Below are 144,169 nucleotides of genomic sequence, written 5' to 3' on the forward strand. Positions count from 1 at the left end.
CGCAGAGAGACACACGGATAAACACCAACACACACGTACTCACAACCAAACACATTTGCCCATCCAAATAACCTAGTCAGCCTCGTCTTTAGACAGAGCTTCTGGATTTGTTTCGGAGGACTCAGATGCCCATCCACTACCAGCCTGAAAGGAGCTTAATCAGCCCTACAGAAAACAACCAGCAAGATTCCCTATTGTTCCAAACTGTTAGAGATCTCTCGCTTGCCTCTGTCGCTCTAAGACACTGTAAGCTTTTTATTTTTGGCGGGGGGTTAAGATACTCTTTATTAATGTACAGTTTGTGTACTGCTGGTGGGTTCAGATTTATTTAAGCATTTACATTTGTTTTTCTTTTAAACGTGATCACAATTTGAAAATCTGCATGTCATTGGCTGATTACATTCCGCCATCATGCGGCCTGTAGTTTTCCCCAGCTGTCTAGTTAAAGCCTGCATGTCGTACATTTTGTTTTTTTCTAATAAGTTTATGCAGTTTTCAAGGAGTGAACATACATCAAGGACACGATCTTCTTTTAGGAAAAAAATGGATGAATACGCTCAGTTCACCTTGGCTTTTGCCTTTTGTGTTGGTGGCTCTTCTGTACAACAGCCCTGTCATAGTGTCAGCTGGCCAGCATGCCAACTGCAGTGTAGCCTTGCTGTATAGCCTTGCCTATCCAACACACACACACACACACACACACACACACACACACACACACACACACACACACACACACACACTAAAGACTTTGATCTGGTGGCTGTTGTACTACATCCTGCAGATGAAAGCATACCTTTAAGTCAAGGGTATAACCAGGGACCGGTAGCAAGAGAATGGTGAATCCATACCTGAATAGAAGGTTGAAAAGAAGGGTTGTGTGGAAGATGAAAATATTAGTTACCTCCACTTCCACCACAGTGTGCTGACTGTCCACGCCTGGCCCACAGATGCCAAATGTCTGTTTGGTGAGGCAAGCAGAGTCATGCTTCCTATCTTATCTTCCCATAAGTCTTTTCAAGTCTTAACATATCTCTACGCGAGTGGTCATGAAATTACAAATGAACAAAGCTAATCACGTTTTTTTATAGTTTGAACTGATATGGATTAGATCCACACTAACTGTAGTGATTTCATTAAATGGTCCCATTCAAAAGTGCATCTAGACGCACAACGTTCGTCTAGAGTCTATAAGGCAGGCAAATTTGTTCGGAGCCTTTTCATTCAGGGGCCATTCTCTTGACGCCCCGCCTACTCTGACATCTGGCCCTCTGATAGGCCCTCGTGCCCTGACTGTCAGCCAGCACAAGACGCAAATACAAACAAATACAAGCGAGTTCATTGATGGAGACATAATGTAGGCCTCTTTGCAGAAACATTATGATTAGGCTGGCATTCAACAACAATATAAGAGTCAAGAGAATCCTTTCATCAGAAGTAAAATCAGAACTATCAAATCTTGCATTGTTTTGAACAATGGCATTGGAAAACAGCATCAAACAGCATCTGAAACCATTTTTCGCTCGGCTCTGCCTTTTAACAGTTCTTAGAGAGAACCCCCTAAAAGTCTCATCAAACAAAATAGTAATTCAATCATTAATTGAAAGTTGAATGAAAGTGGACACAAACCTTTTAGTAAACAGTGTATTGTAGGGCACTTAGATTTTTAATTTTTTTTAATGAAAGTATTGGCCAGTCCAAACTGGACTGACTGATGCTAACTCAAGTTGACAGCCCAACTCAGCCCACATACATAGATGTCCTTTTAGTGTCACAGTGATTTTAAGGCAATTTGGTAATATGATCTTCTCCTGCCAGTGGATTTTTAGCCTAAAGTTGCATCACTAATTTAATGAAAGCGAGTGAATTTACCTGATCATCGATCAAAATGTGTAAATATTCCCGATCATTCATCAGAATGTTTAAATATAGTTGAAGGTTGTTCAGCATTAAGCATTCTCTCATTTATCATCTCTCTGCAACTGATCATCTCTTCTGCCTCACACACAGGGTCTAGAAGAGGAAAATGATTACCCTGGCTCAGGTCGGGGGGCGTGGGGAGTGGGGGGTGGGAACGTGGCACTGAAACTGTCCGGCTCATTTACTCTTCTTCGCAAAAAGTGGCTTCATTGCAAATGATTGATCCAAGAGTGAAAACCCGGGAGACCCCCACCCCCGGTCCCCCGGTGAGGATTTTAGCACATTATGCAGCACTGCCAAGCATTACAGTTCATGCCAAGATGGAACGCCTCACATTCTTTTCTGCAGTTTGTTTGGTTTTTTCTCACGACTTGACCGTCTTTGGTCTTTTTGTACCGACTCTCTAATGAATCTCCTTAACAGAGGAATCTACTATTGCAAATTGCACTGCTAAACATTTAGAGCTCAGTAAGAATGTAGTGGTACACCAATATCTGCGAAGGGCGTTTAGTTAGGAATGACAGTTAATGAAATCTTAAGTCAGCTTGACCCCCTGCCAAGGTTCCAAACCGCTGTAATATGACACAAACTAGCAGTCATATCTGACGATGACTGAGATTCTGAATTTGAGAAACACCAGGGGAGTTTTTCTTCCACACTTGATAACGTTTCTTCCGTCTTTCTGCAGTTTCAAAAACAGAATGAAAAATGAAACCAGATAAAGGCAGACAATTGATTTGCCATGACATAGATATGCTTGTGTAGTAAGAATCATCCGACGAATAGACTGCCCAGAAATCATTAACTGCAAAACCAATAACTGAGTCATTCGATGCCATTACCAAGCCATTTAATACAATTTCATAATAGTACACTGTCAACAGCTTGCTGAAAATGAGGCAGGCAAGATTAGCTTTCTATTTATGGATACTTTGTTCTAGTACAAAAACCTTTCTGAAATAAAGACTTTCTACAGATTCTTAAAACAAGCCGTTATCCATTACGGCCCTTGAGTAATTTGACAAGATTTGGTCTAGCAATTACAGTGAAGCTTTTTCGGTGTGTACTCCACCCAGACTCAATCAGAGCACCGCTAATTCATCTTGCACATGGACAGGCAGGTGTGAAGGCGGCACAGTCGAAAACCATTCTGTCTGGACTGATGTCACTGTCCGTATCCTGTGCTGTCATATATTGCGGCGATTCCCCCCAAAAGCCCACCGGGATGCACTATGACAACAAATGCCCTTCGTCCATGAAATCATCTCTGCGGTAAACAGAGGGGATCAGCAAGGAGCAGTTGCTGATATTCGTGGTGGAAAAATAACACCGCGGCCATTAACCTGGTTGGAAACACCGCAATCCATCTCAAGTAATGGAGCTTTAATAGAAGACGTCGGCACACAGCTGCCCCCTCACGTTCGAGGGTCTAGACTCAGGTCTTGCTTTAATTGCTGTGGCTGGCAGCACAGCTGAATGAGTGACACATGGCACGATAAGCCCACAGATTCCACTCTCATACATCATACATGCTCTGTAGGTTTGCACAGAAACAGCCAGCAGCTCAGAATGAAGGTCTATAAATCCCATATCTGGAGGATTGCTTACCCATGGCTGCTGCATCACTGGAGGGAAAAAGGGAAGAAATTCCCCACATAGCCTGTTCCTTTTTTTGGCCCGCTGACCAATTTGGTGGTGCAGGTTGAGCCGCTGAGAGCTCTAGTGCAGCAAATACAAATGACATTTCACACATGAATTGTCACTTCTGCTTGGTGACAAAAACTGGTGCCACACAGGATTTCCAAATCCACTGAGTCATTTTTCTAATTCCCTGTACAACACTTGCATTTCTAATCACATAAAGCGTTCCTGCAGTACAACGTGCTGAATGCAACGCAGATTCAGATTTGCACTGGGAGTGCATGTCCGCACATTACAATGGCAAAATGTGACCCCACAAAGTTTTCACGGCTCTACATGGTAAACAGGTGAGATTGCAGGAGGACAGAGGGCTTCACGACACAAAGCAGCAGTCTCTAATGGACGCAAAGGCGTCGTCGTGGTCCGGGGCTCAGGTCACACGGTCGACACTGGGGCTTATCTGTTTAGATGTTTTCAGACCTCTGCCAAGTAGGCTACTGTGTCCTGTAAGAGCTTTCCTGTCCATGAAACTCAAGCTGCTCACTAACATGAAGTTTCAAAGAACAACAACATCAAAAAAAAAAAAATAATCACCTGACAGGCCAGCAGTGTGCATCTACTTGAAGACGTATGCGATAGGTTGGCACAGAGGGCTGGAATTATATGGACTTGCACCGATCAAACTGATTAAAGGTCAAAGGTTTATATTACATAGTCCAAGCTTCCTGTAGCAGTGAAGGCAGAGAAACTGTGGCGCAACTCTGAAATGCAAGTGCAAATGCCCTTTTGTGGTAGTAGTAACAAAATAGTTAGAGTATGCTGGTGCCAGAACAGTCCCAGAACAGTTAACAGGCAAACACCCAGCATCAATAGCATTATGGGAATAGGGTGCCAGGCGGTGGGCCTGACCTAGGCCTGACCTCTTCCACTAACAACAAAGCGCTTCATCGTGGACTGCATGTGACCGGTATGGTAACGGTAAATCCTTTTGAGCCGCTACACTTTGGCCAAAATAAAAAAAGCGTGTTTCCTTAATTTGAGTCATTTGTCAAAGCACACCTGTAATTCACCTGGTAGGGCAAGTAGAGCAAGGTGCTAACAGCAACCAAGTCATGGGGTCGAGTCCCAAGTAGTAGCTATGCTGTTTACCGCCAAACACATGTAAGCAGTTTAGGACGACAGCATTTGCCAAAAGAGCCAAGGATTCAGCCCTTTCTCTCACAGGAAGCTACCCATGTGCTTGTGCGGTCTCTTGTCATCTCAAAGCAAGACCTCAGTAACTCGCAACTTGCTGGTCTTCCTCTAAGAGCCATGAGACCTCTACAACGTGTCCAGAATGCAGCAGCACGACTGGTCTTCAATCTTCCAAAGTTCACACATGTCACTCCACTGCTGCGCACCTTTCATTGGCTTCCGGTAGCTGCCAGCATCAGCCCCTCCAAACACGATGTCAATGGTCAAAGCCCGATCCGTATCTCGAGTATTTCGACATTCAAGTATGGCTCGGCTTGAAACACCATGCTTCAAGTCTCATGGAAGACAAGCATCGAGTCCTTTGCAGTCTTCAAATTCAGACTGAAGACCCATCTATTTGTGGAGTATTTAAATGACCACTGATCCCGCACCTAAGTCGAATAACTGCTTGTTATTGTACTTATCGTTGTCTGAGCTTATACGTGTTTTGCACTTCTAGGCATCAGCATTGAGCCCTGTATTTTAACAGCATTCTAGTTTAATGGTATCTTGGACTCTAACCTGCCGTGCTGGCTAGGATGCATTCTATCAGTAAATGACAAAGCACTTTTGTAAGTGGCTCTGAATAAGCGCGTCTGCCAAATGCCGTAAATATAAATGTAAATGTAAATGCTGAAATGTAATTGTATTATTAGTAGCGTCTTTCCAGGATCCTACTGGATGTTTCACAACCAAGAATTCATTGCTTACCGTATTTGTATGTGATGCTTGTTCTGTATTAATGGCAGTGTGGACAAATACAGAAACCAGATTAATCGAGAGATTTATGCTGGCTTCAGTTCTCTAAATTGAGAACTATACGAGAGCCTAATATAAGCGGCATTTTGCAAGCAGGTGTAGTAAGATATATGCAGGTGGCAATAACCTGAGGAATGTTCCATTCTCCAGGTACCAGGGCTCTAGTGCTCTGCTTTCTGAGCGATCAGCAGTCTGAGAGCGTATTCGCTCCACTATCGTCCAGCCCAAACAAGTGCGTTCTGCGGGCACACAGCGCCATCTACTGGTCACATCGAGGCATTATTTTTCTTGGCTCATGCATCATTTATTCATTTTTATTCAAAGGACAGCGTAGCCTTGTAAACTATTTCTCTCTCTGTCATCGCCGAAGTGACACAGAGAGCAGGTGCGTTACAGTAATTTCTTCAACTGAATCCATTATTCCCATATGAGAATATGGTGAAGTGTAAATCTCCAAAGCAATTTCTCTTTCATCTGGAGGTCTCTCATGCAGACCTTTCATCTTCGGAGTGCTGGCAATTACAACGCAGATTGATAGCGTGAAAGAGCTTTCATTTTCCTGGCGAGCACAGACGTAAGATGGAGGTGTAATTAAGATACGGCTGGGTTCCATTGTGTTTAACCAGAGAAAGAAGGGAGGAGGTTCTTTTCGGATGGCTCTGTCACAGTGTCTCTTAGGTGAGCAACGCCATCGGAGTCTGGCTTCTACCCTAATGCAGTTCTAAAAGTCAGAATAAGCCTGGACGGAGCACTGTCCAGGAGCCAGCTGTTTATTCCTTACCTTCACTCACACATGTATGTGTGTTAGACTTTATTATATATTTTTATTCTTTTATGTAAGCTCATACGAGTATGGAAAATTTTAATGTATTTTTAATAGTTGATTAATTTATTCAGTTATTCAAATGAGAGTGAAAGCGAATAGAATGGGAAATGTGAAATTGATTTTTCAACAAAGAAAGCCTGTTTCCAGATAAGCTGCACACATTCATCACAAACATTGTAATGGTATATCCCGGCACGGTTCTTCTCCTCTCCGCTGCCTCCGCAGTTCCACATATGGAATTCTTTTCCAGATTAATAGGCTTACACTGTCTTAATGTGTGAAATTGTCAGCCCCAACTGCAGACTTCACTGAACAAACAAGTGACATTTCCATATTTCATCAGACCGAGGTGTACCTGCTACAGCGTCAGGCATTATTAGGTTTTATGCTCAGCTTTTTTTGAAAAGATGAATGTGATGTGGCGTTTCACTGCCGCTCTCATTTCGAGTTGAATGCTAATGTCCTGGCAAATCTGCAAAGCTTCCCAGGCAGTACTAGCTAGAAACGTTGCAAGGGGCACTTTCATTAGTCCAGTACTGTCTTATTCATACACAAAAGGACTTATGAATTATGGATTTTTGTCTTTATCTCATTACAGACCATAAAAATAAACAACACCACATACAAAATGTGTCTCTCTCGTGGATGTATGTATGTATGTATGTATGTATGTATGTATGTATGTATATATATATATATATATATATATATATATATATATATATATATATATATATATATATATAGTGTGTGTGTGTGTCATTCTTAAAGATGCAATAGCATTTATAGCATTAAGCCAGTAAGTCTTATAAACAGTAAAATATTTCAACGCATTGTGGGACACTTCATTTGTATCTGTATTTGTAAATTGTTAATATCATTTTAAAAGCCAAATGCCATTTACCCCACTGAATATACTCTGTTGAGCTGCCTGTGGTTGATATTACAGAGGCAAATAACCTTTGTAGGCTAAATAAGTTTGCAAATCAGGAACTGTAACTGCTCAGTATATGTCTTGATGTCTAGTTCAGACACAAGAACAATTACTGCTAGATTTTCTGTCAGTTGCATGGAGTGCGGGTGTTCTGTTGAAAGTACTACATTGTTTAAATTGCATCCATCATTTTTAATACCATACGGGCCACAAATGCCCTGTGCACGGTGCAAAACTACACGCCAGCAGTTGGCTCTTTTTTCTAGTTTATTGGTATTGTGACCTCTGACCTACTGCCCTGGCTAGGATACAGTCTATGAGTAAATGACAAAGCACTTTTGTATGTTGTCCTGGATAAGAGCATCTGCCAAATGCCATAAATGTAAATGCAAATGTTTTTCATTTTTGTGTAGAGGGAAATTTACTTTAGAAGCAAACAGAGATTACAGTGTGAGTAGTCCATCGGTCCTGACTGCTGCCCATCTTGGAAGGACCTAGTAGTGATCTGTTGAATTTCTAGCTTTTGGTGTGTTCTTCACTAGCCCCAGTGTTGCTCCTGGCCACATGAAATGTAAAGATGACTTAGCTGTGAAAAAAGGGTTCTTTTTAGTGAGTAAAGTGTACTGATTTACATATCTTAACTCAAATGTATTGTTATTACAGGTACACACAAATATACAAAAATACAGTATATAGTATAATAGTATAATTGTGTTTTAAAGCTTGCTTGTGTGCAGTGTGAACAACTGCACACAACAGTGGTAAAACAAGATATGCATTATAATAGTCACAAAAATAAATAATGACCATAAAAAGTAAACATGAGATCAGAATCACTTTCTATTGCCAAGTATGTGTGATATCCATAAACAGACCAGAAAAGTCCAGACAAAATGTACTAACACTGAATTAAAAAATGTTAGATTAAACTAACCCGGGAGTAAAATAAAAATGAAAACAAATAAACAAATATATGTAGTAAATCTAAAAGATGTGAAAAGAGCTATAGCTGTGATATGTTAATATGTACTCATGTACAGGGTCTGAGGAAATATAAAATAATTTCCATTTATGTTCAGTTTAAGGTGCAACGTGCCACCTACTTAATTGCAGTGAATTAGCACCACAGCCCTGGGGTGGAAACCGCTGCCATGTCTAGTTGAGCTGGAATGTAGGAGCATCAGCATTAGGACTGACTGAAAGCATGGTTAAACCTGAATTAAATCAAAATTCTCTTTCTTCTCTTCACAAAAATAGGTTGTCTTGATGATGAAGTACCTTCTCACGTCAGCCTCAGGTAGAAGCACAGATGTAACGTACACCCATATGACTCATGGTTCTCATGATTCTCTGTCACCCTTATTCACTTTAACACTTGTCAAGAGTCACTCAAGAAGCAGCCGTGCAAAACACTGCCAGCGGCACAAATATCCTGCTCACACAAAGAAAGCCTTCCAGCAACCTTCTCACCCATTCTGAGTGACTGGCGTCTCAGTTACATTACTGCAGTTCCATTCATACCCAGCATTCTATTCCATTTGTATTTTTTTCGGACTGTTACGAGAGGGAGGGTAGCAAAGCGGATGATGAATACAAAGAGGATTGGGGGGAACACAAGCTTACCTCGAGCGGAACGGAGGCAGTCCCAGAGAGGACTGCAGAAGAGGCTTCGCTGACCTTGTAGGACCAGGGCACGTGCAGGGTCATAACCAAGTGGCAGCTTCACACACCTCCACTAGTGAGGCACCTTTCGGATTCGCCCAGGACATAGACGTGCTCCGGGCAGAGTGGCATGACACTCACCCCATCTGCTGTGTGGACATGTGAGCCATACAAATGACTTCCAGCACAAAGTGGGAAAGTCTGTATTTGAGAAGAGGAGCCCCTTTATCCTTCTCACTGAAACACAGGAACAGCCGGGCTGGGGATATACAAGCCAAAGACACGGTACTGACAGCATGTGCCTCAGTGGCACATGAGCAGCCAATAACACTATCTGACTGACACGCTCTATGGCTGTCAGCCTAGACCAAGCCCCTCGGATTCTTTGCTAAACCTTCTCCCAACTGAACACAGAAGCATCATTTGTGACCGACCGCCTTGAGTGAAAAGCCTCACTGGTGAGGAGGAAACACCTCTATCTACAAAGATGTGCCTTTGCTGCCCAGGGTCCAGATGTGCCAATTTCCGCAGTCCACTGTGTAGCAGTTTTGTTTTTTTTTAATTAAAAAAACCTAAAAACTAAAATGAACAGAAATGGCTAAAATTGGCAAATAAATGTCTTCATTTTAACTCTCTTTGTTAGTATGTTGTTAGCCTGGTGCCCCCCTTTCCAAGTATTGGTTCTTATTGTCTGGTTTACTGTTCAAATTCATTCACTTGTTGATCAACTTGTTGATCTTTCAATCAAACATGTCAGAATTCTTGAAGTGAAAATGTATTGTTAGTAGGATTTATTTATTTTTCAGTAAAAACAAGCAATAAGACACAAAATTTCTAAATTATTTGTATATTTGGAGGCAAACATAAATTGCCCAGTTCCCTGCTCCTGTTCTGCAGTTGCAAGACAGAAAATTAAATATATAATGCCCTCAGATTTATTGTACATCTACATTGTACATATTTACATAATATTTAACCTCTAAGGGGGTACAATGTTGTTACCATGTTAGTTTAAGGTCAGTGCAGTTCCAATGGAAGTAAGATATTTGCCAATTGCTTAATCCTGCTTGCCGCGAAGGTGACAAATCTTATAATTATAATTCATATTCATATTGTGCATGTACATTATTCATATGCATTAACAAGTATGAGCTGTTACTGATTTAATTATTATCATTGTTCACTTTTAACAATTTTTTTACGGACTTTTATTTTGAAATACGTTGCTGTTTGCGGCCGGAAGTCAGTTCTCCTGGGCTTAATGTAGCTGTTTCGTGGCTCTGTGGTGGACGCGTGGTGACCTAGAGCAGAGACGAGGATAAGATGACTTTAAACCTCATCATCAACAGTAGCAACCCGCCGTTAGGTAAGCCGCTGCACGCTTTTGAGTAACTCGTTTAGATATTTGCATCTTTGATGTCAAGTGTAAAAAATCCGACATTTGTAGTGATATGCACTTGTGATATGCCAGCTAGCTAAGGCGCAGCGTGAGGAATATTGTGTCGTCGTGGCATAGCGAGTGTGGTAGCTGGAGAGCTTCTCTTGCCAGTATAATCCCAGAACTGCAGTTATCCCATTTTTAATGGGCTTATGCAGTTTGTCTTTAACTGCACAGTTATCAATACTGAAAATGTGCTTGTCAATCCGGCTGGATTGCCCGAACACTCCAGTGCTGCCACCTGTCGGTGAGAAACGGCACTACTGGCTGATGCAAGCGAATGGAAAGGACAGTCAGGTGTAGCTGGTTAGTTTATTATTCTCATGGTTTATTGACAGGTCTCTGACAGAAAGGAAAAAGATCGCACGTTACCTATAAAAAATGGCTTAGCCAGACCGCTGGTGCTTTTGTATATGCACTTGGTCTTAGGCTCACGGGGTCAAGGTGTTGGCCGTGGAATTAAGACTTGGGTACTGTTTATTCATTCATACCCCCTCTATCGTATACTTGATTGTAAATATGAACAGTGTTCCAGCCTCGAGTGTTAGTCACCTGACGTTAGTGAGGTGCTGACTTCGAATGAGATGGCACAATCTGGCAGCAGTTGGCCGTTGCCTGGGGGTTTATTACAACTGAAAGACTAAATGTCAGACAAACCGCTTTAAAATAGCAAAAAGTGAGAATCCCAGGTCATTAGTACCTCTGAGTCTAATGCGTTGTTCAAGGAGCTCTGTGAACTGAAAGCAAATAATTTGGCCCTAAGGCTGTCTGTGCTTAATTTCCAAAACAACTGAAAATAGAGGTCTGTTCTTGTTTGCTGTTGCATGTAAATAAAGTATCTTTTAAACAACTGTACTATGAGTAATGATAAACTGGTTAATGTACTTAAGAGGAGCTCCATTTGATTTTGACAAAAAAGAGGCACTCCCAGTCTCCTCTCCGCTGCAGTGCAGTGGCAGCTGCTACTTTAATTTTCTGACAAATTTCATCTGATCTCACTCAATTGTAAGTCGCTTTGGATAAAAGCATCAGCTAAATGCCGTGAATGTGAATGATCTGCCACACCCTTCTGTTTCTCCCTCTAATGTACATACGCACCATTCTTTACATGCCTTAAGTAAGGTAAGGCATAAGAGTCAGGACTGAGAGAGTCATTAAGTACTTTTTTTATGTTTTCCATTCTGTCTGCTTGTTTGCATCAGCAGGACAAACTTGTATAACCTCTCCAGAACCTTTCACGTCTAAAATGTACCGCTGTGTTGGAAGTTGATAAAGGGTCGTTGGTTACTGACGGTTCACTCTCCGTCTGCAGGGGCACTGTTAGCAGCCGAGCACGTGAAGGGAAGTGTGAGCGTGTCTGTGGAGGAAGGCAGAACCAACAAGCTCATTGTCTCTGAGTGAGTGTTCAAGTGGCCGTGCATGCAGTGAGGTGTGACCAGTGTCCAAACCTGACATTGACCATCCTCACTGGTCCTCATACCAGTTTTAACTAGTAAGAATTCGGTATGGTTGGATGGTCTGGTCGTGCGTTGACTGGAATGCTACAATGCTGACTCACCGTTTTGCTTTTCTTAGCCAGGTACAGTTCAGTGATGTAAACTCCATTACGCGTTATCTGGCCCGCTTGGCTCCAACTCTGGTTCTGTATGGGTCCAGCGTGATGGAGCAAACCGAGGTGAGAGAATGCCGTCATCTCTCACGCGTCCTCCTACAAAAAGAGCCTAAACCGGTGTTACTGAGCCTGTCGCTGTCTCCTGTGCTCCTCTAGGTGGACCACTGGCTGGAGTTCAGCGCCCGGCGTCTCGGCGGAGAGTCTGGCCAGGTCCTCGCCCTGCAGCAGCTGGACGTGGCTCTGGGCTTGCGCACCTTCCTGGTGGGCCACAGCCTGACCCTGGCTGACCTCTGCGTGTGGGCCGCTCTCCAAGGTGAGACTCGATCAGTGCACGATCGCTGCGTTCCGTGGGGGGGGGGGCAAGTAACTCCCATATCCGTGACGTTGCGTTCTCCCGGTCATGCAGAGAGCAGTGAGTGGCAGGTGGCGCAGGCTCAGCCAGGATCCTTCCCCCACGTGCGCCGCTGGTTCTCGTTCCTGAGCTCTCAAGTGCCCTTCAAGGACGTGGGCAGCAAGTGGGCCAGCAAGCTCACTGCCTGCCAGGCGGCCGTGAGTGCCAAGCAGCGGCTCCTCCCTCATTTTATCATAACGTGGAAAGAGACAGAGTCCATCTGACGTGAGACCGCACGAGAGCGGAAGCGTTTTGAACCATCAGCTTTAACTCGTGCGGCGTTCTTGCCTGTCTTGTGTTTCAGCCTGCGGAGAAGGAGAAGAAGCGGGACGTGGGCAAGTTTGTGGAACTCCCTGGTGCGGAGATGGGCAAAGTGGTGGTGCGATTCCCCCCCGAGGCCAGCGGGTATCTGACGCCAACACCCGGCAGGGGATGCTTCAGCATTTGTCAAGATGCACTCTTCAATTTTTGTGAAATATTCCTGTCTCTCTCTGTGTGTCTGTGTGGGGGTGTGTCCTGTCTGTGTGGGGGGGGGGGTGTCCTGTCTGCGTGGGCGTGTCCTGTCTCTGCGTGTGGGCGTGTCACATTCGTGACTGCAGGTACCTGCACGTCGGCCACGCCAAAGCCGCTCTGCTCAACCAGCACTATCAGGTCACGTTTAAGGGTAAACTGATCATGCGCTTCGACGACACCAACCCCGAGAAAGAAAAGGAGGACTTTGAGAAGGTGTGGAGCCTCGCGCCTCCTTTTGGGTGGAGACGGCGGCGGCGCCGCCTTCCGCTCATGGCTTTCTGCCTCTTTTTTTAACGATAACTCGTTAGCCCTTTGAGGGCTGTCGGTAAGAGGCTGCGTGTGCCGCAGGTGATCCTGGAGGACGTGGCCATGTTGCAAATTAAGCCGGACCAGTTCACCTACACCAGCGATCACTTCCCCACCATCCAGCGCCTGGCCGAGCAGCTGCTGCAGGAGGGCAAGGCCTACGTGGACGACACGCCGCCCGACGTCATGAAGCAGGAGCGCGAGCAGAGGATGGAGTCGCGGCACCGCAACAACTGTGAGCGCAGTCTGAACCGCGAAAACGCGCCGAGCGTGGGCTTGTGCTGTACTGTGCCGATTTTGGCCTGTCTTGTTTGCCATCAAGTCTCTCTCTCTCTCTCTCTCTCTCTCTCTCCTCTCTCTCTCTCTCTCTCTCTCTCTCTCTCTCTCTCTCTCTCTCTCTCTCTCTCTCTCTCTCTCTCTCTCTCTCTCTCTCTCTCTCTAGCCGTAGAGAAGAACATGCAGATGTGGGAAGAGATGAAGGCTGGTACAGACTATGGTCTGACTTGCTGTATGAGAGCGAAGATTGACATGAACTCCAACAACGGGTGCCTGCGTGACCCTACGCTCTACCGCTGCAAGAACATGCCTCACCCTCGCACCGGAAGCACATACAAGTGAGGGAAGCCTCTGCCACACCCTTCGTTCTAAGGACCCTTCTCGTTTTCCTCTGCGAAACACGTTTCGCTGATTAAGTGACTGTTGCACACGCCGCATGCTGAGTCTGAGCGAACGTCAGAACTGGGCGTCACCCATTTCCCTCTCTTTCTCCCCCTCCAGGGTGTACCCCACGTATGATTTTGCCTGCCCCATCGTAGACAGCATAGAGGGTGTGACCCACGCCCTGCGCACCACCGAGTACCACGACCGCGACGAGCAGTTCTACTGGATGATCACCGCCCTGGGTCTGCGCAAGCCCTACATCTGGGAGTACGCCCGCCTCAACCTGAACAACACGCTGCTGTCCAAGAGGAAGCTCACCTGGTTCGTGGACCAGGGATACGTGGACGGCTGGTGAGTCCGCTGCCATACGGTGACGTCGCGGGGGGGAGGGAATAGCTGTGTGCGTGCATGCGGTGTGAACGGTGCCGTCTGTCCGTCCGTCAGGGACGACCCGCGCTTCCCCACGGTCCGGGGGGTTCTGCGGAGGGGGATGACCGTCGAGGGGCTCAAACAGTTCATCGCTGCCCAGGTGCATGAACGCTTATGCTGGACTTTACTTACGTGGCTTTGGTTTTTCTTGGGATGTTCTCACCTTTTTATTTTCTCCTCTTTCCTGTTCTCACTCAGGGTGGATCCAGATCTGTGGTCAACATGGAGTGGGATAAGATCTGGGCATTCAACAAAAAGGTAAATCCTCCCCACACCACCACTCGCCCTTTGCTTGGATAAACCGATCTAAAGTCGAATATGTTGTAAATGTGCTGGTCTGAGATCAGTTTCGCACCGCAGATGAGTACAGCTAAACCAACATTGGGGAGGGGGGAATGATCCGAGGTCAGTACTCCTACAGGGGCTCACAACCCATCAACCATAAACGTGCGTTCTTCGTGCGTTCGTTGTTTGACGTTATTCCAGAGTCTGCCGCTTGCATTAACGTGGGCGTTGGTGAGGGGGCCTGTATTCCTTCAGGCTGGCGTTTGTCCCCGATGCCCTTCATCCTGGCCTTCGGCTCGCATGGCTCCGCCTCCCGTCTGCTCCTCCTCTCATCGTTTCGTCTCATTGTCCTCATTCATTTGCTCCCCCCCCCCCCCCGGTCATTCAGGTAGCAAGGGTCTGGCGCGCTCCTCGGAGTGTGTTGCGTCATCCGCATCTCATCATGCCTAAAGCATGGCCCGGGCTCGGTCGCGCTCGCCACCAGATCGGCGCTGCCCTCTCTGCCACGTCTCCCCTCAGTTGCAGCTGGCAGGCAGTTTCCAGCTCCTTCATTATCATTAGCGCCGTGGTCTTCCTCAGTTGCCGCTCTCCTCGGTTTTAAAGGCCTTTTGTTGCTTAGCGCTTTGTATCTCCAGAGAGACCGCACGATTGTCAAGTTTGCGGGTTCTGAATGGAAGCTCTTATTTATTTATTTTTTTTGGTCCTTTTGTGGTGCCCCTAACCGGGTCCTTCGGGCATCAGTGTGACCATAGAGACCGCTGGGTTAACGCCGGGTCCCGCTGTCCGGTTGGCAGCACAGGGGGAGACTGTTCTAGAGCCCCAGGAGCTCATGAAAAACTACGCTTCAAAAACATGTCCCATTCTCTGACCTGACCTCTGACCTCTTGAGCTCTAATGTCCCGTATTCTACATTAAATTGCATCTCGCTCTTCTGTTTCCAAGCTGCCAGTTAGCTGTACAAAGGTACTTGTCTTCGTCCTCGTTTCCCTTCCCTTCCTCACTTTTCTCTTTGCTTTTCTGTCCATGTTGTGTTGTTTCTCTCATGCCATCTTTCTGGCCCCCTTCTCCATACGTGTCCGTCACAGAACGCCCAGACAATGTAGGACCAAGCCTTGTCTAAAGCCTTAACTATATTGTCTGTGTGTTTGGTTTTTTTTGTTTTTTGTTTTTTCTTTCTTTCTTTCTTTCTTCAGTGGGCGTTACGTTATCCGTCTTTCGGGCGATTACAGCGGACACCTGTAGTACCACAGCTTGGCGTTCCCCAGCACACGTGTTTGCCTCCTCGGGCACCCCCCTTTTCACATAGCTTCTGGAAGATTCCACACACCACTGCGTTCCATGATGCTTAACATTCAGAGCCGTTTAGTTATTTTGTAATTATATCCACAAATATTTTGGCCTTCTGTGGCGATTTTACAGCCCCATGTGAAAACTCGGCTGATTGTTGAGTCCCCAGGTGTGAACGCTGATGTAACCCTGTGGAACCTGGAGTGCTTGAGCCTCTGTAGCTCATTTTTAATTTCGGTAAAACACACAATAGCCCAGTTTTTCCCTGCAGTCCACCTCCTTTTCTCCATCATGTCTTCCTCTCCTCCTCTCAATTTCAGTTATTTTCCCCCCCATGTGTGTTCGAGAGCCTTAGTGGGACTTTTATTTTGGAACTTGGTTGGTTGGGAGACTTTTTTTTTTTTTTTTTCTTCCCTCCTCCCCCTTTTCTCTTGCTGTGGCGAGACTCTGAATTCACTGGGTGTCCCGTTTCCTTCCCCTGTCACCCTTTCTTTCGCTCTTTCTCTGCTGTAGGTCATTGACCCGATAGCTCCCAGATACACTGCGCTGCTGAGCTCACAGGTTGTTCCCATCTCCGTTCCCGGAGCCAAGGAGGAAATGAAGGAGGCAGCCAGACACCCCAAGGTAAGCAGCACCCACCAGCTCTGTGCAGCGCGTCACTTCCAATAAATGGTGTCCTCGTGCTGCATTTGCTGTGTGTGTTTTTGCTTCTCTGTGTAGAACACTGACGTAGGGATGAAGCAGGTGTGGTATGGACCAAAAGTGTTTGTAGAAGGAGCTGACGCGGAGACCTTCACTGAGGGAGAGGCCGTCACCTTCATCAACTGGGGCAACATCATCATCACCAAAATCCACAGGTAAAATCCTCCAGTGCATCCACTCTGCACCCGATCAAAACATGACATTTAAAGGATCTCCACACAACATCGGTTAGCAATAAATACTAAATTAGCTGGGAGAATTTGTGATCATTTGCATTACACTACATTAACTAGCGTTTGTGGTATTTCATTAATGATGACCTGCATTGGCCCTGAGGAGGGAAGGTTCCCTTTAAACTGCTGTACGTTTGGTGATTCAGCCATAATCAGAAGCATGAAAAACAGGGATAAAGTAGTTAGGTTGAGACCCGAGGCCCTGTGTTTTTGTTTTTTTCTCTTGCCCTGGGACCCTCTAGAGACAGCAGCGGAGCCGTCTCGTCTCTGGAAGGCCGTCTGAACCTGGAGAACACCGATTACAAGAAAACCACAAAGATCACCTGGCTGGCCGACACCCCACGTGCGCCCTTCACCCCCACGGTGTGCGTCACCTACCAGCACCTCATCAACAAACCTGTGCTCGGCAAGGATGACGACTTCAAGGACTACATCAACAAGAACAGCAAGGTGTGTGTTGGCCTTGACCCCGGAAGTACCGTTCCAACCGTGTCGTTACACGCACGCAATCTGGCGTCTGGCCGAATTCCCGGAGCTCATTAGATGGTGCACTGGGGGCGTGTTTGGCTCGTGCTGATGTGGGGGCTGTTCTGCTGTGTGTTCAGACGGAGGAGAAGATGCTTGGAGATCCTTGCCTGAAGGACCTGAGGAAGGGTGACATCATCCAGCTACAGAGGAGGGGCTTCTACATCTGCGACCAGCCCTATGAACCAGTCAGGTCGGTGTTTCCTCACGACTGCCGGAACAGTTTGTAGCATCAGTAAGCTTGCAGCTCACTCTACGTTTTTAAACTGTTCGTGGAAATCTAACTTGGTGGCTTTGGCCCACTCGTCTAGTCCTCACAGCTGTAAGGAGAGTCCCTGCGTCCTGCTCTACATCCCGGATGGCCACACCAAGGAGATGCCCACGGCTGGCTCCAAGGACAAGACCAGGAACCAGTCCACCCCCAAACCCGTGAGCGCTCCCTCCGTTGCCAGCTGGCTCGTGTGCTCTCCTCTCTCCCATACTGATACGACGTTAGGAAATAACGCAGGCCCTCTATGGCCCTGTGTGTCCTCAGGTAAAGACTGAGCCAACCTCCCCAGGCCAGTCCACGCCGGCTCCGGCACCCAGCCCTGTACCGGCATCCCCGGGAGATTGTTCTGCCCTGCTGTCCAGCGTCATGGCTCAGGGAGACCTGGTCCGGCAGCTGAAGACGGACAAGGCGTCCAAAGAGCAGGTGGACCAGGCCGTAAAGCATCTCCTGGCCCTGAAGGCCGAGTTCAAGCAGCTGACTGGGCAGGACTACAAGCCTGGCATGGCCCCTCCTACGTCTCCGGTGCAGACGAGCCCCGCCCCAGCAGCTGCTAGCCCAAACCCCGCCTCGTCTTGCCCCTTCACCTGCGTCGCCGAGCAAGGAGAACTCGTGCGGAAACTGAAGACCGAGAAAGCGCCCAAGGTCCGAACCTCTGTGGATGTCTGTGTAGGCTCATCCGTTAGAATGGACGTTTCTGACGTCAACACGTTTTCTTTGCTTTTCTTACAGGAGCAAATAGATGCAGCGGTCAAACAACTCTTGGCTCTAAAAGCTCAGTTTAAGCAGCTGACTGGGCAGGACTACAAACCAGACATGGCCCCTCCCTCCTCAGCGCACACACAGCCCGCCCCCTCGACACACACTCCCCCCGCTGACGTATATGGACAAGTTGCAGAACAGGGAGAGCTGGTCAGGAAGCTGAAATCGGAGAAGGCACCAAAGGTCAGTTCCAGACCTGATTTGGGAAATTGGAAATTTTGGATTGGATTTTCCACAGATTACTACCATACTAATATTTCATTTTTTTACTTTTCTATTAATCAAACAATCTGGACAATTCTTGAGCGATTATGCCCTCTCTACAGTAGTTTTAGTAGGAGTGTCGGACCTTAAGTACGCAGTGGAGAACTCGGACCGTGCGTGTGCGAGTGCGTGTGCGTGCAAGTGTGACCTTTTGAGTCTTCCCCATGCCATCCCCCACAGGAGCAGATCGATGCTGCCGTGAAGCAGCTTCTGGCTCTGAAGGTGGAGTATAAGCAGCTGACCGGCCAGGACTACAAACCAGGAGCTTCACCAGTCAGCACAGCCCCAGCAACCCCCGTGCAGGCTGCGTCCAGCCCTGCAGGGGTCAGCCCTGCCGCCAGCAGCTGCCCAGGGGACATCTACAAATGTGTGTCCCAGCAAGGAGATCTCGTGAGGAAACTGAAATCGGAGAAAGCTCCCAAGGTTCATTTTCTTAAGTCTTTTTAGCACTACCTCAGTTCTTCATGTTGCGACTGTGTATTTTGTAAACAAACACAAGTTATGTGTGTTTTTTTTCAAAAATGTAAAACCTTTTTTTAAAAAAAAAAAATTCTTACAGGATCAGGTAGACGATGCTGTTAAACAGCTATTGGCTCTAAAGGCTGAGTATAAGAAGCAGACTGGTCAGGAGTACAAGCCGGGCGTGGCTCCCAGCACTGGCCCCGCCCCTGCGCAGGCTGGGCCTATCAGCCCTGTCCCGCCCGAGTCCAGCTCCTCCCCTCAGGCGCAGGCACTGTATGCTCAGGTATCTCAGCAAGGCGAGCGAGTAAGGCTTCTTAAAGCAGAGAAGGCCCCCAAGGCAAGTCCCTTCCACCATTCACCTTGACATCTCCACTCTGAAGTGGGACAAATCTTTTATGTGAATAGTTGTATAATCTTTATATTACTTTATATTACTTCTTGGTTATGATATGATGTGATACAATCTTTATTGTCAGAATCCTTCAAAACCTAGGCATCTCACAACAGCTCCTCGCACAAATTCACACCCCACAGAACATTTTATACATAATTACAATATAACACACTTACACACTCCACAGAACACCCTAAACGTGATTGCCACCAAACACTTATACACTCCACAGAACACCTTAAACTTAATTACAACAAAGCACGCTTACACCCTCCACAGAACACAATAGCACATTTGATCTCTCTGCTACCTGCAAAAAAAAATCACAATACACTTTTCCAGAAATATTACATCTTAGAAATATTGTGTGTTTATGCTTCTAAACTAAAGTATTCATTTATTAAGCATCCGGACTGATTTAAGGTATAATGGAGTTCTTTTATCTATTTGGTCTCTTTCTTGGAGCTCTGAAGATATTTATTTAAAGGCAGAAAACTGTATTTACAATGTAGCATGTAATGAATTAGATAAAATGCTACTCATTAGTATTTCCATGGTCTTGTTTTGGAGCATGTTGGTACAAGTTAGAAAGTGTAAAACTGCAATGCAATCTGGCCATTAGCCCCTAGAGAATGAAGAAAGTGTTGTACCTGATTACAAATAAACTCAATAAGAACATCCTATGGTGTGTTTGTCTATACATACACCGAGATATTTGTAGGATATCACCTGTTTAATTTGCACATTGTAAATTGTTACAGGGGATGGATATAAATCTGGGGAGGGTCCTGAAATAACTTCTGCAGTCCTTTCTGTTTTAATAGTGAGTGCTTTTTGGCCATACCAGTCTGCTACCCTGGTACCACTCTGGTGAAATGAATCCATACCTTCCTAATCCGTTAAAAGTCCTAGTAAGAAGAGTAGTCAAATAATTTTAAAATAGGTGTTTGATTCTTGTGTTTGCAGTCATTGGTACATTGGTACAAAAAGAAAAAAGGAGAAATAACTTTCTTAAAAATTGGTGTAATAGCTTACCAATAACAGGAATTATGTGAGTATGGAAAGCTGGAAAATTATTTGCGAAACTGGAGGCAATTCAAAAGATTTGAAAACAAACGCACTAACATTATCTAATAATTTTCCTTATACTGATTCGTCAAAACGTTATCATTAGCATGCCCTGTCAAATTCTATCCATCTATTCTATCTATCCTAACCTTAACTGTTCTTCTATACAGATAGCTTGGTATTTTGCTCTTACAACTGTCCCATTACCCTTTCTCTCCTGGATTTGAGTCGGGACGGCCATGACAAAGCATCCTCCTCTGGTTGTTGGTATAGGAGCAGGTAGAAACAGCAGTGAAGACCCTGCTAGAGCTGAAGGGCCAGTACAAAGCCCTCACTGGGGAGGAGTACAAGCCGTTGAACACCCCAGGAGCCCTCAGGGACCACGGAGCAGCGGACAAGAGCCGCAAGGAGCGGGAGAACACGTCTGAGAAACAAGGAGGAGGTGGCCGCAGGCAGCAGAAGGGAGGAGAGAAGCCCCAGCAGAGTCAGGAGCGAGGAGCAGGAGGAGCAGGAGAAGGCCAGGGGCCCAAGAAACAGACACGGTATGAGGGAGAGACGGCGAGATGATCGAGGCTTGAAATTACGGTTCAATCGGCATCAGCTCTGCACACTAAATGAGAGAACTGCTATTTTCTTGCCCTTAATAAGTCACTGATGAGAAGAGGTTGAGAGTGATTACGTGGATGGAGATTTGAGAAAGTTTTGCAGTTGATTTAGTACTGCCAGAACTGGTTAGAACCTCCAAGACCAAATCTCAAGCAGTGCATTCATGTCTGACTCTTTCATTCAGATTATGCGCTGTGCTTGAGTACAGGATCATAAGTACAAGATGACTAGCAGTATAGCAATTAAAAAGAAGTCAGAGAAGTATCCAAGTCTTTAAGACTAATGCGGACATGAAAAGGAGGGAAAGCGAGAAGCCAAAAGCAGAAATGGCACTGCAGCATCGAGACCAGGTGGCTGTTAACCTTACGATGGTATGGAGATCCAGTATTTGCAGGTTAACCCATTCTCATGTCTTCTGTCTTTGCCCTGTAGGTTAGGGCTTGAGGCAAAGAAAGAGGAAAATCTGGCTGAATGGTACTCACAGGTGAGCGATGAGTGGCTGTGTGGTAGTTCGTTAGTCATTGAATGAACGTTGTACATGCTACAAGACATTCCTGTCTTCTTATGATACTTCCAGCGTTCGTGTGTCATCACCTGTACAGAAATCAATTTGTCACCCTTTCATGTGTTTGAATTCTGCCCGTCTCCAGGTGATCACCAAGGCAGAGATGATTGAGTACTATGATGTCAGTGGCTGCTATGTTCTGAGGCCCTGGGCGTATGCTATCTGGGAGAGCATCAAAGACTTCTTTGATGGGGAGATCAAGAAGCTGGGAGTAGAGAACTGCTACTTCCCCATGTTCGTCTCTCAGGCAGCGCTGGAGAAGGAAAAGACTCACATTGCCGACTTCGCTCCCGAGGTATGGAAGATGAGTTTGGAAGAAGTCTCAACTGCAAGTCTCGGAGGGAGGACTCGTATTCTGACGTTCCCCTTCTCTGCCTAGGTTGCATGGGTAACGAGGTCAGGCAAAACCGAGCTAGCAGAGCCTATCGCCGTGCGTCCTACCAGTGAGACAGGTCACGACAGTTACATGACCCGGTATACCTTTGAAATCAGAAATACCTTGGCTTTTGTTTGCTTCTCTCACAGATGATTATTTGATCTGTTGTAGTGATGTACCCAGCCTATGCCAAATGGGTCCAGTCCCACAGAGATCTGCCAATAAAGCTCAACCAGTGGTGCAACGTTGTGGTGAGTTTCAGTCTGTAGGCTGACAAATTTCTGTAAAATTAAAATTCGGTGGACCAGCCAGAGCTAATGTATCCCTTCTCTCTCACACACACTCGCTTTCTCTCAGCGGTGGGAGTTCAAACACCCCCAGCCCTTTCTAAGGACCAGGGAGTTCCTTTGGCAGGAAGGACATACAGCCTTCGCCACCCAGGAAGAGGCTGTAGAGGAGGTTGGACTTTAGCCTAACATGCTACTGCAGTTACGCATGTACACAACACTTCCTTACATTTTGCAAACGTACGTATCAACAGGTGATGCAGATCCTGGACCTGTATGCGCGGGTATATGAGGAGCTGATGGCCATCCCTGTGGTGAAAGGCAGGAAGACGGAGAAGGAGAAATTTGCAGGCGGAGACTACACCACAACAATAGAGGCCTTCATCTCGGCTAGTGGCAGAGCCATTCAGGTCTGTGCTCCCAGATCAGACTCACTGGAATCTAGCTTAAGCAGACATTCCATATTCAGGAAAGATCTGCAATGTTGATTGCTCCTTTTTTTTTTTTTTTTTTTTTTTTTTTTTTTTTTGTAATTATTTAATTTCTCCTTTTAAAAAATATTTGATTTTCAGATACTCTAAAAAGTATGTCTGCAGGCCAGTATTGTTGTTATTAAACCCAAGAGCCCAAGAGGGCTGTTAATAATAATAATAATAATAATAATAATAATAATAATGTTATTATTATTATTATTATTATTTTTGTTTTAATTTATTTATTTTTATTATTTTTTTAAATGTTTTAGGGTGCTACATCACACCACCTGGGCCAGAACTTCTCCAAGATGTTTGAGATTGTCTTTGAGGATCCCAAGAAGCCTGGCGAGAAGCAATTGGCCTATCAGAATTCCTGGGGAATCACCACCCGCACCATCGGAGTCCTGACCATGGTACACGGAGACAACATGGGCCTGGTGCTGCCACCCAGAGTGGCCTGTCTGCAGGTACAAACACAGCCTGCACTCAAAGCTGTTCATCTCAGCGTTTCTGAAATTATTGTCCCTACCGCCAGCTACGTCACCACCTCGCTGCTTCTTCTCCATTCTTGTCTCAGGTGATCATCATTCCCTGCGGCATCACGGCCTCTCTGCCCGAGGCAGAGAAGGAGCTGCTTTTGAGTCAGTGCACCAAGTACCTTTCCAGGCTGCAGAAGGCCAACATCAGGGTGAAGGGCGACCTCCGAGATAACTACTCACCCGGCTGGAAATTTAACCACTGGGAGCTGAAGGTGCGTTTTTGCCTGATGGCCTAACGTGGTGCCGAATGGGCCTTGGAGGAACCACTGCTTTGTACCTGCTCTTCCGTTTGGACCTGTACTCCTCCAAATTCTTTATTTCTTGAACCCAGGGTGTGCCAATTCGCTTGGAGGTTGGGCCTAAGGACCTGAAGCAAGGCCAGTGTGTGGCAGTGAGAAGAGACACAGGAGAGAAGGTTGTCCTACCAGATGCTGAGACAGAGAAGATGATCAAGCTCTTGCTAGAGGAAATCCAGGACAACCTCTTCAAACGGTAACACGCGTGTACATGTATGCAGAACCTCTCTGTTGATGGGTTTTAAAACTGATCCTCTTGATTGCTTCATTTCTTTTGCTTTGCCTTTTGCAGAGCCTCTGTTGATCTGAAGGAACACATGGTGGCAGCAGACACTATGGATGAGTTCCAGAAAGAACTGGATCAGGGAAAGGTGGGGGGGGGGGGCACAGTGGTTAAACTGAACTTGTTTATGGTTAAGTTGAATTTGAATCTTATTAGGGTGTGGCCAGAACTTATTGTACAAGTCACTGAGTTTTACTACTGTTTCACAGATTGTGCAGATCCCTTTCTGTGGAGGTATTGAGTGTGAGGACTGGATAAAGAAGACCACAGCGAAGTAAAAGACTACTTCATCTTCAGCTTAAACAAAGCCAACTTGCAGTCCTTAGTTACAGTCATGTGTAAACTCATGCTGTTCTGCCATGTTATAGAGGCATCTTGTGGCAGGGTTGAGACTAATACTTCATTTGGCCCACAGGGATCAGGACCTGGAGCCAGGTGCACCCTCGATGGGGGCCAAGAGCCTGTGCATCCCTTTCCGCCCCCTAAAGACCCTCCAGCCAGGCCAGATGTGTGTCAGCGGCAAAGAGCCAGCCCAGCACTACACCTTGTTTGGGCGCAGTTACTAAGAAAGCAGGGCCTTGCCATAGCTCCTCACCCACATCCACGCCGAAACAGCGCCTGACCCATCCTAGAAAGTCTGAAGCACTAACAGGAAACGCTGTAACCTACATCCTCTGCTGCCAAGTCGGAAAATCAGTCAACACCACCGTGCTGGAGACCTCTGTTGTGCTGAGGAAAGCTCTCCTCTCATCTGGCTACTCTCAGGACATACAGTTGTAATGTATAGCCACACATTTACAGTTATGAGGTATAGAGGCAGTGATAACTACCTGGTTTCTGTTACCATGATTCAGCTGTGCTAAAATATAAACCCCTGTACATCTTTGTCCCTAGCACTAAAATAATCCAATCCTTGTAATCTGTAATGTTCAGGTAGTGCTCAGTCCAACCTGAAACTTGTACTTAATAAAGGGATTGTTTATTTCTACCTTGTTCGATGGGTTTATCGTGTTTTATCTCGGAATTGTTGACTTTGATTGCTTGGACAAATACAGACAGCATACATCTGCATAGGAGGGGAAACCACGTTAGAATGGCAGATTTTCTGCTGGGTAATACTTAAACCTCCTGCATCACACGTAGCTAGCACGTGGCCGTGGCTATTTCGTTAGATTGGGGAAAATATTAAATGCAGATTATAAAATATTTTACAGGGTATCGGTTACGGAGAGGAGACCAAAGTGAGTCGCACGTCATCTAGTGTCCATACTGGGCCATGACGGCCGACGCCATATTAGCACAACAATAAAAACGTACAGCCGGCCATCCGGTTTGGTCTGTGGTTCCTCAGTACCAGGTTAGGTTAAATAAGATACTACTGCCCGCACAGGGGTAAATGATTCCGACCGATGCTTTGAACAATTTACGTATTTAACGTGCTCTAGCGACACCTTGAACCATTCATTCGTCCTTCCTGACCAAGTGCACCGTCAAAGTGACCTCTAAGCTGAGCGCCGTGGACAGCCGAAGTAAAGCACACACGGGTGATGTGGACGGAAAGAACAGAGTCGAACCCCACCACGGTTACATTCGTCATCTAGGCTGGCGTTACCTCGACCTACGCTGATAGTCCTTACAAATCTATAATAATACCAACATAGAGCGAACCGCACTGAAACGAGGGATGTGTCTCCCAAGACGGTTCTGTGTCCGTCACACCTGTGCAGGTGGGTTCGGTTCGTCGTGACCGACGCATTCACGCTTTGCTCCGCCTGTTTGGTTTTGCGTCAGAGCAGTGCGGAAGCGTTTACCTGGTTTAGTCGTTAAAATTATCCAGAAAAAAAAAACCCAATCCAAACTGCGGCTGTCTTTTCCGACGAAAAGTATATATCAATTCAGCTCTTTCCTTGTGTCTTATGGTTTCACATGAAAATTCATTTTTGATTGATTTGGGAGCGAGTGAAGTAAGTTTTCTTCACCAGCATGGAAGTCTTAATTTTCTCACGTTTAGTTGGTTAGATGTTGGTGGGTTAGTTGTGCTATTTTGACTATTTTGCTTTTTTTTTTTTTTTAATTGTGGCTGTATTTATCGTAATTTAACAGGACTAGCAGTATTCTTACATGCCGTTGTTATCTCAGCTCCGTTTCTGTTTAGTAAAGCTGTTTAGATTCTGGTTAAAAAAAAGGTTATACTATGAAGTGTAGTTCAGTGTGTCACTAAAATGTTCTCCATGATCCCCAGATTCTTCAGTCTTGTATTCCTGGAAATCTAAAAGCCATGCAGCAGCTCACGAAGCCACTGGAAGGAAGCATCTCTCATCAGGCTCACGGCTGTAACACAATAGGGACTTCCTGATGGTTTTTGTTGTTGCTACTGTTGTTTTTAATGAAAAGAGACACAGCTGCCCACAACGTCATACTCATGTTTTGCTGTTGAACGGAAAGTGTACCATTTAGGTTAAAAAAGAACTGGCTTAACTGTCTACAATGAAGAGCTCAGATTTGAAGAAGTGTTTCTGAATGTGTGATAACACCTAATGAAGTTCTGTTTTTTTGGGTGGTGGGGAGGGGTTTTGTTTGTTTTTTGACCTGGCGAAGAGAGAACTGGAATAGGAAGGCAGGCATGAGAAGACTTCAGCTAGTACTAAAGACTGAGGATAACTGTGAATCTTTTGTAATGGTCGATTGGATTCTGAGCTGAGTAGCAAAGAGCAACATATCTGTGATGAGTGAATGCCCAGCAGTGGACCGCCTCAGTGGGGAGGCTTTTCAGGGCTGTGGTGGGTTTGAGGAGTGGACCGCCTATAACTCTGGACACTGGCAAGAGGCTCAGAGACAGAGTAACTGTTTTGACGACTGGAACTGCTTCCATGGTAATGTCAGCAAAAATGAGGAACCAGCACACCTGTCATCTCACGAAACAAGAACTTCTGGCCAGGAACATAAGGTAATTATTCAGTGGGTACTTCTGTTTCTGTTCATGTTACAATACTAAAAACACATACCTGCATTTCTTTTGTGTTAAATGTTGTTATAAATGTGGGTGTTAACCTAAAGAGAGGTTATCACTTAAATATCTGGCTTATTAAAGTGCATGTATGCAGGTGGAGAACGCTCACATGATCAACACTTGGTTTGTGTTCCACGATTGCTTCAGCGATGAGGAGACGGTGAATGATGACGACACGGTGGAGATCTCGCCACTGTCCCAACTCATATATGGGTCTGCACACACACCTTCTCGGCAGGTTGCTCTGTCAAGGTACCATTACAATAACCTTGCACCGTGGCACCTAAAATACCCTCTAGACACTTCAGTTCCACCTTGCCACCAAAAAAAATCATGCTGTGGCCAGGTCTGTGCTTTCTTTAGCATTTTTTTTCCCTCCGACATTTGCCTGCCTAGTGGCTCTGTCAGCTAACAGCCCATATGTTCAAGCACGTTTTGTGGATGATTTGCAGAGGTTGTGTGTGTTTGTGTGTGTGTGTGTTCAGAGAGATATTTTGGAGAGCCTGTGCACACACTGTGTTTGGCACCATCTACCATTCTCCTCAGGCCTCTGGATTCAGTGTGCTGACTTAGGCACACCAATGAGGATATATATTCAAGAAACCTATTTTATACTTTCCTCATTATTCCTAATTATTTTGAATTCACCATATTTAATATCTAAAGTCTCTCTCTCTGTCTCTCCTTCTGCCTTTCTCTCTTTCTCGCTCTCATTCACTTATTCTCTCTCACACACACATACATACATACACACACACTCATTTCCAGGGAGGCTGTCAGCCTGTGCCATCAGATGTTGTGTGAACTAGAGGTCCCGAGTCTCAAAGGTCCCAAACCCAACTTGCATTCCCAAAAGCTGTTGATCAACACACTGCAGCGTAAACACTCAGACGTGCACAATTTACAGGTAAGTGGATACAGAGCAAGTAAATTAACAATTTGGTTCAACCTAGTTTGACTACTAACCTGTGACACATGATGACCAAAGAGGAGATGTGGCTTACTGGGGCAGATTTTGTATATTGGCAGTTTAGTCTTTGTGCAAAGGTTTGGTTAAGATAAAAACAGTTTGGACAGAAAAAGATGGACCATAAACAGGGTTAGTTTTATATGTATCCACTGGAGGCTACAAGAATACTCACACGAGTCCACAGCTCAGCCACATGGAAGTAAATAGCCTGGTGTCATTATTTTCAGACCACTGATTTCCCAGACGTGGATTTTGAGGAGCCTGAAAGATCCCCGGCAGCTCTTATCCAAACTAAGGTAAGTGTGAGGTGTGTGTTTTGACTGAGAGAAAGAGAACATAGTGACAAGAAAGCAATTGAAGGCAAATAGCGTAAACGGCCAAGTTGGGGAGTAAATTTGTAACTCCGTTAACCTCCGGCTCTGTCTGTAGCTAGTGGCGCCCACGCAGTGTCAGAACGCACCTGGATTCTTCTACCAGATCTCCCACCAGTGGCTCAGTCGACACAGTTTGAGACTACTGCCCCATCAGGAGAAGAAAGAGCAGCTTCAGTGAATTAAATACAACATGCAGGCAGCCTCTTTCACTGAGATATGGATATATGCACATCATCATTAGATCTGTACTCCCTGGGAATGCAAAAATGGGAATATCAACATGCAAATACACTAACATCTGCATGGAAATGTGGCTTGATCTCCAGGCTTATGCTATTTAAAAGCTTCTTTAAGGAACAGTCTGTTACATGGGAGTTTGGAGTTCACTGAAAGAAGATAAAATTTGCTTGTTGAGCTTGGTGCTCGGCCTAGTTTGTGTCCACAAAATTGATTACAGAACAAGTCAGGTCAGGACATAAACTCCTTACCCAAAACAGGCCGTGAGAAAGCATGACTGTACCACAGACGCATATCTATATGAAGAACAGTACTTTATTATACATTATTATTGTGGTTGTTTATTAATATTATTAACAATGTCCGGGCTCCACTTATATAAGCAGTAGCACTAATACAAGTTTCCACTCTGTGCCTTTAAATATGGTTATGCTGAACACACAATAACTGAAGAATTGTGACAGTGACTGATCATTTTTAAATTAATAATGAGTCAAAGATCAAATATACTTGAACATGCTCTACTTTGTACTTGGAAAAATATTATATAAAGCACAAGTAATGTTCAACACTGATATAAACTATGAAGCTTTTCAGCCTGTTGTGTTTATATATTTATATATATATATATTTATATATATATTTATATATATATATATATTATATATATATATATATATATATATATATATATATATATATAAAATGTGCACCTGAATATTATTTTCAATTTTGCCAGGATAAAGTTACTCATGTATGATTTCATAATACTCTGTTCTGGGTTAATATGGCTGTGTTTTACAGTATAAAAACATTCTTCAAAAAAACAAGTAGATTAAAAGGTATTTAAAAGTATCCCAAGTTTCCTCTGATTCAATCACAATGTGGGAATAAAGTTAATAACGTTTATGATTAATTCTCTATCCTAATCAAATATTTGTCTGTAAAATAAGGGGGTTCATAAAAATGTGTATTTGTTGATTTGAAGATGTAAATATGACCATTCTTCATGTCTTTTTTTAGTATGTGATTTAGTTCCATAGCTTTGACAATGTAATGTGTGACAGCACTTAATCCTACAAACAGGTCTTAAAGAGAGAGCTTACGTGCTAACATTATTAGCTCATAAATGCTAGGGTTTGTGAACCTGAGGTAACCTTGTGCCACAAAGACCAAGATGAACAGAGATTCCCATGAGTAAATTTACAACATTTAGCTGATGCTTTTATCCAAAGCAACTTACAATTATGACTGAGTACAACTTGAGCAATTGAGGGTTAAGGGTCTTGCTCAGGGGCCCAAAATTGGCTACTTGAACTGGCAACCTTCTGATTACAAGTCAAGTATCTTAACCACTGAGCTAGTGAATAATGTATATGTAAATAAATCAATACAAAGCATACACTGAGTCATACCACTTTATCAATGCCATTCAGAAACCGTCTCAGTCACGCTACAATTTATATATTCCACCAATTACGTATGATCCATGCAAGAATATGATTCACAAAGTTTTTTAAAAAATTTTTCTTCACATTCTGTATTGTATAAATTATTTGTATGATGTAAGAAATTGCTTAATTGCCCAACAGCATTAAAGCCTAGAGTAGTAAGCAAACCACTGTATGTTTCTGGACAACCTATGAATAACCTTAGAATTTGTGCACGTATATATACAATGAACAGACAGTATTGGTGTATTTGCAAATGTTTCTTACTTTATTTCAAGGAATACTGTTCATATATGACCTGCTGGAATCCATGCTGTCCAGCAACCAATCCCAGTCATTAATAATACAAAGTGGCATGGCCGTAAGAGATTCATGAGGGGCTTATGTAAATGAAACTTAATCCACATCCCAGTGCAACATCACTATAATGAGTGTTCGTTCATTCACAGACAAGCCATTTGTTATTTCGCAGCTGACTGAAGATGATGGTTTTCTGACAGAGACATGGTTAGAGACTAATGATGTTCATATTTTAACTGAAGCAGCTCCACCTTAATTATTTTTTAGTGGACGGAGAAAAGGTGTCAAAGAGAAGTTGGAAGAGGGGCATGTTTATGGGGGCTGTACACATGAGGATGGGCATAAATAGATTTACTTATTTCAAGGCTCATGGATGTAATGGTAACTTACTAGTCAGTAGATCAGTAAGTAGTCACTCCTGCTCCCCATGTATTATCTGAATGTCTCTCATTCACCAAATGTAATGAGTTTGCAGCATTGCTTAGTAATAAAATTACTGACATAAGGCGTGACACAACTAACACTCAGACATCAACTATGATACAGTTAGCTAACTACAGTAATTATAAAATGTCCTGTTTTGAATAGATTGGCTTGGAGGCCCTCTTTGATGTTCTCCTTCCTACACTCTACTACCTGTCCTCCTGATCCCATAACAACTTATTTCTTTAAAAAGAAAGAAGCGCATTATCTAAGCGCATTATCTGCTTATGTCCTGATTAATCAGTCATAACAGGGAATTTTTTATTATATATATATATATATATATATATATATATATATATATACACATATACATACATACATACATACACACATACACACACACTTCAGTAAGGCTGCGTACGTAACCAAATACAAACATACGATTGGCCAGCACACATTCTCTACTTCCTTATTTACGGCCTCCTACATCGTCAAGCAAAACTGGGTTACCGTTACTCTTTCCGTTGTTAATTTATTCCGCGTAGATGTGGGTTGATTCAAATCAACATACCTCACACCAACTTTAAACGTGTCGTTTTGCCTTGGCGGTAGCTTAGATACTCGTTTGTTCGGCTAGCTAGACATAGGGGCAGCCATGATGGCGTCTAGCTACAACGCGAAGGAAGAGGACGGCCACCATTCGGGCTCCGTGGGCCCCGGCGGGCCCGGCACTGGGAAAAGCAAGAAACCGGACAACACCGCGTTTAAACAGCAACGGCTGCCGGCGTGGCAGCCCATCCTTACAGCCGGCACCGTCCTGCCGGCTTTCTTCGCTATCGGCCTCATCTTTATCCCTATCGGCATCGGTCTCTTCGTGACCTCGAACAACATCAGAGAGTTTGAGGTGTTTGCATCCAGATGGGAAAGGTTTTTTTTTCTCTATTCCGGTCATGCACAGACAATGTTGTGGGAGTACAACCGTAACTTTACCTCTGCCTGTTTTTGTTGCAGCTCGATTACACCGGCGTTGAAATGAGCAGCCCGTGTTTTAACTGCTCGCAGACCTACAGCTGGAATAATTCGTGCAGATGCTCAGTGCCTTTCACTCTGGAGCAGCCGTTTGAGGTAAGCTGACAGTCCCAGCATGAAGTCCCTTAGCCACCCGACTGCTTATTTATCGGTCGATATATTTAGCAAATGAATTTGCTTTGATGCGATCTAAAACCCCTTAAAAGTGTACTTGCCGTGAACGTTAAACATTGCCCCTTGGCTTCCAGTCAGTATTTTGCTGTATTTTAGAGGTTATATTGTTTATCAACAATATAAATTCAATATGTATTCAATACATATTCAACTCAGTTGACAGCCTCACTCTTATGGGTCACTTTGCCAAAATCATCAAGAACAGACACTTTGAAAAAGAGGATTCTGGATTCTTCATTAAACAATTACAGAGCTGTCTCAAACTCCTTATCACTAAGTCAATTGAGAATTTGGCTGTTAACTAATTAATAGAATTTTTAATGTAAAAAGACACCTTGACAAATTCTTATCAGATTTCTGACTGCATTATAATACTGTGACTACCCCAATAAAGGAATTAAATGATATGTACCTGAATACTGAGTGGTAAAATGGAAATTCTGATAGTACTGGATTGTAATGCTGCCTTTGACACCAGATGAGACAGAATTTCCTTAAGCTAAATAAAGACAAATCAACATATCAAAATGACTGGATATCTTGATTCCAGGGATCTAGAAAGTAAAGACTGTAGTCAGAAATCAATGTTATAGACTCAGATATCACCTTTATTAGCCATTTGAAATCAATCATTGCAAGAGCCTTCTGGCATGTTAAAAATATTTCTAAAATCAAATGCTTGCTTTTATCTCCAGCAAGGTTGAGTACCGTAATGGTCTCCTAAATCGACTTCCCAAAAAAAGCATCCGGCAGGTAGCCCTTATTTAGAATGCTTCTGGGTGAGTTTTAACCAGGAAAAGAGCACGGAGCATGTTACTCCAGTTCTAAAATCCCTACATTAGCTTCCACTTATGGTACAGCATTGAACTCTTCTGCTGCACACAAGAGGAACCAACTTCAGCATAAACATATGTGTCACAAATGTCACATTTTATATGCAAATTAAAACATTTTTATTCTCGTCCTATAGTTGAGCATTTGGATTGCTTTTGCAACAATTCATTTTTTCTTCATCCTAGATCTAATTTGTATTTTAAGTTTTAAAATATACATCACGTTTTTATATTTTTAACATTTTGTAATATTGTCACTTCTTTTTTCTTTTTTTTTTAATTGCCTTTTCCCGTTTATATCAGAACGGCATTAGTCTTTGTACAGTCTTTGTACAGCTGGTTCATTGCATCATTAAATGGATTCCTTGTGAAACTGCTGAAGTAAACAGGATTTATGTGCTTCTGTCTCCTAGAGCAATGTGTTTATGTACTACGGGCTATCCAACTTCTATCAGAACCACAGACGTTACGTCAAGTCAAGGGATGACAGTCAGCTGAATGGAGACAAACGCTTCTTAACTGTAAGTTGTAGGACATTGTTTCTCAATCTTTGCTATATGGATATAGTACACTTCTTAAAATGATTTTTAAAATATTTGATTTCTTCTTTATTTTGGAAAAGAATCCCAGCAAAGAGTGTGAGCCATACCGTATGAATGACAAGATGCCCATCGCACCATGTGGTGCTATTGCCAACAGTCTTTTTAATGGTAATAAAAGTAAAACATGTTTCAGCTTGATATGTAGACATGTTAACACACCTTTTATATCTTGTATGAAAGGTGAAACCTTGACACTTAATCACGTTTCATTTTCAGACACTTTGGAGCTGTACTATGTTTACCCAAATGGTACCAAAACTGCTATTCACCTTGTGAAAACGGACATTGCTTGGTGGACTGACAAGCATGTTAAGTTCAGGAATCCTGCAGGAAACAATGATAACCTCACCATAACATTCCAAGGTATCTGTAACTTCTTGAATTGATTCAGAAAGAAGTACTTGAAGTGTTAACTGTAAGATTTTATTTTTTATACCAGGTGAGTAAGAGTAGTCTGACGTTTAACTGACTGACGATTTATGTTCCATAAAAAGTTACCTATAGTGAAAGTGTCCCCCCCCCCAAGAAAATAAGCACTATAAACGCTAACATTTTCTTTTTAGAAACTCATGAATTGACATCAGCCTCTTTGCAGTTAGTTATATTGATGTTTTTCTTATAATAAACTGTAAATTTCCTTTCTAGAAATGCTGTAATGATTGACATCACAGTCAGCCTTTTTTTTTTTTGTGCAGAAACCACAAATCCCATCAACTGGCACAAGCCTGTCTATGAGCTAGATCCCACTGAACCAGACAATAATGGCTTCATCAACGAGGACTTCATTGTGTGGATGAGAACAGCTGCACTGCCCACCTTTAGAAAGCTGCATCGCATCATCCAGAAGAAGGACAGCCTGACTCCAACTCTCCCCCCTGGGAACTACACCCTGGACATTGCTTACAGTATCCTTCCAGTTGATAATGAATTCATACTTGTTGTTTTTTCCTTAATGTGTAATGTATTTTTAATCTCTTGTTTTGGGAATGGAAGGTAAGGAAATACACACATGCTTTATGTACAATGTATATGAAGATGTGTAACGACCCATACAATCCGACCTGATGCAGGTCATTTACTATCTGAAATTTGCATTCCCGTATAGTCTTAAGCTTTATTTGCATAAGAGACAAAAAGACAGCTCAACAGAGTAGATTTAGAGTTGTAAAGCAGAAACGTTAACTGTAATATTCCTGAATTCTGTAAACCCAGACTATCCAGTCCGGAGTTTTGATGGCCGCAAGCGTATGATCCTCAGCACCATCTCCTGGATGGGTGGGAAGAACCCGTTTTTGGGCATTGCCTACATCACTGTGGGCTCAGTGTGCTTCTTCCTGGGTGTAGTTCTGTTGGTGATCCACCACAAATACGGCAACCGCAGCAGCAATGCTGAGATCCCCAACTAGAGCTTTAAGACTGATGTGGTTTATGCTTTAGACCTGCTTGCTGATGTCAGATTTCTGAGTATTTGTCACAATGTTGCACAACGCTCCTGTGTACTCTGACTTTAGCTGTTACCTCATGGCAGATTGCAATCCTGAGTGCATACATAGATCATTATATGTTCAAGCACTGGTATTTTAAGTGTCTACTGTGTGTTTAGGTAACTTATTTATATATTCTATGCTTGTATCATTCTGTCATTCTTCAAAAATCCTGCTCTCTATCTCTCTCATATAGTATTTTGTTCAAAATCTGACCAGAGCACTAGTAATATATTAAGGGCATGCAAAAGCCTTTGCATTTTTTTTAAAGAAACAGTTTATTTTCTGGTACTGTTTCTAGTTATTTCTTTGATGTGCATATTGCAAAGTCTCCTACAAAACACAATTTTGAGTGTGCATCAGAATGCAGCCAGATTGCATTTAAATCCTTGCATTTGTGCAAACAGATAATCCTTTAAAATGTTTGTGCATGCTGGAGTGCTTCTCTGTTTGAGACGCTAACTTAAAAGTGGACTGAATGAATGAAGGATGTTTGTAAAAATAGTGACCCATTTTGTTATGCATGTAAACATCCCTTACTAGAGGGGATCCTGTGCCTCCTGAGAGTCCTTGTTCAAGGCTGTGTATGTCCCTAGTTTGAGGAATGCTGTGGTATTCTTCAAATAAGGAAATAATAAAATGTTACTCTTTTAAAAGAATTAATATTAGCTGAGTGGTTAGCTTTAACCAGTTTTACCAGCTTTACCAGATTTGCGTGAATGTATAATTGCATGGATTGACTTTACGTACTTGGAAATGCATCTTGTGTGTGTGTGTGTGTGTGCTTTCATCTAATCTTCAGTGCTTTTTCCACTTCTTTGCCTCCTACAGTAACCAGGATTCACACACTTCACACAAATATAATTTTATTACCAGGCTTGGTTTAATTTCAAAGATATGTTTTCCCCTCAACTTGTCTTGATTGTATTGCTGTTCCTCATTTTCAAAAAGTGTACTCACTGGTTGGCGGGAACCAGTCCATATGGTTATTTCTTACTTATTTGGCCAAAGAAAAAGTGAGCATGATGAATCTCCTTTAATATAGTCTTATATAATTGGTGGACATTTGTTTATCAAAGTTTATTGTGCAAGGTGAAGAATTGTCATCATTTCAATCAAATGGACATACACTAATGTATTTAATAGGACCAAAATAAATTTTCTTTGTTTCCTGTATGGTGTGTCATACACTTATGATTTCTTTAATGGTAATTATCTATTGCATGCTACTGTGATCTGTAAGCTCAGAGTGCCCTTCTTATGCCACAGAAAGCCTTCTTATGCCACAGTAAGCTTTTTGATTCCTTTCAAAGTGCAATGAAATCGGAAAAACTCTTCCTGAATTTCTACCTCACCATCAACTATACACCTAATACATACTATTGGGGACACATCCCCCCGATATTGAGATATGTCCTTAACAATATAATGAGATAAAATACATTTATTCCACTCACTAGCTTCGTGCAATGTTAGGAGCTGTCAATGTTCCCATCTCCTGTTGATGGGACAGTTGTTATTGGAAAACCATACCACCGTATCAGCACTGCCAACTAGCCAACATTTCGGACCTGTAGGGAAAAAGTAACGTTAATTGCAATACTTCATTTTGCACTGACATGGTAATTGTAGAAATAAATAACATTTTACTAAAAAGGGGAAGCAAACATTTTGGTGAAAATGGGCCAGTTTGCAAATGCTAAACCTAACAACAATCAACTGACATTAGCCATCATAATTAAGTTAACTGGAAAACTAATTGGCTACATATTAATGGAGCCTTCAACAATACTCTCGGTCATATTCAATTAATGTTAATGCTTTGATATTTAATTGTATTTGTTAAAAATCCCTCATGAAGTCTCAGTAATGTGTCAGTCAACATGTAGAGAGTAACAGCTTTAATTTATTGTATATTTGTATATACCATGTAGCTGTACCTGCTTATTGATAAATTTACATTTACGGCATTTAGCAGACGCTCTTATCCAGAATGACTTATGAAAGTGCTATGTCATTTATTCGTAGACTATATCCTAGTACAGTACAGTAGGTTAGAGTCCAACATACCAATGAACTAGAACACTAGAATACAGGGATCAATGCTGATACCTAGAAGTACAAAATACATAAGGTCTATCTTAAACAATGATAAGTGCATTAAACAATAAGTGCTAGAGTTTGTTAAACAACATAAACAATACCCTATAGTAAGTACTAATTAGTCAGTCAATAGGGGAGCAGTGTCATATTCTGCAAATAGATGGGTCTTCAGTCTGCACTTGAAAACTGCAAGGGACTCTGCTGTCTGGACAGCAAGCGGGAGTTCATTCCACCATCTTGGAGCCAGGACAGAAAATAGTCTCGATGCTTGTCATCCATGAGTCCTGAAGCAATGTATTTCAAGCCGAGTTGTACTTGAGGTTCGAAGTACTCGAGGTACAGATCGAGCATTGACCTCATGTTTGAAGGGGCTGGTCCATTTTTGGCTTTGTAGGCAAGCATCGAGGTTTTAAATCTGATGCATGCAGCTACTCTGAGCCAATGAATGGAGCGCTATAAATGGCATTATTAGTGTCAGTTTGAAAAAGTGAAAGCAGATTTTTATTAGTCAGCTTTTGTCAGCTTTAAGTTACAGTAAGTCTTGAGTAAGAGGAAGGGTGGCAATGACATTCTGCAGTTTTTTGGGCAACCTTAGAAAAAAGAAAAGTAAGCTGTGAGAAAATGAGTACTAGTCAGATGATATAAGCACAGAAGAGAGTTGTACAAGAGTTCAGTCAGTCTTTCCTGACATCATAATTACCAGTCAGATAAGAAATTGTCAATAATCCATTCCTGAGCATCATGGCAAGAAATACCAGTTGTTTACTGATACTATATTTTATATTCCCTCTGGTTCATTCAAAGTAGAGAGAGGTAGAGTAGGTGACTTGCACATGAGTGGGAAAAGGAGTAAATATTGATAGAGAACATCATATGCATATTTTTCTCCAATTTTTAAAACTGTTGCAACAGCATATATTTCATTCAATCTATAATCTTTGTAGACTTCCAACACACACTGTCAGCTGTTACCGTCTCTTAAAGGATAAAACTTGATATTGACTCAGTGTGGTAGTGTGTGGAATTATGCTGAAAAGCTGTAACAATGTCAAAGTAGCAAAGCAGTCAGAGGCCATTCTTTTCCACTGATAAACTACCCCAGCACCAAATCACTTCAGTTCTTTATAGCACATAGCAGATGTTTTGGACCTGACTGAGTGTAGGATGCAGAATGTAATGTCCTTCAGATAATGAGGGCCTAAGGAGACAGGATGAGAATTCTAGTATGAAACAGCTAATGACACTTTCCAGTGCCTACCAATTATGATGTACCATGACAGCCTGTGCTCCGATGGTTACATCTATGTCCCAGTAGCGTTCCTGATGGAATGCTGGCACTGCCGCGCCAGGAATGTTTACCTTCAGTTTAAGTGGACATGGAAAGCATCTATGAGTGGATGAAGCAGACCAAGCCATGCATCTGGTGGAAAGCCATCAGCTACCACTATGGCTATACCACGCTATACCACACATGAGCGACATGCTAGGGTAATGGGTAGAGAACGCCTATCTGACTCAGCAGTCTGTAGTCTGCAACTATATGAAGTCCCAGGAAGGGATGCACCTAAAGAGTAGATGATTGCCTGAGTGGTGTCTTTTAAAGAAAAGGCTAATTCTTCACAGTCAACATGTCCTTTCACTCAGGAATTTTGAGTCCTTGACCCAATACTTGTAGCCCAACCCTGCTATGTGAAAGGTGATTCATTAAAAAAACCCCCACACGATTATATTGAAGTGAGAATACCCTCAACCCTGTATTTATTAAAACAGATGCAGTTTTTCCTCATTGACACTGACATCCCATTCACATTCATATTCACATATGCATATATTCACAAGCATATTTTGAAATATGAAATTTCAAGGGTCCTCTATATTTTAGTCAGGCACCAATAGTAAGAGCATAATAATAATAATAATAATAATAATAATAATAATAATAATAATAATAATAATAATTTCAGCTCGAGTTTGTGAATTCCCTACCCCACGGGTAGATTTGCCTCTCCCAATGTTCAGTTCATGACTACGGCCTTGATAGATAAATAGATACACCTAACAGATAAAGAAACTGAACGAAGAGTTAGTATATGTAATATGTAAATCTATACGTTCAGTAACGTTTAAAGAGATTTGGGAAGGCAAAATCATTTTCTAGGCTGGAATCTTTTTTCAAGACGTTACCTCAGTAACATTTAAGTATAAATGTTATCTAAAATAACTAAGATGCAGCCTAATTTTGTGATCATTTAGGTGGCGACACTAACACCCGTACTGGGAGCGAGGACGGACCGGAATACACGTATTGGAAGAGGGGACGGGCCGGATGTCCGCTGTGAATCTTCGGAGGATACGGGAAGCGTCTTAAAAGTGCCCTTGTGTTTGCTTGCGCTTTAATTTCCCACTATGTTTCGGTACACAATGGTGAGTAAAATATTAAGTGCTTGTTTTGTATCTCCACCGTCAGCCTGGTTTGGTCTGAAACTCCATAGCGGCTCCAAGTTTGAGATTAAATACCGACAGACCAGGAGCCTCTAGTGTGAAGCGCTAGCGTTAGCGGGTTAGCCGCTGGCTGGAGGTCACAGAGTTATGAAGGATATTAATATGAAGGATATTAACGCGTCCAGACACGCAAATTGCTGCCTTTCTAAAGCGAATTGACTGAACATGATACCTTTGTCGAGACTACCTCGTTACCATCGTTAGTTACTGTTATTCTATCACTCGCTCACGATTTGTTTGCTAATTTCAGACGTTATCTAACGCTAACTGTCTGATAAACTATCTGTATGTATCTATCTCTGTCTGTCTGTCTCTATCTGTCTGTATGTCTCTGTCTGTCTGTATGTATGTCAATCAGTACTGTGAATGTTGTCAGATTTGCTTTCTTGTAGCTATATTGTTATATTTAGGTCAGTCTTCTAAATGTTTATCGTTATGTGGAAACCGCATGTTATGAGAAGTTAGCGCAAGTATATATTTGAAGAACATACTGGATGTCTTGTCACTACCACAGTTGGACTCGGAGTAACGGCCGTTTGAGCTGGCGTTGTCGGTTGTGTGAACTGCCCAGAGCACACTAGACAGTCCACATGTGTACTCTAACTCTGCTCCCAGCACATCTGGGCCTTCGGGGTTCCTAATGGTTGGTGTAGGTGTGCTGAGTGTTGGGATCAAGGACGAAATGTCCTTGTGGTGCGTTCTGAAGACTGAGATGAGACACTGATTTGTAATATACATAACTGACTCCCTATCCGTGTTCTCGTCAGGCTCTGCGTCAGGTTTCCAGACGGACCTTCTCTAGTACTGTTTCCAGACAGATTGACAACAAAGTTCCTGCCAATCAGAAGTTGTTTCAGGTAACTGTTTGTCATGGCCGGTCACCCCCTTTCTTTTACTCAACCTTGCACTCTGTCAAAAGTACTTCTACTGATATAGTGATGCTACATGATATGTGACCATCTCTTGGATGCAAGATTTCTAATGTAAGCATAGTTGAAGCCACAATGTGTGTCATATAATATTTAACTTTATTTATACCGAAAGGCTGGCTTGTTGTTTGTTTACTATTTAAGTCCATACTAAACTTTCCTTTAGAAATGGTATTTAGTGCCCAGTGGAAATGCTGTTTCATACTGTTCACACTTATGGGTCTTACATCAGGTTACAACAAACAACCGCCTTGCGTTTTTTTCTGAGCTCTCTGTAAACCTCCTGATTGAATGAATTTCTCTTGCTATTGTAACTGCACATTTCTTAAGGAATGTGTGGCTGTGTTGTGTGTTACAGGAGAGAGTTTTTAAAAATGCTATGAAATTTATGGAGCTCTTAGGAATCCCAAAATAGAATTCATTAGCAGTGTATTTTTATAGGAAGTAAATAGGAGCACATTTCTGCCTCCTAAATCTACTGTTGTTAGTGATGAAATCTAAATATTTGTCCAAGTGTTTTAGCCATTACTACCACTGGCATTTGTCATTACATTTTGATGACTTTGACAGCAGGCTGCATATGGCACCATGTTTTCTTTTTTGATGATGTATGTTTAATGATTTCATTCAACACATGACTACAATGGTCATTTAAATGGATTTTGTAAAATCCTTTTATATATTAAAAAAATCCCATTCCTTCTATTAACTTCAGATTTCACCCTTTCAAAGTTTTGACTGAATTTAATTTTTGTTTTTTTTCTGTAGGAACTCAGATAAGTATATAGTGTTGTAATTTGCTTCTAATGAGTTCAAGGTGCTGAGTTTACTAATCATTGCATGTCATCTGATATGATACTCACAAAGAAGCAAATCAAACAGTTGAACAGTTGCAAGTTTCACTTGCTGCTCTGTGTTTTAGTAGCAGTAACAGCATTTCAGATGCGGACCCGTTTTGCTTCTTTAGGACCAGAACTAAGAGGAATGGCTTTTGTTTGTCTTTACTCCTTTTACTCCTGTTTTCTAAGTCTGCTTTTAAGATGTCTCCCTTAAAATGAATTGACGGTACTAGTAACAAGGAAGTATGATGCAGTATTTCAGGTCACTGGTATTTGAATTATGAGAGAATTATTCCATGCATACACTTCCTGTAACCTTCAGTATCCAGAACATGAAGGAGTAAATTATTGTATTTTAAGGTCACCTCTTCTTGTACTTACAGCAGTTAAGCCACTTTCTTGTTGTATGCATGTGAAGATGTGTGCACATAGAGAGAACAGTGCTCCAGAAGTCTGAACTGTGATGCTTTCCCGTTTACTGTGCGGTATAAGAGAATATGTTCCGCTTTTCCAGGAGGACAATGGCATACCTGTTTATCTGAAGGGAGGTACCAAAGATGCTCTCTTGTACAGAGCAACAATGGTTCTTACAGTTTTTGGTGAGTTCTAGAGTTGTAGTTGTGTGACTGTCATTACTATTGTGTCACAGTTACAACTGCCTGGTGTTTGATAAAGTTTAACTCTGCACTTCTTCCTAAATAAACTGTTATTTAGCACCTTTGGGGGTATTATAAGTGCTAACAGAAAATCTTAAGTTTTAAATGCACTTTTTAAAATGCACTTTTTTGTGGCATTCATTTTGCAACATTCTGTCTTTCTGCAGGTAGTGGATTGGTCTTGTATAATCTGTTTGATGCGGCACTGTCCAAGAAGTAATGAAGAATTGTTTATCCACATATCCGATTGCTCCTGTTGCAACGGAGGATTAATGACTGGACACATTGATCCTTACTTTTTATTTTTGTTTACATAGAGGGATCAATATTTATTGATTGTTCTGTGGCTCAACCATATGTAATAAACCTTACACTCTGTCGGCCAACTGTGTTTTGCTTTTCTCCATCTTTGCACCAAATATATATGCTGGTTATCATTTGGTTCTGGTCATTTGCACAACTTATCTGTTATGTTTAAAACAAATGAATGCCTGGACATTAACACATTAAGCATCTTATACATACACATGTATATGATGCTTATATCTAACTCTAGAGCATGTTCTCAGTCTATTTTTTAGCAACCGACAGCCAGTCTTTATGGATACATCTAACTCCCAGCACACCTTGGACAGGTAACCAAGAACTGCTCAGCCCCCAAGTAAGTGTATGAAGATATAAACAGACCAAAAGCTTGGTTTATTGAAGGTTCACAAGGACTGGATTGCGAATCAGAGTTCTGGTGCAGTGGTTCCCACTTTTCTACCTTATCCTTGCCCCAAACTCATCTGGATTAAGGACACTGAATACCTGGTAAAGGTGAATTGTAGTGTAGAACACAAACACATGTCTGGAAGGCTCTGAGTCCTGGGCTGTGAAACATTGCTCTGTTTGCATTCAAAGGTAATTTGGCCAGCCCTGTAAATTACACCCCGAGGACATGAATGCTGAACAGAAAATAAGAGGTCAGGATGAAAAGGTCATAGTTTAAGTAAGATGCACAAGTCTGCAGACCAGCTAAAGGCACTTCATGTAACACATTCTCTCACGTTCGTTTCAATTTTGTGGCATTTCCTAAATTTTTCACATTTTGTTTCCGCCTTCTGGTTTTTTTTTCCGTTTTTTTTTCTTTCTTTTTTTTCTTTTTCGGGACAATTAAAAGTGGGAGGTCCATTCCTGAAGACTTTCGTAAGTGTCTACGGTGGAAAAGTATTTTGGGAACAGCCCCCTATTAAGTAGCAGGTTGCGCTCAAATACCTCCCACTTCAAGTAAGACTTTCCCTTAAAGACAGCGAGAACAGGAGTGCGACTTCGCAGTGGCGAGCGGAGAAGGGTTCACTGTGAGTGCGTCTGAGTCGCTGCTACTTTTCTCTTTTAGGGCGTATCAACGGAAAGGCGTCAATTTCTCTAAATTCACAGCTACAAATCAACAGGTTTGAATGTTTTCTGTCTTTGTTTCCCATTCTTTTGTCTTCATTTTAAATATTTTAGAATTACTTACTGTCCAATGTTAAATTTTATAGTTAAAATTATGCACATGGAAGATAAATATATAAAAAGAATCACGGAAGCAGCTGGTCCGTTTATCATTTTTTTATTTTTTATTTTTTTAAATTACCGGTTTATATTATGTTCATTCGCAGTTCAGGAGCATTATATGTTTCTCATGCGCTTGTAGTTTTACCGTGCTTAGGTTGTTCTTCAGCATGAATGTCACTTCTGCAAGAATTTTCTTTGCTTATTGAGATTTTGAGGAATTTTTAAATCTATGCCTCTGTGTAGAATATGGTATTCTTGGACTTTCCCGAACCGTTTGCAATATTTATTAGTTCCACAAAGAACCACAAGGAGGCGCTCAAGAGCTACCATACAACACAGTGGCCGATTTTTGAGCGCTGTTGAGTAGGCTGTATTTCTGTCCATAATTGGAGCATGTAACGGTGTAACGTTTGGTATTCATGGTATATTTTGTCTTTGGAACATTCTTTCCTGACATTCAAAATCGCTTTCCAGTGTGTACAGTCCTGGGGCTAGCTGTCCTAAATCACACAGAAATGCTGTACAAAAGTTCTTCTATTCTCTTTTGCTTACATTTTTCATATGTGACCGCATACCTGAATGGAGATTTTTTTTCTTTCTAGATTAATTAATGTGCTGCTGACTACGTACCTAAAAATGAAGCTCAGGCTGTCTTTGGCCACTGCTGCCTTGCTTACGATATTACTGAACACAGTGGAAGCTCAAGGTATGGTTATCACATATTGTGTGTCTTTGTCTTTTTCTCTAAGCAACCCCCCCCCCCCCCCCCCCCCCGAAGTGACTGAATTATATTAATGCTGTAGTTATCTAAGGGAAACAGACTTGTGTTTATTGTTTGATTTGGATTAGATTCACGTAGCATTAACCCCATGTACATATTTTTGCAACAAGGATGCAGGTATTTAAAATGGCTTGTAAACGTTTTCTGTTCCTCTCTCTTATTCTTCTTTATTTCTTCTTTACAGTTGCATAAAATAAACTGAAAAGATGACAATGATTGTAACAAAAACTGATACAGATAATGAAAAAAGATTCAAAATTCTGAGTGTAATGGCGGTTCTGAAAAATAAAAAGTGATAGACAAAAAGGCAAGAAACAAAAAATCTAATGTTGTAAGGTAAAGAAGGCCACCAGTGAATCAAAGAAATACTTTGCACATGAGTGTAAGGGTTGGTAATTTGGGCTGGTAATTTTCTCTCCTTACATGTCAGTTCTTGTCTAATGAGTAAACGGAATGGTCGGGGTTATACACTTTTGGCAGGCCAAGAGGTGTTTCTGGAAAACAAACGAGAAAGGTCATTAAGGACAAACAAGCAAAAACAAATAAATAAATAAAATCCTTTAACATGCAAAAGCTCCAAAGTTGATTTCCAGTGCAGTTGTTGGATTAATGCTTAACAAAGGGAAAGTGGATGGCTGGAAATGACGCTACAATGATTACACTTTAAAATGAAAATGAGGACTTTTAGAAAGTAACCTCAGTAATGTACTATGTGGCCTTTTGTTACATCTAGTAAGAAGCACATGTGTTCCACGATATGATTTCAGTTGTTTTATCTGAAAATGGATGTATAATTATAAAGTTACCACTGTTTGAGGGCAAAATAACAGGGTTTGTCAAAAAAAAAAAAGCTTAATTAATTTGGAACTTAAAATGGAAACATTCCATTCAAAGCTCTTTTGGGGGGCATCCAATGTCTTCTTCCATGTATCAATGGAAATATGCAATAGGAGAGGCCAAATTAGTCCTCAGACAGCACAAAGAGGCTTTTTAGGTGCCTTGCAGCCATTTTCTAAAATGCTGAGTGGCAATCCATAATGTCAGCACATGTTGCGGAATTACTTTGGCATCTGGTCGGCTTCAACGGGAGACTCCAACCTCTTTTCCGAGCCGCCTGGCAATGGTGCAAGCCAAAAAGAATGCCTGTCTGGGTGGAGACAGAGGCTATTGGCATGGGCCAGGCTCTCCTTGGGGAATGGGAGAGCCATGCTCCTGACGGGACGTGGCTTCAGATCCAGGTTCCAAAATCTTCACATCTCTTAAACAGTGGTACCCAGCCCCTTTCTACCAGGAGATAGGTTAGTCCGGGTTTTACCCGAGCTCTAGGCAGCTTTTCCACACTGGTGTTTTGACGTTTCATGCAAGAATGGCCAGCTGGCTTTTCTGAGCATGAGGGAAGATTCTCGGTTTGGAGCTGGGGCCTGTTTGGACACGAAGGGAATTCGCTCAGGCCTCTTGGGGTTGTTGCGCCAGGTTGGTGAGCCACCTTTCAGCAGCCTCCATGATCCCCGGCTTGTTGCTCAGGTTGTTGTTTGTTTGTGTGTGTCACTTGCCTGTGCACTTGATGTTCCGTGAGCTGTGGCTTTCACCACAGTGTATTTTAGAATGATATTCTGGGATTCTCTCCTTCCAGCATCCACCTTGCATGCCCCCACCCTATCCCCCGCTATCCCACACACCACTCCCTACCACCACCGCTTTGCATGAAACCTTGGACATCATCTTATCTAATCTTAATGGACATGTACCAGCTGCACAGTAGCAGAGGCTCTTGGCACACACTAGCTAAAGTGGGCATGACCGGTAACCATTCACTCCACACTTTATATAACAGGCCAAAAACATCCTTACACTCACGGCCAAATCACCCGGGAAGGTGGATACTAATTAATGCTACTATAACCAATAATCCCATAGGCCCAGCATGTGTCAACAAACCACTTTTAACACCTACTTGCTCTTTCCTCAGTCTCACACATTTAGGGTTATCTTCTCAATTAGTTCTGTTTAATAGATCACACCACCCCCCTACCACCCCTCCCTCACACATGATGTTATACTGAGCACGAATGTTTAAGCATGTCCAAATCCCTCGCAGATGTTCTCTTGGATGTTATGCCAGGATGGACATATGGCATACATCTGTTGCCACACTTTCCATTAGAAAACAGCCAGAGTAGACTGCATGTAAAGCTCCTCTGTGGAAGAATATCATTGTGAAATATATTATGGCTTGTGTATGCGTGGTCCCTTATGTACATGGGAATCTTTGCTCAACCACAACTTTCTCATGTACATGTGCATGATGCCGTGAGACTGGTCATGGGAATTTATTGTATTTTTTCCCTCTTTTTTTATGTCAGACGTCACGTCTTGTGGCGGGTTGGTCATTTTGTTGTGATGTCCACTTTCCTCCGAACTCTCAGTGTGAGCGTTCACGCACTGTTTCGTCACCTCATGCCATCTTGCACATACTCGCACAAAGAAAAGGAAGTACACAAGAGTCTCCCGACAAATTGTGTATTCTTTTTTTTGAGGTTTGCAATGGATGATATACTGGATTGATATACTGTATGCAAAAGTTTGAAATACCTTTTGGAATATGTGTAAATATGCATGCAAAATAAATAAATATATATATATATATATATATATATATATATATATATATATATATATATATATATATATATATATATATATATATAAACATGTGGATCTGATATCCAGTAGGTCCACCTTAACATTGGGTAAATTGGATTCCATTGTATAATCCAAGTCCTGTGAATGAAAGTTACATTGCCATGAGTTTGTGAATAATCTTGACTGGAATTTACTGTTGGCTGAATGGGCATGCATTGATTGCATACAGCATGTATTGGATGGTCCACTCAGTGTCTGCAGTGGAGTTTGGCAGATGGTCTGTTCAACGTGGGTCTGAATGAAGTCTGTTTAGCCTGTCTGCTTGAGCTGCTCACTACAGGTCTCTGGGTCAGCCAATTCAAGCAAAGGCCATTTTTCTCTAAAAAATGGCCTTCCTCTCTGTCTTTCATAATCATGCTGTCGTCCGGCCACCCATACGGCTGTCGGTCTGTTTGTCCTGCCCAACAGCCAAACGAGCCGACTTCAATCTTGAAGTGTTTGTTGTTGGGACTCCCTCGATCGCCCTTTTGGAATTTTTACTCTTACATTTTACTTTTTGTTGGTTGACATCTGTGCTAAAGTAGGACTGCTCTGTTTGCAGTGGAGCCTCCTTCAGACTTGCAATTTAAAATCCTAAATGAAAACACAGTCCAAATGTCATGGAGGAGGCCATCATCTCACATCCAAGGCTACAGAATACAAGTAGTATCAGAGATCGGTAAGTGACCACCCATGCCCCCATGTGCCAATCAGTCAGATTGCTCTGAAATTTTTTTGTGTGTGTTTTGTGACACAATATCTGATTTTCTCTCTTTTCAGATGATTCAAAAGATTTTGTTCTGTCTGCCTCGGCCACAAACACAGACATTACAGATCTCACTCCAGAAATAGATTACTCTGTGTCCATCAGCTCCTATGTTGGGGCTGACGAAAGCATACCTATATTTGGCCAGATAACCAGTAAGTGTCCACCCTGCATGAAGGATTTTGCAAACCATAAGTCCACTACTAGACAAAGATCATGTTCCAAACATTAAATCAGCAACAATTTATAATCAATCAAAATACATTTTGTGCTACTTTTTATACTTGCTTCCAAAATGGAATGTTTTCCAGAGAATTGTGAACAATGTTTTCTCCGTAATGTAATGTAATATTAGTTTATACATTACATCAGAAACACTGTGTTATTACACCACAAAAATCTCCTTTCTGTTTGTATATCAGTTCAATCCAGTAATACAAGTGGAACACAAAGAAAACCTACAGAAGTCATCAGTAAGTGTAACCCTGTTCTAAATTATTAACAAAAACGTTCCTGGAGTCTGCTTTTCCACTGAGTGGATCTCTCTACAGGCCCAATTTTCAACCCTGAAAAACAGTACTATGTTACATTTTCCCTTTGGATTATTTTTCACTTTTTCCAACTGTCTTAGGTGTTATGAGCAGTATGTAGGTGTTACTGTTTGAAAAGGAATTCAGACTGAAGCAGAGATTCCTTTAGCACATATTCATTTGAAATGACCCCCAATGTCATCTCATCTGGGCCATTGACACCACTGTGGCATAATCTGTGGAAGCGTGGGGTCATTAAAAATGAACATCTAATGTGTGGTTAGATAAAGATTTTCAAGTAGATTTGTTCTTTAATAATTCCTTAATAATTAAGAAGGGAAATGTTGAATGGTGGTTCTCACTGCCATCTGCAGCTGTGGGGTGCGGGTCAGGAGGGCCCCCAGAAGACTGACCTCAACATACTTGCTAATGAATCATGCCAATTACATCAATAGAGCCATTCATAAAATTCTGCAGAGTAAGAGGTGCTTGCATGCATATTCCAGTCAGTCCAGTCTGTTGTTATTGCTGAGAGAAGATTCATCACTCCTAAAGGAGATGCATTAAGCAGCCTTATGATAAACCCAAATTCTAGGATTTATGGCTGCATTTCAGGGAACAATAAAATTATTGCATATATGTATGTATGTATGTATGTGTATATATATATATATATATATATTTTTTTTTTTAAATGATTGCCTGACTGATGCCCAATTCCACAGGAAACAAATAATATTTACAGTTTTACCACATTCATCCGTTTTGGATTCAATTCCTCGTTGGCCATAGTTCTAGGTGAGGCAAGACCGAGCAATCCATTTTTGTTATTCTTAAGCATTCTTCTTCTGTTTTTCTCTTCTGTCTCCCCCTTCCTGTGAGCAGGGTGCTCAGTGAGCGCTGTGGTGGATCTGGTCTTCCTGGTGGATGGCTCCTGGAGTGTGGGAAGGGAGAACTTCAAACTGATTCGCAGCTTCATTGGAGCTATGGCAGGAGCTTTTGATATCGGCGAGGACAAGACCAGGGTGGCTGTGGTGCAGTACAGCACAGACACCAGGACGGAGTTCAACCTGAACCAGTACTTTAGAAGGGCTGATCTCCTCCGAGCCATCAAACATCTGCCCTACAAAGGAGGCAACACCATGACAGGTGTGTGTGTGTGTGTGTGTGTGTGTGTGTGTGTGTGTGTGTGCGTGCGTGCGTTTTTCTGACCCCAACCTCCAGCATATCATATAATATGGCATGAAACTTCTCTAAATATTATTTTCTGCTGAGCCCATTCCAGTTCTTGTTATCATAAGAAGGCCTAGTTTGAACTTGACTCAGCATCTTAAGAAATTCCTTAATGCTTTTTAAAAATGATTTTAATCTGAATTCTGCTACCAGGTGAAGCCATAGACTATATAGTGAAAAACATCTTCACTGAGGCTGCTGGTGGCAGGAAAAGTTTCCCCAAAGTTGCCATGATCATCACAGACGGGAAATCTCAGGACCCCGTGCACGAGCATGCCAGAAGACTGAGGAACATGGGCGCTGAGATTTTTGTCTTGGGTATTTCTCCATATTTACTGAGAAGTATCATTAGCATATGTTTTTGCCTTGACCAGGAATTTTATTCAAGAGCTCATAAATGTCCTCTCCATCCGCTCATTCAGGTATCAAAGGTGCCGATGAGGACGAGTTAAAGGAAATGGCCTCCACTCCTCACAGCAAGCATATATACAATGTGCTGGATTTTGACCTAATAAAGGAAGTGCAGCAACAACTGATTACAGAGGTGTGCACTGGTGTGGAGGACCAGCTCAACTCCCTCGCCAGTGGAGAGGAAGGTACAACTCCACAAAGAGGCATATCAGCCACAGTCGCCTGTATCACACCACCATTCCACTGATCAGTGAAGATGTTTGCCTGTTTTATTTCTTTGTGTTGTTTTGGCAGTGGTTGAACCGGCCTCAAACCTCCAAGTAACAGAGATCTCCTCCAAGTCCATGAGGGTGATGTGGGACGCGTCTCCGGACGACGTCACAGGTTACAAGTTGCAGTTAATGCCCATGCTGGCTGGTAGCAAGAGACAGGAGCTATACACGGGACCCACCCAGACCTCAGTGAATGTCCGGGACCTGTCACCTGAGACGGAATACGAGATCAGCTTGTTTGCGCTTAAAGGTCTTACGCCCAGTGAGCCAGTACTGGCCATGGAAAAGACACAGCCTGTCAAAGTGTCATTAGGTAATGTCAATCTATATTAATAATTAACTCTTCTCTAACATAGTAGAATGATTGTTTCTCATCATGAAAATTCCTCTGAAGACTGTAAAAGGTACATTTCCTTCCACAGAGTGTTCCTTGGGGGTAGACGTTCAAGCCGATGTTGTCCTGCTGGTTGACGGCTCGTACAGCATAGGACTGGCCAATTTTGCCAAAGTGAGAGCCTTCCTCGAAGTGCTGGTCAACTCCTTCGACATTGGCCCCAGCAAGGTGCAGATCAGCTTGGTGCAGTACAGTCGGGACCCTCACACCGAGTTCGCCCTCAACAAGCACCACGACAGCAGCGCAGTGGTCAAGGCCGTGCGCACGTTCCCCTACCGTGGTGGCTCCACCAACACTGGGAAAGCCATGACCTACGTACGGGATAAGATCTTCGTGACGAGCCGTGGCGCTCGCAACAACGTGCCACGCGTCATGGTGCTCATCACTGACGGCAAGTCCTCCGACTCCTTCAAAGTGCCTGCCGAGAACCTGAGGAGATCAGACGTGGAGATCTTTGCCGTGGGTGTCAAGGATGCTGTGCGGTCAGAGCTGGAGGCCATCGCCAACCATCCTGCTGACAACCATGTGTTCGAGGTGGAGGACTTCGATGCCTTCGAGAGGATCTCCAAGGAACTGACGCAGTCCATCTGCCTCAGGATTGAGCAGGAACTGCTAAACATCAAGAAAAGAAGTAGGAAATCCTTAGTGTCACCCTAGCCTATGTTTTCTTCATTTAAAATATAAAATATTGATGTTGTTCATAGTCTAAGGACAGTATGAAAAGAGTATGGCAGTGTGTTTACCAAAATGTAAATAGCCAAATCTGAGAATTCAAGGTACGGTTTTAATCATGATGTTGAAAATCCAATAAACCAACACAAAAAAGAATAATCCAAGGAACTTGTATGATAAAAGTTGGATGATGGAGCAGTTCTCATTGTAGGCCTTACCACAGTTTGGAATTTCTTCACTTTATCCAGCTGGTCTTTTGTTCATTCCACATTAGAAAGGATTCCTACCAGCGCGCGTTTCTGAATGTAGGAAAACAGCTTGGTGCCTGGACCTCAGATGACCTTGTCACTGCATGTGCGGTCCAGCACTGTGGGAGCTGCAGGGTCTTGTTGTAGAACCAGTTTTTTCCAAATGGAAGCCCACATAATTCCTAGCTCACTGGCTCAAGCCACCAACGTCACATGTTACAGTTGAGATGTTACAATTTCTAACAAGCTCTGATTTATAGGATATGATGAGAATTGATTCGTTAGTGACATATTTACTTGTATTCTTTCCTCATGTAAAAAAATTGTCAGGTACATTTTGGCATTTCTTTTCACCAATGATTCCAGATGTCAGCCATTTCATGGTTTCATGGCTGAAGGAAGATCCTCTGCCTGATGACACTGTAACTTCGATTTCAGGTTTGCTCCCACCGAAGTCCTTAACATTCTCTGAGGTAACGTCCACGAGCTTCAGGGCCACTTGGGTGTCTGAGGACACAGATGTCTTGTCTTACCTGGTGCGTTTCCGGCCAGCTGCTGATATAACTGGGGACTACACTACTCTGGCTGTTCCTGCTGACACTACTACTGCCATCTTGCCTCATCTCAGCCCACTCACTACCTATGAGGTCAATGTCTTTGCCCAGTATGATAAAGGAGATAGCTTTCCATTAACTGGGGAAGAGACCACTTTAGAAGGTATGGGTAAATTCATGACAAAGTTTTATGTCTAAGCCTTTGTGATTACAGTCGATCATATTAGTGTATAATCTCTGAAAACCTTGTAGGTACGTGCCAGATTCACACATATTTCATATGCACTTTTGCTAACACAGAACAGGGATTGGTCCGTAACCTCAGAGTGACAGAGGAGACGACTGACAGTTTCAGAGTGTCATGGCAGGCAGCACCAGGGTCTGTTCTGCGCTACAGGATCTTCTATGAGCCTGTGAGTGGTGGAGACAGGCTGGAGGCACAGACCCGAGGCCCTGAAACTTCCATCGTGCTTCACGAGCTGTTTCCCATCACCACCTACCGCGTGACTGTTTCAGCAGAGTATGTGTCTGGCATAGGAGCCCCGATGGACACTCATGGCACCACCAAAGAAGGTGAAGTTTGTGACGTTATACCATAATTTCAATATATGATGTAATTGTATCTTTGGACAGTATACTTGGAATTAGCATAATGTATCCTATCTTTAAAGGGGTTTGATTTTCCTATTGTAAAATGGAATGCCATAGTCAATACCATCACATTATATAATACAAAGTTATTTTCCCCTTTAATCCCATAACAATTCTCAGTTATCAAAGTATCAACTCATGTAAAATATTCCCTTTCAGCGAAGGGTTCCCCACGCAATCTGCAAGTGTCCGATGAGACCGAGTACACCATGAGGCTGTCATGGCAGGCGGCCCCTGGGAATGTGCTTCAGTACCTCATAGCCTACAAGCCTGAGGACGGCGAGAGGAAAGAGATCACTGTTAACGGAGGCACCACAGTTGCTACACTTAAGAACCTGCTGCCAGACACGGAGTATGAGCTTTTTGTTAGCGCACACTACGCATCTGGTGTGGGAGATCCGCTCCTAGGAAAAGGCACCACATTGGAAGGTAAGAGATGTTACGGCTTCTGTATGCTTTTAAAGAGGTTTGAGATTTAGTCTTCAGCAGGTTGGGTGTTTGTTAAGGTGTCTGAGTAGCATTAGGCAGGAGATGAAGGTACAAAGGAATTTATTCCTGCTCTCTGTAGCAAAATCTTTTAGCTGGAGTGTGCAGAAAGAAAGAAAAACCTTTAGCACATTTGCCTTGAGTAGCAAACTTTGCATAATGTTCACAACAGGCAGTCCTGCCTCTCCTTACATTGGGTGGAGGCGATAATCCCATAAAGTGAGAACACTGCAAGGAGGAGGACATACTGTCATTGTCTTCGCGTTTTTATCCCTCCAAAAGACATCCATGCAAATGGAAGAAGCCTGTGTAAGACCCATTTGTAACTGTCCCTGTGAAATTCAGCCAGCTCATTTGTGTTCTGCATGTAACATGGACTGAAATAATAAACAGCCAATGTCTCGAACAACTATTTCTAATCAGTGACAGCCCTCTGGAATTAGGCTATGACCAAGGTCAAGCAGGTCATGTTCCAGGCCATCTGACAACAACAGATCCTTTGTTTGAGCCCCCACTGAAATCTTAGCCCCCTGATTTGTCATGCTTGTGGGGAGCTCTAGAGATGGATTCTAAATCACTCGGGCCTGCCACGGGCTTTCCCTGGCTACATCTGGGAGTCCTCCTGATGGGGCTTTGATCACGACTGCTTATTGTTTTGCACCATACCATGAGTGTGGTGGAAGGCCAGGAACAGAGCCAGCTTTACTACTTTCGTGTCACACACCAACGCTCGCATGGGGGGAGAGGATGCAGCCAAATGGTAATGAGAGGAAATTAATGTGCTTCCTTAGAGTATGTAGAGGATGTACTGATGCTAACATACTCTGCTTGTGATTGGTTGGTCTGCTGGCCACTGGGGTGGTCAATTATAACAAGAAGTATCGCACTGTTGAGATTTCTTGAAGGTGGTCTCAGCGAGATGATTTAAACTAGGTAATTGTTTTTAGATGTTTGAGCTTATCCTTCTTTTGCATTGTTGGTTAACCACAGAAAAGAATTATTCACTTGTTCAGCTCGGTTGCTACTCTGTCAGCAATTACCATGTTTCAAACCACCGATGTAGAGGCCTGATGTTTTTCATGGCACCGCGAGACATGGCACGGTTTGATTCAGTTTGAATGAGAACGTCAGTTTGTAGGCCCAGAAACAAATCCCTTTTCACCTTAAAGCAAAATGTATACACCATCACATGCATGTACGGCCTTCTAGCTTCTATGGAACATCTTGCCTTTCTATGTATGCTCCTCTAGAAATGAGGGCGTCTGACTGGGCGTCAGCTATTCTGCTCATTTGATGCAAGCCCCTAACCATCCAAGAATTCTGTCACAGGCCATTCTCCCACACGGGAAAATAAGAAGCACTCTCCCCATGGAGGTCGCTACGACGGCCTCCGTTCCCTCATAGTATCGATCATGGAATTTTGTTGGGATAGTCCTTCCTGTCCTCCCCCGGGTTTGAACAGATGGTTTTATTAGCAGTTAGCTGCCTGGGCTGATGTTTATGCTGACTCAGCGTCGGATGTCGCCCACGCAGGCAGGGTCAGAAGACCCAGTACTCTCCAACCGCACGCCATCTCCCGTTCCCGTGTAGCCCCGCGTCATGGTGGTGAACACAGCACTCTTTGTGCTTGACGCCGTCAGACTTTCAGGAATCCTCGGTGGGAGGGGAGGTCCAGACCATGCGGTTAGGAAGAGCCCCGCGAGAGGGCAATGAGGTCGGACCCAGCGGGGCTGAGGATGCTTGCGGAGGATCCCCTGCTACTCAGGGCTGCTGTGGAAATGGCTCATAATCAGCCTGCTTCAGAAAGGCGTTTGTGGAGTACCACTGACTGATGTTCCAAATGAATAGTTGTTACCAGTAATTCTCCACTGTTCCCATCAATTGTCAAAGCCAGACCTATGGCCATTCTCAGATGGTTAATGTATGAAAATGTGAAGGAATACCAGGGCATGTGGAAGCAGTTAGAAGGAAGCTGATTGAAGCCTGCTGTATTGTCTGAAGGGTTTTGTGCAACTCTGAGCTGGTTTGGGACGTTTGTCATCAGTATGTTTGTGGCTTATAGTTTCACTATTAACTTCTTTTCAGATTAGATCACTATTGAGATTACTATTGTATGGAGTTATTATAATGACTTGGATAGGACACCTTGAGACACTCACTTTCTCAGCATGAATGAATAGATGGCAGTGTTTGCTGTTGTTTTGGATTTGATAATATTGCATTTTGCCATTTTTCAATCGTAAGACAGTGTTGGGTGGGAAAACCACAATGCCTTCTTCTCTGGCCATAGTAACAATGTGCATACTAAAGCATATTTCGATAAGGCTCTGGTCTGGGCTGGGGAGAAAGAAAAGAGCTGAGGTGCGTGTGTGTATGTGTGTGTACGTGTGTGTGCGTGTGTGTGTGGTTGAGCAGCAGTTGCTTCTGAAAGAGGTCAGAGCCGGTTTTGTCTTCTCACACTCCTGATGTGTGGAAACTGAGCTGTGTCTGTGTGGCTAGTGTCCTTTCCAGGCTGTGTGCTCTACTGGCCAAGACTGTCTGGATGCTTCTTGCCTGTACACTGGAGAAGATGTCAGGAGGACTCCCCCCGCCGCCACGCACCCGGGCTCTCCTCAACAGCTCACAGCCAGCATTATAAGGCAACTTTTGACCTTCTTAGGGACTCGAACAGAGCTCTCCAAGAATGCGCATGTCCGATAGTATTTAGATCAAGAGTGTCTAAGGTGTTTTTCTTCAAATCTGGTAGTCATCTGGCTGACTGCTGACTTTGGTTTACTACTCAATATTTGAAACTGATTTGATGTGCCATGATATTATTGTGGAAGACTGGGCTCACTGTGAGTCTGATTGGCCTGCACCAGTGCAAGCCTTGGCAGGCTCACCCACACCGTAGTTATTTATTTGGGTTGTCTGGCCTTAATCCTCCAAGGATTATGCCATACAACCGAAGGGATTTGCTGGGTGAAATCCCGCCCAGTGCGTCATTGGCCCTCGTAAATCCAGGGGGTCTTTAATGTGTGTGATGTGGTCTGTGTTTATGGTTCTCAGGGGGCCATGTGCAGGGTGCTCTGAGCAGGAGAGGATGTAAATGTTCCGTGCCGCTCACGGAGGGTCACTGAAACGCCCAGCATAAGGAATCGCCACATTCCTCACCACATCCACCAAAATGCTTCCTCTCATTATAGCTCTCCCGATGCCCATATTTCACTTTACCATACAAAAAAAAATAGTTTTTTTGAAAGGCTGGTAGTGCTGGATTATTTTTTTCAGAATTAATATGCATCGCTTATGTCCTTAACCATGCCTACACCTACTTGTTTGATTGATCCACACAAATTTCTTAATGGATCACAGATATCAAAGTGTTTTCTACCATGTGTAACTAGAATTCATATACTACTCTATAGTTCTTTCTAAACATTAACAGTAAAAAGGGACCATTGCCTGCAGGAGTCATTAGTATGTGGTCTGGTCCCTCCAGGCATGAGCTGGAGATGTGGAAGCCTACTTTGGATCAAGTCATCTTGGCAGCTGCTGTTGCCATGGTACATTTATGTTTAAAAAAACGCTGGAAGCCTGGAATTCTCCATCAGTTACAGAACTCACTGCAGAACTCATTATTTCATACGGCTGGATTATCTCTCTCAGTAAGCCTAAGAACCTAGTGAGCAAAATAACCTCAGTCCAAACAGTGAGGTCTTTGCTCACCAATAGTTTTAGTTAACTTGCTTCACATCATGGTAGTAAAGTGGATTTCCCAAGCATGCCTTATCTTTGCTTTATATTGATACTATTGTTACCTCATGGGCATAAAAATACTAATTCAAATTAGCCGGGGTTATTGATTAACTGCCCGGAATGGTCAGCAAGTGCTGTGTGAGCCTACCAGAGCTCTGTGGGTGGTTGTGGGGGCCATGGGAGCGAAGTGTCCACCCAGTGGGTCAGCCAGTGTCACAGGTTGCTGAAACAGAGGCTACTACGGCAAGGACGATGAACTCTGCCAGACATTCCCTGGAAACCCGTCAACCAAAAGCTGCAGATTGCCGTTTCTCCTCCCCTCTTTCCCCTTCCCTGCTGGTTTCTAAACACACACTCCAGAAAGAAAGTAAGAGGGTCGGGGGTGGTGGGAGAGAGTGTGCAGGTTAGGATGGAAAGACGAAAAGAGGGCAGCATCTGTGATTTTAGCCAGCTGCGTTTTTAACAGATCGAGTTTCTTGTTGGATGGAAAATAAAAGTAATGACAGGTTTGGATCCACAGGCAGTGATTGGTTTTGCAGAGCTTTCTCTGGGGTGACATGTTATTAACCAACCATATAACTTTTATCCAAAGCACCCAAAGGGTTTGGCTGAAAGAGCCTGACGATTGGTTGAGATTTACTAATATGTTCACACATAAACTGTACTGTTTTGTCTGTAACATAACAGTTTTTTTCAGAGCAGACTCAATTTAAACACAATCCACATGGAGGACTATACAATTTGCTCGATTACAGTGGACTATGGCCTGGATTGTAATTTGGAAACTCTGTAGCCCAAATGTATGTATTTTAAATGTAAATAAGTTAGATTTTTAAAAAACATTTATTCCTGGTTCTCTGCTACAGTACTCGGCTCTCCTAAAGACCTGCGCACTAAGGACGTCACCGAGACCAGCTTCGCTGCGTCCTGGACGGCGGCACCTGGAAATGTCCACCGTTACCGTGTGGCCTGGAAATCCCTGCTCACCAGTGAGGCCGGGGAGAAGACCGTCCCAGGCGATATCACCAGCACTGTGCTGGAGGGCCTCAGCCCAGAGACGCGGTTCAAGGTCTCCGTGTACGCCGCTTACAGACGTGGGGAAGGGGAGCCACTGGAGGGGGAGGAGACCACAGATGGTAAGTCCATTCCCACCCATGTAATGCATCCACCAGAGCTGCGTGCTCGCCTACACCTTTACGCCCCCCCGCCCCAACCCCTGTCAAAGAGGCCCAATCAGGCAGTGACGATATTAAGATATACTGGGTAGGATGTGAAAAACCTTTATGACCTCACTGGGGGATATGCAAGTTTGGCCTAGAAATTGCACAGTGATGCATATGCACTCATGTGTGTGTGTGTGTGTGTGTGTGTGTGTGTGTGTGTGTGTGTGTGTGTATTTGAACCAAAAATCTGAATTACTTGCTTGTGTTCTTTTCTTTTTTTAGATTGATTAGTATCTAAATTGGGATACCTTTTTTGGACATGGAGCATATAAAGATAAATGTCATTGCATGCCACATATTAGTGTCATTTGTAGAATCTATCAGCTCTGGTCATAATACAACTACTTTAATATCACGGTATTGTTCAGTTTTGCAGCTCTTTAATCAGGTAATTCCTCCCCGTTCTAATGCACTAGGATGACATGGTGCCCTGCGGTGTACAGCCAGCAAAGGTTTCAGATACTTTAGCTTGATCCTCCCATGTGATGTGAAAAAAGTGAAAGTGCTATTTACAATGCCTTTCAAAAGAACAGAGTCCCTGCTGCTGGCCCATCTGTTGCTTCTGAACTGCCACTGACATCTCAACTCTGTTAGCCGTTCTGTGGCTGTATTGGGTTTAGGCTGTGACCTGTTGAAGTAATGTGTCACACTCACTCTGTGTTAACAGGCGGTTTTAAAGCTTAGGAACATGCCACAGACAGACAGTGTCTGACGTACCTCACTTATCAGGCCGACATGAGAAAAGCACCCGGGGTGGAATTTTAGCCCAGTTCGAGGGAATTCAACTGATGGTTGCCATAAACAAATGTCTGAATGGAAAAACTGCCCGCTGGCCCATTTGTTTATTGACTCTGGCAAACCCACCAGGTGCCATTTCGGTCAAAGCAAGCCTCAGACAGCACTTGGGGCCTGTGTTCTTTATGTCAGTGGTCACTGCATTCCCAGAGACGGCTTTCAATAACCAGAGCCTTCCCAGGAACACCGCGGGTCTGGTTGGGCCGGGGTGCATTTGTAGAAACTTGGAAGTGGTATTTTCCACCCATAAAACCCCTACTTTGAAAAATGCTTAAGCCTTCGAGAGTGTTCTGTGGATCATTTGAGGCCCCAATGGTTTGCTCAGTTCTTCACCCCGAAAGTCACAGTATGGAAAGAGAACATTACGAGCAGACTCGGAGCACCCCATGTTTGGCTAGAAGTGCAGCCCAAGGCATTTGTTCTCCCTCGGTCTGCAGAGAGTATTTTCAGCTGCATGGGAAACCTTTTGGGCGACGTGTTTTCACCAGAAAGACACTCGTTTTCCGGCGAGGATTTACCAGCGATAATGGAATCCCTGTATGCTATAGAGGCCCTTCTGGACCATACTAAATGTTTGTGGAATCATAGCTGAGGAAGTGATTTGACAAATTTCACCATAGAATTTAATCCTTCACTCCCACTGATTTCGACCCCACAGTCTCAGCTGCTGCCAGGGCCATTACTGTAACCGAAGAGACAGTGAGGAGCATGCGGGCCACATGGAAGCCAGCGCCTGGCAACGTGCTTAATTACAGGGTGGCTTACAAACATCGTGACGGAGGGCGTCCAGTAATCTCCAAGACACATGGTGGTACCACCACCATTGTTCTGCGCCGACTCCAGCCCAAGACCACCTATGACATCACAGTGACTCCGGTCTACAAACATGGAGATGGAAAAGCAAGGCAAGGAGAAGGAACCACACGTACGTTTGTCTATAAACACTAGGATAAGTGTTTGTACTACCTGCCTTTGTGGCTTGTAGACGTCTGGGAAATTCTGTGGTTAAAGAGTTGTAATTATTTTTAGAGTAACCCTTACTCAGTGTTTAAGACACAATTTTCAGAAGAGCAACACCATGTTTTGCTTTAAATTATTATTTTATTTGACTATATTTGTAGTGTTCAGCTTATCATTTACAAAAACATGGTGTCTTAAAAGCATACATAAAAAGTGATCAATCTTTGAGAGTCAGTGGAAACGTAGCGTATGTTTGATTCAGATCATGTATAGCATATTCTGGATTTGATATTCATAAATTGGCTTAAATTCTGCCTTGCTGTGATTTTTACTTCTCTCATTTGCTATTCTGTCCAGTGTCACCATACAAATCCCCAAGAAACTTGCAAACGTCTGAGCCCACGAAGACCAGCTTCAGGGTGTCATGGGATCATGCGCCAGGGGATGTAAAGGGTTATAAAGTCACCTTTCATCCTATCGGTGATGAGGTGGACTTGGGAGAGCTTATAGTCGGTCCCTATGACAACACGGTGGTTCTGGAGGAACTCAGGTAGGCCATAAAGCAAAGGCGCAGCTTCCTTTTCCCCCAGACTTTCACAGATATGCGATATGTTTTTATTCCCCTTCATTTATTGTTTGATGAAAGATTGACTGAGACATGTTAGCCCAAATGAAGGCTGTATTCCACTCACAGGTCTGGCACCAAGTACACCGTGAGTGTGTTTGGTGTGTTTGATGGCGGTGAGAGTATGCCCCTTGCTGGAGAAGAGAAGACCACTCTCTCTGATGAGCCTGCCTTTCCACCTATTGAGGCTCCAGGTAACGAAACTTCCGAGCCAGCTGGAGGAATGCTGTAGGTCAAAGAGGGTGAAGGTGAAGTTAAGTCTTAAACTCTGCAGCAGTATAATGAGGACTGCGAGTACACCATACACAAACACCACAGCAAGCAGTGGTTTGATTGCCTTATCTGTTGCCACTGGTATTTGGTAATTTAAATCCATTCAGTTTGCATTTCCGTAGATGGATTTTCCTGTCTGGCTGCACTTAGACAGTTGAGTAACCACATTTTTTCTCCCTTGGCTAAGTGCGCACAGAAAAAGCAGATCCAGTGACAGATCCACACAGCCACTTCAACTCCAGCCATTCAGGAAGCATAGTGGGTTAAAGAGGAGACATGAAACCCTTATCTGCTTACAAACATCAGGGTCTTACAGCCTGGCGTGGGGGGGTCAGGCACGTGCATGCGTGGTGGCGAGTGGCGGAGTCTGCGTGTGCGCTTGTGTGGAAGCTGGAGTGCAAGAATAACCAGGGGAAAGTTAGACGTCTGCAGTGACACACTCAGACCCTGTACTTGAATGCGGCTCGTAACTGGGAGAAAATCCAGCGACCCGCTCCACTGGTTAGATCGTGAGGAGGAGCACAAGATGAACTCGGGCACAGTCCCAAGGTCTTACACTTTGGCTGCTGTTTCTCCTAGCCTGTAGCTCATCAAGGCTTTACGGTCAGCTCATGTGTCCGTTTAGATGGCACTTATATTTAACAAGGGCTGGAGCTACAAATGGCATTCTGTACATTTGGTACATTTGTTTACTTTTTATTTAATGGTGAAAATGCATCATTCCTACTGAGAGTAGATTAAATATTCATAGTTTTTTGTAACAGCCAATAGCACATGTGAATTAATGATATCACGACTGCCAAGCTGGCCCTGCTGTGCTCAACAGGTCCTCACCTGTGCTGAACTGAACAGTCAGCCATTTTATGTGGCATTTAAATTATACGCTGTCAGAAAGAGATCAAAGCAGCCCATGTGTTTGCACTTGCTGAAATTCCCAAGTAACCAAGCACCAAGTAACACTAAAACAAGCAAGAGAATCTAATCTTTGCGCCCTATGTCAACATCTCATAATTTATCAGCTCAATTAGGGGGAGGGTCTGTCACCAATCTGAGGTAATGATATTAAAATATAGCGGTTTGTTAGCAGTTTTGTAATTACTAGCATGCAACAGTGATTAAAAAAACATGCAATTCTTTGGATAAATTAAAAGCACTGTTGATGTGTCAACACTTGGAGGTATAATTTATATATTTTGAGAGATGCGCGTGTCCTCAGAGGACAAACATCTGTTTAGCTGCTGAATCTTCTCCAGATTTTTAATAGCCTTAGATAATTGTCTTTACAACAGAAAAGCTCAAGCACATTATTATGTGCTTGTTACATGAGCACAAAATCCCAAGGCATCTTTTCACTTGATTTTTCCACAGCACTTTTAAAAGCTTGTCTCCTTATTGCACAGATGAGGTCTATAAAAGAGAGAGGCTGCAGTCTATTTTCACTGTGAGTTTGTCCTGTTGTCCTGTTTCTGAGCTGCATTCGGCTGCGTTCTTTCTGAGCAGGCCCAGACGGACACCAGCGGACCCACGTTCATGCGTTCGGTGGAAAGCGTTCGCTGGAAAGCAGGTGCAGATTGGGAAATGCACTCTGACTCACCAGGAGCACGGTCACTCTCTTCTCACAGCAAAGAGTGTGCAGTTATGTCCACAGACAGTGTTATGCTCACTCATTAGTGATAAACAGTGCTGTGTATATAATTAAAATAGATGTAACATGCCTGATGTACTTAAAATATGCAGAAATTTTTATCAATAAACTATTTATGTTTCTCTGGTGTGGTCTTTTTTTTCAGTTTGCAAAACACCTGTCCTGTGTGTGTGTGTGTGTGTGGTTCTTCTCCTTTTTCTCAAACTTTTTTCCACGACATGCATTCTTTCCTTTAAGTGTTTTCTGACCTCTGACACTTCACATCCTCGAGCTTAGACAGCAGCGGTGACCGGAGTAATGCTTACTTCCCCTCTGACTCAGCTTTTGTCTGCTTACATAGATGTAATGTGCAGAACCACTGCCCAAGCTGATATCGTCCTGCTGGTCGACGGCTCCTGGAGCATTGGCCGTCTGAACTTCAAGACCATTAGGGCGTTCATTGCTCGCATGGTGGGCGTTTTTGACATCGGCCCGAACCGCGTCCAGATTGGTATGGGCGTTTCTAGTTGGGCATGGGTTGGACCGGTGCCTGAAAATGGAGCTGGGTGATCATGCTTGTGTCTGTGGACAGGTCTGGCCCAGTATAGTGGAGACCCAAAGACCGAGTGGCATTTAAATGCTCACAGAACCAGAGAATCACTGCTGGAGGCTGTAGCTAATCTGCCATATAAAGGAGGAAACACACTGACAGGTATATTACACTTATGCAATGTCTTGATATGGTGGTGCCAAAACATGTTCTCATGAGTCATTATCTCAATGTTGGATAACCATTTAAAAAGATAATTGGTAGTACTGTACAAACTAAATGCAATCTTGACTGGTCTGACTGTGAATTCAGAAAGCTGCTGTAGTTTTGTTATGACTACCTCAATTAATTGATTTACCAGTATTGTTTTCCCTCAACAGGCCTTGCTTTGAATTACATCCTACAGAACAATTTCAAAGCTAATGTGGGAATGCGTCCAAATTCCCGTAAAATCGGCGTCCTCATCACTGATGGCAAATCACAGGATGAAATCATATCCAACTCCCAGAATCTGCGTGACCAGGGCATCGAACTCTATGCTATAGGTAAATAAACTTTCACTTATCTACCCAGAAATCTTGCTGTGGGAATAGTGGTTTTCTTGACTGTCTTTCAGTTTTCAGTTTTTCAGTTTTACGTAAACGTCAAATTTTTGTTGATGAAACTGTGCAAGCCAGGTGTGCAGTCCTCTGGGTTTCTTCCAAATGTACAACCTGCACAAAACATTGGATTTTTGTGTTATGCCCTGGTTCTGGGCGAGCCAACTGATCTCGTCGGCTCGCTACGGTCCGCAGGTGTGAAGAATGCCGATGAGAATGAACTGCGTGCCATTGCCTCTGACCCCGACGAGATCCATATGTACAACGTGGCAGACTTCTCCTTCCTGCTTGACATCGTCGACGAGCTAACAGACAACCTCTGTAAGAGCGTCAAAGGCACAGGTAGGACTAAGGGCGTGCGCTAATGACTGGTATAACGAAAGCCCCATGGGATATTAATCTTGTAAAGCGTTGTAAAGACTTGCTTGAAGATAAGGGCCCTTGTGTTGCATCAAACTAGATCTGAGCGGTTCTGAAGGACTGGTGAGGTAAACCCTGACAGCTAGGACAGACACTCACTCTGAGAGCTTCTGGAAGTGTGGGTGTGGCGTAAACGCGTCTGCCAGGCACAGGGAGGACACCTGAGAGTCTCTTCTTCAGCCAAGCTGCCACTTCACAAGGGCACCTATTTTGTCACGCTCAAATATCTTGAGACAGATGGATACTTCTCACCGCAAATGTTTTTTTCTGTCAAAGTTTCTTGCGAGACCAAAGACTTCCTAACACTGGCCTACTTTCTTTTTGCACGACCCTGAAACCGATAATGTGAAAGGTCAAGTGACCATGAATGAGCACAAAATTTTCCCCACGGGACATGCTGGATCCAAGACAGCCCAGTTCTTTGAAGGTCTGGCTGTTAAAGGGGTCAATTGTTAAACTGTCCCTATTACTCCCAACAGGAGGAGGACCAGAATCACCTACTGACCTAGTGACCTCTGAGGTGACCCACTACTCTTTCCGTGCTACCTGGACTGGCCCTGACAGCTATGTCGAGAAGTACCGTGTTGAGTACATGCCGGTTGCTGGAGGCCAACCTCAGAAGGTATCATAACCATCTCCACAGTCAAGGAAACTCAAAGTACAAAGTAATCCATCCTTTGTAAATTCAGAAATATTCTTTGCTCAAGTGTTTTTTGTGACGCGTGCAGAGATGCATCTAAATGTATTTTCAGGCATTTAGTGTTACTTTGTTCATTGCATATCAGCTTTATTGGTAGGATTCTTTGCAATAAAGCATAGTAACATAGGCCAGTAAACAGGTTTACAAGGGAGAACAGGCAATTCAGTGATTTGTTGTGTGTGTGCTATGAGAGATGCTTTTGGTTATCCTGAGGTTTCCTCCAGTGCAGATCCAGACAGCTAAGCTGTGTGAGCTTGCTCTGTTTATTGAGGTTTTTAGGCAGAGGTAATCTATAACCACTAGATTTCACTCTGCTCACTATTCCTACTGCACCTACTTCTGCATGCAGACGAAATAAGACGATATCCGAGTTTTTCTTTAATGCAGATTTATGTATGTCCCTGTAACACTGCATTTAAATGACCTCTGGTCGATGCATGATGGTGACGAGCTGGACACATTTCTGCTGAGACCACGTAATGGCCAAGGTCCAGTCTGAAATCCATATTTTTTCCTTTAGTGGATTTTATTTTGATTTCTGTCTGAATGCTTTCACATGCCTGACACATCAGAGTTACATTAGACTCTTTTTAGCTGTGATAAATGCTTCACTTGAAAACAGTGGCACATATAGCTCAAGGTTTCCTGCTTCTTCTCATTGTGGATTCAGTAAAGAATCAGTCTCCAGTCCCATACTCGTTTGCAGATTTTCCAATAAAATGATGCTTTCAGTTCACACTGCCCCTTTCTGTTTGCCCTTTTCACAGCTGTTTGTGGATGGGACAGCGACCACAGTGGTGCTGGATGGTCTGGACCCACTGACAGAGTACGGGGTAAACGTCTATTCCTTAGTCGGAGAGGACAGCAGCGAGCCCCTCAGAGGCACTGAGACAACACGTAAGGACCCATTTCACCTTTCATCTCAAGCAGTCTTTTACTAGGAGCCGAGCCAAAACCTCAACAATATAACCATTAAATATCAGCATGTTGACATTTCTTCTAAGAAGTTACAGCAAATGACAAAGTTTTTACTCATTACAAAAAAGAAATATTTAAGGATTTAGCATTCAAGTTATTGGAATTTTTCACATGCAGCTGTTTTCAGTGTTTCCGGCATTTGTGCTTATTGCCTTTGCCTTTCAGATTTGAAGGCCTCATTGAGGCTTTGACTTGGATCACTTATGACACTTAAGACCAATGTGAGCTATTGTTTACAGCTGTAGCAAATCCTTTGTTAGTCTCAGAGGTCTTCGAAGCATTGTCTTCCATGCATAACCTTGTTTTGGCTCAGTGTTTTCCTGTTGTTTTTTCCAGTGTGCAGTAGCAGCACACTTAACAAACTTAATAAGGTAATATAGAGGACTGTTTAGAAGCAGCATGTTTCTAAAGCTAAGAGCCAGTTACACCCAGTATTAAATATTCATGTCCCTAATTAGGTTCCAAGCATGACTGGAGGTCCATTGGTACATGTCTGTGCTCAAACATGTTGCTATCTAGTAATGACTGGATCTGTTGGACCAGCTCCTGAACTCCTGGCTTTGATGCAAAATAAGAATACATGGAGTCTTTAAAGAATAAAAAACACCCCCCCACCCCTCAAAAAAAAACAAAAAAACAAAAACAACAAAAAAAACTTCCACAATGTATTTGGTAAATTGGAAATCTGCTCATGTTGCAGATGGCAAGTATACACTTTGTACGCATTATGATGCATTTAACTGATTTTCTTCTCATATTGCAGCGATGCATAAATACGTTTTGGGTGAAACTTTTTCACATAATTACAAGGGTTTGCTACAGAATATTGCTTAGACTAGAAACTGTTTTGAATCGCTGTGCTGTGCAACGTGTGAATTGCTTCGGTACCGCATGTGTGCGTGTGTGTGTTTTCATGGGTTTCAGACTTTGACGTGTGATGTTACGACCATTAACCCTAACCATCATCATTTCCTTCACAGAGCCACCAGTGCTAGAAATGGCCACAGCATGAAACAGCATGGCTCTGCAGTGTCCTTCACGGTTTATTCATGCCGTCATCACCGTATCAGCACTGTGTTTTCATGCAACGCCTTCATCATTTGTATCACTGTTGCCATTCTTTTTTTTTTTTCCCGCCATGCCTTCACTTGGATCATCGCTTCGCTTTCCCAATGTATGCAGCCTGCGCAGTTGTGCTGACGTAGCTGCACGATCAGTATGTGCTGTTAGTCTGTTATCATTCGTTACTCATCGCATATGTGTAGTCATTCGCTCATCCGTCCTCTTCCATGCCTCCGTTTTGTCAGCGTGCCCGTCGTGCGTTCGTGTGCGTGCGTACACATCAAGGTGGTAGGCAGCTAGACAGGAAGTGACATATAAAGAAAGAGAGAAAAGCCTTGTTCCCCTCTATAGTGCCTCTAAATGCTGTGAGGAGAATGGCCATCTACAAAGTGAGCTCCACCACCATGAAGGTGAGATGGGAGCAAGCCGAGGGTGCCACAGGCTACCTGCTGCTTTACAATGCTATAAACGCCACAGAGCCCTCCATCAAGCAAGAGGTATGACCAGCGCCGGCTAATGACTCCACCACCACCCCCAACATTCCCCCTACAAAGCCACTGCTGTGCTCCTACTACCGTTATAGCCACACAGGCTGTAGCTATGGCGTAGCCATGGCGTCAGTTCCGCTGAATAGCACAAGGTGCCAAACTGGCAGGCAGACAGTTTGTGTATTTTGGCCGAGACCGGGCAACAATAAGATGAGGAGATAAAAACTAAGGTCTTTTCAGTTCTGAATGAAACTGTCCAAGTGAAAAGATTGATTGCCATTTACTTCAGTGAGGCTGTCGGTGCCCTCTGAGAACTGTCTTAAAAAAGCAAGCCGAACAACAACTGAGACTTCACGGAGTCCAAAACGTGGCCAGCAATGCTGACATAGTAATCAGGGAACTAGCCAGCAACGTTAACATTTTGTAGATACTGGATAGTTCTCGCAGACTGCAAATCATTTTTGCTTTCTTGTGGCAAATAACAACACTGAGTTGTAACCTTCCAAGAATCCATCTCTTGTGTGATCAAAGTAGGAAATCAGCTTTTGAAGTCGGTGCTGGACACATAATGATTCAGCTGCCCAAGTCGTAGAAGACAAATGTTTACAAACTGATCAGTCATTTTGGATTCATGAGGGTAAAATATGGTAGGGAAACGAGGACTGATCATACTCCGTCTGCTTTGTATAAGTAATTTTCAGGACTTAAGGACTCAGGAGTCCATACCCATCTTCTTCCTTTAAACAGAGACATAGAGCTTATATGTTGTCTATAGCTTTACAGTTTTTAATAAGCTGATAATTATTTGTAAGTCAAAAAGTACATGAAGTTTTATCAGTTATCATTTAGTAAGAAATCTCTTATTCCAGATATTTCCTTTTTCAAGTTTTAGTTGTTTAACACATTTAAATCAGTCCATGAGCTAATCCTTCCATGATTGTAATCAGGCGTGTCTGAGTAAACTCTGCACCAGCTCCCTGCAACAGTACAGTTCCCCGCTAATGTCCCTGTATCCTAGTATTCTCCTGGGATAGTCCCAGAACACCTTGGTGATAACCCTCAGGGCTCTGACTCTTGATGTGGTTAACATTCGCAGATGCGTGTGAAAGCCAAGGTCACGGATGTCCATCTGAAAAATCTCTTTCCCAACACCGCCTACAGCATCAGCGTCTACGCCCTGCACGGCCAATCAGCCAGCGACCCTCTGGTTGATCAGGGGGTGACCCGTAGGTGGCGCTAGAGCATGCTAGCCTGAGCAGGGATGCTTGTGCCTTTCGTGATCCTCACTGTCTGTTCGCCACTTGCCCATTTGCAGTGCCCCTGCCCCCTTCCGGTGAGCTGAGGATAAGGGACGTCACCCACAGTGCCATGCTCCTGAACTGGGACGCCGCGCCGGGTGCTGTGCGCAAGTACATCATTACTTACAAGCCCGAGGATGGAGAAGTTAGAGAGGTGAGCATGACACCGCCCTTGCTGCTGCAGACAACGCACGCAGAAGCCGACTGTTCAGAAGCTCCGGCTGAATTCAAATTTGACAAGGCCTGCTTGTGCTCAGTAGCCAAACCTCAGGATTGTCAGTGGCAGGAGTTGCTCTATGGTGTTGACGTGACACATTTTGCGGGTCACTATTGATTTCTGGCTACATTAGCAGCACTTTTGGAAGGCTCCGTGTTTGTTCAGGACACAGAAGTACAAATATAAAACTATGACGGCTGATGGATGCGAGTTGCTCAACTTGCCACTCTGGTGAACGCGTTACGCAACCCAATGGAAGCAGCAGCTGCAGGCCACGGAGCCGATCGCTGGGCTCTCTGCGGGGAGAGTCAGGCCCGTGCCACCACAGATGAAGAAAGCAGATGCCACGGCACAGGAGTGAAAGCCCACGGGTTTCTGAGTGACATGCAGCACTTGTTTTTTTTGCGTCTTGTGGTGTTTTTTTTTCTTTCACAGAGCTGCTCAGTCCTGGCCAGGGAGGCTCACTACATCCCGAGGCATAAATCAGAGCGTGGCTCTGCTTTTAACTCTTAATGCAGGGGCCAGGCAGATGAAGTAAACATCCTCGGGCCTGCTGTCTGAGGGAGCATTGTCAGCCCTGGGCATCTTCTCTTAGCCTGATTAAAATGATGGGATGCAGACCCAGCCATGCAGGAACGGGGAGTGTTTCTCCTCCCAGGAGGGTTTTCAAATGATTTTTTTTTTTTCTGATATTTTCATGGTCTGATTCAGTTCAGGTTTACAGCAGTCTGAATCGCAGCAGGCACTGATGTTATTTTGAAGATGCTCTCATCCAGAGCTTGCTCTCATCCCTTATATGTCTTCTACTGGGAAGACTTTTTATCAGAATGTATGCTCACTAAGAATCAGACCCATTATGGTGCTATTCCCCCCTTTTACGAGCTGAGACGCAGGAGCTTTCCCAAAGCTTAGCAAGCTCACAGGCATGTTTACTAGCTAAGACTTTAGTAGTTAAATTTTTCAAATGTCATTGTAAAATTCCATGTCTCCGTGAGGGAAACATTTGTAGATGATCTGCAAGTAAATGAGTACTCCCCCTGAAAAGCTTACTTTCACATACAGCTTGAAGTGGATGGAGATGAGACAACAACAGGCCTGGATAACCTCAAGTCACAAACTGAGTACGACGTAGCTATCATTCCTGTCTATGATGCTGGAACTGGCAACCCGATGCTCAACCAAGCCATCACAGGTGCCTGAAAAAGCCCTTTTACACAATGCTATATTAGGACTGAAAAATATTTCTTGCAGTAAAAGGATTAAATGTGAATTTTACAGTTTAATACTCCTTTTTAGACTTGGATGATTTATGCAATAATTCATCATATCCTTTAATAAGCAAACCCTCTCCTTGCTAAACTTATGTTCCCGACTTTATAGACGTCGTCCCAGCACCACAGAACCTGAGGTTCTCTGAAGTAGCTCAGACCAGCTTCCGGGCCCACTGGGAGCATGGAGCCCCTGACGTAGCGCTCTATCGCATTGGCTGGACGAAGTCTGGGGAGTCCAACTATGTATACGTACGACTACAAAATGAGCGAGGCTGAAGCGTGGCAGTACTGTGAGTACCGTTGCTAAACATCTGACCTCTCACTTGTCATCTCTCATAGGACATCCTGAGCAACGATGAGACCACTCATCTCTTGGAGGACCTCGAACCAGATACCCTATATGACGTGTCTGTCACTGCTATTTATCCAGATGAGTCAGAGAGCGAGGACCTCATGGGAAGCCAGCGCACATGTAAGACATGTCCAGAGTTCATTATTTTATGCACTTTACTAAAGTACTTTGATTTCAGTTACAAATTCTCAAGGAAAAATGCGGTGTTCTTGTCAAAATAAATATAGAAATAAATTTATTTTGGAGACAAAAACATTCTTATTTACTTAGAATTTTATCATCTGTTCTTTTTCTCTCTCTTCTTGACCTGTGTAGTATCCAAGATAATCATACCTCGTGAGTATTTTGATCTTGCAGGCGACACACAGTGTCAGGCTATGATAATAATGTGACATGCAGGAACAAATGGGATCCTTGTACTCCACAGCTCCCAGGGGTCCCCCTCAGAACCTGCAGGTGTATAACGCCACCACCACCTCCCTGACGGTGAAATGGGACCATGCCGCCGGCCGCGTGCAGAACTATAGGATCACATACGTGCCTGTAGCAGGTGGCAGGACTCAGTCGGTAAGTCGCCTGGTACATCACCTGACTGTTTTTGTCACAGAAACATGTAGACACATGTTCCCTTCAGTTTCTTTGTGTGTGCTGGCATGGAGATTTCCTTGAATTTACCTTAATAAGACCAGCATTGACATCCATATATAACCTCTATATGTTTTCATATATAGAGACGTATCCAAGCACAAGTGTGCACTCATTAAGGAGGAGGGCTTACTGCAAAATGGAAGGAACATGCTTATGCATTTTAAGCTTTTAAGGTACCTTTGGCACTTAGGTGAGGTCCACAGTGGCTTGTGGTAGGCTATCAACTCTTATGGTAACACATCAAAGAATGGAGAAAAAAAATATTTAATGGGTTCATTATATTGCACTTTAATGATAAATAGTTGTATTTTCATTTTCTACACTTATAAAAATATTGCTTAGGTATAGCTGAGAACAAATAATAATTTTTTTGGGGTGAATTCTGTAAAGATATTTTATTAAGATAACAATTTTATCAAGATAACAATGTCAGTTGTTATGACGTGCAGGTGCCACTATGTATTGAAATGTGGGCTAGTTGTAGCCCAGGGGTTCAGGTAGTCATCTTGTAATCAGAAGGTTGCTGGTTCAAGCCCCACTAAGTTGCTACTGTTGGCCCCCTGAGCAAGGCCCTTAACCCTCAGTTGCTCAAGTTGGGTTCAATCATAACTAAGGCGATTTGTGCATAATTGTAAATCGCTTAGTGTCAGCCAAATGTTGACAAATGGTAGGAAATCTGCAATCAAAATAACAGAGGTGAGCCAAGGTTTCATGTTCATTTTCACTTTTCTTCACTCTGCAACAACAAGGCTCTTTAGAGAACAGAACACACGCACACACACGCTACACATAATGCAGGGCTGCTGACTGGGGAGATCTTTACACCGTGTCTGTAGTCAAACCTTTGGCTTTTTTGGCCATCATTGGACACACCAACTCTGGCATAGGAATAAGAAAAGAGTTTTCAGGGCATCCAAGTAAATTACTTTTCGGATTCTCAAAATAGAGGAACCCCCCCCCCCCCCCCCCCCCCCAAATAATTTGTGATTAATAATGATGTAGATTATGAGTAGTATTTGAGCACTAAGTATTCTTTTAAAGCTTCTCTGTGGCTTTTAACTTTGCTCACACCAGGCCAGATGTCCTATCTATGTAGGCATCTGCATAATTCAATAAGACCATTGCGGAAACAAGGCCTGTTCTCAGGTCATTTTTCTTAATATTTCATCACACTTTAATAGAAAATCCAACATACTGCTTCAGTATGAATCGAAGCCACAGGGTTGACTTAGGATGGGCCTTCCTAGCCTCGACTGGAGCTGATTAGAGGACTGACAGGACTGAGGAGAGTGTGTTTTCCTGACTGTTGTGTCATCAGCTCTTTGTGGTTCGCAAGGGCCATCTTGGCCTCGTCTGTTGCTGGGCCGTCAGGAAAGAGAAGGAATAGTGGCTGGCCTTAAACCGCTGCTGGAAAAGAGAAAGCACATGATCTTCTTTCTCTCAAACATTATTTAAGTGAAGGCAGGCTCTCACAATAAATGGGCTGTCATCTGAGAGTACATTTTTCAGACTCTCCCACTTTCCCATCCAGACTCAGATTGGTGGGAAGAGGAACACAATTACCCTGCAGAAGCTGACTCCTGACACACCCTACACCATTACTGTGGCAGCCATATATGCAGATAGAGATTCCAAGGACATATCTGGGCAAGGAAAGACATGTAAGTGTCCAGTGATTTTCCTAAATGCCACTCCGTGGTTTTGATGTCAGTGACACAGTCAGTAAGTATAAAGTTATAACATGGTTCAAGAGCAGATACAGAATGGAATGTAACATTTCACAATAGGTACATTTTTGTTGACCTGAATCAGAGGTCGTCTTCTTAAACCTCTCTTCCTAGTGCCCCTTGGCGGTGTGCGAAGCCTCCAAGTGACTGACCCCACCACCAGCACTCTGAATGTACAGTGGGAGCCAGCCGAGGGCAGTGTGCGCCAGTATCGAATCTACTATCTCCCCGCACCAGGAGGGCCAGAGGACATGGTACAAACCTACAGAACCTCTCCCAGTTTATTAACTCGCCATTTCTTACATCTCTGGCTCAGTTAATGTCTACCTGCAAAATGGCCAAATACAACACCACTCTTGAATGGCTTCAGCGACTTTGAGAGATCACCAAACAGAAATGCAGAAATGACTGCACACACCTTGGTTTGTGTTGCATTCAGGTTCAGGTCTCTGGGAACACCTTCAACACCGTGTTGAAGAATCTCCAGCCGGACACCGTGTATGCTGTCTCTGTGGTGCCTGTGTATGCAGCCGGCGAAGGCAAACGCATGACTGAGAACGGAAAGACACGTGAGTCCGTAAAGCTTCCCCGCCTCCCCTCAGACTGCCGCTTGTTTCTTTATATTCTATTAACTTAGAATGACAGAATAATTTTATATGCTCATCTTACACTTTATGACAGACAAGCAGATCTGCTGAGGCAGGTTGTAAAGGCCCTTAAATTATTGTTACTGGATTAATCACTAAGACAAAACTGCTGATTTGTTGGCAACCCTTTTAATATATATCAAGATTATCTTAATGTGCCCTGTTTTATGTACACTAATGACTGGTAGTATATGTGCTGAGTTTTGGGGGAGATCCCAAAACCTTTTGCAATTTTCCTCCTTAAATGCAAAACCTGGGAGATGCGGAGACTTAAAAGACATTCTTTCACGGCCCCCAGGCTAAGTGCGACTAACAGGTTGTACTGTTGGCCACTGTTTTCTCGTTGCTCGGTTACCTTGTAGTCAGACTTACATAATGAGTGCTGCCTCATGCAAGCAGTATCAGTAACACACTTGGAGCATTGGCCCTGGTAGGATCGAATTAGTGGAATGATTTAATTTCTGTTGTTTTTAACTAAAATCTCTACAGCTATATGTAACACAAAAGAAAACCACAAATCATCAGGGATTTATTCTGAGATCCCCATGTTTTTGAAGACATGAGCATTAATCATTGCTTTGAGTACACTGTGTGACTGTGGAATGTTGGTCATTGTTCATATAGCACTTGCGCTCTGTTTCTAAACGCAGTGATGGCCGGGCTTCAACATTGTCTTCTTAATATGGTTGGCTGTTGGCTGAATTGTACAACTCTGGGCATCTGCTGCGGTTTAAAAGGGCAGAAATGTTTGTCTCCTTGCCCTGTGAAGTGCCGGGTGTCTTTGCTCTCTGTTAGGGACCCGTCCTCATAGTGCTGCCTTCTTTCCTGTACATATATCAGTCGGTTAAGCTGCGTTTAGGTCAGCAAAGCTGTTTGTAAACCTCTCTCCCAATGTCCTCTCGCAGTGGTGCGGTCCCCTGCCAGGAACGTCAGGGTGTACAACCCCACCCCAAACGCGCTGAGCGTACGCTGGGAGCCTGCGGCAGGAGACGTGCAGCAGTACAGGGTCGCCTACGTGCCATTCACCGGAACCCGCCCACCCCAGTCGGTGAGTCACGCTGTGTTGTCATGGCTACGCTGCAGGGTCAGAACAGGGCGTGTCTTTGGAGATTGCATGCTCCTGGGCGGTCTTTTTTGGACTGCTTGGGTTATGGTCTAGTTCTTATGTTCATGTCTGACCATGAGCCTTTGTTTTTACTCAATTTTGACTGGAAGGGTTTGCGTTCATGTCATGTCGTTATGTTTTCATATGACATCTATATCAGATGGGACATAGATTTTAAAAAAAGACACGTTAAAATGAATTCTTTTGCCTGGCACATGAACACAAACATCACCATGTGTGAGAAATACTGAGCACAGGTTAGTGGTGATGTTCCACTTTTGCTAACAGAAATACTGTCTTATCCAAAGCTGTGGTGATTTTTTTTTCCTCTGAATTACTTTTTCTGTCAAACCTGTTTTTTCCAGTGTTTTAGCCAGTTTTCCATAATCCCTCAATTGGACGAATGTGGTATAATTCTCAGGATCTTTCACAGGTTTTGTGCACTCTCTCTGAAATATTCTATCTGAGGTATTCTATCTGAGGTATTCTCTCTGCAGTGTTCCTTGTGCAATGACTTCACTTACCTCTTTCCATATTAACTGAAGCCTCGAGGACACCAAACCTTAAGCACTTACGGGGGATTATCTGACAAAGAATAATAAGCTTGTGCTAAAGTTAAAGAACTGAAGAGTCATTGGATTGGAGGATCAGCTTCCATTGCCGGCAGATGATATGGAGCTTTAAGGTCTTTTTGGTTTATGTATGGCATCAGTGCTTGGCAAGATGAGGGAACGAGGCAGGAGTCTGCTGCATCCCTTTTATCAGAGCAGACATCCCGTGTGCTCGAGACCCTCTGCCTTAGCCTCCGGGGCAGGGAACATTTTGACTGAGTGCAAAGATGATTGGAAACAGCAAGACTACACATTGTATTCTTGGAAATGCGAACATCAAAGGAATTTTTGTGCTACTTTTAACTTTATGATGGCTATAGAAGAGAAGCCTGTTGTAATCAGAGCTTGCAGGTACCGCCAGAGCAGGTTATCCCAGAGATGGTCTTGATTCCAGCCTGTTTTGGATAGGTAACCACCAGAATGGTGGTCTATCAGAATTTTGAATGTCCTTTCCATCCATTACAGCTTCTGAGTAGAACATTTAATAGCTAAACATTTCATTCAGCAAATAATCTTTTGGCAAAAATGAATATCAGTAAGTTAACTTAATTATTTTTAATCTGTAGTATTAGGTTTGCCCCATCTTCCAGTTCCAAAGAGAAAAAAAAATCTAGTGTCAGTTATAATGAAAGGGTGTTTTTTTTCCTGTCCAGTTTTCTGTGTGGTATTCCATTTTGGTTGCACAGAGATCTGATTGACTACACATCCATCACTTCCATTAGATTGCAAGTCCATTAGTATGTAAATTATTATTATTTTTTTTATCATCCTATAGATCCTTGTTCCAGGGAATACCCACCATGCCCTACTGGAACAGCTGAGCTCAGACACAGAGTACACAGTCGAGGTGTTCCCTATCTATGCCGATGGAGAGGGCTCTTCTGCAAGTGATAATGGCAAAACACGTACGTCCTGCACTTAAGCTCCTCCTTCAGTGACCGCAACGGTTCATAGACAGTAAAGACTGACAGTTCACTGGCTAATGGATGCATATATGGCTGTTCAATTGCAGTACCGCGCAGTGGTCCCAGGAATATGCGTGTGTATGACCCCAGCACGAGCACTCTGACTGTCAGCTGGGAGCCGGCCGCAGGGCCTGTGCTGCAGTATCGCATCGGATATGCGCCCACCACAGGGGATCCCATCGAAGAGTTCGTGAGTGGACACAGTTCTTAGCCAATGCACACTTTATTTGGTTGGCATGTTTTTCTACTTTAAAAAAAAAAAAAAATGTTTTACCTGTACAACTGTTCACAGCAACTACTCACAAAGTGGAGTACAATTTGGGTAATTTTGTTCTCTGTTTTGAATCATCAATAGACAAGTGTGCCCGGCAACAGAAACAACATCGTCTTGCAGAACCTAGAGCCAGACACGCCTTACAAGATCAACGTGGTGGCTGTTTATGTAGATGGACCCGGAGGAGAGCTTTCTGGAGATGGACACACATGTAATCACTCCTAAACACATCAGTGCACACACAGATACATTTAAACCATTTCCATTTGACACACACCCGTAATGCCCAAAGAATAAATAAATGACCTGGAAGCACCCGTGAGCATCATCAACATCAGACTGAATCCCAGAAGAAAAAAAATAGAGTTGCTTGGGAATACAACTGTTTGCCAGAAAGTCGGAAGTGGTTCGTCCTTGGAGGAATCCTTCTCTAAGAATAAATAAACACAAATGCAGTAATTGTACTCAGAAACAATCACGGATTTAAACCTTTAGGTCCAGCTGTCCCTGTCGCTGTTTTCCATTTCTCCTCAGTCTCTCTTCCCGGCCTGTTTCACATTTGATCATGTTTTCCAGTTGTACAGGGAGTCTAGAGCATTTGCCTCTTGTGTGTTACCCTTAGTGGGGCTCATGGGGCCACGCAACCTGCGCGTGTCAGACGAGTGGTACACCCGTTTTCGTGTGTCCTGGGACCCTGCACCTGCGAGGGTCAACGGCTACAAGCTAGCCTATGCGCCAGAGGGTGAGTCTCCGGATATTTCTGGACAAACGTCAAGTTCTTGGTCCGGTCCAAGGTTTTCACAGGTTCCCGATGGCATCTACCAGCTAAGGCATGTTATTGCTTGTGCAAATTACAGGTACTGATAGGTTCACCGAGATGTTTGTAGGAGATGTGACCACTTATAATCTGCACAACCTCCAGCCTGGGACCACATATGATGTGAAGGTCTTCGCCCAGTATGACGCAGGCACGAGTGGGCCTCTCGTTGACCAAGGAACTACCAGTACGTGCACATTTAAAGTGCATAAACATACCTTACATGAGAAGCAGCACCTTTCAGCCTTTTTGCTGGTGTTGGCTGAGGAATATAAACTCTTTACACTGACCCTTAAAATGTTTCCTTTCCACCCAGTGTACTTGAATGTGACAGACCTCACAACATACAATGTTGGCTATGACTCTTTCTGCCTTAAGTGGACTCCTCACCGAGCTGCTACCTCTTACAGACTTAAAGTCAACCCTTTTAACCGTGAGTTAGAAATGTTTTTATAAATCTGAATCTTTTGATACCCAAAGTCCTGTTGAGTATACTCTTTGCATTGAAATGTTATAGGCATCACCCAATGTATTGTTTCTATTTGCCCTTCTCGTTCCTTGGTAGCTTCTAACCGTGGCACACAGGAGGTCACAATCACTGCTGCAGAGAGCCAGTACTGTTTTGATGGGCTTGACTCTGATGCGCTGTACAATGCCACAGTGTTCACTCAGACTCCCAATATGGAGGGAGCCGGAGTCAGTGTTAAGGAGCGCACGTGTAAGTGAACTTCAGGAAGCATTTAACGCATGCTCTTCTATATTAGATCTGTTGACATGTATTAACTGCTAATTGTTTGTTGGTTTGTTTCTTTGTTTTGCTTAGTGGTGAAGCCCACTGTGCCCCCTACAGCACCGCCAACCCCTCCACCCCCTCCTACGATCCCTGCTGCTCTTGAGGGTAAGGAGAATGTTGAATCATGGTTGGAATTGTAGATGTACTCACTGGATGCTGCAGGTTCTTTTCCATTTTCCTCCTGTCCTCCATTTACCATTCCCACCCAATGCAGTTTGCAAGGGCGCCAAAGCTGACCTGGTGTTCCTCATCGACGGCTCGTGGAGTATTGGAGATGAGAGCTTCAGCAAAGTTCTCCAGTTCGTGTTCAGCATGATTGGAGCTTTTGATGTCATCAATCACGAGGGCATGCAGGTACTCACGCTGTCAGCCTGCTCCTAAATGGTAACATGTGCACGGAGCTCTTCTGTGGCTGACTTGGTTGGCGCTGTCCGAGTGCCGTGTGGGAAGCTTCTGCTTCTCCTAACTTTTTTCTTCCATTTGGAAACAGGTGTCCTTCGTGCAGTACAGCGATGATGCCAAGACAGAGTTCAAACTGAACACATACCATGACAAGGGAATGGCATTATCCGCCGTGCAGATGGTCAGCTACAGAGGAGGAAACACTAAAACAGGTGTGCGCTAACTGATCTCAGAAAACAGCAGTTTTATCAGCTGTCATGCAGTATAATGATATTGCATTAGATATGGATAAGGTATTGAATGGTTTTAAGAGGAAATTCAAACATGGTCATAGGGCTCAGTGGATAAGCCATAAGTAAATTCAGTTTTTAAAAATTTCCACATCAATTCCACATCAAATTAAATCACTCATACAAGTATCTGTTTTACACACACACACACACACACACACACACACACACACACACACACACACACATTGTGAATCTCTTTCAATGTTAATTTTGATGCTCTGTCAGCAGGATTAACCATCTAAGTAAAATCTCTGTTCTTTGGGGTCTGAATGTTGCAGGTGCTGCTCTGAAGCATGTTGGAGAGAAGGTATTCACATCAGACAGTGGGATGAGGAGAAATGTTCCAAAGGTTCTGGTTGTTGTGACTGACGGGCGCTCTCAAGACGACGTTAAGAAAAGCGCATCGAAGCTGCAGCATTCAGGTATCTGTAGACCCTGTTTACCAAGAGTGGTCCAAAATGCTACCAGCAGCAACAATGTGTTTTTATGATGGTGAAGGCTTGTTCAGGTGTGTGTGCTCTCTAAATGTAGTGTGTTCTCTTCTCTCCACAGGATTCAGTGTGTTTGTGGTGGGTGTCGCAGATGTGGACATCACAGAGCTGAGGAACATCGGAAGCAAGCCGAGTGAGAGGCATGTCTTTGTCGTTGACGACTATGATGCGTTCGTCAAGATTCAAGACAACCTCATTACGTTCATCTGTGAAACAGCAACATCAAGTACAAGGCGTTTCTTCACTTTTTACATTCGCTTTTTTATTTTCTCCTCAATACCAAATTAAATGACAACTGTGTTTTTTCTACTCTGCTCTCCTAAAGCCTGTCCATTGATTTACCTGGATGGATTCACGTCACCAGGTAAAACTGGTCAATATACTCAGAACAAATATAGAACTGATGGTTATAGACTAATTACATTACTGCGTTCATACTCCAAAGCACTTTTAGTAACTTGCAATCCACCTCCTTTTGTCGTGAACCTTATTGCATTTAGGCTTCAGGATGCTTGAGGCCTTTAACATCACTGACCGGACATATTCTGGAATGAATGGAGTGTCAATGGAAACAGGCTCCTTTAACAGTTTCATCGCCTACCGACTTCATAAGGATGCGTTCATTTCTCAGCCCACTAAGTAGGTTGAAGTGTGGACTGTTCTCTTTTTCTCTCTCTCTTTCCCTGTCACTTTCCTAGAGGACATTGTCCTCCAAATACTGTAATGGCTCCCAAGTGACTGTAATTGTTAATTGTTGTCTTCAAAGGTTTCAGCATTTATACATGACACAGGCCCTAAGTATTTTTCTTTTTTCCCCAGCTTGTAGAAATGAGATGTCAGGTGATTAAAATAATTGTTTTTTTTTTTGCCAAAACGTCTTGCCACATAAGTCATGAGTGGAGCATCCTGAGGTCAGGAAGTATAGCTTACTGGGGCTTTTCGAATGGATTCAGGCCATGGTGAAGCTGCTCAAGAACTCTGTGTAAATGTCCCTGGCCAAAGTGTGATCCCTTCACTTGTCTACCCACGCACAAATACCAATTGCTATAGACAACTGTGCAAATGGAAATGTTTCAAGCACCAGAGGATGAAGAGGAAAATACTTTCAATATGTTGCAATTTTTTAATGGCCTGGAGACTTTCTCCATTTTTCACACTAAGGTTTTCGTCTGATTCACTATTGCAGAGATTAGAGTTCATATGGTCTCCTGTTCTCAATTAACATGCATCAGATATGTGGAACATTCCCTATCATTTTCCCTTCTATAACTCATGCAACTTTTCACCATTATTGGCATGGCAATAACAGTATTACTATGCAGATGCCACGTTTGATTCTTCATATGTTTTTTAATGTTATGTGCTTTCTTGTCATATGTGCTTTCTTGTCATATGTTTTTTAATGTTATGTGCTTTCTTACCATTGATAGAGATGCGATGTTAATGAGTATTTCATTTCAAGGGAAATCCATCCAGATGGGCTACCTCCATCCTACACGCTCATACTGCTCTTCCGGCTCCTCTCTGACACCACCAAGGATACATTCGACCTATGGCAGATCGCTGATGGCAATAATAATCCAGAAGTTGGCCTTACTCTTGACCGTAAGAGACCTTTTCTTTATTCAGTACAGTGTATGTGTATGTGGGGTTGGCCTAGCCCACCTACCAGCTGTGTTTCAGGCTCAAGTCTCGACCCTCCAGTTCAACTTGACTTTGTGAATAATACCATTTATGAACATGGACTGTAGTCCGTAATCCTGCTCACAAGGCTGGGTCGATCTCTCATGGTAATCATTTTGAAGTGGATTTTCAAACTGTATGGACATGCATATCTTGAATTGCCAGTTTTATGAAACAATGTTGTTGACTATTTTTGGAACCTTTTCTCATGTGTTTCTCTGGTGTCTGTCTGAACAACTAGACCATTACATTCCTTTTCTTTTCTGTTTTTAGCTTCTAACAAAGTAATCACATTCTACAACAAGGACACCAGAGGAGAGCTTCAGAAAGTCAGCTTTGATAATGACCAAGTCAAGAGAATCTTTCACGGAAGCTTCCACAAGGTAAGAAATATTGTGTGTTTCATAAAAAGCATTTTTTAACAGTATTCTACACAAGGTAAAATATATTATGCCAAGTACCACACATACCCTAGGATCTTGTATGGCACTAGGAAAATGTAATAATTTAAGACCTATAGTAATTACTGTTAGCCATTACAACCTCCAGATGTACTTTTTAGTAATGTATTATATAATTACAAGTCATTCCAGAATTTTTGTTCCTTTTATGATTTTCTGGATTATTATTATAATTTATTATTTTAGATATTTGTTTGCTTGCTTGTGTGTTTTTACATATTTCTTTCAAAAAGGATTCCCAGCTATTAAAATCAGACTTTAGTGCTAGAGCAACTGCTCCTTGGAATTGAAGGCCTTTGGTTTGCAGCTGTGGTCTACTGTACTTAGCGAGTTCCTCCTCTCTCCCCACTGGCTTTGCAGGGGACTGCCACACAGAGAAACCTCCCTGAGAGATTTAGTTTCTGCCAACAGCTAAAAGATTACAGATTGGTTAAATGTCAGGGAAAACCTCCTCATTGTGGCAAACCTTTAATGGCAATAAGAATTCTCATTTCAGATTTTTACCATTTGTCTGCCAAGGCTTATAAACTGTATAGGGTCACTGGGTAAGTTCCATACAGGACGCATTAGAAAGTGAAGGCAACTTTTATTTTATTCCCTGACAATGCAGGAGTAATCTAGGAGTAAACGACAAATAAATTAGAATTTAACAGTATGGCTGAGGAATAGGTGTAGGTGAGCTTTTGATGATAAAATCTGTAGGGGTTTTATTACGTTCATGTGCTTCCTCTCCATGCGGTGTGAAGTCTACATGGAGGTTCTTTTAGGGGTTCCTCTTGTGTTGATGCCAGTGGCTTTTCCTACAGCGGTGTAGTTTTTGGCCATGCTTACACTACCAGTGCTGGGCTGACATTTTCCTCAGGATCAGAAAAATCAGTCACAAGCTCCATAACCATGAAGCCAAAATGGTGTTGACTTGGACCCTATTACTGTTGGTCGAGTTTGTCTTTTGAATTGTAGCATTTCAGTAGTTAGATACTCTGTTCTGGAGTTTTTCCCAGGCCAGAGTCTTACAGTTGCTTCATTATTATCTGTACTGGCATTTCACCCTTTCACATTTTCCATTCATAGGTTTGATTCATGAATTGTGCCAGTATTCATATCCTTCACAACGAGAGCAGTGAGGGAGATCCATCAAAGCGGCTTTTAACATCCCTTGATTGACCCAGGCCAGTACAACATGGCACAAGACATTTCTCAACTTTGGCTTTGTTGTACTGCGTTCAGTGCCCTTTCCCAAAGCTCTCTGTTTATTTGAAATTACAAATGGCTTTAATGATGCGTGAAACTGCATTAGCAAGCAAAGGAAGTACCCGTGAATAAAATGGTTTTCTGCCAACAGCTAAATTGATGTGACTTTTGTAAGCAACATGATAGCCCATGATGGCCAAAAGTCAATCCAAAGATAGCCAATCTGTAGATGTCAGGATGCATTCCATCAGCTTGCACTCATTTCTTGTCATGTTCTCAACAGTATGTTTGCTTGAGACCTCATACTTTCTTGGCCATGAATTGCTTTCCTTGATGACTCCTAAGGGAAGATGGGCGCACGACCAGGGGCGGATCAGGGTGTTTTGTTTTTTTTCTCCCAGTTGTCATCAAGGCTCAAGTTAGAAAATGGAGGGAGACAAGCATGTTCAGCAAGCATGAAATGGAGGCAGATAGGCATTATGAAACACTGACAGGAGATTTGTGGCGAAAGGGTGCAGCGGAGGGCCAAAATAAAACCACATGCGGACACCCGCGATAGCCAGAGCGGGAGGAGTTCAGCGGAGGAGAGAGCATGGTAAAAGAAGTGGTCATGGCCTTGTGTTTCTCTGACCCAGTCCCTTTAGAGAGCCTTGCCTGAAGATACTGTCAGCACTCGCTGGACATTATCTGGAGTGTCCTTTCTTATGACACTTTCTTAAAACAGGTGAAATACAGCACACTTTTATAATGGCTGAAGCTGTACTTTGAAAAATATTACATCTGCATGTGTCCAGATGACACCTAATTATACTACCTAATTACATTTCTTATGCTTCTTACTTTGTCTACAAGTATATATCTTCTTCTCAGCTTTCCAGTTGCCTTTGAACTTGTTGTTTCCATAAGCCTTGGTGCCTGCATCTAAACCAGAACCTCAGACCCTGTCGCCATTGGTTAGTCAAATGGCGGGTTTGTTCATGAAAGACATGGCTCGTAATGCACTACATGTTTGCCAGGACATATGGCCTAATTTATGGGTTGATATTATTCTTAATAGTATATATTATACTAGGGATTTCAGCAGGCTTGGCCCTTTGACTGAGAATGTGACGTTGCAAGATAATGGGTTGGTTATAGTGGACGGGCAGCCGCAGGACAACATGATAAAAGGATCACATTCTGCCATATCCCTCAAGAATAGCCTGGGAAAATACATGTGGAGACAGAGCGACATTACCAGCCTCACATGCATCAATTCCAAAAAGAAAATTACAGCTATTGAATCTGTTAATGTTTAATTAATCATACTGACAAAATTTCCCATTCATACCACTTGTACAGTGTTACCTGTAACAACAAAAATAATCTATAATTACCATAATTATAAGAGGGAAATAGATTTATTAATGTTTAAACTTACTTCTAATACTTCTAAACATAGATCACAGAGGATGCGAGTCCGTTGAGATATTTATGAGGAGGTCCAGGGGCAGTTAGGATGTGTACTGGCTTTTAATCATTCGTGTCAGGACGTGAATATAGTCCACATCTGAATGGAAAAGGTCTGGTTAGATGTGATCGTGTGCTGATTAGCATTCAAGGGTGAGATCATATCAGTGTCTTTGGAGAAAGATTCGTCTGTCTAAGTGCCTTCATTTTCTTTGTTAACAAGGAATCATCACTTAGCGTTTGCACATATTTGTGTCCAAGGTCTGGACTGCTGTGTCAAGTGCATACTGGCTAACGGTGTCTGCCTTTTGCAGCTTCATATCACCATTTCTCCGGAAAAAGTCAAGCTGAACATTGACTGCCAAGAGGTGGGAGAGAAGCCAATCAAAGAGGCCGGCAACATCTCCACGGGCGGCTATGAGGTGCTCGGTAAAATGGCGAAATCCGGTGGAGCCAAGAGGCAGTCTGCGACCGTAAGTCCGCAAGCGCGGTTTCATCCAAGGGTATAAAGGATAAAATATGGAGGAAAACCGAGACAAAAGTACAGAATGTCTCCTTTCATTTATGAGACTTTTCAGGCGCGCATTTCTGGAGTGATTCCACGCTTTGGTTTTAATTCCTGCAGTCGCCTTGGCTGAGTGACCGTGCCAGAGCTGCGCATATGTTCTCTTGGTTTCACTCCTTGCTCTCCTATCTGTCTTCTGAAGTCAGTAGGTGTAAACTGTAAATATCTGCGGAAGCCCAGCGTGCAGTTTGCTTGCTTTACATAAAAAAAAGCAAAGAAAAACAAAAGGTAAAAGAAGAAGAATAGTGGTACTGCAACCTCCCAGCGCTTATGCTGGTTATTGTGCATCACAACAGTAGCTGTTGCTGCTGTGTGGCTATTCTTCCACCAGTTTTATGGTTAAGTTGCTCCAGCTCATGCTGACAGTTGCTCATTTATGTGCTTTTCCAGCACACTGTGGGTGCCGCGCATGTGGGCACATTTTTTTAACATTATTTTTTTTGTTTAAATCCTAAGGCTCAATGGAAACCATCTGTAACATCCGCTTCTGTTCTTCTTTTTTTTTTTCTCCTGTAGTTCCAGCTCCAGATGTTTGATATTGTCTGCAGCCTTGGATGGACAAGTCGAGACAAATGCTGTGACCTTCCAGCGACGGTGAGAGGATATCCCAAACAGGCCGGCCCCGATGAGGGCCCGTCCTCCTCCTGAGCATAACAGCAACCTCTCCGTGTTTTGTTTGCATACAGCGGAATGTTATCACGCTCTCTAATAGCTCCTTATTCTTCAACTTCAGATTAAATGAGTCAAATTTCAACAGACCCTGTGGATTTTGGCTTGAGATATTCAGTTTGAATCGCAATTGTCTAAGCTCTGTAAACCACTGGAGCGCATGTGAACGCTCAGTAAAGTTGTTTGGGTTGAGAGTTTGTGCAGTGAGATGGAACAACTGAAATGAACTGCTTCTGTGGTGTTTCCACTGCTGCCGTGTGACCTGCTATTCATACTGGTGTTATACATAATTTAGTTCTGATCTGCAGAATATGTTTTCACTTAATGCTAGAGTGTGTTTCTTAAAGACATTTTGATTCCTGTCTGTGAAATGAAGTTTTTAAGATCTATTGAGTAAATCTCCTATATAGAGATCTTATTATATAAAGCGTGTATAATTTTCTTACAGAATAGTTGGACCACATATGGCCTTGAATTAATATACAAAGAGAGATGAATTTAAATACCCCAGAAACAGGTCACTGCAATGTAATTGCATAATGTTTGATTAATCACATTTTTAATTCACTGAATTTCCACATTATCTCCCTCTGGCCATATGGAGAGCAGATACTGCAAAGAATCACGTTGCCTGAATTTACTTGAGAACAAGCCTATGTTCCCTGTTGCATGAACAGCTCCAAAGCTCCGTGTTCATTAATGCAAGAATACATTTTAAGACAATGCAATGGCTGTGAAGCTAATGTCCATACAATTATTTTAATTGCAAACAATTACTTTACTAATAGCAGGCCAATGTTTTCTCAGTTTCTCTCAAGATGAAAGGCAGGGAGAGAGATTTCGTTTCATTCCTATTGTAGCTCGTTTTATTTTTCCTCTCATTACTGGTCCCTCATGACCCTGTGTTATGCAGGGTTTAGTCTGACGCCTCACTGAGGTCCCTCTATGAGAAACTGCTCACAGGGGTCCAGTCTGTGACCTCACTGAGGTCACTACATGAGGTCACAGCATTCTCTCTCTTTCTTTGCCTTTTCGTTTTTAAGGAACACTTAAAGTAGACAGGTGTTGACAAACATATTTTCTTCTTTGTTTCTTTGCAGAGAGATGAAGCCAAGTGCCCAGCTCTTCCTCACTCCTGCACATGCACTCAGGATAGCGTAGGCCCTCCAGGGCCTGCTGGCCCTTCGGTAAATCCATTAGAGCCTCACCGTGCACCTCCCCCCAGGTCTCTAAAGTCATTTTGCTTGCACTGCAAATCTGGCGTCTAAATGGTGAAGACAGAGAAGTATAGTGTTTCAGCAATGGCTGCCCCGAAAGTGCAACCCCTGCTCTTTCGTTAAGTCAAGGGTCATGAAAGAGGGGGGACTTCTGTGTTATTATGCTTGGTCTCAAGTCAAGGTGTTGATATTCATGAGCATACCTCACAGCGTGGGCTGTTAGCAGCCAGGGGCTTAAAGACATATCAGGAGACATCCTGGGAACCAGAGAGGGGAAGCCTGCAGGAGAGGCCTTGAATGTGTGAACAGAACCTAGTCCTTATCCCCCTGAAGAGGCCTCCTGACAGTGTGGTTTATTGATGGGATCCTCCACTGGAAGGCCTTTGGAACTGACTGCTCTCTGTTTTCCAGGGCAGCCCTGGTATGAAAGGCCCACGTGGTGATAGAGGTGATTCTGGATCTGCGGTAAGATTGGCCTCATCCACAGTCTTGTACCACTGCAAACACGCCAGTTTCCTTAACTCCCTAAATGACTCCATCCACCTTAATTCTGTAGGTCGATAGGTCTTTTAATTCTTACCAGCTGCACTGGCCTGCTCATCTCGCCCTTTGGGGCCCTCAGAAAGATGATTAATATGGTGACTGGCTGCTTACTCTCTGACGGCATCTGTTTTCCCCACTCAGGGTCCAATGGGCCCGCGTGGAGAGCAAGGTCCCTCAGGTCCGATGGGACCACCTGGTCCGCAAGGCCCGAATGGACTGTCTCTTCCTGGAGAACCAGTGAGTTTAAGCATGCACGATTCTGCTGAGTGTCTGTCTGTACCCTGCCAGTCCTCAATCAGACTTTTCCACTTTGTCCCCATTGGTCTTTATTAGCATTTTTCAAGTCTCTCTCATGGGGGGGGGGCTTGTACTATGAATGCTGCAATGTAATTGAAAATATGAGCTTAGCCGCTCGTGTTTGATTTATGACTAAAATCACACAACTTCAGAGCTATTTATTTTAGCCAAAGCACTAGTCACTTGTTCCTTGTCATGCCGTTTCAAACTCAGGAGTGTGTGGAGAAGAGTTGTGGTTCCAGTGTAAAAGTTCACATCTTTCCTGTAAATTTCAGGGACGGCCTGGGCCAAAGGGAGACCCTGGTGACTCAGGAATACCTGGCCAAAGAGTAAGTGCTCTTTCTGTTTAGCTTTTTCATCTCCAGTGTTGCATAGGAAATACAAACACATTTTGCAGTAGCTGTATTGGCTTTACAGCTAAAGTTCTCTGTGGGGTGTTGAGATGTATTTATGTTATAGGTTAAGCAGACAAAAATTTGTTATGCATAGCATGTTGTTGTTTTTTTTTGGTTTGTAAAGAGCTGATATTTTAATGTGCATGCTATTATGATAGCATAAAATGTTGCATGCATACAGTAAGTCTGGCGTTTGGAAGGTTTAGGAAAGGTTTACAGGTCTCTGAGTACTGAGGAAAGAGACAAGTACACATCTTTCTCTCTTCATTGAAGTTGAATAGAAACATTCATGTCTGTTATTTGCTGCCATTTGAAAGGTATGTTTGGTTTGTTTTTGGAAATATTAGCAAACAAGAAGCAGTCACTTTCCTTTAAGCTTGCTTTAATGTGCTGTTCCAACATTTTGCCATGCTTGCTGAAATTGCTTCCCTTTTTCTCTTAAAAACATTTCTGTTAACGCCGTAGCTATTCATTGAATCGGAATAGAGCTCAGAGGAAGAAATATCGCCACTGAATTTTGAGCGAGCTGTGCAAGTGGGCATCATCAAACCTTTCTGCAATGTTTACCATTCTGACTTTTGTAAAAGGATAACAGCATGTGATGCTGAAATATTTGTTTTACCAGTTCATTTTAACTGTTAAGACAGCTACTGGATTATGGAATTTCGTCCTTCTGTTCAGGGCCCTCCTGGTGCTCCAGGGCCCCTCGGCCCCGTTGGGACATCTGGAGCAAGGGTAAAACTTTTTAGTTCAACTGATTGTTTGTTTTCTTATTGCTTACCCATATGCACAAACACACTATTTTTAGGTGCCTTCTTTTAGAGTATGTTTCCAGCTTATATTATGTTTCTCGCTGTATGCTATGTCTGGTCTCACTAAATTTAGACTTTTGTATTAGACTTGTCTCTGGAACATGTTTAAACATTCCATCTGACTGGATAATCTTTTGCTGGAGTTGTTACCATGCATGTGTTACCCACTTTGTGATTGAGTATGCTATCTGTACAGGGACCACCAGGACCAGAAGGCCCATCTGGACCAAGAGGCCCAGCAGGACCAATGGTGTGTAATTAACCATTAAGAAAAAAAATCTCTTTCAGTTTGTTTTGGTGTTTTTGAATGAGTATTTCACTTTCTAATTGATGTAGCTAAGACAGTTAGAATACGCTCCAGGATTCAGCAACACCATCTGCAGTAGACATCCAAGGCTCCCATTTTAAAAAATCCAGCGTGCATCTCATTTTCTGTTTTGTGGTTTCCCCTTGACTCCACTTAATGGCTCCACGGTGGCACTGGGCTTTTTTCCAGAACTCCAGTCACATACATTTTGAAGTTTTAAATCCTGAATGCTCTGAAACCGCTGTCTATGGTCCTCATATGTTTGTGCTTAGCAGGTCAAAGCTTGAATTATAGATCTGCACATGCTATTTTGCATAAATCTCGTCCTGCTCTCATGTCCAGTGAAATTACTGTAAAATTGAACCAAGAGCACATTCCCACATGATGGGCGTTTTTAGAGTCTACGAATACATAATAGATTTATCTTTTCAGGGAAGCCCAGGAACTCCCGGGATGCCAGGCATCACTGGAAAACCTGGCAAGACTGGCGACCCAGGATTCCTGGTATGTGTGTTCTGTTGGATCCTTTTTCATGTACGTAACAAACAAGATGATGTGGTTAAATAAGTACAACGTAACTTATACCGCCCTCAAAGTTGAGATGAAACCATCGCCGCTGCGAAAGAGCAAAACTAGACATCAGCTGCAGCCAGAAGCTGCTCTGTTTGTGTGTTCATTCCCTTCTCTCCCCTTTTTATACTCCATTCACTTTACACACTTTCTCGATCACAGGGACCTGCTGGTGTGAAGGGAGAAAAGGGGGAGAGGGTATGTGCTTCCCTTCTCGTTTGCGATAACTCACAGATAGAGCCTGAGGTTTGGATATTTGAATCTTCTATTTATCTGCTATTGTCTCTGTTCTCCAGGGTGATTCTGCCTCGCAAAATATGATGCGATCCATCGCAAGACAAGTCTGTGAACAGCTAGTTAACAGTGAGTCATCTCCTTAACAGGATCGGAACACTTTTTTACTTTTTGTGGGGGGGTTTTTTTTCGTGAACGTACACCCCAAAAAACATTACGTTGGGATTTCCAGAGATATTTCAGAATATTGTTCTTCGCCCCCAGGACAAATGAGCAGGATTGACATGATGCTGAATCAGATTCCCAGTGGATACCGCTCCAACAGTCCGGGTCCTGCTGGGCCTCCAGGGCCTCCTGGTGAGCAGGGCGCTCGTGGAGAACCTGGCCAGGCTGGACGCAGTGGTTTCCCTGGCAACCCTGGCTTACCAGGGCCTCCAGGCGAAAGAGGTATGAGCTCCATAAGGACCTTAGGAATGTGGATTTTATTAATGTTCCCTAACTCTCATGCCTCCACACAGCTTCATATAGACTGCAGCCTGATGGATGTATCTTTTATGACCGTCCTCATAGCATGGATTCTTTAGATGGTGCAGTAATAGTAGAGCCTGTCCACTGGGCAAGAGATGGAGTATTAAGTTATAGTGTTACCACTGTGCAAAGCATATCTGAATCTTCAGGGAATTAATTGGTGTAAGAAGTCATTTAATGCACCCCAATTTTTTATAAGTAAATCCAATTTCAGGTGCAAATGCGTATGTGCAAATTGCTTTGATGGTTAGATGGTTAGATAGAGTAAATGGTTAGATATATTGTAAAAGAAAAGAAAAGAAAATTCTAGTAGAAAAACAAAGCATGACTGTAACATATGGTGCCGTTTTGAGAGGCCTCCTATCTTCTGTGTAATAGCCAAACTGTCTCCTGCTGGTTGGCTGATAATAGCAGAAGGCTTACAACATTTTCAAATGGTCTAATGTTTAAAAACAAAGTTTTATTCCAAGCAGCCATGCACAAAAATTAAGATCAGTTGGAACACTGGAATTTCATACACTGCCTTAATACCATCCATATGTTCCTTGCACTACACGGATTGGGGATTTTGTGTATTACGTGTTAAAGTATTTGGTTGGTTGGTGTATTTATCGTTACCACTTGCCATTGTGCTAGTGCACCCCTTTTCAGTGTTACACAGTTGTGTCCGAAAAGAAATTGGTGTGTATCTGACCATGGCATTGCTGGTCTGAGTGCCTTCCTGACCACCTCTGCCACTGCAGGGTTGCCAGGAGAGAAGGGGGAGAGGGGGAGTCCAGGCATGGGCACGCGAGGACAGAGAGGACCACCCGGACCACCTGGTGCGTAATATCTCTGCTCGTCCAAGTCGGTCTCACGGCTGACCAGATAGGAGCCGCAGATTCGCTACTTTAAGGTCAGGTCGAACACTGCTTGATGGCCTTTAAACGAAGAGAAAAAAGAAAAAAAAACTCGACAAGTGCCTGTTTCCTTTAAGGCTAAAAATCTAAATTAGTTCCAGAAGTAAAAAGCTCGTCTGCTGCAAGACTGATGTATTAATGTACTCAAGCAGGTTGTGCTTGGGCACTTGGGATTAAGGGAATCGTTCAAATAGCCTAACTACTTCACACGCTCAGAAATTACACTGCACATGAAAAATGCAGTGGAAAATGTTTAAATCCAAGCAGGACCACATGTCCGTTCTGATTTCAATGTTGAATGTTACTGAAATTAATTCTAGTTGCTCATTGATCTCTGTTAGAGACATTTCTCAGCATAGAAAGCTACTTGCTGTACACTGAGCCTTAATAATAATAATGCCTTAGGGAACTGATTGTTACAGAACAGTGGACTTCAGGGACTTCTGGGTACAAAAGCTGAGATGTACCTAAACACATCTTATGAATTTCAATTGGGCCAGCTGTGCTTTATAAATTCTCCCTTCAAGTAGTCAAAGTATTCCCAGCAAAACATTTCTGAAATTTATGTCAGTCTTGCCTGTGAGTAGCCCACATGGATGTTTTCGCACATATGTGAAGACAACACCATTGTTAATCAAGAGCTTGGGGTCTGGACACACATAAAGAGCTTGAACTAAATCCATTATTCAAAAAGCAGGCAGAGTTTCACCAAGGTTGGTGTCAGGTTGATTCACTATATGAAAGACATTGTTTCAGGAAGCTTTTGTTTTAGGAAGTTATTAAACACACTGTATGAAGATATGGAATGACAATTACAATAATGTGCCTAATGTTTCTTCAAGAGGTATTCTGGGTTTTCCGTAATAGGGAGCGTAGTCACTGATGTACACGTCCTTGTTTCAAAGTAGAAGTACTGTTCTTAAAGACCCATTGTTGCAGCAATCTGTTAAGCAGGCGTAGCTCATCATCTAGTGATCTAAAAATATTGGGTCTCTGAGGCAGCTTTGCATACAGATTCACCAAATTGAATTACTATTCAATATGCTACTCTAAAACTTCCCATTCCCAGAGGTCGCTTATCACTGGAAGCTGAGTAACACTGCCAATGTCTAGCCGTTCACTGAAGTCCTTCCCCCTCCTAGAGAAACCCAGCCAAGATCTCTGTGAATGGAATAAGACAAGGACAGTAGGGGGATGTTCCCACTGACTCACCTTCATAGGGGGGTCAGTTAGACTTACTCAATGCGTTGCCTACAGGGGCTTCATTGATAACACATGTGCTGACTTCAGATTGTGAGACTGAGAGCTGAGGGTGAAATCATTCCAAACTTGGTTTATGCTGTCTAGACAGAAGGGGGAGGGAGGGGGGGCTCCACACAGTTCTTTCCCCTTACTCCCTTTTAATTGAGCAGTCAAAATATTTAAATTACAGTGCTAGAAACCAGTTTTCCCCTTCCACTTCTAGTAGAGATTTGAAAGTGATGTCAGTGGATGTCTGATGGTTTGTTCACCCCTCTTTTTGGTTTCTTCCAGGACCACCAGGTGTGTCCCAGGCCGGACCCCCAGGTCCCTCAGGCTCATCCGGGTCCAGCGGACCACCAGGACGCCATGGTTCTCCAGGAATCAGAGGACCACCTGGGCCCCCTGGTTACTGCGATTCCTCTCAGTGTGTAGGAATCCCTTACAATGGACAGGGATATGCAGGTAAGTGGCAGGGAGGGGAGATGGTCATTTAGCTGGATGCCTTGTGTGTCTTACTAGCTGTTTAAAATGAGTGTTATGGTGTAATTAAAAGGTAGAGAACTGCATGCATGTAGATTATTTCACAAATAAAGAAAGGAAACAGTAATGTTACACTAACACCATCTTTAACCCATTTCAGGTCTGGCATAGTATGCATAGTAAGCTGCCTGTCACCCTTAAATTTTGAAATCCTGAAAAAATAAACCAATCCTCTCTGAGAGATCAGCACATTCGCTAATAAGCTTTTAAGGATAACGACCGTGGATTTGATTTAATGAACTTTTGCTGGCCAACTCTAAAACCAAACCAAACCAAAGAAAGGACTGGACTGCCACTAACACCAGCTCACCGCTACTCTATCAGGCAGGCATCAGTGATGGCTACATACCTGTGGCCTGGTTGCATCTTGAACTCCAAAGCAGCAAACAGCAAGATTGAGCTTCCTTTTGCTCAAGAAGCATGTAAACTACTAACCATGAGGATTTCATAGATGAGGTCAACAGAGATGATAATGGATGAGGGTGAGGTGTTTGTAAATAAACTATTGATCCCTTGTAAATGAATTTCAGTCACAGTAAAGGGGTTAACATCTGTCATCAAGCTTGTGCCTCATAACTTGCATCTTGCTGACTGCCAACATAACCTTTATATTTTTTGTTATTATTTTCTTAAATCGCTTCAATTAATGAATACAGCCTCTGCTCAGGTTATAAATGTAGCATGTGCAATTTGTACATGTAATCATAATCTCCTTGATTATGTTTGCAGAATGTTGTGTTCAAACAAATCACATTTTTCTCTTATTTTCATTGAGATTTATCTTGTGGGATAATAGGCTACCTCGCCGTGCCATAAGGAACAGAATTGCTGGTCAATCTTTACTTCATCCCAGCACTTGGTTTCTAGTTGTTGTTTTTTTCTGGTTGTACAATATACTTTTAAGTTTTAGATTTAGGCATGGTATAGGACTAGCAAAGTTTGTAAACGCATACAAAGAGCAAGATTGAGAAACAATGAATAATATTTCCAACCAGGCCACTACCCACCTCAGCCTGATACCTACGTAGTGCCAATTCCAGAGGAAACATCAGAAGATACTGTGACAGAGATACAGTCTCCTGGTTTACGAAACCTGCGTGGAAAGAGATCACTATCAAGACAGGAAACAGAGAGGATAGAAACATAAACCAAGTAAAAAGTACCTTCAGATTTTATTTGCATGAAGAACAACATCCAAAGCTAAATGTCGTTATTGGATCATGCTTCATGCATATGCAAATTTAACAAGGTTAAGTGGAAATAAGGCTGCTATCCAACCCTAATTTCCTGTTCATGTTAAGAAACCTGTGTGCTTGCTCACTGTCCCCAAACTTGTAATATAAATCCTCTGTAAGTTTTTATGCAACTCCTATTCAGTGCACTAACCCTAAGATCAGTATTCAATGTAATGTCTTAACGTTAAGATGTATAGACTGACCCGATGGATTCCACACAGATCATTGCAATTTTTATATTGATTCATTGCAATACAATTTCATCTTATGCCTTCGTTCTCATCAGTGAAGGCTTTCAGATGTAATTCCATTTTCATTTCTAAAACCTTGTAAGACTTGGCTTTTGTTTCATTATCCTAAATATTTATCTGTTGTATACCAGCTCACAGCTCATTTTTACCAAAGGTGGAATTGCATGACTGTGTTGTATATTTAGTAAGTACATTTTAAATATAGTTTTTTTTTTTAATCGATCTTCAATGCAGTTGGAATTTGAATCAATACTGTGGTCATAGTATTGCTCCTTTATGTTTGAACTGCAAATTGTGAATTCCACAGCCTTATTTTCTTATTTATTTCTGGATCAGAAGAGGCATTTTTCAATAAAACTACTGAAAATGTTTAACCTGTTTTACTGATCTGTTCTGCCCATTCAAAATTTTGACATTACTGATTCAGTAAGGATGACATAAGAATAAAATAGTGAAATGTGCCAAGAACAGCAGGAATATGCTTTTTGAGAACATAACCATGCATTTTTTCACATTATGTCAAATAAACAATTTATTTTTATATTAAATCAATATAAAACAAAGCCACAGCCCTAGTGATTTCTGTAATTGCAAGCCAGATCATGCTTCTTGAAAGGTCAATTCAGAATTGAACAGTAGTATTAATAAGATTTAGAAAGGTATTATCATGTCCCAAATTTGCAAGTCTAAGCTATTTGGGTGATTGTATGCACCTCTAACAACGATGCAGATTGCTGGCATTTGGATTTCTTTAGTTTAAAGCCTTAATAGCAATTCTAATTATGTTGCTGCCAAGATCTTACTATTACAAGCCCACTGTTAAAGGCGCTTCTCTTATCCATTTCAATGGAAAGTTTTCTCAAACTGAAATATTTCAATCAAGAGAACTTAAAAGAAAACTAAATTAACTTAGCATTAATGGGTTTCAGGCCAAAGGTCACAGACATCACAAATAACAAAACATAACTTTAACAGATGTTTCAAACCTTTGGCATTTTAGAGATAGATTGATAGACTTTTGTTTGTTCTGCACAGTTTAACAGATATACCATGTACATCACCAGAATTATAAAGGGTATAAAAATTCCAAATATTTCCTGACTCACGTAAGCTCAACAGACCCTGAAAGGCCTATATCACCAAGCTTATACCAGTTCATACTATTTCTCTAACTATTTACAATCATTATTATTATCAATACAGTGTGTTATTAGTGGTTATTTTAGAGACAGTAGGCTACTAGGCTAACTGCTACTAGGCTACCATCTGGACTGCATATACTGGTGAATGTAAATGTGCTCATTCTATCATGGCATAAAACAGTGTTGGAATAATTCTGCTACATGTGCATCCAAACTCTGTGAAAAGTGAGAACAAACCACAACCCACAAATCCAAAGTTAGCTAGCAAACCTATCTGAGCATTTAAATAAATAGTTTTAAAAGTTTCCAAGGAGTATGCCACTTTTACCTCACCTCCAATACATTCAAGTAGGTTCCTGTCCTGTACTGAAAATCTCCATTGATGGCACACTTTGTTCATTTAAAAATCCTTATTAAGACATGGAGACAAGGTTACTGTCTTCTTTCAAATTCCGTAAATCTACTCTTTCCACAACTATAAAACAAATCATTATTAATTTTATAATAGAATTCAGACAGATATTTTTGTAGAGCATTATAGAGCAGTTTGGATGCATGAACCTGTTTTTTAAACGTCAATTAAAATGTTTTCAATAGCGACTTCAGATCGGCTTTTACTCATAACATATGATAGATGACCAGTAAGAGCCATTAAGTAGTGTGCAACTTAACATGTCCAGTGATAAATTACAACAGTGGTTCTTGGTTTGCATGCTGCGTCTGGAACATTAGTCAAAAACATTAATGTTTTGGAGTTTCAGAAAAAAAACTATTTATTCATAGTCCTATGTGTTCCTAGATGTTATTGCAACACACTCAATATGGAAACTATGATAATTGTCCATTTTGTTTTTATTCAAAATACAGTAGGTAAGAGACACAAATGGCAACCGTATTATTAATACGTACAAGAGACTGAGTAAAACATATTCAGTAAATAAGCAAATTAATCAAGATTCAGTCTTCTTTCAGCAGAGTGTAATAAATTACCCTAGTTCTCCACATGCTTTTGTCCTGTACAAGTATTGTGTTCAGATGAACTTGCACTAAGTAAATGGAAATGCATGGAAGACATCATATTTCATCAAGTCCAAACATGCAGACCTATGGTTTATCTTCTTCACATCTAGTGAAGTAAATACAACCTACAAATTACATACAAGAATATACAGGTTTAGGAACTGAACATGCTGTTAATGCAGTGGAAACTAACAGCTCTAATGTATGTGTGGGCAGGACATTCCAAGAGCAATAGTGAACCACTATAATAATTCTTATTCACCAGTTAATGGGGCTTTCAGATGTTCAGGTTGGTTCCAGCTCAAATCCATCTAGATACATCTATGTGCATGCTATAAAGCCGTTGGAACAAGCTACCCAAAGATTGGTTTGCTTTTTCCATTCATTGTGGGAATGTACATCTGCACAAAAACATGGTGGACTATTTGCCATGCAGATTTGAATAAAGCCTGGTTTCCCTTTCTAAACACCACTTGTCATTTCTCGGAGCTACTATAAGACACAAAGTGATGTCATAGGCACAATATGTGCATTAAAAAAAACTTGAACAAATAAAGCTAATATTGGGCATTTTAGATCAAGAAATGCCCTTTAACTCTCTCGATTCTTTTTTTTTATTTACATGTGGTTCATAGTTGGGATTTGAAGCAAACATTTTCAGTACAAAACACCCTTGTTCCAGCAGGGCTGTGCCTAAAGAATGATTTGGAAAATGTGTTAAAACAAAATGTCAAACAAATGTGAAACATTGAAAGTATATTAATTTAATATATGCAGGTTTTTTTTGTTTTTTTTTTGAAAAAACATCCTTGTCACAGAAAAAGATGAAGACAGAGATGAATTATTTGTGGTCTGTTTATATTTACTTATAAACACTCCTATGGACTCATTACATGTGCTGTTTATTTAGTGACTACATCTGTAGCGTCTCTGTGCTAGATATTGTTGAACTGTTAACCTCTGATCTTTTAACAGTATTTAAACTAAATTTGGTATAAACTGTAACTGAATTTGTAAATTATTAAGAGTTCACATCTGGTCCAAAATAGCCGTCAACTAAGTAAAACTGAACAGATAGTGAATAACGAATATTTCGTGAACATTTTCATAAAAAAATACCTAAAAGTCATCTTTACAGTGTTACAGAGGTAAAGTGGCTCTGACATGACATAAATTTCAATCTAAAGGTATAAATCTGTCACCATTTCTCTTGGTACTGAACCACTTCACTCCTGAGTTTCAAAGGCGTCTCTGAGGAGACAATACCTTAAAGGTACCAATGACATCATTTTGGTTTTTCTCACACAACAGACCTAAGATCAATAATGTCTTGTGGTGAAACCTCTTATCTTTAGGCGTTTTGACATGATTTATTTTTAAGGGAGGGTGGCCATGACACTTTGAAACTCTGACTTACATGTGCAGTAACGTAAAAAGAGAGCCTCCTTTAAGATGCATTGTTTTCCATAAGTAGGTACTAAACTCTAGCATGGCTTTTAAAGGCTTCAGTAACTTTTATGGTAAGTGTAGCAATGATGTCAGGCTATAAAATTATTTCATTCCCTTGAGGTTATCATAAGTTCAGAATCTTAGTGCTGTTGTTCAGTAGAACTATGGTTAAGGAATCACATGTTTTCTTTAAAGTTTAAAATGCTTTGATCTTCACCATATAAACATTTGAAAAACATAGCCCTAGTCTGTCTTCACAGATTACAAGTGATTTTAGAGACTGGATGCTCTCTTTTATATTTCAGCAAGGCAGGCTTGTTGATGTGGCACTTCTTGCTCAGATGAGCTCAGACTGCACGCTTCTGGCCACACCTTGCCTCTGACAGATCTAGCACTCTGTGGAAAAATTCTTGCCACCTAAATCAAGGCATCATGTTGAATCATGGAAAAGGCAGGGTACAGGCGGAGGCCAGCGATGACACTCAGTGCTTTGATCATATGTCAGCACTAATGTGATAAATGTCCCTGTCATAGGATTATTAGAAACTACAGAGTTTCAGAGCTTGCACTCTTATTTATATATATCACCTTTGTATAAGACACTGTTTTTCAGCTTCATCTGAAGTTCCAGCAAGTTGTCAAAAGAGCTTGCCTGCCAAAGTCCATTCAGAAGCAACCAAATGGTGAGAAAACCCAACAAATACCATTACTACACTAGTGTGGAAACTTACACCACCTAAAATAATCCTTTGATATACAGACACTGTTTACAACTGGCCATTGTGGCTGGAATAGGCAGGCTGTGAATCTCACAGTTGTTGGCCAGACAAATGGCCTGTTTCCTAAAAGGAGCTGTCAAGACCCATCTGTATACGTTCACAAAACGTTGTGCGGCATATTGACCAAAAAACTGAATAAGTTGTTTATTAAGATTACAAGGCTAATGCAACAGTTATTTCAAAGTTGTAATTGTAGTTAGCCTCTAACTGTTGCCATGTTTAGTATAAGGCTAGGCTATTGTATCCACATGCCATGGTGCTAGTGGAAACCCTAACTTATCTAAATATAACTGTGCTATGTCCTCTTCTCCTACAGGGGAATTTCAAGCACTGTGTGAGACACTAATAATATCATTTTTAACAAACCAGCTAAAATACTTAATCTACCAAAGAAAGAATCTACCAGTGAATACTCTACAGAAGAAATGAAATTGTTATTAAGCCGATAAGAATGCAGCTGTTGTCATTTGGAGTGCAGCTCTTTATAAGAAGGAAGCAGTCATGTGGATTTCTGATACCAGCTTTATATGTAAAGCAGCTCTGACCTTGTCCTGTACTCTCAATATTTCTGAGATGACATTTTTGGTACTGCTACATGCACATTTAAAGAGCTCCAACTGTTTCTTTTTTCCTTCTCCAAGTTCCACCCACCTCTGGAATATACATGGAGTTTAACACATCTTGGCATGAGAATAATATTTTTGGATGTTTTTATCAAGTCTGAAAATTCTGGTTACCACCAACTATTAGCTATAAACTGACAATCCCTCATTCCTATTTGCAATACAACTCTTCACATTCCAAGGACTGCAAAACCTCCTTGCCTTACTCACAGCTATTAAGACTTAAATGCATTTGCAGCTCTTCCAAAACATTTTGGATTTCCTTAGGAAGTCAAAGCTGAGGCCTTTGCTCGTTCAGTGAATGGATGCACTGACTTCTAAACAATCTACCACTAAGACAGCACAAATTCCTTTGGTGTTCATGTACCATTTTATGGATAAAACAGTGGCTTTTGTTTATTTTACATAGACAAATCCTCCAGGAAGATGCCTCCTTTTTAAGGATCCTCCACTAATCTCATGTACTCAAAAGTTAGTTGACTGAGGTTTGAGGTCTGAGGTCCATTCCAGGTCACTCATGATAGAGGCCACTGAACAACCACTGAACAAGCGGTTGATACAACGTACTCAAGGTACAGTATATCATATTCATATTTATGAGTTTATGCTGTATTTTAAAATTACAGTGCAGTAAAAACTTCAGCTAATACCTGGTCAAAATCATGTCCCTCATAAATGAGGCCTAGTCATGTTAACTAACGTCAGAGTGCAATTATACAGTGCATTATAATTTACCACTGACTCTAAAGCCCATATGATCGTATTAGATACAGACAGAGTAGGTCTACCTAATAAAGTGATTATTTCTTATGCATCTGTGTGATGTGTATAGACTATAGCATATGGGAGACCCTGCTGAAGAGTAGTTTACTTTGTGTAAAGAACTTTACCACTTATTTGTTTCAGTAGAATTCATACTTCCTTTGGGAGCTCTGAATTCAACATAGTGAATTGTCTGCAGTGCTCTTTGACAGACTCATTGACTGCCTGCTATGGAGACATTATTTAAATCAAACGTTTATTCAAATGGCACAGGGTCATAGAGAGTTCACTGATTTAGTCTACTTCCTTGGAGCAAGTTTGCTTCTAATGAAACAGAACATTGTAACTGCCTTTAACCAGAACTGCTTTACTTAACTTTTGTAGCAGTTTCAAACAAATGTGATCAGACAGAGGATAATAGTAAACTTTGCAGTGAAATATCTGTATATCTGTACATCTGTATATATAGATTTAGATTTATACTCAATTAACCTGTTACAACAACTGTAGATATGGTACTATACAATGGATCTGTACATTCTGTAGATTGTGTACATATATACTCAACCATATACATTGTACATTGTGTATATAATCATAATATACATATATTGTACATACATTGTTAATATATTTTTGTACATACATAGAATATATATTTATCTGTATATATTTTTTTTTCTCTTTGCACCCCTGGTTCTCTTCCTCAGTTTGGACAGAGCACTCTCCACCATTTCACTGCGTGTTGTACTGTGTATGACTATGTATGTGACAAATAAACCGAACTTGAACTTGAACTTGAACTTGAACTTGAAATGTAGTTGGGACACATATGGAAAGTTTGTACAGTATACAAGCCTTGGGCATAAAGTTATGTCTTAAAAGCCTTTAATTTTATATCATTATTAATCCATAAGCTCTGTTCACATGCCAAAGTATAATTTGAAAAGCGTTATTTATCTGCTGACGAGGATCACATGACTACTTTTCATTTGAACTTGCTGAACCATGATGCACATAGTCAGTAAATGAGGGTTTAATGAGAAGTCCACAAGCAGGCCATGGCACGCTTATAACTGTCAGGAAGCGGGGCTTTTTTCACTCTCTCCCCAATCCTCTGCTGGTGGTTTGTTCGTAGGAGTGTTGCTGAAAAGTAGTGTTCCAGGACAACCTCTTCCCAGTGCGGTTCCAGCTACCTCAGCTATTTCTGTCTGACATCATTCTTGGAGGACTCCAGTGTGCTGAGGAAATCACTACAGAAAACCTATTGTGAGAAATGTTGAAGAATGTGTCAGGGTGCATTTGTATGAAATGAAGTGGAAATGTTACATTTGCACAAGCAAGAGCATTTAAAAAAATCATCTCTGCCACTAGCCTTATACATTTGCAAAACAGTGTCATTACACTTTGCTTTTATACTGATACTGAAGTTCCAGAGTCAAACATTTTATATAACTTTGTTAAATATCAGCATGGGCAAGTCATGTTCACAAAAATGATGAACATGCGAACATGCGTCATTTTGAATTCAGGTCGAGCAGGAATAGCACGCGGACTAGTAGTGATGATGGAGTGCAGGCTCTCCGAAGCTGTCAGCCACATGCCCTCATCCTGCTTCTCTTATGACCCAGATCCATTTTTACTCCTGGATGATGTCGACTAAAGTTTGGTCACTACTGAACAGATGTCTTATTTCCGTAGTTCAAACAAGGCCAAAATAGTAGGACATCCTGTCAAAACCGTCCACCCACAGAGCTGCTCATGTGTTCCAGTTCTGGGGAAATTTAGAGCTCATCGAAACATTGCCTTTTCTGTAAGTACTGTAAATTGTATTACCATTATGGGTCTCCTCATGGAAAAAAACAACAACAAAAATCAACTAATAACACGTTTGATTATTGAGGTATACTTAATGATTCATTTATTACTTCTGCTCTAAACGCCACCAGTCCTTTTCTAGTCATGTACTCAGAGCTGAACTGACTAATGGTCACTTGTGTTGTTCTCTGCAAAACTGTGGCATGTTTCAAGTAACGTCTTTCAAGAATAATATGTTTTAAAAGAAAAAAGAACAGGTTTCATGATATTTTGTGTGTACATATACCTATGTCATGAGCATATTTATGAGTTTATGTTGTATTAATAGGTGTTTGCCTAAACATTTTACAAGTGCAATAACAGTAAATGTACACTAACAGTATTTAATTAATGCATGCCTTTTGGTCAAAACCAGGTCTGTCATAAAGGAGACTGCAGTTATGCACCTTCAATCTTCTTTAGTAATCTTCTTGTTCTACATAATTACATGCATAGACAGAGAAAAAGGTGCAGTTGTTTGAAATAAAGTTCATACAGCTTTAGTACCACGTGCTATTAATCTGGTGCAATTTGATATAGAGTCACAGTCATCGGATTATTCCAGGTTCTTCATCTTGCTCTGTTCATCTGGCTTTTGTGGTACTAATCAGACTAATCAGTACTAATTTTGGACTCTTGTGTGCTTCACAATTTCCATTGCACTTTCTCAGCATTTCTGCATTTTGTAATACACATGTGAACCTTAAACAGCTGACAAAAAAATAAAGGCATTCCATCTGGGCCTCTGTAAAAAAAAGCAGCACTGAAGTATACATCAACAAAATGATGACAACATTTTTTCTGTTTAGCACTGATAACTGTGTTTTGTTGCCATTGTTGAAAACGTTAATAGGAATGAATTGAATTTACACAGTTCTGGATAATGTCCAGGGGGGATAACTTGAGTAAGACAGGAAAAAATGCATCTACTTAATTAACCTTTTAGTCAATTCAAAGAACAGTAGAAGATTAAAAATAGAGTATAATTGATTCAGTGCTAGGTTTTAATCTTTTAATAAATAATGGCACTGATGTGACACTGATGTGAAATAAAATGTTTATATCTGAATATTATTTGCATTGTGATGATGGAATATTTCCAATATTTCCATTGAAATATTTCCAATATTTCCAAGTCTTTAAACTCACAATGTTTTATGTGTTATGGGGTTAAACAGGCGTATTCATAAACAGAAGAGTCTCCTTTCATTGTGTCAGCCTCAATGGAACAGTTGTGAAGTAATGACGAGTTGACATAGTTTAGAGCAGAAGTCATCTCTACTAAAGTTCAAAACCATCTGTAGCATGATGAGTTTTGGTGTAGTGGGGTTAAGACAATATTCAAACGATTAATACTAGAAAACCTAATGAATGATTACTATTAATAAATGGGTTTTTAAATATCGACATTTAACGTTCACTGGTTTCTCTGAAATGTATTTAGCATTTGCAGCTGGAGTATAGCTTGTGTACTAATTCCAGCACACTAATCTGGTCAAACTGTCTTTTTAGGCCTGTTGAAAGTTCTGTATCATGCCTAAGCATCAAGTGATATACTCAGTGTCACTGAAAACGAGGTAGGGAAGCTCTCCCGATCAGCGAAAACTAGGCAGTGCCACAATGGCTGAGAAACACTGGGAGGCAGTACAGCTCAGCACTGCTCCTCTTGGTACCGCTCAGCTGCACTCTGACTTGGTCCAGTTATAAACTTATGCATAGCTTACAGTTGAAGCAGCATGGCCTAGGGCCAGAATGGCCCAGTGTGTGAATGGAGGCCCTGCTGCTGACTCACTGGATGACATCCTGGGAAGGTCAGAAACAGCCTGACTCATGTGGCATAAATGGGGGGAGGCATTTCACTGATAACATCTGAGCCATACCACTGCTGTGAAATAATCTAAGCATGTCACTTTGTGGTCAAGACCTGCTAGATAGCTTGGCTGCTTCCAAACATTTATAGCTGCTTCTTGTCTCTGAGGCATAAGGGACATTGTTTTATGCATGTTAGATTAGCTCACTGGAAACAAGACTAGACTAACTAGATGACATAACTATTGCAAAATTTAAATTGTGTCTTTTGCTTGAGAAGTGCCAAATAGAAATGAACCTGAAATGATTTTATTAAGTACAGCTTCTATAACTATACCTAATAGGCTGCAATATAATTTATAGCCAATTGGAAGAAAACAGAAAACTTTTCTTTAGCTCTCCCATATATATATATATATATGAATTACTTAATTAATTAATTAATTCACACGTCAGAAAAAAAGGACTTGTCTTTTTTATTTAAGCATGTCCATATCTTAACATTTGGGAGTCGTAAGCAATAAAATGCATGTACAGTTTCCCAGACTTTTCCAAGAGGCAGACTGAAGTAATACCAAGAAATATCAGAATACAACGTAACAAGGGAATACAAAGAAACAAAGATACTAGGAACAAGGCAGGACTAAGCAATGCAATCTGGCAGTACAAACCGGCTAGTACAAAAGGTGTTGGAGGAAGTGACTGAATTGGGACTCTGGTCTTAAACATTCTGGCACTTGTATTTCAATCAGTACTTCCCCTTCAGTCAAATTTTCCAGTAATCCAGAACTTTCCAGTACTGAACACTGACTCAAAACAACTTTGCTGTTGGCTGAAATAACTGGATAGGATAAAAAAAGAATATAAAAAGTTGATGTGGTGGATAGAAAATGGTTAACTCTATATATTCTTTCACATACTTAATAAGACTTCATTGCTTGGCATTAGAGCAGATACTGTTATAATTATTTTCCAAGATAAATTTTTTTGAGAAACTAAAAATAACCGAGCAAAAAGTATGCTGCTGCTGATACTCGTAATAAACCAGATAGACACATGATTTCATCTTGTGTCTTGAGTCAGATCTCTCAGGAACTGTTTCTTTATCCTGGCCCTCCTGGAAAACTAAGCAGCCCTTCATATGGGAAATATGCACAAACATAAACACTATGTTGGTGGGCAAGGTGACCCAGGACGCATTTGTAGTCATGAGTGGCGATAATTGTCAGCAAATTCAAAATTGTAAACCATAACACAGCCCATGGTCATGCAGCCAGGGGTCAATGAAGCAAAACATGGTGAACACTAAATTGAACAAGAGAAACCAAGCAAAACACAGAAACACAAGGACTAAACTGCAACAGGAAAGATGGACGTTAACAATATATAATGTACTAAAGACTGACAAGATCAGACAGGACAGCGTGTGGCAAAGCCAAATTAGGGGGAACAAATTATAGGTGAGACCTGAGAAGAACACGAGAAGAAGGCAGAGAAACAAGTGGGTGTAGACACTTGCAAACAGGAACAGCAAAATGTTGCCATTATGAAATGTGAAACATGGGCTTGTGCTCTGATAGACTGCGAGAGTGACACTTTGCTCTGTTTCTTTTCCCAGCCACTTTCTAACATCTGCACCTCCTGCTGTCTACAGTGAGACATATTTGCACTGCTATCAACAGAAATATTCCAGTGAATCTGTTGAAAGAAGTGTCTTCAGGGATTCTTGGAAGAGAAAGTAATTATACTCAGGAGAAATCACCTGAACAGTGAAGAATTTGTGAACGTACTCATCCAAAGTACATTATAACAAAGATGTTCCACGTGATCTCTACTCATTTCATTTCATTACTTACCTAGAATCTTCTTTTTATATATATATTTAGTAGTAAAGTACACAATTTCCAGAGAAACAGAACGTTTTGGGCAGACGTTTTTCATCAGCTGTGCAAGCAAAGTGCAGAAAAAGCAGTTTACTTGCACAGCTGATGAAGGACCTCTGTACGAAGCGATCTGTTTCTCTGGAAACTCTGTGTACTTTAATACAATGTTGAATATCTCTACATCTCTTACTACAGTACACCTGGAATCTTTTATATATATATATATATATATATATATATATATATATATATATATATATATATATATATATACACACACACGCACACACGCACTCACACACACACACTCACCCTCACACACACAGACACACACACACTCACATTCACGCACACACACATTCACACACACACTTTGTTCCCAACAATCATCTGAGTACAAGCTGCTTGCACCTGTGCCTTCGTTTATGTCTTTGCCCACAGAAACCCAAGTTCAATGCTGTATATATATATATATATATATATATATATTTATATATATATATATAAACCCAAGTCCAATGCTGTGCATTTCATCTCACCTTCCATGTCTCTGATGCTTCTGCATTCTGTTGTCGGCATATCACTCTGCTTCACTACTCACCTGTGTGTACGTGCCTCGAGCATTCATTGGTATCTTCTTTGTGTGTTTCTTTTATGATCTTTACTTGTGCCAGCTTGCCGCTATTTCTGTTCATTATTATAGATAATAAAATACCTCCCTTTTGCATCTCACTCTGTCCCTACTGCCGTCTCTCTCTCTCTGTGTATACACGCATACACACACACACACACTACATGAAAAGAAGAAAAGTCTTCAGACACACCTTTTACTCATTGAATTCAGATGCTTCATTTAGTCCTGTAGCTACAGGTGTGTAAAATCAAGCAGTCTGCAGTCTGCCTTTACAAACATTTGTGAAAGAATGGGTTGTTCTAAAGAGCTCACTGAATTTAACTGTGGTACTGTAATATGATATAGTCACTGCAATGAGTAGCTAGTTTGTGAAATTTCTTCACTCCTAGATATTCCACAATCAGCTGTGAGTGGCTGAAACGTTTTTAGTAACCACATCAACTCAGCCACAAAGTGGCAGACCACAAAGTTGTAGAGTGGGCTTGTGGAGTATTGAGGCGCATTGTGCATAAAAGTCGCCAACGCTCTGCTGACTCAGTAACTGTAGAGTTCCAAACCTTTTGCATCAGCTCAAAAAAAAGTCTTGTGCCAGGAGTTTCATAGCATGGGTTTCCATTGCCAAGCAACTGTATGCAAGCCTTACCTCACCAAGCACAATGCCAAGTGTCGGATGGAGTGTTGTGAAGCACACTGTCACTGGACTGGAAAAGTTGAAACATGTTCTGTGGAGTGATGAATCATGCTTCTGATAGACGAATCTGGGTTTGACAAATACCAGGAGAACATTACCTGACTGCATTGTACCAACAGTACATTTTGGTGGAGGAGGGATAATGGTATGGGGTTGTTTTTCAGGGGTTGACCAAGGTCCCTCAATTCAGTGAAGGGAGATCTTAATGCTTCAGTATACCAAGACATATTGCACAAGTGTTTGCTTCCACCTTTGTGGGAACCATTTGGGGAAGATGCTTTTCTGTTCCAGCATGACTGTTCCCCAGTGCACAAAGCAAGGTCCATAAAGGCAAGGTTGGTTGAGTATGGTGTGGAAGAACTTGACTGGCCTGCACAGAGCCCTGACCTCAACCCCATCAGACACTTTTGAGATGAACTAGAACAGAGATTGGGGGCTCGTCCGATATCAGTGTCTGACCTCCCAAATACTCTTCTGCAGGAATGGACAAAAATTCCCACAGATACACTTCAAAACTGTGGATGAAGAAATTAATTTTGTTTTTTTCTTTGAGTTTCCTAATTGAATTGCTTATTACATTGCTCATGGGGGGTTAAGAAGAATTAAATCAATGTACCAACCCAAATGAGCCTCATGCACCACCACACTGAGAACTTATTATATATATAAAACCTGTAACTTATTTGGCCTTTCTTCTATTCCAAAAAATGGACAAGGAAACACAGAAGCAGGGACATCAGGAGGGCAGCCATTCATGACAGTATCTGAAGGAGAAGTAAAAATACAACACAGCTGGTAATGAATGACAGCTTGACCTTTTTTACAACAAAGTACATGAATTAATTTATTACATGCATTTCAAATTCATGTTGTTATTTCATGTTCCAAAAAACAAATGGTATAAACATAAACTGCAGCACAGATTTATTCATTTCTTTGTATTATTTTGTGAATTGAATAGTATGGTTAGCGACACGTTGGATGTGGTAATATGATGCCGTACAGTAGACACCTGGCACTGGCTAGCAATGTTCTACCATTACTCTCACCAGGAAGAGAGGGGCACCCTTCCTACACAGTGAAGCCAGTTGTGCTGTCATACAGATTTATGCCAATGTGTAGGTTACAGGGTGCATCTTTCTTTGGTGAATATACCACCTCTAAGTCCTCAAATGTAGGTTATGGAACATGAAATATTATGATTATGTAATTTCTTGTTTTTCAGCAAGAGTACATCCATTTGCATTATTGACTCAAAGTTTCTCTTTAAATAATACTGCCATTGTTTAACAATGAGCTTGATTTATTTTGGAGGACCATGATGGAGACAGTCTTGCCCTGAAGGAGAGGGTGGTGTGACTGGCTTTTTGGTTCAGTGCTCAGAACACGTGTCCCACCTGTTGGACCTGGGTTTGAGACCCACGTGTTGCCTTCAGGCTTTATTACAGTGTCCTTCCTGCTTTCTCCTTTTATTCTTAATTCTTTTCATTTTCAAATTTGATAATGTTCATTTCACTCAGAACTTATTGGATGAAAAGTCAATTTCACAATTTTTACACTAATAAACTAGTACTAGCAGAAAGCTAGCTAGCTAAAATATGCTTTTCAAAAATTAAGCTCGTATTATCTATCAGCTCACAAATGATAGCAATCATAACTTCACAGTACTCATGTCCTATTTTAAACACTAATGAATGGGAAAGGAAACTATATTCTAAAAGTATTTTCAGTAAAGTCTTCAGGCAGATATTCTATTACAGCACTGCACCATTGTAACCCTTTCATATACATGTTTCATGTGTTGTTTCTTCAGGTCAACACTCCTATCAACATACACTCACTTTATTAGAGACAAACATTTATTAGAAACACATCATATATGTTTAGTTGGAGACCATCTTTTGCCATACACAATTTGTGTTAGCCATTCTGCAACTCTTAATCAGCATGAAACTAACATGGGCATAACTGAGGCATTCTAAGTTTTATAGACAAAACAAATGTCATTATTAAAGATTTAAAATTTTCATTTCAAAAGGTTTTTGATCATCTTACAAAAAATGTAATTTGGTTCATTTGTATGCTTTCCTTGAATTATCAATGCACTGAATAAAAAAAAAAAATCATTTGTTTGGGTTTTGTTGGTTTTTGTTGCAGCTGTAGCATATGGGTTGCAGGCCCTTTAGTGCTGCATTCAATTTAGCAGGCCTGAGCCAAACATATAGATGATTAATAATGCAATCAGAGGTTGTGGGACATATACACAATGCCAATACAGGGAGCCTGTGAACTTTCAAACCAGTAATTACACAGGGAGCTTTTCCTTTGGTGGAAAAATAAAGTGCTCACCCTCTGAAGAGCAAAAGCTGTGCGGATAGGAAATGCTCAGGCTATTTGTTTACAAACCACAGGGCCCTAGTCCTTAGATCTCTTTAAGGCTCTGCAGACTGTCCACATTCTTCAGGCCTGATGCATTCCCACTCAAGGTCATGCTATGTAGCCAGACAAAATCCCTTCACATTTGGTTGGGCTTTCCCATATTCAGAGTTAAAAGGGGCTCCCAGGCTTTACTGTGGCTGCAGTTTATGGTGTTTAGAGCTAAAACACAATAAGTTCTCCCAAGTGATTACAGGCAAGAACAGTCACCCATGAACGTGCCTGTGTAACCCTAATTTGACATAACCGGTTATAAGTAGCTGGGCTACAACCGATTAGCACTGCCCTATTTTAGACCGTAATACAGATTTGCTAAGCATGTACTACCATATTCAGAGCCCTATATTGGTAGAATCATTTTTATGATTTTACTCATTTGGTGACCTCATTTTACCAAGCTAATTGATTTTAACAGCTATTTTTTAACAGCTAACAATGGCAGAAGCTATATATAGTAAAGTGGAGCCAGTGGGTGAAAGTAATGAAATGTGTTTTCTGAAAATCATGAACTTTTACATCATGGACATTACTCATTAGACTCTCATTTAAGGCAAAAATCTTTTTTAAATGGAGAAAGAGCATTTAATTCAAGAACCCAAAGAACATATTATTAGTTCTTTATATTCCCCCCACCCAAAATACTTTTAATATAATTAACATTTTTGTTTCATAGTATAACATTTTAATTAAAATTTAAAGTGAAAATTTTGAAAACATTTATTATATCCTTGTTCTAAACAATATTTTTAACTAACTTTAGTGTTGTGGGAGGGCTTGAAATGGTATTTGTATTTAATACTTTTTCAGAACCTCTTTTCTTTTGTACCCTCATGGAAAATGTTATTCATGTCAATAATTCTAAAACAGGCCTATCAAAAGCTTGCAGATCAAGCTACGGCTTTTTATGGGTTTTGACTCAGAACTCAGAAGTGGCAAGAGGGGATATTGCATGGGGCAGTTGAGCAGGCATTTCCTTAAATGGCATTGTTTGGTTGGCTCATGGGTGGCTGACAACTTCAGCATACCATATTGTGAGAAACAAGGAAACTTTTATTCATTCACTGAGTAATACATTAATATAATCTTCAAAGAGGAAACAAGTAACCCCTAAAAATAGGTTAGGTCTGTTGCCTATAACAGAAGGGCACTGCAATCCCAATCCTTTTGCACTTCCCCATGGTAATGCTCCCCTTTCCTCTGTGATCTACAGGATGCTAACTTGTCTAGAGCAAATCTCTGGAGAGTTTGATCAGAAATGACTACAGTAGCACTGTGAATGGGAATTTATGACAGTCTGATTGAAAGATTTATAAGTTGGACTTCACATGAAAGAACATAGCAGTAATACTTTTTTGCCTTTTTAATTTTATTTGTAGAATCAAGCATGTTCTTTCCCCTTATTACTGCAATTTCAGTTGCTTCTTTAAAAATCGTTTTGATGTTGGTTCTCTAATTTAAATGTTATTATAACAGTCTTTATCTTCTTTATCTGCATCTTTTACATTTTGACAAGATGTAAATATGTGCAAATAAAGAAAGCTCTTGCAATCATGGAAGTACTGCCATATGTTACTGCCATATGTTAAGATGTAAAAAATTATGTAAGTAGAAACAATGCCAGTTAAAGCCACTCTAACAGCTCCAAGATCTGAGTGAGCTTCTGTGATAGCACCTGACTTTGACTGCAGTTGAAGATGTTTAATGTTTAAGGCTATGACCACTGGGAAACCTGCTGAGTATAAGTGGACCGTGAAGCTACACTGTGCATCCCACTGCCCCAGGTTTGCCTGTTTTTCTGCTGGTTCCACTCTGGCATATCCCAGATTACCCACACCTGCAGCTCATAATGAATTTATTAGTAACTGTGTGTGTGTGTGTGTGTGTGTGTGTGTATGTGTGTGTGTGTGTGTGTGTGTGTGTGTGTGTGTGTGTGTGTGTGTGTGTGTGTGTGTGTGTGTGTGTGTGTGTGTGTGTGTATATATATATACATACAACCTCCAGCTAAACCTTGTGATACTTTGTTTATATGCATCTTCATTTCCAAGCTGCGTTTCCTGTGCCATTGATTTGCTTAGTTTGGTCTATTCCATTTCCTAGCTTTGTCTTTGTCTGCTCTTCTGGCTTTGGTTATGGATTTGCCTTTTTTTTTTTTTTTTTTCCCCATGTCTCAATTTTGTAAAAAGGGGAGATGGATAACTCCTAAACATATGTTTAAATGTTCATATATATATATATATGATGAAATAGTACCAAATACTGCCAAGGAGAAGAAGCTTGTCAACCTATAAGATATTGTTTTTTGTATGTGAACATGCTTTAGGTAGGTTATTTATTTATTTAGGTAGGTAGATAACTTTATTAACACATGGTAAGGCCATTTCAATATACTCAACAGATTTATGACTGAGTAATTAAATGTACTAAACTGCTAACACTATTTAAATGTGTCCCTTTTTGCAGCAAGAGTGACACCAAACACATTTTTTTCCAGCATATGGCTACGAGCAGGTTTCAGCTTGAATATTTTTACAGCATAAGTGGACACATATTTTCCATTAAGCTCTGTCTGCAGTATATGACTGAAGGTCTGCCTGGACGGCATTCACTGGAGGAAGATTCCAGATTAGTCCTCATGCCAAAGAGCTAATTCAGAGCACATGTGCTGGGGAGGGGAGGGACAACATGAGGGAGAGGAAAAAGCTACTGCTTTCAAACTTCTTGAATGTTTATAACAATAAAAAACAAACAAAGAAAATGTACGTAACTGTGGGTCAGGCCATCTTACACAAACATGGATACCATGACATAATAGGTCATCTGTTTTGTAAGAGCTACATTCTGGAAGAATCATTACTGTTTGTAATATGATCTACAATATTAGCATGAGCATTTAGACAGAGATGTTATGCAACCTGGGGATCCACATAAATCACTGATAATCCCTCAGCATGAACAGGTACAAACAGTGGTTGAGGGACGATCACTGTTATTTGATTTACAACCTGGCAACCTTTCCTTCAGAGGGTTCATTTTTTCATGTGAAGAGGGAGTAGGGGTAAGCTGTGAACTAAACTACATTTTAGGTAGTGCTGTTATCTAATGGGCTATTTTCAATCCAGTTGCTCTTTTTTATTTAACATGTTTAGATACTGCATGTTCAAAGATCAACCCATCCATCCATCCATTTATCCATCCATCCATCCATCCATCCATCCATCCATTTATCCATCCATCCATCCATCCATGCTTTCAAGGTAAGAAGTAACAGATGAACATGAACATCAGGAAGCAGATACGTTCAACCGGCTCATTGGTGATCCATTCGTTACACCTCATCAATATATACTGAATTATAATGAATTATAATGAATTATAATGAATTATAATGAATTATAATGAAGTGAAGAGTGGCTGTAGACACTGAATGACATGTAAGGGAACAGAGATATTTTATCTAACACTGGTGAAAACACAAGTTGTGTGCTCCCAAACTAGAAAGTGCAGTAAAGAGAAACATGTAACCATATTGCCATTCATTATATATACTTTAGTATATCCATAAGTACAAACAATCTGAGAATAAATTCCAGTTTATGAAACAAGATCAGGGCGGGAGTGAATGTGCCATGCAAATTACAACTCTTGGTTTGGACAGAATAATCAGTCTCCCTAAACCCTACCCATTAAGAGAATGTTAGCTTCTTACTGAACGTTCAGAGGAACAGCCCTTATTTGGAAGGCCATAGATGAGGTGAATTGAAAATAATAGCTGCAATTCTTGAGGAAAACCATTTCTTATTTAGGGCTCAAACCCCAGCATGTGGCAATTGAAGGATAGCCGTCATTATGGCAGAGAACCTCACTTAGTTCAAAGTCTTGGGAAATGGTCTCCCTATGGGAAAGTAAGTAAAATGAAACTGCAGCGAAGGCAATCAAAAAATCCATTCCAAACCACATGAGAAAGTGTGGCCTGGCATAGCAGCAGTGTGAAGCCACCTTTATAAGCAGAACTGTGACAGTGTTTTGTATTGTAGATCAAAGGACTGAATGGTAATAATGTAAATATTATTATTGTGAATAATTGTCATGTGCTAGCAGTTGAATTGGCAATAAATATATAGTAATTGCAACAAGAATCAAGTTAATTTTACATCTGAGTCATCAAATCCTGTGTGGATTAAGAGGACATGGAGTGTCACTGCACCTGCTCAGTACTCATGTATCCCACAGACTTTCCCACCACATAGCCACCCACCTCTCATACTGATGTTTGAGAAGCATTAATTTGCTTTCATTAGTGAAATTCATGTGGATACTGTTCACTGGTGACAATGGTCATATTGATGCCTTAATCCCTAGTGCCTATTTAGTAGATTACACCGCACATTACAAACCACCCTCTCCCAGATAGACTAGCTGAACACATATGGGAGAATGCTGTTTGAGGACTATAGCTTAGCCTTCAACACCACCACCATCCCCCTTATATCTGGGATCTCTGAACAGCTCTCTGTGCAGCTAGATCCTGAACGTCCTGACGGGCCGATGCCATGCAGTAAGGATGTGCCGTATCAGCTCCTCCTCGCTGACCCCTCAACAGCGGAGCCCCTCATGGCTGTGTGCTCAGCCCTCGCCTGTACTCCCAGTATACCTATGACTGCACAGACGGACACAGACCCAGTGTCAGCATTAAATTCACAGACAACACAACGATCATGGGCCACTGACAGGGACAGGGCAGCATATGGAGAAGAGATCAGCTTCCTGTGGTGCCAGGAAAATAGCCTTTCTATAAATATCAACAAGACCAAGGAGCTCATACTGGAGTTCAGGAAGCAGGACAGAGTGCATACTCTTATCTCTATCAATGGGGCCACTATAGAAAGGGCGAACAGATTCCTCAGATTCCACCTTGTTCCTCAGTGTTCAAATCAAAGGGGAATTTACATGAACAGAACATACCAAATGGTGATAGAAGACGCGTGGTGTGGTACCGTAGCCTTGTTGAAATAAAGAGCTATCAATTTTATCAATGTTAATGCTATTTTAACTTTGAATGCAAACTCGCATTTCAACAAGCTTGCGGCAGTTCTACAGTTAATGCATGCCTGAAATGAGCACTTAGTTTTAATTTTCGGGCCAGTAGTCTTTGATAGCGTATGTGTTAGCCGAACAAGGCTATGGCTACTGTCTGATATTTTAGTGCCAGAATTGTTGATTAAGCTAATCAAAATAAGCACCTGTTAGTTTGTATACGAGTGTGTAAATCTTAAACGAGCAATCGCTAGCATTATCTTTTTAGCCTCGAACCTTGTAGCATAGAGAATCTCTGCTAATCCAGTCTGCTAAACACAAAAGCTTTATCGCCCTCTTGTAAGTTAGTGTTGAATAGCTCAGTGAGTAAATGCTTCTTCTGTATGTTCGACTAGTTTGAGAGGTAAATGCCTCATGTTATCTGAGACAACTGAGAATTTCCAGGTAGAGAATTGGCTTACTGGAAAAGTCCAGGTCTCCCCTGGCTACACTGGATTCAGTTCATGCCTAAATCCACTTTGCCTCGTAGTGCTGAAGTGCTCACTACACTCTACGGCATGAGAGGCATAAGCTACTGAGGTAACTTATAGCTAACAGTTTCCTTTTGCTCTTCAGAGTGAAGTTCACTTATTTCTCTGGACCATCACGCATATGAGCAGTGAGGCTGGCCTGCTACGTGGTGTTGACCTCCAAAGTCCCCAGGCTGGGGCACTACAGTATGAACACCCACATACTCAGGATATTATACACCTGCATTGTGTCTGTTTCCCAACCTGGTATGGTAATTGCATTACCTAGCATTCAAGAGGAATGCTCTGCAGAGGCTGGTAGGGACACCCAGCAAATCACTGGGGTTCAGATCCCAAATCACCTAGAATTATACACCAGCTGCTGCCTGAGGAAGACCAGGAAGATTATAAAGGACTCTGCCCACTCAAGCCAACGTCTGTTCTTGCAGCTGCCAAACAGCAGAACAAAAAGGAGCATAAAGTCGAGACCAGCTGCTTCCATAATAACTTCTTCTCTCAGGCCACCAGGCAGCTGTCCATGGCTTGTCACTCACATATCTCACTTCAATCATGATAATGGTGATGATGATTTCTGTAGACAATTCACCCACCAACACTTTGCACTTTACTTATTAAGACTATAACTATACATCTCACTGCACTGTACACCACAGTATATGCGCCTTAAAAAAAATTCCACAATTTAAAAGTATAAGGACAAATACTGCATACACATGTTCTCTTAATGAACATGTTATATCTTAAAATGCTTTATGTTTTCATACCTACTGGTCACTGATATACCACACACTTCCACATTCACATACCTAAAAAATAAAAAAGAAAGAAAAGGGGAGTTTTAGGAGTGGATTGGTTGATTATATATTTTAATTTTATCAAATAAAAAGTACATAGTACAACTTTCACACAGCTAAATTACACACAGCTAACACCATGATCTTGACTGTGATAACCTCATGCTAAGCATTAGCACATGTTAGAGTCTAATATGAAAGGTGTGGTGCAAGTTTCCTAATCTGTTTCAACCATGATCTAGTACAAACTGAACTACCAATAAAAGAAAATGTTTAGGTGAGCATAAAATTCCTACAGGGATCCAACTGTCCTTCTAAGCATCGTGCAAATTAGCTCATTTAGCTATCATATGCAATGTGACTAGATTACTTTCACACCATGCTAATTTGTCAAATTTAGCTACAGTTCATTTCACAAACCACAAACCATCAATCAATACAACATAAAATGTTACATGACATACAACGTTTTGCAATAAATTATTAATTTTGTTTATTTAATCTACTTTTGGTAAAGGTACTTTCTACAGACTGTAAACATCACTAGTTAGCTAGCTAACACAATTGTTTACAGTATCTGTTTTTCATTCTGTTTGTGAGTGTAGTCTTTTTTGTCTCTGTTGCTTGTTGTGTGTGTAATCTTCTCATCTATATGTACTGTTATAGCAGTTCAACATTGTATGGTATTAGTTCCACAATCATGGTTTTATCCCTGAAAATAACTTTTTGGAATACAAGAGAAATCAGCTCTCCTGCCAAAAGAAAAAAGTGCTAAGCCATCTTGACAGTTTAAAATCTGACATATGTTTTATTTAGGAAACCCACTTCACAAAGACAGTCTCATAAACTTAAAGGTAAATGGATTGGCCAGACTTATCATTCTACATATAATTTTTAAAAATGTGGTTCATCCATCTTAATTAGGAAGAACATACCTTTCTCTAATAACTCTATACTGAGTGACCCAGAGCGCTGCTACATTATCATCAGTGGCACCATTGGGAAAGACAACTTTACCATAGTAAACATTTATAGTCCAAACAGGCGCTCCTGCATTCTTTTCTCAGAAATATCTAAATTTTCAGACTCATTTGTTATACTTGATGGCGGTTTCAATACGGCATGCATAGGTCATTCATCCATGCATAGGTCATTCATCTCCAACACAGAGTAGCAGAAGTAAACATTCAGCATCCTTGCTCAAACAGTATGTCAGATTATGGACTGGTGGATATTTGGAGACTGTAAAATCCCAGAAGCAGATCTTATTTATATTATTCCCCTTATCACAAATCACATTCCCATATAGACTACTTTCTGTTTTACAACTCCATTACACATAAAATAACTCATTCAAACATCAGTAGTATCATTATATCAGACCATGCTCCAATCAGCATTACCTTTCTATCAGATCATCAAAACTGAATGACAAGGAATTCCTAGATTACTTTAACCAGGAATGGGCAGCTTTTATTGAAACTAATCAACACCCAGACATTACAACATACATGCTTTGGGAAACAGCAACAGTGGGGATGAGAGGCAAAATTATTTCATCTTGTTGTAATAAAAAGATGGAAGGAAAGAGTTGCAGGACGAGGTAGAGACTGGACCTACTGGCCCCTCAAACACCAACTGACTCTCTCTCTCTCTCTCTCTCTCTCTCTATATATATATATATATGACACTAGTGGACCAGCATTAGGGTAATGGGCGCTGTCATGATTTTTCCCTCCCAGCTTCTATGTTCCATGTTTTCCCTGTCTTGTGTATTTTAGTTCCAACGACTATGACTCTGGATTTGCCCCTAATAAATTTCGCTCTTCTCCGCACTTGCATCTGCCTTCTTACCGCTCACCGCTACAGTTGCCCAAGACTGATGGGAAGCAATGACTAGCCGGTCTTGTCTAATCCCAAAGAAGAATTACTGCAGCGCAAATTGTCGATAAAGGTAATGTTGGCAATGACAGAAAGGTGTCAATGGTGTATATGGAGTACAATGCTTTTGTGGCTTGTCTTAAACCACATATTGGTCTTAAACCAATATAGTCAAGTCCAAAGCATTAGGTTTTAGTTTAATGTCGTCAAACGATAATGAATGAATTTCTTCTCATTAGTTGTTCATTTGGGCATCATATGAGATAATGTAATAAACCTTAATTTGTAAAGTATTCCAAAAGGCCATTCAGTGGTTCCAGAACAACTATTGTGCACTATTCCAATTTTTGCATTGATCCAACAATCACTAAACTACAGTCCCATGGTGAAATTGAGCATGACCTTGAAAGTGACATCCATCATTTGAAATGTGTGTGCTGGACTCTGAGCCTGATTCTCTCCCTGTGTTCTGAGCAGTGAGTAATCCACTGGCTTTCCTGTATCAGGGGCCCCAACCCTCCTAAATGTTTCTGCTTTCTCTCTTTCAGCTGTAAGGAATGTATGCGAGAATAATTCCCAAAGCAAGAGCCAAAGAAAGTCCATAAACACCTGGTGGTTTTGGTCTTGCCATCTTAACACTCCATTACATTTCAATTTTTCATATTTTCTTTAATGTATGAATTAATTCAGTATCTCTGGAAGTAGAAGTCCATGGGTGCAGGAAGTGTTGCACACCTGAGACCGATTTGGGGATTATTTCCTCATGTTAAAGTAATTACATGAACATTTGTGATTATTTGCCACTGTTTGTCTGAAAGATGCACCCAAAGTGATAGCCTTCCAAGCAATTGGGAAGATTGAGATACAGGCACTGTTTATTTCTTGCCCAGTAAAGCAGTGGAATACCTAAACAACAGCTTGGAGACAGTAGAGTTACATAAAAAGTATAAAAGCCCAGTTAGATGTGAACATAGTGTACAAGCCAACATAGTTAGCGGATACCCAAGCGATGGAGGGCTGGGATGTCAAATGCCGGCACTTAGAGCACACATTTGTCTGAATTAAAGTGATCCAAGTAAATAAAAATAGCCCATGATAAAATGAAAAGACTGCTATTGATCATATAATTAATTTATAAGTAAAGTCATTAGTAAAGAGTAGCTCCTTTAAAGTAAAAGTTAAAATTGATGTAAACAACACAGAATAGGCAAGTCTTCAGTAAAAATATAATATCTTCAGTTCAGAAAACATTTTTATTTGTAAGATTTTCATTCCGGAATAAAATTGACTGAAGTAAGAAGTTCTGAAAATGAGAAATACAGTAAATCTAAGAATGACACTCAATAATCCTGAAATATTTAAATAAATATGTGATTTATGATGATTTCTTTTACTTCAGGATTATGTTGAAATATTTGCTCATTTCTTGTTTACTGAGATCTTTGAAGTATATAATCATTGGTTTTGTCATTAATTTTCTTCTGCCTTTGCAAAAACAAGCTTATTGGAAAAATATCAAGCGTGCTTTACGTTGTATAGAAAAAATGAGTAGAAATATGTTAATATATCAAAGATTTCCTATGTGGAAAAGCTGCCAAAGTGGTAGGAAAGTTCTGGAATTCAAATAAATAAATATCCAAGATCAACATGCCTTGATGTGTTTTCCAGGTGATTTTGTGTTTAGTGAAAATAACTTCACCTAGAAGCCTAGTAACATGAGGGAATACAAAACTTTGGGAGCCACTAAGTCTGCGCTCATCCACTGCTTGAAGAGCACTTTCATAGGAAAGATGTCCAGCACTCATTTGAAAATAGTACAAGGATAATTCCTCTCTGGTTTAGACTAAAGTCATTGTTCATATGATAGTGTCTGCCAGTCAGTGCCTTGTATGTTTAGGATGGAATATAAATGGCTATATTTACTATTTGATGTAGAAAAAATGCCAAGATATTATACCAATTGCACTGATAGTCTAACAAAGCATTTTGTATTGAAGTAAAAGATAACAGTACATGAAATTATTTATGACTGGATGATATCCCCTGGAGAGCCAACATATTTCTAAATACTTTACCGTACAGTTGTTTCATAACCTAGTAACTGTGCAAGGGCAAAATCACAAAGCAATATAATAAACATTTAAGCTTTGATGAGAAATTTTCTCCCAGTTGTTAACAAACTGTTTATAGAATTAGATAATATATTTTATAAAATTAGTTAATAGAGCAACTATCTTTAACTATCTGAAGTCATTTTGGCCTAATGTTTAGTTAACCAACAAAAAAAACAAATCATTAGCATTAATAATTAACATGAATTAAATCATTAATATTTTATGAGGCTATTTGTTCATGGCTTGTTACTACGTGAATATATATATATATATATATATATATATATATATATATATATATATATATATATATATATATATATCGAATTTCAAGTCTCCTACATTCTGTGATGATGGTTTTTTGCAATTATACTCTAAGTTTAGGCATCCTATTATTTAATCATAAGCATCATCATTTAATCATATTAAATCATAGGTTGCCTATTAGCCAATTCCATAATCTTAATATATCCCATGTATACTACAGAGTGCAAAGCTTAATCTCATGTTCATTAATCATTTATAAAGTGTAACGTAATATACATCTGACATATTTAGCTTACTATATTTGTTCATGATTCGTCCTTCTTACTGTTACTAAGGAACCATACTGTAAAGTGTTTAACCTAAACTATTTGATTTATTTACTTGATCGTGTTTTACATTTTTATTATTTACTATTTCATTCTCATTAGTTTGACTTTTATTGTTTTAGAGATAAATAAGTTTAGAAATAAATAAGCTTGTCATGAAGTCATGAATGCCACATCACTGTCTAGTAACTGGTAAGTGTACTGTCAAACAGCTCAACAGAAAGCACACTGGATTGATATATGGATTACATGTGCATACCTGTCTCCATGGCTTACAAATTCATTAATGCTATAATATCTACATAGAAAGTGTGCCATGTTCACATTTTTGGCATTTACATTTGGCATATAATTAGTGTCTGGAGTTCCTTGTGTCATACATTTAAGTTTGAAATACAAATTCTTTGTCTGTGTGCTGTATCTAGAAAGACAGCACTTAGATGTTTTTTGTGCAAGACCTGGGTTACCTAATTCAGAATCCTATTCTGCTCCCAAACAAAACTGGCAAAAGAAGATGTAACTATTACATAAAATATTCCAAAAAAGCAAATTCCAGTATTTAATATTTAAGACAATATTAGATTGTCAATATATATCTTGGCTATAGTCTTGTTTCTAGACTGTTAAGGAACCGTTTGAGTGTTTTCTTTATATAATAGCAATGATTGATACAGGATTACACTTGATGACATTATTATTTCACCACCTTTACCATGCAAACATAATTCAACCAGAAAGTGAACACAGTATACAGCCACTGATGGTTTCAATTTAGGAAAAAATACCTTATTGATGATGAAAATTAACTTTCTTTTAAATTTGCTAAATGTTTCAATCTAATTCATACTGATTATAATTGAGTTGAATCCCCACACCTCTGAATAGACTTGGCCCCTCTGCAGCCGTGGTTAAATCATTTTCCTCAGTTGCCAATCTTTTCCCTTTATCAAGCTACAAGGTTTATACTGCAAGAGTAGTCAATGACTTGCAAGCACAGATTAGGAATAGTTTTTGTTTAGGCAGTGCAAGGGTCCAACCTTGTATTCTAAGTAGTCTGCGGTGTTTAACAGGCTGTCTGTAATATATATTACACCACTGCTCCCACGTGATTGGACCATGTCACTTACAGAAAGAAAGTGTCCATCTTGCGGTGGAGTCTGGATGTGTTTTTTTCATTGCTGCTTTGCTGTGTTTGCACATTTGTATTTGGGCTGATGCCACTGCATCTGTTCAAACACCATTGTACCTTTCACTGCTTCCTCTGGTGTATAGAGATATAGTTACATTTGAAAAAAAAAAAGTATTTCCTTTTCTTTATGAGAGATCCTGTTGCACAAAGACATTTCAACATTTTTTAGACAGGAATGACCTTGCCAAGTTGAAATCCATTATATGTGTATTATTGATTCAGGAAATATGTGTGAATTGAGAGGTTCTGTGGTACAGTGGCATATGTAGGTTTACCTTAAATTGTGTAATGTGGAGCGATCACAAGACAGATGCATACACTGAGAAGAATAAGATTTAATTAAGGGCAAATCCATAATCAGAGTCATAGTCACAGTCCAGGGTCAATTTACCAACGTGGAGGGATCCAGGAAACATGATGAAAACAAACAAAGTAAAACACGATAACAGGAAAATGACTACACAAACAGGCTGACAAACATGACAGGGTTAGTATATCCAACTACAGAGACTACAGAGGCATGGATTACAGACAGAGGCGTCGATTACATAGTAACCAGTAACGAGACTTCACTAAAAGAGGGCTTAAATACATGGTCTAACAAGCATTAACCAAGACATAGGTGATGCAAATAATGGGTGGAGAAAACAAAACTAAGGGACCGAACCACAACAAGGAAGTAACGCAAAACAAAGACATGAGAAAGGGATGCTAGGAGGCGCCAACTGTGGCAAACTACCTAACTACAATAAACGAGATAAACGTCTATGAACTATTTGATGCAACGTTGTTGTTATTTACCTAGCGCCTTTCTCATATTTAAGGACACTTTATATATTAGTTTTTACAATCAGTCACACTCCACTGAGAAGCAGCAGCCAATTTGCACACAGTATACTCTCTATCAGAAACCACAGCCCCTTGGGCAACTGCACTGTGTGCAGGGGAGGAGGTTAAGATGAGGACAGAGCACCGTCCATCACTGGACACACATGCACACACACTTACACACAGGTCACATTCATACAGGACAATCTAGAACTAGACAACCTAGAACTGAAAAAGTGAATGGTCTGGAAGGAATTACAATTTATTATGTAGTCATCACTGGAAAAAATTAACTGCTGTGCTCTGATGTCTCTATAAACACTTTACTAGCCTTTACTCTTATTCCGTCATACAAGTATATGATCTAAACATTTCAAATGTTTACAGTTGTTGGAGAGATGGAAATAATATTATGATCATTCAAACACAAAATTGCTGGAAGTTCTTACCTGAGGCAAGACTAATTAGTGGGTTTTTATGTTTCAAACATAATGATTTCATCTGTACCTTTTGAAGTGCCCTCAGCATTTATTTCTATTGTTGCATTAATACATGTAAAAGCAGGTTATCTGTTTAGGTGTGGTCATCTCATAAACCTATTATATAGTGGAATTGCTTTATTGAAAAACTGTTTCTGCTTTTACACAAATGTTGAGGGCCAGCGAGTGCACTGTTGAGTGTTGTCTAGATTTTTCTAAAATAGATACCAGTTAGTTTAAGAGACCTGTCTTATATTCTCTTTCATATATACATTATTGCTCTTTAATAAAGCAAAATAATTTCTTATCTGAAAACTTGATTAATCTGTGTAGTAATCGATAGAATACTCAATTGCTAAAATAATCTGTTGTTGGTTATCAATCTTAACACAATACTACAAAATGACAGTAAAATGTTTGGATATGTTTTATATATTAAAAATGAAAAAAGAAAATATCCAATTTCCATAAGTACTCAGACCTTTCATTTAGTACTTGGTTAAAGGGCCTTTGGCAGCAATGACAGCCTCAAGTCTTGGCAGACCTTTGTGCTGGAACTTTCTTCCATTCTTCTTGGCCGTATCATTCAAGCTTAGTCAAGCTGAATGGAGAGTGTCAGTGCACAGTGATTTTCAGGTCTCTCCAGAGCTTTTGGGCTTAGGTCTGGACTCTGACTGGGCTTCTCCAGGACTTTCACTGAGTTTTCCCAAAGCCTCTCCCATGTTTTCCTGTTGATATGCTTCAGCTTATTGGCTTCTTGAAATATAAACTTTCACCCCCACACCTGGGTTCTCTGGAAAAGGTGGTTTTCACCTAGTATTGCTAAGTTCATCTTTCCCTCTGTGCTGACTACTCTCCCACATGATACTGCCACAACTGTGTTGGATTGTGGGGATTGTATTAATGAGGTGATGCTCACTGCTGTGTTTGACTGTGGGGATGGTATTAATGAGGTGATTCTCAGTGCCTGGTTTCCTCCAAGCTTTTGGTTGGGTGTCCAGAACTAGGAATACCGTCACTGGTTCCAAATGTCTTCCATTTACGAATGATAAAGGCTACCCATGCTATTAGGCACCTTCAATGCTGCAGAGTTTCTGTGCCTGGACAGACTTGTCTCACGGGTATACGGAACATTCTCTTGCCCTTGTGGCTTGGTTTTCACTTTGACAGACACCATCAACTGTGAGACCTTATATAAACAACTGTGTGTCTGTTCTTATTATGTCCAGTCAGTTCAGTTTGACTGGACACAGGTGGACTCCAGTGTGTCTTTAGAAACAATTTAAGAAGTAGGATGCATGAGAGCTCAATTGTGAGTGTTATATCAAAAGGTCTGAATACTTACATGAATTGTTTGCTTTGCAAACGATTTTATCCGAGCCAGACGCCACCAGCAACTGACCATCAAGGAACGTATGCAACAGCGAAGGTTGAAATATGTGTAGAGTGGTCATGAGCCGATTACTGTACAAACTCAAGCCACCCAGTGGAAAATCCATTGCTCAAAAAAACATTTAAATAAACAGATTTAAATAAGCAACAGTTCGACCTTAACCAAGCAAGAAGCGTGACCATGAACCAAAAAGCGTGGGGAAACGTGACCAAGTGAGTTTGAAGTCCTGTGGCACCGCCCACAGCAGCATGTTGGTTTATGAGGATGCTCTCCTCCAAATGCTAACTAGGGATCAAAAAAGAAGACTTACATAAATACAATATTTCAGTCTTTTATATTTAATACATTTACAAAACATTCTATTCGCAAAATTTTGTTTGGTAATTGTGGAGTATTGTGCATTGAAGAAAAAACCATCTGAAAATATGGAAAATAGCAGTTGTATTCAGAATACACACAGTAACATCTTGCAGATTTATGATGAGTGAATCAAAGTCAAAAATGAAATATGTGGTGCTATTTTGCGATCTACTGCTGTTATGTCAACATCCATTTTGACAACAGCTCAGTCAGATTGTTAGTTATCATTGGCTCATCCAAAACAGCCTTTATGTGATTTTATGACTCGATGTTCAGTTTGCATTGTTTGGCCACCCTGACAGTTGCTCTGGTTTTATTGGTCTGACAACTTTTAAAAAATATAATATAAATATCTACTTTTGACTGCGTCTGATGCCTAGTCTGTGTGTTGGAGTTGGTTTCCTAGTGCTTCCAGAATAGTTGGTGATGATAAACGGTGATGTTATTTCCCACATCTAAGCCTAAAAGCTTTGTGTATGCATGGTAAAATTATATAGACTGTGGGGGGAAAAGGGAGATTGAGTTATGAGGTGTTTGGGGTGGGGGATGTCAAGCCAAGCATGACCATATCCCTTCACGGACAGGCATTTAAAATGTCATGTCATTAACTGTGTAAGACTACTATATCATACTAGTGTACAAAAGATAATATTCCATTACACTTTTTTATTTATCCGAGAAAAAAAAAAATTTGAGTATTTTAACTCAGATTTATGTTTTTAGTCATCATGGTTAGCTCACAGTATATATTCCAATATGCCTAACAATGTCATCACAGAACACATTTACAACACCTACAGATGGAATAGTCACATTTGCAGAAAAATAAATATAAGCGGCCTTTCTCAAAACTCTCCTCCAGGCTCTATGAATGGAAATGGCGTGACACTTTATTTTTCCAACCAAGAATATGAATATCTTTCCCTGGTGAGGACTGTGGTTATATGATGGTCTTACAAAAATTAAGGGCAAATTAAAAGCAAGTGTGTATGTGTGCATTCACAAGAAGTGCACAATTCTTCCCTAGCTCCAAATCCACCCACTGCAATGTATGCCATTTATCAGCAAGTGGGCCCAAGGTTTCACACTTCTTTGTTTTAGTAACAGACACATGGTTAAACATGATCTATGATCAGACAACATCCAGTTGCATGACATTCCCCAGTGTGTAATAACCAAGGATGGAATGAGAAATCCAAAATGTGCTAGACAAGGTTACTCCAGGATAAGGATGGAGAAAGACTGCTAGATTTGTTTTAGAATTGACTCAATTTTGGTTAAGAATGAAGTAAACATGCATATGGCTGAGGAAACAAGTGACTTCACTGTCTGCTTTCTTAATTGATTACAGTACGTTACTGAGTGCAGGAAGACATGGTGCTCAGAAAGTGCTCCCATAAGTCTTTTTTGGGGCCTCTGCATGATCAAATGTGTTTTTATTTGCATTAAGATTAGGAGAAGAGCTGCATGTTCGGCTTAAGGTTTATGTCACGAACGGAAGGTTGTATTACATAGTATGTCTTATTTTTTTTCTCTGTCAAACTTAGTTTTCATCACTTTGACAAGGTGTAAACATTTGCTGATTGTGATCTGTCCCTACACTTTCCTGATGTAACTAATGATTTTATAGTTTATGCTCATGGCAAGGAAATATATTCTAGGCAGCATGTGGCAAAGGTTCCTGTGTCTACCTCACTTTGAGAGCGCTGATTAATGATCATCATAATCCAAGTGATCCTACAGATTTTTTTTGCCAGTTGGGATGTGTGCGATGCTCCACTCCATTACATTTCTAATTGTGGTCTACGTCCTCAGCACTTTTACTGGGATTAGTCACTTGTCATCATTCTTACTGTGAGGAACAGGAAAACATTGACTTTGCCAGCAAAGGGGAAAAATAACACCAATGACTTTATACTGGCCATGCTGAAATACGCACAACGTGAACTCTTGTGATATTCTGGGTGCTAGCAACAATAACAAATCCATCATAATGTGAAAAATGTCAGTATAATTCTTTGTAAAAGATAAATTAATGAAGGAGCTGTTGAATTGCATGTAAAAGGTGAACCAATATGGCTAACTGCAGGATTAATTTACTTTATAGATTATATAACACAAAAAAATAGAAATGTATAATATTGCATGTAGTTACGAAACCAGTGGAAGGTCAGGTTTGAGGTTTACACAATGTCCTAGTTTTTTAAAATAGGGAATAATTATTTTGCATTGGTTAGGTGTGCAGTAATGGATATTTGCTCTGATAAATTCTTTTGAACACCTCTGAGGTGCTCGCTGACAACAGAATCAAATGTTTTGATGTGGATGCTGAAGGTCAGTTAGTGTCATAAATTTTCACTAAATGTGAGATGATTTATAGTAGCTGAGACATTCTAGTTTGGGGGATGTTTCCACTTAATGTGTCATGTTATATGAAATATATCAGGTGTCTTCTTGTGTAACTGATTGGGTCCTATTCTGACTAACTTTTATCGCTGTACCATGGAAAGTGTTCTGACCAACTGTGTGACAGTGTGGTACGGCGTCTCCATTGTGGCTGACAGAAAGGCCCTGCAAAGGGTGGTGAATAATGCTCAGCGCATCGTCGGTGCACAGCTCCCTGCCATTGGAGACATTCACCACCAGCGCTGTGTGTGCAGAGCACGCATCATCAGGGTCTCCTCCCACCCCAACCACACACCGGGAGGAGATACAGGAGTATCCGTGCTAGAACCAGTCGGCTCGGGTCCAGCTTCTTTCCATTCACCATCACTCTACAATACACTGATAAATACTGCTGCTCCTACACCGTCCATGCGGTGAACCCTGGACTTATGTATATTTAGTATTCACCATACTGGAACTTGTACTGAGCAAGGACAATAAAGTTGAATGAATGAATGAATGAATGAATCAATCAATCAATCAATCATTCAATCAATCAATCAATCAATCATTCAATCAATCATTCAATCAATCAATCTATCTATCTATCTATCTATCTATCTATCTATCTATCTATCTATCTATCTATCTATCTATCTATCTATCTATCTATCTATCTATCTATCTATCTATCTATCTATCTATCTAAACACACCATAGCCAAACTCAGCAAATGTGTCCCTTGCCTCTTTCCTATAGGAGCTGCTGCTGCTGTGAAAACCCCACGACAGACAGGACCTTCTGGTCACAATCAAACCAGGCTGGTGTACAAGGAACTCCGCTGCTTCTGGACATACAGGGACCAGAATTTCCTGCTGCTAGGTGTTGTGTTTGACATTCACAGCCAATTAACACCATTTTCCTATCTTAGCTAAATTATACAGTTCCTGCCTTCAGATAGAGACTTTTATGTTAACTACTGGTCTCTCTATCTGCCTTGATTAAAGAGGCATTTATTTCAAGTACAGGACCCATTTTAAATAGCCTCCTCCAACTTTGCGCTGAAATGTAGAACAGATTTTAGTGATGGAGTTATATGCATGTTCCCATCAGTTGCTTCAAAACATTTCGAGTGAATTAATTCAAATCTTTGGCTTGAAGTTTAAAATGATCCACATGTAGCTGAAGGAGCTGACTGACTTTAAGGATTTCTTTCTGTGATGGCCTGAGTGCCGAAGGGGCAGGGAACAGGATGCAGAAGCCTTGCTCGACGTAATCAAACATTTATTGAACAAGAGATAAAACACGAAGACACGATAAATGTTAAAGGAACTCACATATAAATGATAAACATATACAGAAACAAATGCACAGGCAGAAACAAACACTAATGCGAGTGCGTGACGCTTCCTGTGGGTGGTTACATCCCTTTTGCCCCACAATTCCTAAGATTTCATCCTTTACTGACTGAGGTCAATGTTGTAATTCCTGGGATCTGCTGGAGCCACTACTCCAGTTTAAGGGTCACAGCCCCAAATGTCTCTATCACCACTGGGACAACCTTGGTGTTAATTTTCCATATTGTCTCTGTTCCTCTTTCTGGTATTTCTTCAGCTTCTTGTGTTTTTCCCTTGGGATATTTCCATCACTTAGGATTCTAAAATCTATTACCAATGCTATTTTCTGCATCTTACTGATGATCACTATATGTATCTGGCTGATTAACCTGATCTGTTTGCATCCGAAGGTACCACGAGATCTTAGTTTTGCTGTTTTTGATCAATGTCTGTTGCTCCTTGTGTATGTTTCATTACATGTTGTGGTGTTTGTGAAGATGCTAACATATCAGAAATTCATCCCAAGTAAGTGTGTAAATATAGGGTGGTACTAAGCCCACACCCATCACAAAAATGTAAGAAATGAGAAATCTGCACTCATAGATTGCAGTTTTCAAATATTTATTTTTCACATTAAGAAAAACAACTGGCAAGATCACAAAAGATTGACATTGTGCCCTCAGACTTCACCAGGTAATTGGTTACATCTGCCTTCCTTTGTCTCATAGCTCTCACAGACAAGAGGAGATGCCATCTACACTTCACGCATTGCTCTCACTATATATATAAACCCATAGCAAACAAAATTAACAAGGCCATAAAACTATTGTTTGGTCTGTAGCCAATGGATCCAAAGCAAATATGGAAAGAAAAAGAGAAATCACACATTTTCACCATATCTAAATTGCTAGGGCATTCTTAATAAAGCCAAGAACAGGGCCTATAACAGATGAAACTTTAGTTACAATTCTCTGATCATGCATTTCACAGATAAACATCTGTGTTGGTATGATGCACCTGCCAAATCTAGTAATGACTGAAACAGCATGCGTGCTCTGTTGCTGTGCACAAACTACCTCTTATAGCCTAACTCCGACAGTATCTGGAAGGCCATTACAAGTAAGGGAATGTATAACAGGTAAGCTTGTTACACATGTCTGCTGCATACTGAGTCTTGACCTGAACTGATATCTGCATGCATGATGTTTTCAGTTACAGGGTCATCAGGAACATTATTAAGCTCTAACTCTGGCTGCAAGTCATTTCTCGTAACGTCAGGTGGGTGATAATTATCTTTTGGAATGTTCTCAGCCCTTGGTTGCTCAATTCCAAGTAACATGAGCCAAGCCATAGGGCAAGAAAAAGCTGTCCTTATTGTGCACTGTATCAGAGTCTGAAGTACTCACTCATCTGTTCATCTGGGTTCAGGAAATCAACAGAAAGCAACAGATTTCTCTCTGCCCATGTAGATATCTATCATCTGACCTTGGACCTTACTGATCCAACTTCAAACATAATAGAATTTATCTTAACTAGCAACCTTCCTCTTCCCTTTCTTGATAAGCCTGCTTTTGAAGTTAGCCAATTGATCCTAATGGATTTGTTTGGGGAATCAATAAATATAGAAAACTGTTCCACAACTGGTGGGCAGTTCCCATGGCTAGCTGGTTTCTACAAGGAAAGGCATGTGCCATCTTGGAAAATTGTCTCTGACAAGAAGGCCATTGACCTTTTTTCCCTATTGCTCAGTTATTTGGTCCAAGAATCAATGCACACCATTTCCACTGGCTTGGAGGTATGGATGTTTTCCAGAGGGCATGGACATTTAGGGCTTAGGGCTCTGCCCTAAGTTCATCTTTGACAATGATTTACATCAATCATGACATCTCTATTCTCATATGTATCTCTTATGCAAGACTGGACAATCATAAACAGTGTTCTTCATCCCAGGAATGTACTTCAGGTCACATTCAACATGGATGTTGTTAGACCAAGATGGTGAGCACGGCTATTCAGTTGTATCATGCCCAAGAAGGATCTAATTTTAATTAACATACATGTTATATTAATTTATAGATATATGAGAGTATATGAAGGGTTCTGCTTTCTGGATTAGCTACAAGGGCCCAGTGCTGTGTACAGGGAGGCCTGCCAAGAGTGAATTACGGTAGTCTTGTTAGGAAGGGGAAGGAGAGAATGAGTGAGTATTGTCAGCAGAGAGAGACAAGAAAAATGGTCCCAGCACTGATCCTTCTGCGCTGGCTTTGGACAGCCTGCAGGGAACAGATGAGGATCCACTCCAAGTCACTTGATATGAATATGAAATCAGGATGCAGACCACTGCCATGCAGAGTCTGTGATATCAAGACGAAAGAGCACAGACAAAAATCTGGTTAAGGCTGCAGAAAGGTTTAAGAGGATCATGACTACTGACAATTTTTTAGCAAGAAGTTTAGCAGTAACTGTGGTGAGGGCAATTTCTGTGAAGTATGCTGGTTTTAAACCATACAGGTCATTAAGTTGTTCATTTACATTATGTATTCAAGTAATTGGCAAAGAAGGCTCGTCAGCGTCTTTACCACCTCAGACGCCTAAGGGACTTCAGACTGCCCTCCAAAGTACTGCGGAACTTCTACACCTGCACTATCGAGAGCATCCTCACGGGGAACATCACAGTCTGGTTTGGGAATAGCACCAAGCAAGACAGACAAGCACTCCAAAGGGTAGTGCGTTCAGCAGAGCGCATCACTCACACGGAACTTCCTGACCTGCACACCATCTACTACAAGCGGTGCCAGACCAAGGCCAGGAAAATTGTGAAGGACCCCACCCATCCCAACAATAGACTCTTCTCTCTGTTGAGGTCAGGGAGGCGCTTCCGCTCCCTGAAGACCAAGACAGAGAGGCTGAAGAGGAGCTTCTTCCCACAGGCCATTCGGGCCCTGAATCAGGGAAACTGATAAACTGTGGGGACCACCACCACCATGTAACATGACTGTATATCTGTACATCTGTATATATAGATTTATACTCAATTACCCTGTTACACAACAACTGTAGATACGTTATTATACAAAATGGATCTGTACATTCTGTAGATTGTGTACATATACACCCAACCGTACACATTGTACATTGTGTATATAATCATAATATACATATATTGTACATACATTGTTAATATATTTTTGTACATACATAGAATATATATATTTATCTGCATATATATATTTTTCTATATGCACCCCTGTTTCTCTTCCTCAGTTTGGACAGAGCACCCTCCACCATTTCACTGCGAGTTATACTGTGTATGACTATGTATGTGACGAATAAACCAAACTTGAACTTGAACTTGAATTTTTAGTGAACTGTTAACGTAAAATTCATTATTTTTCATTTCTGTGTTGACTTTGTATTGGCAACTGTTTAAATAATTACTGATGCAATTTATAACAGGGTGTTTATTTTTAGAGAATGCCCTACAAATGTAGTCCAGATCCTTTGTACAGCTCTTGTAAGACTAAAGGCCCACAAAATTGTTTTTCAGTCATGGAAACACATACTAGTGATATGGCCAAAATAGAGCCCAGCAGATTTACATGATCTTGGTTAATTAGCATTCTGAACTTGAACCTTTTCTGGAGCTTTTTCTAAAAAAGAAAAAAAAAAGAAAAAGAAAAAAATATTAATTGAAGACTAGTTTTAAATCAGAACACCTTTTACATTTGTTGGGAGGGAATAATTGGGGACAAAATTGTCTTATAAATCTTATTATGTAGTTGGTGAATAATTCACATCATCACCTCATTTACTGGGTAATATGATTAATGTCTAAATAATAAGCCCTAGATTTAAGAGGTTAATAATTTGTCTGTTTTTCAGTATTGCTTTTAAATACGTTTTGGTTGGAGTCTAAGATTTAGACAAATTCTCTGGGAGATCATTAATGAGTACTCTGCCTCTCTCTCTGTAAACCAAAGGAAACGATGCAGTGGTTTTCAGCAGCCTTAAAGCGTGGTTGATTGATTGACCTGTTGTATCTCTATGGAGTCAAAAACAACAATCCTTCTCTTCTTATATTCATCTCTGTTCTTTTTTCCATATTTATTCCCTATACAGTAGGCTTATATTGCAGGACTTGCCCATAAAATTAATGTATATCAAATGAATGCCATGCTGGTTATTTGGAAAACTAATTTGAGATGAACATCGTACATCATAGATCAGAGTTCAGTGACTTTATTCATTGTACATGGCAAGACCTGGTGTTTCCTTTTTTATCCTCAATTACAACTCACCCCCCCCCCCCCAAAAAAAAAAAACCCCAAAAAACAGTCAACTGTGAAAACACTGTGACTGCTGTCATTCAACTCAGTTACATTTCTAAGATTTAACTCCAACTCGTGGGTGCTGCAAAGAAACATCAGTTTCAACGAACTATTAGTGGAGCATAAAATTTCACATATATACGTAGTTTTACTACCCTGAATTAATAACATCCTTTGAACAAAAACTATGTTACATGGTTGTTGTTTGGTCCACATAATAACATAATCTAAACTAGAGTCTGATTGTGGCATAGTACAAATAGGTGACCATCAAGACATTTTTGCAAAATGAATCCTAAGAGAGTTAAAAATTCCATTCCCACATTAACATCTGTTTCCATGCCTAATGCCATAGGCACCGCAATAAGGCTCAAATACCTTGTTCCTTGGATTTGGCCCTTATATGCTAATATCTGAGAACTATTGTGTTTTATGGAGGTTCCCTGCAGTGATGTCCAACCGAACTGAAACAGAGATGTGGGAGAGGAGCCAGAGAGCCCATGGGAAGGGACCAGTTTTCAGATCCACAGTGACACTTGGTGGCAAAGCCAGTAAGTGTTTTCTGGAGTGGGAGTGGGAAGGAGAACAAAAAAACCAACCAATTTGACAGACAGTTCAAGCAAAATAAAAGACTGCTAGGCTTGAGATTGGCCACATATTGAGACATCAGATGTTAAGCCTTGTCAGAGAATGCCAGCTAAAATCTTTCCCTCAATTCTCATACAGTAATTGTAATCAAATGAACATCTAAACAGCCAGAAGAATTGTATTAATTCCTTCATTAAATGCCTTTTTGCTTCTGTTTTAAGGATACAGATTTGTTTGTATATACCAATAAAACATAAAAATGCACTCTGTGTGCAGTTGAATCTACAAAACCCTGAGTTTACTGTTATTCTGTATTAAAGAACAGCGCTAACTCACAAATTTCACTTAGCAAAAATAGACACCAAATCAATTTAACCTCCAAACAGAGTTGGCATGACACCAGAATTTTTATTTCAAAACCAATTCCAAATCTACTATCACAAAAAATGCAACAATATCGAAACAAGACTACAGCAAAACATTTACTTATATTGTAATTACTTGCAGTCCTGACAGTTCAGTCATGGTAATCATGAAAAGGTGACTACAACATCCTGAGAGTTTCACAGTCACTATGGTAAACTCAGTCGAGCATGTTCTTGCTGCAACTGCCCCCATAGCCTTAAATTATTGTAATCTCTTTGTGGAGGTCAGGATGCTTGTTGCTACAGCTCCTGAGCACTGTGAAACACAAAGTCAAAAGACTTTGATCAATGACTTCTGACCTTTTTACCGCTTACTGGCCCGGGTGGCTGGATTATTGAGCCATCAGGAGTGGCACTTGTGAATTACTTGAGCATCTCTGCCAATCTAAAGTTGTGACTGGCAGAGCTATCCAATGGCAGTGATCCAAAAAAAGTTAAACGTATGGAAAATTGGAGTATTGTTTAATGTGTTTTTATTTTTTTTAAAAGTGAAACGAAGAAAACTATTCTCTGTTCTTGCTGGTGATTATGATTCTATTAAATACAAATTGCTTACTGTATTTCTTTTCACTAAAGAAGGAACAGTTTTTTTTCTTTATTTGGAAATGGAATGCAGAAACATTCGCATCTTAGTTTTTTTTTAATCTAACACAGGCCAGATGTAGATAAATGTATCCTTGTTTGTCTTCGTCTTCTAGGGAATATCCTGTCTGCTATACTATCTGGAAATAATTGAAACAAAAGCCAAAGAAATCGTTACGGACTATGCTCGCTCGCTTGCTCTCTCTCTCTCTCGCGCTCTCTCTCTCTCTCTCTCTCTGTTTGTGTGTGTCTGTGTGGTCCACATGCAATTCAGAATCCGTTACACACCAGACTAACAGGGTGACCTAAAAAAGAGAATAATAAATTTTTTATAGAATGGAATCAATGGATATAACTGTGTTTATATTTTCTCCATGCTAACTCACCTCAGTCTTGATCAAGGCCCACTATGAATAATAGCAACTGCTTGACGACTATCAAATGATTGCTTTTCCTGCAAGCAAATAGATTTGTTCCACTGTTTCCTGTCTTGAAAAGCAATAAGTTGAATAACAAACCATTGGAATTGCACTGAGTTTTAAGAAAATATCCATGTGTCTGTACTATACTAAGTTAACACTCCTCTAAAACAGAGTCTATATCCACTGTATTATATATGAATGACAGAATTTCTGGAAAACTTTGTTTCCCATGCCATGCTTTTCTTTTCATGATGAAATTGTTTCTTTTATACCCAAGGAAGACATGAGTATGAAAGATAATGGCTTAACATTGATTCAATTTCACCAAGATTAATGATGTGCCAGCCTGGGCATAGGAGATTTATGGTCACGCGTTGAGCTTGGCTAAACAACCTATATTGTCTGTTGCTAATGAGACGTATCATCACTAAATAATGCAGCCCAGATGTTAATCAGTTGCAAGCATTATCGAATAGATTATCTCTACAAAAATCGTGTTCTATGTCTGCCTTTTCTAACAGGTTCCCCTAAGAAAAAACGCTATTAACAGATTGTGATGAGATTACTGCAACGTAAATGTGGATCAGCAGTGACTCATGCCCCATGCACGTGCAAGTATGTACTGCCCCAGACACAGGGGCTGTTCTGAGAAGTCTCCGCCAACAGCTAGTAAAATGACGCGGTGGATGGCTGGAGGCGCTTCGTCCAGGGGGAGCACTGGCTCGGCACGTCTGTCTCATTGTTTCGGGGTGAAATCTGACGACACGAGTTCCGCTCTAACGAGTGGAAAAGAAAAACTGCCAGGCTATATTTGCATGGCTGGTTTGGAAAGTGGTGGGGAAGCCTGATGGCGGGGTGGAACAATTCCAAGCCGTCTGCGTCCCACAGGCACGAGAAGCTTGCCGACGTCAGGATTCCACTCTCCAGGTCTTCAAGCCACCAGCAGCATATTTTCACATCCTCAGGTTCAAGTTTAATGGGATGGAGTGGACTCGTTAGAGAACAGCAATCCCAAGATTGTCTACGTAATCCAACACAGGAAGAAACCTTTTTTTTTTTTTATGGTTATTTGCAGAGACAAGGTGTATTACACCTATAGATCAGATATATGCTAAAAAAATAAGTTTAAAAACAGCACTAGTACAAACTGAACTTAGAAAAACACTTAACAGAATCAGAAAGGGCCCAGGGGGCAATAGCTGGAACATTTGACACTTTATTACTATAAAAACAACACATTTGATCATCTGTCATTGTATATCAAACCCAGGACTGAGGTAATGCCCATTATTCAAGCACAAACTCACTTTGTTTAGCTGTCATTACATTCCACATAGTTATTCATATTTGTTACTCCAAACGATAGACCCACAGATTATGACATCATGCATCACCATTGTGCAGCCCCTATTAAAATCAAAGCATACACAATGAGGCATTTTGTTCTAAGCATTCGCAATCTTCTTGATGCTTGACGATACATATACCTTTATTGCTGAAAAGTAGCCTTTTCTAATTTCTCATTTCTCATTGCCTTTTACCCATAGAAACAAAGCAACTAAAACATTAGTTCTTTCTTAAGAGTGGTGACAATAGTGTCAAATAGCAGGTTGTGGTGTGCACCACATAGTCATTCCCTACACAATACCATCAGCATCAGCATAAACATACACGCATCACTGGTTTGTATGTCTTTTGTTCTATTGGTTGCGTTGTGAGAGGTCTCAGTTTGAAGTAACATTGAGCTCAGCTCCTGCACAACACTTCTGGCTTAAGTTTTGCTTCTGGAGGTATAACGTGCGTTCTAGTTAACCAGTAATGAAGATGCTGATTATTCCATGACTGGACTGCTGTCATTTCTCCCCTCGGCTCCAGCACGTCTGCTGAAGAGAGGGTCCTGAAGAGGGGAGACGTGTGCCGATACAGATGGCTCTCTGCTGAGACCTCCGGAGGCCTTTGTGGCCAGAGTGGTGGAACATGCATCACAGGCTGTCTAGACAAGATAATGGCCGTGCTGAGCTTAACATATGCAAAGGCATGTTTCCTGCCTGATGCGTCTGTTCCCGCTTGAACATGCATCTCTCTTCTGCTGTATTACCCATCATTACTCAAAGTCAGAACCTAGCTAGGCCATCAAATATGTCACACCTCCTTTTTCCAAGATAGGACTTGCCCTCTTCAGAGTTTACAGAAACGTTCTACATGTATGCTGACTCAGTGCTCTGACCTAGCAGAGTGTATCAAAAGGGAGCCAAGTTTGCATAGTATTCTCAGATAAACTCTTCAACAGTAATCCCCAAGTTAGTATTAACATGGGCATATGGATTACACATACAGAGTTTATTGCTTTGGAAAGACACAAAAACTACTAGATATAAAACATTTGCTAAGACTTTAAGAACCTTAAAAGGTTTTAACAAGTTTCTCTTGCATGAGCAGGCCATGAACTCAGCTCAGGCATAGGACTGATTCTGGATTCATTAAAATAGCACAGTGGACAGCTCATATATTCCATTAAGGTTTAAAGGAGTTTGATTCTTTTGACTCACTAGATTGTGGTCCAAGTCAAAATCAACATAAAATATCTCAACAATGTGGAGATCACATGTTTATAAAAAAACGCCAACAGGAAACTCCATGATCTAATAGACATATGGGGGGGGGGGGGGGTGTCACTTCGTCTCTGCATGGTAGCTCATCAGAGAGCAGAAAATGGTTTCCCCCCCCACTAAACTAAAAGCAAAGCCACTCTGCATGCTATATTATATACTGCAAAGAGAGGCATGAGTGAAGGAGGACATCAGGAAAGGGAAACGTTTACGGCATGTTTCAGAAGAGCCTGAGTTCATCCCTAAATCATGTGCTGTGTATGATTACTGGCCAGATCTGAACATACATTTCCTAGCTTTCAGCAGTGAGAACCTCGAGATGATTCATCTATATTCACATCTAAAGGCATCTCAGCACATGCACAGTTCATGACGTGAACACATCACAACAATTCATAAATCAACAATATGGTAGTGTGCACATGACATATTTCAGTGTCCGTTTCTCTCGTCATTTCCTGCTTAAGCATCTGCTGAGGTGCTCACAGCTGACGATATAGAAATGTATTGCATGTGGATCAAAGGTTTGTTCAGCTGGGGCCGAAAGACAGTATGGTTTGGTTGTTAGGTTGGTGATACCTGACATCCCATCCGCCCCCTTTACTCTCAAGGGGCTACTGTTGGCTTGGAACTAGTCATTTACAAAATATCACGTATTATTTTATAATAAGAGGCTCCACAAGCCAATTTCTTAACATTATTCAAATGGGAACGACATCTTTTTTTTAATTGGAAACAGAGGCACAGATCAGCATACTTGCTGTCCTCATACTGCAGAAAATGAACTAGATTTGAACAAATGCTTAAACCATTAACAAGACTGTTTTAAAGAAAACTAGTAGTGGAGTTTTCAGACAGATTGCTTTGGCTATTCTCCAGTGAAATGTTATCAGGGAAGTAATCAGGTTCACATATGTGCCAGAAAAAAAGGTGGGGGACACAATAATTTAAGTTTTTTGTTTTTTTTCTTGATTAGGACCTTGCAGGCAGAACTATTTAGACACCTCCATTAAAATAAAATCAGAGAGATCAGTGAAATAATGGATACCAAGTCAAAAAAACAAGTTTAATTCTTTAAATTTTTTTAGAATATTGCACTCAGCACGCCTGTCATAACAGCAACAAAAAAGTCATAAACATTTTTTCATGCAGCTTTTCCCGCTCGCCAAAACCTCGTCAGTTTCGGGGGTTCCGTACTATCATCTAGCGCACATGTCATTGTAATAACATTGAGGAGGTTTATTTTAACAACCCAGCCATTCATCACTCTCTGGGTCCCTGCTACTGCATATGTATGTTTTCAGGCTCGTTTCAGAACTGCTCAGCTGGGCCTAATGTTTTTGGACGTGTTTCTTGACGGGTCTACTCAAAACCACCAACGCTCCATATTGTCCATTCTTGTCAAACAGCAGTAGCTTGACAGAGCATGCTGTGCAGCGGTGGGCCAGTGGCTCGGTTTTTCCATTGGTAACCTCTATGCAGTCCCACATGGCATTCACAGCCTCAGAGAGGGTTAAGGTCTTACTGGGACTCACCTGGTTCTGATTAAACTAATTGGCCATTGTGGTAAGGGAAGTGTGTGGCGTCTTCCTGAATTTTGCACTTAAATATTTGCATTGAGGGAAATGTAACCTAAAACCCTCGAAAACCTCTGTGTTATTCCTACTGAGAAATGAACAACTTTGAGAAATTGATATATCATCTAAAGAAGAAACTGAATGAAACCACTCTCATTCATTTGCGCTGTGTTTGTGCTTAGTAATGTGATAGATATTACTGTTTGTGCCAGTTTGCTCTTTGCACATTTATAACATCCATGTAAGTCAGTGGTCAGGGGTAATGTCACGGTGAGTTAAAAATGTCATCAACAGGCACAAGCTACTCTACACTTCAATCACATAAGCATATAATCATTTAGCTGTCAATGTACAACAATATTGTGTTTAACTGTAAAGAGGCACAGAAAACAGTTTAGCATTTTCTTATCAGGGAGCCCATGCCCTTAGTCTGTTTCAAAGTCTTTTTTAAAACCACAGGTACTCTTGTTCCATTTCACTCCGATCCACAGTGGAATTAAAGCAGACACTGTCTGAGGACTCAGCATCGCTGGGTGTGTGAAACCATCACAACTATTCTGCACAGTTCTTAGCACTACCTGGACAAATCTTTGATTTGTGTGGCCCAAATGAAAAATTACCTTTAGTCTAGTCCTATTTTCTACATTGCTTTACGTCAGGAATAATGTATTTAAATTTGGCAGTTTAACACAGTAAATACCTGAGCTCTAATTGCCTTTTTGAGAGCTGCCAATTAAGGTTTTAAGGTTTGCCTAAGAAAGGTAAAGTATTTACTTTTAGCTCACTAGGGAATAATCAGCTAAAGCAATATTTATTTAACATGTAAGTCAGATTCGTAAAGTGTGTATTCGAGACTAAATGAATCATTGTCATGCCTTTGTCTCATTGCAGTAGGTCTGATCAGTCTTGTTGCTTTAAAAGCTAGTGGCTCTAGACGGGGCTCACCCTTCCCTGATCCTTACCCATGACGTGTGTAAAGTAACTGGCTAACATGCTGGAGAGAAGGTGCTGGTTGAGCTTTTGGGGCCCTTAGCACTATCTAACGCTTTCTAACCAGCAGACTGGTGTTTGAGATCACATCATCTCTTTCTGCATATATCCACACTCAGGCATCCAGCCATACATAACTCATCGACTAAGCAGACTCATTCACTCCAGACTGCTGAGGTGTAAGATTACTCACACATCCGGGGTTGGCTGGAGGGGTGGGTCGAAGCAGAGCAGGGGACTCAGAGCAGGAGCCATGAGCTATGGGGAAGGGGTTAGGGGCCGGGGGTTTCCGCTAAAGTGACTGATGTGGCTACAGAGTTCACCCATGAGAGGTGAAGGAGTTAATGCAGGTTTGCTCCTGATCTGGGACTGGGGAACTGAAACCATGCTGTCCGGGGCTGAAACGCTACAGCTGCTCCATGTACATGAACACAGAACCGTCTCCTCGGGCTGCAGCAGGTCTGCTTGATGGATGCTATAAAATGACGTGGCTATGTAAACAGGCAGCTCCGCAAAAACTTTCCGTGAGGATTCCTGATGACTTTAGCATGCCTTGGCAAACATAAGCATAGGAGTGGTGCAATGCCTAACCATTATCAGGCCTAGCTGATAATGGTTAGACTCAGTATACCCTTTTAGAGGTACAGGATTGGTGCTACTGTTCAGAGGATAATTTATTTACTGTTTGTTTGCTTGAATGTAAGAACAATTGTTTAAACCATTAGGTTACACGTGCTATACGGACCATAGAAATGCAGAAAGCTCTTTTGTCTCCTAAAATGAGTGAAGCAAGCAGAACAAGAGCCTCATCATCAAAACAGACAATAAATATATGAAAAATAAAACGTATATAAAAATATGTATGTAAAAGTATACAAGTTAAGAAGTTCGGTTGTCCAACCTGAGAGCTCAGCATTAAATCTTTTTTTCTTTCATTCTTGTTTAGATTATTAGGAAAAAAAAATGTAAATTTAAATCCAGGCTAATATAAAGTAAATCAAACACCATAATCATTCAGATTGATCTCTATCCTAAATGCTGTTTAAAACATTCACCCAATAATTGCTATTTTCTGTCGTGTACTGGTCTGTCAAGCATAACAATTTAGTGATCACTTCAGCATGCGTGTGATCAGACTCTAGTAATTACTCATGTATGTTCATGTCAGCAGTTTCCTGCTGGGTCTGATTGTATCTCAGCGTTTCTCCTCTCCAGTTACAACTACAAAGACGAGAGGATGGTGAGAGGATATTCTAGACTGCCATCTAGTGTTACCAATATACTAGATAATATGTTTTCGTTCAGTGATTTGTCAAAGCATGCTTATTAATGCTGTAAAATGACTGCAGACCAGACAAGAATGTAGCACTACAAAATGATGTAGCACAGCCAATAGTGGTGAATATGTTTGCACTTTTAGTGACAAAGAATTGTTACAGCTAACCATCACTGTGCACAATGCAATATTCAACAATGCAATATTCAACAGATCTGTTATGAAGTGGAGCGAGTCTTGTTTTGATCAAGCTTGACGTCACACTCTATCTTTTGTCACTGAAAATACTGTACAAATTTAAAAAAAAAAACACACAACAAAACAGAACACCAGAGATGTATTTGGGATACATTTCTTATGGTTATTCCCGCTCAGCAGAATATTAGAAACGCACTTGACTTCCTATCTCACATGCACTGTGCTGCTACCTGAACACCTCTCCATGCGGTTAATGGTGCCTGGCACTGTTGCGTGCTGTAATAAGTATTTGTAACAGGCATTTGCCGCCTTTGTATCTGCTCGTAATGTGACCATTTGTTGGGGCATTCCCTGTAAGCGGCTTTGCTGAGGCACGCTCACATTCACCCTGCTTCCACGGTAATGTTTACGTTTGCTTAGGATCTTCACGCTAAGAGAGCAACGTGTTTATGGGAGCTGGTGTCTAATTACCACGTGGCCGGCCGCGGGGAGGGAGGCCATCCTGGACGCAACAGCAATCACGTGCGCATATATTTTGAATGTGCTAGATAGGGTCGCGTTGCAGATGGGGACACACTAAAGGGTTATTCAATGGATGGTTAAGCAATATATTTAGAGATTTAGAGATGGGCAGCCCATCTAGCATGCTTGGGAGTCTTAGCGATAAAGTAGCCAATGGGCACAGAGCTACCATGTTGAGCCAGACTTCTTGGAATTCTTTAGGCATGAATCAAATACTTTAAAGAGAGTTCAGCAGAGTGCCTGTGTGATTTAGGCTCCAGAGATCATGGCCATCTATTGTACAGGAATTACTTTGTATTCCTCTTCTCTCAGTTATCCAGCATGGCTGGGAACGGCTCGACTTGTTGTGACGGCATTAAAGTGCAGTCACACTGGGGCTAATTAGAAGCAGCTCAGGTCAGGAAGCTTCCCTTGTGTGCAGCCCGGCTACGGAACAGCGAGGGCCAGCTGAAGAAACAGTCCATCAAAGCAACCATGGCAACCGGTCAATTACTCAAAGAGGAATGAAATGTGGAGAGTGATAAACACACCTACGCATCTGCTTTGTGTCAGCAGTAAACACAATGTTTATTTTCTTTCCCAACAGAACAAATAAGATAGTAAAAGTCTTTGAAATGGAAAGGAAGGATATTGTCATTAAAGAGAATCAGTAGCTCCAAGCCACATTGTGTTCTGATAAAAATTCTTCAGAACAGCATAGAGGCTTTTGCCATAACATTTGAGAGATTTATTTTAACAGGAAGGAGGGAAGGCTGTTTTCGCAACATGACTGATGATGTACCTTAATCACGAATCTGGGATGCTGTGCATATTCTTCTCTGGTGCACGTACCTTTACAGTACAGAGATAAAGGTAAATGTTCTCTGCAAATGATCCTAGTCATATCTCTATATATACATATCTGGCCAGGTGACCAGAGAAGGCATGTAAACACCTTTAAATGGTCATCATATTTACTTTCATATTTGGGTTTTTTTTTTTTGGCTTGGCTGGCCTGAGCTGTTGGCCCGTGAGTGTGGCAGCACAGCAGCTCGAGGGCTTCCAAGGCTCCGCAGAGCTCGCGGCGCTGAGGAGTGGCCTAGATCACGCTGAGTTCAGCCATATTTAACTGAGTTCTGACTCAGCTGCACACTCAGGCTGAATGTAAAACAAATAAATCAAGAGAGAATTCCTACTCTGCACTCCATGCATCTCCTTTTCGGTCTTAAGAGGTCAAAGGCATGAGAAGCATTTGGTTTTGGTTTTTCTCTGTTGCCTCAAGATGCTACTCAAAAACGTGAGAATTCTGAAAGTTTTGAATAGTCAGTGCATGAGAGTATTAAATAAAGAATACTGACAGAGGTATTTTTGTCTGTAATACTGTGTAATTCTGTGGTTGTATTAACTGAGAATTTATAATAAGTGTGACATCCAAAGCCAGAGTTCCACTCTAAGCTTTTAATTCTAACTCTAGTCGCATGTAGTGCCTGAGACACTGGAACCATTTCCACACATGCATTTTAATTAACTTTGTGGTTTGGACCCATGTTTTGAAACACAAACATCGAAATGCTGCAGTCAGGAATTTGGCATGTCTGCCACATGTTTTTAAAGATGCTAATGTACATTTTATAGATGTACACAGGATGTTCAGTGAGTGGGTATTAATAAATATTTACCCCTTCCTCAGCTTGCTGAGTGCAGGCATCTCAGTGACCTCCTCCTGGGTAGAAAAGATCCGGTCAGGACAAGCAAACAATCTCATGGATAAAATGTAGAAGCCAATATATATTGAACGCTATAATCCATCATCCGCCGAAGGCACACGTAATTCTTCAGCATTTGCAATTCTGAAGCGCACGCTTTATTTGCCAGAGGTCAGTGCCCTGGGACTAATGCCTACAGTTGCTGGTGATACCGCCCGGACTGCCTTCCAAAAAATCGCATTGATTTGGACAAGTTGCCTTGAACAATGCCCTGAGAAATCACAGCAGTGTGAGGGACCATGTGCCAGAAGTGATCGGTCTGCTAGCTGTTCTTTCCATTGATGTAATGCATACATTTGCAGCACCTAGCCTTTGAAATGGACCATGACTTTGCACAGCCAGGGGAGTCTTCAGTAATTAACATCTCTGTCAGTTCATTGCGTTGTGTTTTGTTGCTCTGTCTACACTGTGAGAAAAACACATGTGGGCGACAAGGTGTGAAGAAGCCCTGACTCTGACTTTAACTCTCTAACTACTATCATTAACAACCTTTACAATTACATACAGGTTCTGTTCCATTACCCTAGGTGTGTTTCCTCAGATGGCCTCAAATACACTAAAAAATCAACCATATTGGAATCAAAACTGACACCATGTGTGAGACAAAACAGCTTAATTCTAGCAACTATAGGATGCTTAAGATGTCAATATCTGTATTAAAAGAGAAAAGAGTTGCCACCTGTGATGTTCTTGTCTAACACTAAAATTGTATCAATTTGCCATGGCTTTGT

The 144,169-nt window shown here is 41.4% G+C and overlaps 5 protein-coding genes, 1 long non-coding RNA gene and 1 other non-coding gene across 14 annotated transcripts; 6 read left to right on the forward strand and 1 right to left on the reverse strand.

Annotated features, from left to right (window-relative positions):
• Positions 1–7,375: 7,375 nt before the first annotated feature.
• LOC145659495 (uncharacterized) lies at positions 7,376–9,804 on the reverse strand. The gene is made up of 3 exons (XR_014125718.1): positions 8,937–9,804; positions 8,417–8,477; positions 7,376–7,899 (listed from the first exon to the last, which is right to left on the reverse strand). It is a non-coding gene; the product is annotated as an uncharacterized LOC145659495 (long non-coding RNA).
• Positions 9,805–10,211: 407 nt separating this feature from the next.
• Positions 10,212–24,995, forward strand: eprs1 (glutamyl-prolyl-tRNA synthetase 1). 2 transcript variants are annotated; one of them, XM_027004826.3, is made up of 35 exons: positions 10,212–10,341; positions 11,726–11,810; positions 11,989–12,088; positions 12,182–12,338; positions 12,432–12,574; positions 12,721–12,821; positions 13,016–13,142; positions 13,278–13,470; positions 13,678–13,849; positions 14,013–14,246; positions 14,340–14,424; positions 14,523–14,582; positions 15,552–15,572; positions 16,410–16,520; positions 16,617–16,753; positions 17,074–17,281; positions 17,437–17,549; positions 17,668–17,785; positions 17,892–18,269; positions 18,357–18,569; positions 18,831–19,073; positions 19,210–19,449; positions 20,848–21,116; positions 21,613–21,664; positions 21,831–22,040; positions 22,125–22,197; positions 22,293–22,372; positions 22,479–22,580; positions 22,663–22,818; positions 23,154–23,351; positions 23,462–23,635; positions 23,755–23,915; positions 24,012–24,090; positions 24,212–24,276; positions 24,418–24,995. In XM_027004826.3, exons 1-35 carry the CDS (start codon positions 10,299–10,301, stop codon positions 24,566–24,568), a joined length of 5,052 nt encoding a protein of 1,683 aa, XP_026860627.2. In that variant the 5' UTR covers positions 10,212–10,298; the 3' UTR covers positions 24,569–24,995. The 2 variants fall into 2 exon arrangements, with proteins under 2 accessions (XP_026860627.2, XP_026860628.2); XM_027004827.3 differs by lacking the exon at positions 15,552–15,572.
• On the forward strand, positions 21,259–21,391 carry LOC113574158 (small nucleolar RNA SNORA47). Its single transcript, XR_003410289.1, has one exon. It is a non-coding gene; the product is annotated as a small nucleolar RNA SNORA47 (small nucleolar RNA).
• A 307-nt stretch (positions 24,996–25,302) lies between the features above and the next one.
• On the forward strand, positions 25,303–29,448 carry si:dkey-229e3.2 (uncharacterized). 3 transcript variants are annotated; one of them, XM_027004846.3, is made up of 6 exons: positions 25,303–25,729; positions 26,245–26,949; positions 27,107–27,264; positions 27,781–27,919; positions 28,210–28,278; positions 28,412–29,448. In XM_027004846.3, exons 2-6 carry the CDS (start codon positions 26,728–26,730, stop codon positions 28,532–28,534), a joined length of 711 nt encoding a protein of 236 aa, XP_026860647.2. In that variant the 5' UTR covers positions 25,303–25,729; positions 26,245–26,727; the 3' UTR covers positions 28,535–29,448. The 3 variants fall into 3 exon arrangements, with proteins under 3 accessions (XP_026860647.2, XP_081577840.1, XP_081577839.1); XM_081721714.1 differs by lacking the exon at positions 25,303–25,729 and adding an exon at positions 25,808–25,966 and having other exon boundaries at positions 27,094–27,264; XM_081721713.1 differs by lacking the exon at positions 25,303–25,729 and adding an exon at positions 25,808–25,966.
• A 1,766-nt stretch (positions 29,449–31,214) lies between these two features.
• Positions 31,215–36,068, forward strand: tmem30aa (transmembrane protein 30Aa). Its single transcript, XM_027004860.3, has 7 exons — positions 31,215–31,674; positions 31,782–31,895; positions 33,220–33,327; positions 33,429–33,516; positions 33,625–33,771; positions 34,104–34,313; positions 34,621–36,068. Exons 1-7 carry the CDS (start codon positions 31,426–31,428, stop codon positions 34,812–34,814), a joined length of 1,110 nt encoding a protein of 369 aa, XP_026860661.1. The 5' UTR covers positions 31,215–31,425; the 3' UTR covers positions 34,815–36,068.
• A 3,200-nt stretch (positions 36,069–39,268) lies between these two features.
• On the forward strand, positions 39,269–42,307 carry LOC113574113 (cytochrome c oxidase subunit 7A2, mitochondrial-like). Its single transcript, XM_027004799.3, has 4 exons — positions 39,269–39,419; positions 40,265–40,354; positions 41,780–41,864; positions 42,089–42,307. The coding sequence occupies exons 1-4, from the start codon at positions 39,402–39,404 to the stop codon at positions 42,139–42,141; spliced, it is 246 nt and encodes an 81-aa protein (XP_026860600.1). The 5' UTR covers positions 39,269–39,401; the 3' UTR covers positions 42,142–42,307.
• Positions 42,308–43,196: 889 nt separating this feature from the next.
• col12a1a (collagen, type XII, alpha 1a) lies at positions 43,197–94,548 on the forward strand. 5 transcript variants are annotated; one of them, XM_035533030.2, is made up of 66 exons: positions 43,197–43,354; positions 44,063–44,166; positions 47,486–47,602; positions 47,704–47,844; positions 48,112–48,162; positions 49,105–49,368; positions 49,606–49,770; positions 49,875–50,048; positions 50,158–50,448; positions 50,558–51,160; positions 51,888–52,166; positions 52,304–52,576; positions 52,814–53,083; positions 57,745–58,014; positions 59,555–59,821; positions 60,214–60,406; positions 60,551–60,675; positions 62,740–62,889; positions 62,971–63,090; positions 63,309–63,473; positions 63,723–63,869; positions 64,427–64,569; positions 65,415–65,544; positions 67,039–67,184; positions 68,272–68,401; positions 68,491–68,627; positions 69,753–69,882; positions 70,071–70,210; positions 70,301–70,433; positions 70,629–70,649; positions 70,741–70,880; positions 72,493–72,622; positions 72,803–72,942; positions 73,128–73,257; positions 74,241–74,383; positions 75,827–75,956; positions 76,064–76,206; positions 76,372–76,501; positions 76,913–77,032; positions 77,148–77,294; positions 77,424–77,540; positions 77,673–77,825; positions 77,931–78,005; positions 78,115–78,254; positions 78,391–78,514; positions 78,874–79,017; positions 79,148–79,312; positions 79,412–79,450; positions 79,587–79,725; positions 80,549–80,691; positions 81,043–81,152; positions 84,185–84,343; positions 84,952–85,029; positions 86,205–86,291; positions 86,733–86,786; positions 87,006–87,101; positions 87,437–87,490; positions 88,238–88,291; positions 88,565–88,618; positions 89,108–89,179; positions 89,408–89,443; positions 89,542–89,608; positions 89,744–89,926; positions 90,751–90,828; positions 92,440–92,610; positions 93,684–94,548. In XM_035533030.2, the coding sequence occupies exons 2-66, from the start codon at positions 44,097–44,099 to the stop codon at positions 93,833–93,835; spliced, it is 9,342 nt and encodes a 3,113-aa protein (XP_035388923.1). In that variant the 5' UTR covers positions 43,197–43,354; positions 44,063–44,096; the 3' UTR covers positions 93,836–94,548. The 5 variants fall into 5 exon arrangements, with proteins under 5 accessions (XP_035388923.1, XP_081577131.1, XP_081577128.1 ...); XM_081721002.1 differs by lacking the exon at positions 43,197–43,354 and adding an exon at positions 44,426–45,714; XM_081721003.1 differs by lacking the exon at positions 43,197–43,354 and adding an exon at positions 44,426–45,714 and having other exon boundaries at positions 92,789–93,820.
• The last annotated feature ends 49,621 nt before the right edge of the window (positions 94,549–144,169 follow it).

Source organism: Electrophorus electricus, chromosome 10, assembly GCF_041902795.1.
Source record: "Electrophorus electricus isolate QZ-2024a chromosome 10, ASM4190279v1, whole genome shotgun sequence".
NCBI lineage: Eukaryota > Metazoa > Chordata > Actinopteri > Gymnotiformes > Gymnotidae > Electrophorus > Electrophorus electricus.

Bases quoted from the DNA above. Each gene is read 5' to 3' on its own strand.
- eprs1 (XM_027004826.3), top strand. From the start codon at position 10,299: ATGACTTTAAACCTCATCATCAACAGTAGCAACCCGCCGTTAG. The intron at 12,575-12,720 runs GTGAGTGCCAAG...CTTGTGTTTCAG, and splicing joins TCACTGCCTGCCAGGCGGCC to CCTGCGGAGAAGGAGAAGAA. The intron at 22,581-22,662 runs GTTGGACTTTAG...ACGTATCAACAG, and splicing joins AGGAAGAGGCTGTAGAGGAG to GTGATGCAGATCCTGGACCT.
- si:dkey-229e3.2 (XM_027004846.3), top strand. From the start codon at position 26,728: ATGAGTGAATGCCCAGCAGTGGACCGCCTCAGTGGGGAGGCTTTTCAG. The intron at 26,950-27,106 runs GTAATTATTCAG...GCATGTATGCAG, and splicing joins CTTCTGGCCAGGAACATAAG to GTGGAGAACGCTCACATGAT. The intron at 27,920-28,209 runs GTAAGTGGATAC...CATTATTTTCAG, and splicing joins CAGACGTGCACAATTTACAG to ACCACTGATTTCCCAGACGT.
- tmem30aa (XM_027004860.3), top strand. From the start codon at position 31,426: ATGATGGCGTCTAGCTACAACGCGAAGGAAGAGGACGGCCACCATTCG. The intron at 33,517-33,624 runs GTAATAAAAGTA...TTTCATTTTCAG, and splicing joins TGCCAACAGTCTTTTTAATG to ACACTTTGGAGCTGTACTAT. The intron at 34,314-34,620 runs GTATCCTTCCAG...CTGTAAACCCAG, and splicing joins CACCCTGGACATTGCTTACA to ACTATCCAGTCCGGAGTTTT.
- LOC113574113 (XM_027004799.3), top strand. The intron at 40,355-41,779 runs GTAACTGTTTGT...CCGCTTTTCCAG, and splicing joins CCAATCAGAAGTTGTTTCAG to GAGGACAATGGCATACCTGT. The intron at 41,865-42,088 runs GTGAGTTCTAGA...GTCTTTCTGCAG, and splicing joins AATGGTTCTTACAGTTTTTG to GTAGTGGATTGGTCTTGTAT.
- col12a1a (XM_081721002.1), top strand. From the start codon at position 45,600: ATGCAAGAATGGCCAGCTGGCTTTTCTGAGCATGAGGGAAGATTCTCG. The intron at 47,603-47,703 runs GTAAGTGACCAC...CTCTCTTTTCAG, and splicing joins ACAAGTAGTATCAGAGATCG to ATGATTCAAAAGATTTTGTT. The intron at 85,030-86,204 runs GTGAGAGGATAT...GTTTCTTTGCAG, and splicing joins GCTGTGACCTTCCAGCGACG to AGAGATGAAGCCAAGTGCCC.